General features: G+C 48.5%; 1 protein-coding gene, 2 non-coding genes and 3 pseudogenes across 3 annotated transcripts; 2 read left to right on the forward strand and 4 right to left on the reverse strand.

The window, feature by feature from the left end:
• Positions 1-19,698: 19,698 nt before the first annotated feature.
• On the reverse strand, positions 19,699-24,845 carry LOC115643587 (annotated as a pseudogene).
• Positions 24,846-29,759: 4,914 nt separating this feature from the next.
• Positions 29,760-34,371, reverse strand: LOC115643588 (annotated as a pseudogene).
• A 2,916-nt stretch (positions 34,372-37,287) lies between these two features.
• On the reverse strand, positions 37,288-37,475 carry LOC115643601. Its single transcript, XR_003998354.1, has one exon. It is a non-coding gene; the product is annotated as a U2 spliceosomal RNA (small nuclear RNA).
• A 20,548-nt stretch (positions 37,476-58,023) lies between these two features.
• Positions 58,024-94,091, reverse strand: LOC115643598 (bone morphogenetic protein receptor type-1B-like). Its single transcript, XM_030547610.1, has 13 exons — positions 94,019-94,091; positions 92,077-92,080; positions 89,815-89,873; positions 82,186-82,282; positions 74,654-74,756; positions 72,987-73,095; positions 67,722-67,818; positions 66,788-66,923; positions 66,004-66,196; positions 64,127-64,424; positions 62,952-63,127; positions 61,150-61,280; positions 58,024-58,149 (listed from the first exon to the last, which is right to left on the reverse strand). Exons 1-13 carry the CDS (start codon positions 94,089-94,091, stop codon positions 58,024-58,026), a joined length of 1,602 nt encoding a protein of 533 aa, XP_030403470.1.
• Positions 94,092-107,976: 13,885 nt separating this feature from the next.
• LOC115643600 lies at positions 107,977-108,156 on the forward strand (annotated as a pseudogene).
• Positions 108,157-112,368: 4,212 nt separating this feature from the next.
• Positions 112,369-112,562, forward strand: LOC115643599. Its single transcript, XR_003998353.1, has one exon. It is a non-coding gene; the product is annotated as a U2 spliceosomal RNA (small nuclear RNA).
• Positions 112,563-117,807: the final 5,245 nt, after the last annotated feature.

Consider the following 117,807-nt stretch of genomic DNA (forward strand, 5'->3'; position numbering starts at 1 on the left):
TGATGAGTCAGGCTGCTCAGGACCTAGCCCTGCTGAAAGACCTGGTGAACCAGATGAAGGCCCTTATGGAGCAGAATCGCAACTGTGAAGGGACCCGGACCGTACGGGCTAGCTATTGCCTACAGAAAATGACACAGGAGGATGATGTGGAGGCATACCTCCTGGCTTTTGAAAGAGCAGCCCTGCAGGAGGCCTGGCCCCGAATCAGTGGTCTAGTATCCTTGCCCCATTCTGTGTGGGGAAGCCCAGAAGGTCTACTACGATATGGCTGCAGAGGCTGCAGCAGATTATTCCCAGCTAAAGGCAGAGATCCTGGCCAGGTTCGGAGTAACGACAGCATTGCGAGCCCAGAGGTTTCATGAGTGGCGGTATATGGAGGACAAGACACCCCGATCACAATTGTTTGACCTGATCCACCTGACCCAGAAATGGCTGCGCCCTGAGGCCCTTAGCTCTGAGAAGATGATGGAGGTACTGGTATTGGACCGATATATGAGGGGGCTACCACCAGGTCTCAGGTCTTGTGTTGGCCAGAATGATCCCTCTACCTACGATGAGTTGGTCTCCCTCATGGAAAGACAGCTGGCAGCCCACGAACTGTTCCATACCCCAGGCAAGGAGACATGGTAATCCAGGAAGCCAACCCCAAACCCAATGCTCCGGGCTGTCGAGAACTACAGGAGAGCTGTAACTGGGAGGAAAGACACCGAGGAATGGCTCGAGGCCAGGAAGGGACCTGGGGGTTTGGGGAGAGAGGTGGGGGGGCTGGCCAAATAGCCCCAGGCAGAGCGTGACAATCGGAATAAGGGGGCGGTGTTATGAGTGTGGGGAACTGGGGCACATGGCAGCCCAATGCCCCAACAAGGAAGAACCTATGCAGTGTAATCTGGGGGATTACAGGGAGCAATGTGGCCTAATCGGCCTGGTAGGGGTCATAACAACCTCACATGGATATACCAGACCAATAAAAATGAATGGTATAAAGGCCATAGCATTAATAGATTCCGGGAGTGCTGTCACACTGGTCTTGGGGAAGTTGGTGGGAACTGACCAACTAACTTGGGCCAAAAACACAGGGGTAACGTGTGTACATGGCACCATGAATTTTTACCCTACAATTCCGGTATGGATTGAGATCCAGGGGAATACTACCAGGGTTTCTGCAGGGGTGATCCCTAAGATCCCCTACCCTGTTTTAATTGGTAGAGACTTCCCCGGGTTTGAGAGCTTACTTACTCCAATAGAGCCAGGGGAGGGTAGCAACCCCCAGGCTGAGATGGAGGCAACTACAGATAGCCTCACCCCAGTGTTTGCCAAATTTGCTCCAGAGTTATTCTCATCCCATGGAAAACCCCGAAAGTGTAGGTGAGAACGAAGGGCAGATAAAATATTAGGGACAAGGATTCTAGCAGAAAATCAAAAAACTTCCCCTGTGGGTAGGCGAACCCACTCAGGAGGCCAGGAGATAATTCAGGCCAAAGACGACTCGGAGGCGGTTCCTAGCCCAAGTGGGAGCACCCCAGGGGGAAGAGCAGAAATAGGCCCCCTAGAATTAGGTCAGTTCGGTACTGCACGTGAGACTTTTGGGCAGGACCAGGCTCAAGATCCATTATATGCGAATGTGAGGGAGGAGTCAGTGGAAGTAAATGGTGTGCCTGTGGAAGGAAAGATCAAAGGCCCAAGGCCATATTATGTGCTCAAACGCGATCTTTTGTACAGGATAGAGCAAATACGAGGGGAAGAAGTAGAGCAACTCTTAGTCCCATGGAAACACATAAGGGCAGTACTAGAGTTAGCTCACAGTCATCTATTTGGGGGACATCTAGGGGTAGACAAGACACTGGATAGAATCCTAAGAAGGTTTTATTGGCCAGGGATACGTGCAGAAGTCCAGCGTTATTGTGCCTCCTGTCCTAAATGCCAGTTGCATAGCCCCCGACCTCACTCGCGGGCTCCATCATTACCTTTGCCTATTATTGATGCCCTTTTCAAGAGGATAGCCATGGACATAGCGGGCCCATTAGAAAAATCAGCACGGGGCCACCGAAAAGTACTAGTCATCCTTGACTATGCCACGCAGTATCCAGAGGCCATTCCTTTAAGAAACCCCACATCCAAGGCACTATCAAAAGAACTACTACAGGTTTTCGCCAGAGTGGGCATCCCTAAGGAGATCCTGACAGACCAAGGAACTCCGTTCATGTCAAAACTAATGAAAGACTTATGTGCCCTGCTCCGCATCCAGGCCATACGGACCTCAGTCTACCACCCACAAACAGATGGACTGGTCGAGTGATTTAGTTCTACCCTTAAAAGTATGATCCGGAAGGTGGTGGCACAGGATGGAAAAGACTGGGATACCCTTCTACCGTATCTATTGTTCGCTATACGGAAAGTCCCCCAGGCGTCCACGGGTTTTTCTCCCTTTGAAATATTATATGGACGCCCCCACGCGGGATACTAGATATCGCCAAGGAAGATTGGGAGGAACAACCCAACCCAGGAAAGAATGTCATTGAGCACGTGACACAGATGAGAGAGCGAATAACTCGAGTAACCCCGATAATACGGGAACATTTGGAAAAAGCACAAGAGGCCCAGCAGACATATTACAACCATCGGGCGAAAGTACGGAGATTTCAGCGGGGGGAACAGGTGATGGTGTTAGTACCAACAGCAGAAAGTAAACGTCTAGCCAGCTGGCATGGACCATATGAGATAGTGGAAGCCATTGGGGAAGTGAACTATAAGGTTAGACAACCAGACCATCGAAAGCCAGAGCAAATCAACCACATCAACTTACTGAAGTCCTGGCATGACAGAGAGACGTGTCTGGTCATTCGAAGAGCTCTACCTCAGACAGACAACCCACAGGGACAGGTAAAGATATCTCCTGAATTAACCCCAGAACAATGAACAGAGGTCATTGAAATGATCCACCAGAACCAGGACGTATTCTGTACACAATCGGGCTGAATGACACTAATCCAACATGATATTGTCACCAGCCCCGGAGTAAGGGTGACGATAAGACCATACTGAATACCGGAAGCTAAAAGGGAAGAAATTAGGAGGGAAGTGAAGAAGATGCTGGAACTCGGGGTCACTGAAGAATCCCACAACCAGTGGTCCAGTCTGATCATCCTAGTCCCCAAGCCTGATGGCACCCTGGGGTTTTGTAACGACTTCCGGAAATTGAATGAAGTATCCCACTTCGATGCCTACCCGATACCACGATTGACAAGTCAGTTGATCAGTTAGGCAAGGTCCGATACCTAAGCACTCTGGATCTGACCAAAGGATATTGGCAAATTCCCCTGGCCAAGGATGCGAAGGAAAATACTGCCTTCTCTACACCCGATGGCCTGTTTCAATACACTGTCCCCCCTTTTGGACTCCATGGGGCCCCTGCAACATTCCAAAGACTTATGGATAAGTTACTACGACCCCATGCCAAGTATGCCACCGCCTATCTAGATGACATAGTCATACATAGCTCTGACTGGGAAATGCACCTAGAAAAAGTAGAAGCAGTGCTCGACGCCCTGCGAAAGGCCGGTCTCACTGCTAACCCTCTCAAGTGCGTGATAGGACTAGCTGAGGCCAGATACCTCGGGCATGTAGTAGGGAGAGGTTTGGTAAAACCCCAGTGGAACAAAGTGGAGGCAATACAAGGTTGGCCTCGACCAATCCACAAAAAACAGGTCAAAGCATTTTTAGGGATAGTAGGATACTATCGGAGATTCATTCCTCATTTTGCCACAAGAGCAGGGCCATTGACGGATCTGATAAAAGCTCGGGGCCCCGAGATAGTAAAGTGCACTTATGTGACAGAAGAAGCATTTGCAGACTTATGGACAGCCCTATGCTTCCATCCAGTACTCATAGTCCCAGACTTTGAAAAGGAATTCATCCTACAAACGGATGCCTTGGAGGTGGGGCTCAGTGCCATCCTTTCCCAAATTGTAGGGGAGGAGGAGCACCCATCTTGTACCTCAGCCAGAAGCTCCTCCTCAGGGAACAAAAGTACGCTGTTGTCGAAAGGGAATGTCTGGTGATAAAATGGGCTATGGAGACTCTCCGCTACTATCTCCTGGGGCGGTGGTTTATCCTTGTGACAGACCACACCCCGCTCCAGTGGATGCACAGGAACAAGGAGAGGAAAGCCAGAGTGACAAGATGGTTCCTCTCTCTGCAGCCTTTCCATTTTCGGGTCCAGCATGGAGCTGGAAGCCAACATGGCAGTGCTGATGGCCTATCGTGACGGCACTGCCTCTCGTCCCAAGTAGCCCAACCCCTTGGTGTTGAGCAGGGTGGGGCGATATGTGATACAGCATGGCCAGAGAGCAGCAGGAGAGTGTTAGCAGGAAGCCTTATTCCCTGAAAGGGGAGGAAGGTTTGCTATAGATTAACTAGAGCACCTGAAGCCAATTAGAGCACCTGAAGCCAATCAGAGCATCAGCAGTCAGTCATGTGATAAAACCCCCTGCTTCAGTCAGACAGTGTGGGAGTTGGAGCAGGAAGGTTTGGTTGGAGCAGAGAGTAGTTTGAAGGAGTTGGAGCAGAGAACAGTTTTGAAGAGAGACCAAAAGGAAAGTTTGGAGGAGTGCTGCGCTTGGCTGAGAAATCCAAAAAAAACCCTAGGTAAGGGGTACCTGGCTTGTGTAGAAGGAGGGCAAGAAGCCCCTTCACAAGCTGAAGGGCAGGAGAGGGAAGTAGCCCAGGGGAAGGAACCGCTAGTTCAGGTGGTTCACCACAAACCTCAGGGCCCCTGGGTTGGGACCTGGAGAAGAGGGCGGGCCCAGGTCCCTCCCTCTCCACTCCCCTCCTCAAGGACGCTAGTGGGGTAATTAAAATATCGATTCAGAGGCAAGCAATGACGCCCTGAACCTTCCCCAAAGAAGAGAAAGCGCAAGACCCAGCATAACAGTACCGGCAATTTGCCACAGTAGCTATCTAGCTAGTAAGGGCTTCAAACTAGGTATAGAGAGTCTTGTGGTAACGGTCATCGTATGGGCTGGTAGGAAAGATGTTTATAGAATCTTAGGACATCTGGATCAAATCTGACTTGGGTTACAAACTTTTAAGAACATCATTTTCAGTAAAAGAATGTCATGCTAGAATCTATAATCTGCTTGTAAGTATGGGTAACGTCTAAATTTAAGACAAGGGGAGCAATATTCCTGACTGGTAGAAGATCTCCTTGATAAGAGAAGAGAGGAAGTTACATTAAAAAGGAAACAGAAAACAAAAACAAAACAAAACGGGGGGGGGGTATTAAAGTTCCAGGCACCTAAATTTGGTCTCTCAAAGCCTGGATAACTTGGAACAAATTAACAAATATTCTGTGTTGTAGGAACAGTGGAGATTCTGTGGCTCAGTAGATTAGGTCAGAGAACTGCAGCCTCAGAGAGAATGGAGTGATGAGGAGGATTCTGAGAAAGATGCATGGAGATGGGAGCAGCCCATTTTTATTCCTGTAATCACAGTGTGCTAGTCTGTGAGCTCTCCCACAGAAGCAAGACAGAGGTCCCCTTCAATGAAAGAGTGGGAATATGTGGGTTAGATGAGAAGAAAGTTTTACTTCCTTTTAGGAGTCTGCTTTAGACAGCCTTCCAAATGGCCTCTGAGAACTAAGAACCAGCGCACTTGTAAGCTGTGTTGGCCAAATGAATACAGTTCAGAAGAAGATGATTCCAGTTTTACATTTAAACAAACAATAAAACTAAAGAGGATCTGAAAGTAGGTGCTTAGCAGAAGGCATCCGTAACTCTCCCGTGAAGCTATGGAGGTAGACCCAGATTAATTCAGTCCTAATCTGAGGTGTGCAAAATGAATTGCTCATCTTCTACCTCACCCACCATTGGCCAAGTAATCTAAATACTTATCAGCTTCCTTTGCTGCAGTGAAAAGGTGACTGTTTCTGAAACTGAACTCGAGTTCTCCAGCCACAGCAAGAAGAAATCTCATTTTTAAAACTGTCACTTTAATACTGCTAGGAGCCTTGTGGGTTTTGTTGCTGTTGTTGTTGCTGCTGCTTAAACACAGTGTATAATTTAGATAAATGTGGATCTTTGTATTTTCCTCCAATAGGTTACCTTTCCTCAAGACAGTCAAGGAACAAATCCAAGACAAAATGAATCCTCCACACAATCAAGGCTGATTTCGTAATCTAATTATCCAGTTCAAGAAGAAATCATTTTAACTCTATCTGAAGCGAACTCTCCTAGCTCTCCATAGACTTCCAAATTCTGCTATCCACTGTTTTGACACTTCCATCTTCTCTAGAAATCACAGTTCAGTCCATTTTTAAATCTGTCTTTGGTTCAGGCATCCGTTTTATCAGCTTGGTTTTCAGTAATTACCTCAGGAATACTCTACTGTCAAGGACACAAAAGAATAGGCTCCATTTGTGGTTGGATATTGATCCATAGAACACATATGCTCCTATAGAGAGTCCCAAAATGATGTTTACCGAGTCATATTATTTATTGATTGTTTCTAGTTCTTTTGGAGTGACCTACCTAGAAGATGAAAATGTAGTGCTCAAAGACTGGTCTTTCAGGATTTGACCTGCCTCAGCTTCTGTTGTCTTTTTATTCCCGTTTTCATCGCCTGAACCTTAAAATATATCACATACAAATAAATTGTGTGCATGTGTCAAAAGTAGTCACTCCAAAACCCAAGCTGTCTGTGGAAGTGAGAATAGTCTCAATCAGGGGTTGGCAACCTTTCAGAAGTGGTGTGCTGGCTCTTCATTTAGTCACTTAATTTAAGGTTTTGTGTGCCAGTCATACATTTTAACGTTTTTAGAAGATCTCTTTCTATAAGTCTATAATATATAACTAAACTATTGTTGTATGTAAAGTAAATAAGGTTTTTCTTTAAATGTTTAAGAAGCTTCATTTAAAATTAAATTAAAACGCAGAGCCCCCCAGACCGGTGGCCAGGATCCAGGCAGTGTGAGTGCACTGAAAATCAGCTCAAGTACCGTCTTCAGCACACATGCCATAAGTTGCCTACCCCTGGTTTCAATGAAGGATGGCTGTAGCGCTGAAACACTGCCAATCACTGGGCTATTGCTGCCCTGCCAGCTCTCTGATTGGACACAAACTCACTTGCATAGTAGCAACTGTGCAAAGTGTACAGAAATCTAGTAGCAGAGGAAAAGTTGGGCATACTGTACTGTTCATAATTTCAGATTTCAAAGCACATATTATATATACTGCAATTGCTTCTATTGGGACAGTCTTTATTCTCCAAGTACCTGGGAGCTTTTAAGAGGATATACAATATTTCACTTTATTATTAATTGGCATAATTACTTAGTACAGTACTTACACAGACAACATTTGACATTTTCAGAGCACTTGTGCTACACAAACACCCCGGCATATACTAACATAGTGAGAGGCAGGATCTGGGCTCAGGAGACCAATGTGTAATACTTGAATCAAACATTCCATTTCAAGGTGAGACAACAGATCCAGACCTGCTCATCCAGTTCCTATACTCCACAGCCAGAGTGGAGCTGCCACAAAAAGGGGGAACAGTAAACGGGGATTAGAGGCTGTCAAGGTTCCTTCCCCACTCTGAACTTTAGGGTACAGATGTGGGGACCTGCATGAACACCTCTAAGCTTAACTACCAGTCTAGATCAGGTCTCGCTGCCACCATCCAGATTTCTGAGTTAGCTGGAAAACTCTCAAACACTAGCTCCCTTTTCTGGATAGTCTTGAGAGACTTCTTCACCAAGTTCCTGGTGAACGCTGATCCAACCCCTTGGATCTTAACACAAGGAGAATTTAACCATCCCCCCTCCTTTCCCCCACCAATTCCTGGTGAGCCCAGATCCAAACAGTAAAAATCATCTCTGTAAAATCAGGATGGAAAATAACTTTACAGGGTAATCAGATTCAAAGAGCCCAGAGGAACCCCCTCTAGCCTTAGGTTCAAAGTTACAGCAAACAGAGGTAAACTCCTCTCAGCAAAAAGGAACATTTACAAGTTGAGAAAACAAAAATAAAACTAACCCGCCTTCCCTGGCTGTTACTTACAAGTTTGAAATATGAGAGACTGGTTCAGAAAGATTTAGAGAGCATGGATTGATGTCTGGTCCCTCTTAGTCCCAAGAGCGAACAACTCTCAAAACAAAGAGCACAAACAAAAACCTTCCCAGCACCAAGATTTGAAAGTATCTTCTACCCTTATTGCTCCTTTGGGTCAGGTGTCAGCCAGGTCTCCTGAGCTTCTTAACCCTTTACAGGTAAAAGGATTTTGGTGTCTCTGGCCATGAGGGATTTTACAGTATTGTACACAGGAGAGCCGTTCCCTTCCCTTTATAGTTACGACAGAGGGATTCAAGGACACTCTAGGCTCTAGCCGAGAAGTTCATCTTCTGATTGGATTGCATACACTGAGGAAGTGCATTCTGCAATGTAATAGGAGACAGGCTACTACTGTGACATTCCAGAGACCATGGGACTAGGCCTTCAGAGATGTCTTGATATTAAAGGGGTGTTATCAGTTACATTCACCGTGCTATAAAGGCAAGGGTGCCACAGCTGGATGGCGGAAGAAACTGGAAACTGATTGACACTCAAAGTAAAAGAAGTGCGTTTCTTTAAAGACAAAAGGAACATTAGAGAGCTGCTTATGAACTGTGTGTTGTGTACAGTTAGGATTATTCAAACATGCAGCTCAGAGCACATCTGTTTTCCACTCTTTAGGAGGCAAGATGAATGTATGAAGAAAACAGTATCCAATCACTATAAAATGCCATAACAAATTATAGACTCATAGACTCATAGATTCCAGGATCAGAAGGGACAATTATGATCATCTAGTCTGACCCCTTGCACAAAGCAGGCCACAGAACCCTATCCATCCACTTCTATAACAAACCCCTAACCTATGCCTGAATTATTGAAGTCTTCAAATTGTGGTTTGAAGACCTCAAGCTGCAGAGAATCCACCAGCAAGTGACTTGTGCCTCACGCTGCAGAGGAAGGCAAAAAACCTCCAGGGCCTCTGCCAATCTGCCCTGGAGGAAAATTCCTTCCCGACCCCAAATATGGCGATTATGCTGCACCAAGTTGTTACTTCTCTCCGATCAATATACCAGAAGCTAGAAACTGGGCCAAATGCTGGCATACATTTCCAAAAAACAGTTCCATCTTGATTTATTTTCTTAAATCAGCTGCATAAAAATGACTGACTTTTTAGAACCGGTCTTTCTCTATTGTTCCAAGATTTGACAGGGATATGCCATTTAAAATCTACATAAAAGGATTACCTGATAATCCCACTGACAAACTACATGAAAACAATTTGCATCTTTCAAAGACAGGGACTTGCTCCAGTCCCTTTTGAATCATATGTGACACTCAAGAGCCAGATATTCTGCTGTTGTAAATCTGCACAGCTCCACTGAAATTAATGTAGCTATACCAGTTTACATAAGTCAAGGATCTGGCTAATATAGATGTTATCTATGAATATTAAAAATACATTAAATAGAGTTAAGGTTGAAAGTACGGATCAGTAATTCAAGAGTAAAATCCTTACAGGGATGTCACAATTATCACCACAAAAAGCATTGCAAGACCAGGAAACTTGGAAGGAATCCAAACATGTTAAGGTATAGGTGTCTTAACTGTGCATTTGCAAGTAACTTCAATTCTAGCCTATGACGACACGATGCAAAACAAATCTACAATTATCATTAGTATAATTATGGTATTCGCTGGTTTGGATTAAATTCAACTGGTTTCTAAAAAACATTTTTCATTTTTGACTCATGGTCACAACATTTTCTAAGTGCCTTTACTACAGCATTTCCAAATTTTAATATGTCTGCATTTCTTTTAAATTTACACCTTAACTGTAACTTTGAATTTCCTGAATTAGTAATGCTTGTTTTAGGGAGGATTACAACAACAGCCCCTGTAATGTGTTTATTCTGTGAACTACAGATATGTACCCTCCACCTTACCTGCAAAGGGTTAAGAAGTTCACACAGCCTAGCTGACACCTGACCAGAGGAACCAATGGGGGAACAAGATGTTTCAAAAGGAAGGAGGAAAGTTTCCTTTGTTTTGGTCAGTTTCAGTTTCAGCCAGAGTGAAAAAAAGATCAAGGAACCTGCCTCTTATCAGAGTAGTAAATTTATTATCTTTTGTAACTTGTCTTTGTGCAATTAGAGGAATAATCAAACTTGGGTATTCTTGTGTGTACTAAGGTTTTTTGCCCAGGGGAACATCCTGGGTTTTAAATCTGTTGTCTGTGAGATCGACTTGTGTGCTCGTCTTCCAGAGATTTTTCTTCCTTTTCCTTTTCCTTTTCTTTTCTTTAATTAAAAGCCTTATTTTCAAGAACCTGATTGATTTTTTTCCCGTTTTTTAGATCCAAGGGAATTTGATCTAGACTCACCAGGGACTGGTGGGGGGAAAAAGGGAGGGGGAAGGAGTAATTCTTCCTTGTTTTTCAGATCCAAGGGAATTGGATCTGGACTCACCAGGGACTGGGGGGGGGGAGTCTCTCAAGGCTACCAGGGAGGGGAAGGTTTTTTGAGGGGAAGACAGCTTTCCAGATGACTCAGACATCTGGATGGTAGCAGCGAGTCCAGACCTAAGCTGGTAGTTAAGCTTACATGTGTTCATGCAGGTCCCCACATCTGTACCCTAAAGTTCAGAGTGGGGGTGAGACTTACGACAGTGCCAGTGTAGACAAGCCCTTAGTGAGTGAACTTTGGCACCATCACTATTGGGAACAATGGGAGACAGTGTGAAAGAAGGCACCTTTTTGAGTTTAAATCTAATTTGCAAGCGGTAAGGCCTGAGGCTAAAAGAGATGGGTTAAAATAGCAAAGATGCTTTATATAGCAACTAGTGACAAATTGTGTTTCTGGGTTTGTTTTGGCTTTGAATACTTTGTCAAATTAAGGTAAAACTGAAAGCTCCAATGCTTTGCTGGCATTTGGGATGTTCGCACTGCTTCCACAGTGTGTTCCTACTCCAACTCCTATCCAGTGATATTCCCCAGAGTAAAAACTGACCACCCAGATGTGTATCAGTTTGTCTCTGCTCAACATTTACGGGGTTTAAACTAAAAACTATTCCTAAAAATCGACCTAGTTCAGCAGTTTCAAGTTTTCAACATAGACTAGGCCAGAGACCAGCCAGATAGGGGAAAAAATGGTGGAGGGGAATTGTTCTGAGTTGGGAGGGGAGCTGAAGGAAAGGGGACTAAAACAAAAACAAGGAGTTTTGATGGAAATAAGGCTAAAAGGCAAGAAAATTGGCAGACTAGAAATAGCAACAAACCTCCATTTTTAGAGCAGAAAGCAGACAACTTTGGTTTGCATTTTTTATATATAAGCTTTTCCCAAAAATGTTTCGCCATGAGCAATTTGCAGAAATGCCAGCATAAGCAACATTCATTTTTCCTGACACTCCTCCCACCCCAAAATTTTAATTCAAGGAATTCAATCAACTGAAAATCATGTGTGGTAAACAAACATTTCTACCACTTTTATAAATAAAATCTTAACTCTAAAAGTGATTTGAGTAAACCTGTTTGACGTGACACTATTTATGGTGTTTACAGTTTTACATTTCTTTCAGCTTGGGCAATGAAAAAACCAAGCCAGTTTCACTGCCGAAATCAGTGTCAGTTTCAGGTTCTCAGTACATGGAGATGATAGTTAAAAAACAAATGGTTAAGTGGATTTATTTGTAAATTGTTGACATGTTTCTATTTGTCCTAGACTTTATAAGGCACTCTGGTTTGCCAAAAAAGTTGTATTTGGGACCAAATACAGGCTGGCCGACAATAAAGTTTAGTGCTATTGTTTTCAGGCCTCTTTTACAGTGCACATACAAGCCCGTGGCATCTGAAAACTTAAAACTAAAGGCCCGTTTCTTACATAGTCACTAGCTTAATACTAGATGTGACAAGGCACCAACATTTTCACCCCTTTGTCATTTGATGCAGCTCAGAGTAGGTCTAGGCAGCAAGGCTGGTGAACAAATGCTGTCTGCCTACATTAGCACTCAAATTGGTTCAGCAGCAGCAGCGGTGGTGCAGACAATTCTTTAGCAAATTATAATTACTGGTGTGTTATATCAAACTGAAAAACAGTTAGCAACTGTACTGGACAATACTGTCCTGAAAAATCAGTCTCATTTTATTCCATCAGGGCATTGGCAGCAGCATTTTAGAGTTTTCAGATTTAAAATTTATGTCCGCAGACCTAAGACATCAATGCCAGCTAATAAATAAATCCCTTTCTCCCCCCGAACCCCACCAACTAGTGTACTGTTCCACGCCTCTCAACCATTACACTCCTACTAATGCAAGATAAGCACGTAAAGATTTAGGGTGGCCTTCCAGACTCACTGGTGAGTTGGAGAAAGAGGGATGGGGAGACTGATCTGTTTTGCTTTTGGTATTTCTAGATTCCTTTCAAGTTCTTAAGTGTTAGGTGGTCAGGTTCCATCCCATCTGGGTGCTACTTATTACTTTGCCAACAGGCAATCCCCTCAATTTATTTCAGTAAGACAAAAAGGCATTGCCCTAATGGCCCTGCCTACCACCTCTGCGTTCTGCTAATGACCCAGGCCTGTTACTGTCAAACACCACAGTAAAGGCAACTGAGGGCACGTCTACACTACAGGATAATTTCGAATTAACTTAAACCGGTTTTATTAAACAGATATTATAAAGTCGATTGCACGTGTCCACACTAGGCACATTAATTCGGCGGTGTGCGTCCATGGTCCGAGGCTAGCATCGATTTCCGGAGCGTTGCACTGTGGGTAGCTATCACTATAACTATCCGGCCAATAACTTCGATTTGTGGCCACACTAACCCTAAATCAATATGTTAATACCGATTTTAGTGTTACTCCTCTCGTTGGGGAGGAGTACAGAAATCGATTTTAAGAGCCCTTTAAATCGATTTAAAGTGCATTGTACTGTGGACGGGTACAGCGTTAAATTGATTATGCTGTTAAACTGATTTTAACAGCGTTAAGTGTGGACCAGGCCTCAGGGACTGCCTAGGCCAGGGGTAGGCAACCTATGGCACGTGTGCTGAAGGCAGCACGTGAGCTGATTTTTAGTGGCACTCACACTGCCCAGGTCCTGGCCACCTTTTGTATTTTTTGGGGAAACTATTAAGCTTTTCTCCCCCGATGTCTTAGGCAAGAGAAGTGATCTCCAGAAGGAAATACAGCAGGTTTACTGCAAAGGCCCGAGACTTGGAAGTAGAATATAAAATGATAATCCAAGCTCTGCTACTAATTCATGGCATTCATAAAAGTTAGTGCTTTGAGGATTTCAGATGCTCAATGGCAAAAATCCAGGGACTGATTTTCAGAGGGTCCTGAGCATCAACAGTTCTAACTGAAGTCTCACTTACACACTGTAAGTTTTCAGCACCTCTGATAATGATGTTCTAGATGTCTAAAGTTAAGCATTTAAATGGAGACCATCTTTGAAAAATTCAACTTATCTTCAAAGCCTCGGTACCACCATCTGTAAGATGGGGCAAATAAAAAATATCTACCAAGAATTGTTGAATCTCTTGATTGTATTGAGAGTCTGGTTTATTAAGATCTGGTTTAAGGCCTGATTTAGGACTTTTAAATGTTTGAGTTTGGCTAAACTGCCTACAAGTGTGTTATGAGATTAATATTTGAAGAGCTTTAGAAGTGGGCAGTGCTGTATAAGTGATGTGTTACTTATTACAGCTCAGGAGAAGATAGTAGTTTAGGGCCTGATTCTGTCATGTGTCTCACGCTGACTAGTCCTTTACTTGGCAAGAAGTTCTACTGACATCAGCAGGATTATCTGCAGAGTCAGGTACTACGCAGAGAGAGTAAGGATAGCTGAACTGGGTCCTTACCTGTGTATCTGGTCAAATTCCTTTCTGCCTACCAAAACGCTTCCTGCAGTTTGAAGGGGCATGGTAATTTTCTTCCATCCTTCTCTTGTATTTAGATTTGTTGTGCGCTGCTGCATTCCACCTTTCTTACAAAATGCTTTATGATCCTTGAATGCAGAAATGCCTTCACGCACACTCTGCTTAAATTCATCCGCGTTCCTACTCTGATCATTCTAATCCAAGTAGCTGACGCTTACTACTTGTCATGTGGCACTGCCCAAAACTCCCAACCATGCTTGGGGACCCATTGTGCTGGCACTGGTCAGAGCCATACTAAGAGACAGTCTCTGTTCTGAAAAGCTGCAGATAGTTGTTGGCAGCTATACAGCAGCAATGAGGCATGTGCCACCTCCAAAACAAGATAGCTCTACAAGAGCAGAACTTTGAGCCTGTCATAAACAGATAGCTAAGGGTTAATGTTCTTTTACCTGGAAAGAAGTAACCTGAAACACCTGACCAGAAGACCAATCAGGAAACAAGACTTTTTCAAATCTGGGTGGAGGGAAGTTTGTGTGTGAGTTCTTTGTCTTTTGTCTTCTGCCTGTACTCTCTCGGCTATGAGAGGATTTTTCAGCCTCCTGCTTTTCTAATCTTCTGTTTCCAAGTTGTAAGTACAAAGATAGGAAGACCATAGGTTTGTTTTTTTGTATTTACATGTGTGTAGTTGCTGGAATGTGTTAAATTGTATTCTTTGTGGATAAGGCTGTTTATTCATATTTCTTTTAAGCAATTGACCCTGTATTTGTCACCTTAATACAGAGAGACCATTTTTATGTAATTTTCTTTCTTTTTACATAAAGCTTTCTTTTTAAGACCTGTTGGAGTTTTTCTTTAGTGGGGAACTCCAGGGAATTGAGTCTGTAGCTCACCACGGAATTGGTGGGAGGAAGAAGTCAGGGGGATATCTGTGTATGTTAGATTTACTAGCCTGACTTTGCATTCCCTCTGGGTGAGGGGGGAAGAGAGATTAGCTCTCGGTACTTCTGTTTTCCATGACTGGAAATAGAGAGGGTGGAATCCCTCTGTTTAGAGTCACGGAGCTTGCTTCTGTGTATCTCTACAGGAACCCAGGGAGGGAACACTTGGAAGGGAGAAAGGGGGGGAAATGGTTTATTCCCCTTTGTTATAAGACTCAAGGAATTTGGGTCTTGGGGTCCCCAGGGAAGGTTGTTGGGGGGACCAGAGTGCCCCAAAACACTCTAATTTTTTGGGTGGTGGCAGCTTTACCAGGTCCAAGCTGGTAACTAAGCTTGGAGGTTTTCATGCTAACACCCATATTTTGGACGCTAAGGTCCAAATCTGGGAATATGTTATGACATGGTGGCAGCGTTTGTGGGAAAGATAGAATCCAGAAGCCAGTAGGAATATTATATTTTTCTTTTCTCTGCTAGGGGCTTTTAAGCAGAAAGAAACAGTTTGGTTTTAATAGGAGCCAGAGAGAATTTTTTTTCTCTGCTCTCTCTTGCAGTTTCTGGCTTGCATATTAAGCAGGGAACCATTAAGGAACTATGACGGGTCTTTTGTCACACAATAGCACTCCCATTGTGAGACAAGTATCCAGCAATACACATGCAAATACAGTGGTTTTTCTGGTTTACTTTACATTGAAAAGATTAGCTAGAGGAAGAAAGGGAAAAAGGCACTGTTGCTAGGCAGACCCCAGGAGGCAACAGAGAAGCTGCAGTTCAGACAATAAACACCAGAGGGTACCTCAGCACAAGAAAGCAGAAAACATGAGTTCCAAGGAGAGCCGAAGGCAGGAGCGAGCAAGGCAACAAGCCATAGACAAAGAAAATGAACATAAGAAACGGATAGAACTAATTAATGTAGAACTAGCCAAGGAAGAGGCAGCCCACAAAAGAAAACAAGAAGAAGAAGAAGAGGTGGCTCACAGAAGGAAACAAGAAGAAGAAGAGGCAGCCCACAGAAGACAGATAGAACTCCAGAGGGAGGCCCACAGCCAGACCCTGGAATTGGAAAAGGCTAAGCAACAGGCTCCAGCCAATCCTAACAACCCTTCACCAATTATGGATCCACATCCCAAGAAATTTCCCACCTAGAAGGCAGGTGATGACACTGAGGCCTTCTTGGAAAATTTTGAAAGAACCTGTCTTGGGTACAGCATCTCTGAAGACCAGTACATGGTAGAATTGAGAGCACAGTTTAGTGGACCTTTAGCAGAGGTGGCGGCTGAAATGCCTAAGGAGCAAATGAACGACTAAAAACTTTTTCAAACCAAGACCAGATACAGAATGGGGATAACCCCGGATCATGCCCGTCGGCGTTTCAGAACCCAAAAGTGGACACCAGATGTGTCATTTCCCAAACACGCCTACTACGTTGGGAAAAATTATGAGGCCTGGATATCAGGACACAATGTTAAATTCTTGGAAGAACTGCACCTCCTCATACAAATGGAGCAGTTCTTGGATGGTGTTCCTGAGGACATAACACGGTACATACAAGATGGAAAACCCAAAAATCTCACCGAGGCGAGGGAGATTGGAGACAGATGGATGGAAGTGGCAGAAAGCAAGAAAGCTACTGTCAAGGGGAACGAATACCCCAGAGGGCACACCGACCATAAACCCTACAACCGAGGACAGCCAAAAAACCCACCTACAAGCCAAGTAAAGCCACAGACACACTATTCTTCCACCTCACCAGACTCCACTAACTCACCTCGACCCAGTGACCAGTCAGATGGAAGATACTTCAAGTGTAATGAACTGGGACATATCAAGGCCAACTGCCCAAAGACCGCCAACCGAGTGCAGTTCATTACACCACCATCACCCAAAAGATCCCCAGGCCCAGATGCCTCTCAAATACCCTTGGAGCGAAGGGAAAATTTGAGAGTGGGCGGAAAGAAGTTTACTGCGTGGAGAGACACGGGGGCACAAGTGTCAGCTATCCACCAATGCTTCATAGACCCCAAATTCATCAACCCAAAGGCCCAAGTGACAATTTACCCCTTCATGTCACAAGCTTTCCCCAGTCCTGCTCCACTCAGGTACCCTGTCTCAAGCTCCCCACAGCCAAGCCCTTCTCCCTCTACAAACAGACAGACTGCTGAGCTCCTGGCTCATTGCCTCTTATATAGGTCCAGCTGAGGCCTGATTGGCACATGGCCCAGCTGCAGCTGCTTCCAGCCTAGTAGCCACTTTCCCTGCCACAGCCCCCTCCCAGGGCTGTTTGAAGCCCTTCAGAGCACGAGCAGGGTGACCACTCTACTACACACAGGAACAGGAAAAAGAAGATCATTTATCTGAAATACTACCTCCTCTTCGCATGAAATGGTACAGTCCAACCGTTCGTCAATGGCTACAGTGAATAGTTTTCAAAGAAAGTTAATACTGACATGACGCATAATAAAACTATTTTCTCATCTCTTTTAAAGCAGAGGCTAAATTTGTTAGTCTCCCTCTCATCCCTACGTACATCAGGATCCTGTGAACAGCAGCAAAGTAGGTAGTTAAAAATCAAAGCCACTGACATTATGTACTTCCCTCCTCCCCCTTTTCACCCCCCCCATGATGTTCGAAATTCTTTGTATCAACTCAATCTAAAATCAGCTAATTTTGCTTTCTAGGTTACCAGGGTGGGAGATTTAGAGCAGAGGCCTCCCAGTAACAGACTGCTAGTCAAACTCAGTTGCAAAAAAGGCAGATAAGGCTGCTATTTGGAATCAGAAATGATCAGGATGGTCTGTGAGGCAGTTAAAATCAGCTAAGTTCCTCTTCGGATGTTTTTAAAAAGCGATGAATAAATGGAGTGCAGTATATTTTTTGCACAGTTTGGACCAGAGGCACATGTTCATGTCAGCTACCAGGCAGAAGGGGCTGCCATTACCTATCCTCTGAGAAGCATCTGCCAGGTTGCAGCAAGTTAGCCCAAAAGGCTGGAGACCAGTAGGAAGACTCCCACATTCATATACTTTAACCCTGCAGGCTGGCAAAGCAGATGGAGCTACTAACATGGCAAGATGCACCAGGATAGTCAGTGAAATTTACCATCGTTTCTAACACAGGGATAGACCTTACGTTGCCAAGTTGGGTGCGTAGGCACCACTAGTTTGTGGAGGCCCATGTTCGTCTTTCTGAATTAGATTATACGGAAGTTATTGGGTAGATGTTGGATGCATCCAGCGTCAAGGTCCGAGCACCAAATGCAGTAGTACTCACCAGCAGATACGTTTTGTTGCATCACAGTGACAGCCTGCGGTACAGCCTCACTTCTGCTTCCTGTAGCCACACTGCCTGTTTCCACATCGGCCATGGCAGGAACGCTTTTAAGAGAAGAGAGTTCAAGGTAATAACAGTCCCGCTGCTGCTGGGCTGTACCCAGAGAGCCACAGCAGTCAGAGGCTCCTTAGCAGTGCTAGGACTGGACACCAAATTGCATACATTGCCATGCCCCTCACCCCCCTGCCACTCTAGCCCCAAAAAGAGATGCAAGTGATCATGTGACCCACTGAGCCATCTCCTGGGGTAGATGTTCATTCCCAATATTACTGTTTCAGCACCGTCACAATAACTTTCATCACTTCGCCATGTCAAATTCAAGCTTGAGACCTCTCCATGTCCCCATTACACATGCCAGCAACAGCCAGTCTCACTCACAGATCTCCGTGCATGAAACTAGAGTTTCTCCCAGATAAAGCTAATGCACAGCCCAGCTCAGTGGTAGAAGGGCTTTGTGGCACAGTCTGAAATTCTAAGTGTGAAGCACAATCAGCCATTCTCACCCCTGCAATGGAGGTTCTGAAACGGCTCAGTTTTTAAATGAGATTCGAGCCCAGCAGTTCAGAATTACAAACTCCCTTTGATGCCAAGCAGCGGATGCCCCCACCCTTCAGATCAGCTGAGGAGCCTGCATGGAGCTTGCATATATCTCAGAATATAGATTTTACACGAGTGTACCTGTAAAATAGATTTGAGGGAGAAGGCAGTCAGCCCTCATAGGGCTTTGGGGAAATGCAAGCTTAGAATGGCTCATTGGTTCTTACTGACTTAAGTCTTCGGCACATGCAAGCCTCGCCCACACTGACTCTCCCTCAAAAATCTTAGTGGAGAGCAGGAGCCTGAACAAGGTGTCACTACAGGAACCAGCAAGGAAGGGGAAGTTCCCACAAAGTTTAATGCATCTCTCCACCTCCCAAACGCCATTCCTTAGCTGTGTGCATGTCTTTCATTGGTTACCCATCACTGTTCATGGAGAAAGCTGCATGGTACCAGTGTCATCAATATTTTTGCCCCTTTATCATCTCCCACTCATCTTCCATTCTGTCCCCCTTTCCCATTCTCTGGGGAATGGGTTTGGAACACTAAGCATCTTCTCCCCACGGAGTCAGCAGCCCTGTGCACACAGAAGCCGATCACTCAGCTTCTTTTGCATCACACCACAGCTGGGATCATCTGCAGGGGGACTTTGCGATCCTAGCCAGTTTCTCTCTGGAACAGCCACATGCACGAGCAGAACGGTTCAGAGAGTTACAAGCGTGTTTGATGCGCAGGAAGTACAGCTGCCCTGGAGCACTTGCTACTTCTGCCGCTATCTAAAGCGTTCAGGTGGGTGGCAGACAAACCATCCATCCAAAGTACGACTGGCCACAGCTAAATGCCCTCTGGTGCTGCTAGGCTAAGTGGCTTTTGCTTCAGAAAGCCACTGCAAACCCCCCAGTTCAGCTGTGTTTCATTCTGCATGTGCCAGGCATCATCATGCCACATGGAAGTGGTCCCCAGTCAGAGCTAGTAACCCAAGTTGGAGGCAGAGAAAGGCACCTGGATCATACCCAACAGGCTTTTCTTGAATCCTTCGGCTGCTTTTATCGGCACCCACTCTGCATCTTCCATCTCCCCTCCAGTCTACCCAGATTCAGACATTTCTGGGGTCTGTGCACGGGGTTTTGCAGTTGTCTGATGGCGAATCTTTGGCTACAGATGGAGATGAGATGATTTGAGACCACCTAAGGAATGAGTCAGACTTGGAACTCCTCCCGAGTCCTAGCAGCATATCACACCCAACTTACCTGAACAGCCAGAGAACTGCAGGACCAGGGAGGTGCCAAGTCATCAGGTTGGCAGGAATTTTTAACCATTCAAAGCAGCAGCTGGTTTAGCTTGTTATCTTTAAACAGTTTGCAAAACTTTGCACTACCCCATGCTACAAAACTACGGCAAGTGATCCTAAATCACCACATTATTCCTTCCAATAGCTAGTGGTTAGCATACTGGCAGGCCATAGGTTAGACTTCAGTTCTGGTTTCTTGTTCCCTGGCTCAGCAAATGCTGGCAGAGCTGCCGAGGAAGCAGCCTGCTTGAGTGGGTGGGGATAAGGCAAACTGTACCAACATACAAGGTGTGACAGCTTCTTTTAGACAGAAGAGGAGCAACACTGCCAACGGTTCCCAAAGGATTTTAGTTCTTTGCTAAAGAGGAGGATGGGGGGAATCCTTAGCGCCTGCCTAGGGCAGATGATGCATCTACCCCAGTCTTCAGAACAAAGCAGATCAATAAAGCAACTCAGGTGTAAGAGGGAAGTTTGAAAAATTTGTTAGCCAGTACCTTTATCCACACAGAGCCCTATCAGCCAGAGAAAAGTGTGGCAATGAGCGCATGCAGTTGTTTACCTTGGGTGGAGTATAATCAAAGGGAGAATCTAGGGACTAAGTGGGCATTTGCTGAATGTGTTGGAGCTTCTATCTGCTGGCAATTTGGTGGAGTATTAATTTCTGTTAGAAAAGAAGATGAATTTCATTGCATCATAAGTAGCCAAACCTAACAAACCCTATGACCAATAAGCCGCCAGATGGCTGTGCGCACACCCTTCCCTACCTGTTTGAGGGACTCATTCTCCTGGAGAAGCTTGTGGTTCTTCTCACAAAGTTCCCTCATTTTCTCAAGCTCTTCATCCTGTTCACAAGAAAGAATGAAATCTGTAGGATATTTAGGGTCTGATAGGTAGAAACTGTTCCAAAGTGCTGCCAACAGATTGTTCAAGTCAGGAGGAGATCTTGTGCAATGCCTAGGAGTGCTCTGCACCTCCACATCCACAGAGGTAGCCTCTCCACCATTCTCCAACAGGAGACTAGACCTTCAGTTTTGAGGTCAGGAGGAATACAAGCCACATTGTTAATTAAGTTCCTCTGTCCCGCCAAACAGGCCAACAGTTTCCTATTCTCATGTTACAATCTCCCAACTTTTAACACCTTCCTTGCCCTTTAGGGACAATCTCGGAGCTAGGCTAGGCTAGGAAAGCTCTGCTTCAGTAGCTTGGCCAACTCTCTCTTTCCCTAGCAATTTGCAATACTAATCTACCTGGAACTCAAGCCACTCAAGTAGCAGTTGCTTGTTCTCGATGAGAGAATCCTCCAGCTTCTCCGCTGCTGCTTCTTTCTGCTGCAGTTGGCTAAGCAGGTACCGAACCTACAGGCAAATTAACAGAGCATAGGTGAAAAGGCTGCAGACAGTGACAAAACATGCTTTTAAGGGATAAACCCCTACGGCATGCCTGGCAGTCTTGACATTCTCATTAGGCCTGGAGGTTTGGGGGCAGGTGAAGAGATGGGGTGGTGAGCAATCTCTAGTAGGCAGACACGTTGTAGAGACAAATAAGCTAGTTCTTTGCCATCCACAGCATGAGAGTAGTCTGGGCCCACTTGAGAACACCACCTTGTGTTCAGCTGCAGCAAGTTTGTGCCTTTGAATGGAGCTGAATAAAATGGGTCTGTTTTTACTTCAGCAAGACCATTTAGCACCACTAAAACGTTAGCAATGGAGGTCAGAAGACAGATGGGGGAGACGTCCTAGGGGGTAATTACATCAGGTCTCCTGCCAGGGAACAATGAAGCCTCATGAAAATAGGTTGGGTTTGTTTTTGTTTAAGACACATTGCAAATTGATTTTCATGTAACCCTTTTTCTCTTGGCTCTAGGATCATGCCCTTAAGTCTTCTTCATGGGCAGACCTCTAGGGACCTTTCTGCAGAGCAGCTCCAATGCATTTGTTTAACCCCAGGGAAGCCATGCAGTGGTAATCCTGGTGCTCCTCCCCCCCTGGCTTTTACCTTTTCCTGAGCTTGTTGATCCTGCATCACCAACTGACTTTGGAGCTCAGCCTCTCTCTCTGCCACCTGGTTTCGCTCTTCAAGCAACAGTTTCTGCACATCTGCACAGTTAGCTTTGCTCTGTGCCTGGCTGCTGTGAAGTTTGCTTTCCTCCACTTTGGAGGAAACCAGCTGGAAGACATCAGTGAGGCAACTACTGGGGAGAATGGGTGCCAGTCTCCTCAGCCTAGGAGTGGGGCTGGACATCAGCAACAAGGGTGCTGGAGTCAAATTTAAAGCTAGACACCCTTGAAAGCCATTATCAGGTACAGTCCCCCACACTTTACTGTGGAAGCAGACAGAACAGGCAGCACTGATAACAGTTACTAGAATGACTTCAACATTGGCTATTGCCTTTGTTTTTGCATTTTGGCATGTCACTGTCTCCCCCAGTCTTCAGATCTCTCCTGACCCCACCTACCTCATTTGTCTCCAGTCTTCTTGGACTTGACATCTACTTCTAACCTGCCTGCAGTTTGTAACTCTCTCCTTGATCCTCTACAAGTCTGGTTTCCTCCTCCTCCTCCTCCACTCCATTTATGCTTTCTTCATGAGTGACCTTTTCTTGGCTGGAGGGATATTTGGGGGAGGGGGTTGGAAGTATTGGGGGGAAAGGGGGGTATCTGGGGGCAGCGTAGAAGGGGGTGGGAGGCAGTAGGGGCCAGGGGGGGTATTTGGGGGCAGAGGTAGAAGGGGTTAGGAGGCAATGGGGGCCTGGGGGGTATTTGGGGGCAGGGGTAGAAGGGGTTGGGAGGCAATGGGGGCCCGGGGGTATTTGAGGGCAGGGGTAGAAGGGGTTGGGAGGCAATGGGGGCCCAGGGGTATTTGGGGAGGTAAAAGGGCAGTGGGAGGCATTGGGGGCTGGAGGGATATTTGGGGGCAGGGGTTGGAGGCATTGGGGGGGTGGGGGTAAATGGCAGGTGGGGGCACTTGGGGGTCGGGGGTATTTGGGGAGGTAAAAGGGGGGTGGGAGGCATTGGGGGCCAGAGGGATGTTTGGGGGCGGGGGTTGGAGGCGTGGGGGCGAACTTGGGGGTCGGGGGTATTTGGGGAGGTAAAAGGGGGGTGGGAGGCATTGGGGGCTAGAGGGATATTTGGGGGCAGGGGTTGGAGGCAATGGGGGGAAGGGGTAAAAGGCAGGTAGGGGCAATTGGGGGTCAGGGGTATTTGGGGAGGTAAAAAAGGGTGGGAGGCATTAGGGGCTGGAGGGATATTTGGGGGCAGGGGTTGGAGGCATTGGGGGGCAGGGGTAAAAGGCAGGTAGGGGGCAATTGGGGGTCAGGGGTATTTGGGGAGGTAAAAGGGGGTGGGAGGCATTGGGGGCTGGAGGGATATTTGGGGGCGGGGGTTGGAGGCAATGGGCGGGTGGTGGCACTTGGGGGGCAGTGGTATTTGGGGAGGTAAAAGGGGGGTGGGAGGCATTGGGGGCCGGAGGGATGGTTGGAGGCAGGTGGGGGCAGCTCAGGGTCCCCCCCTAGTTTACCTGCTCGCGCTCCAGGCCGCACCACGAGCTGCTCAGCACCCACCTCCCGAGCGCCTCGCGGCCACGTGACGCCCCTGGAACACCAGCCGCTCCCGACACAGCCAATGGGCAACGGAGACAGAGCCCTGACCAATCGGAGCGCGAGCGGAAAGCTCCGGCCCCTCCCCCACTGCAAACCCCGAGCCGCCGCGCCCGCTCTCACCCGCCTCCTCCCGCCCGTTACTCCGCCCCCAGCCTCGCGCCCTCCTCGTGGGGCGTTGACAGGGGACCAGGGGGCGGAGCCCCAGCAGCCAGGGGCGGGTGTCAGGCTGGCCTGGTCTCGCTGCTCTCCGGGCCCCTCCCACGGGGGGATCCCGCCTCCCCTCCCCCAGCCCGTCAGGAGCCGGCCTTGGTGGCTGCACATTGCACTGACGCTGCCCCGGTGCCCCCCCTCGCTGCCCCAAGAGGGCCCGGTAGCACCGGGAGAGCCCTGGGACCGGCGAGGGCTGAGCCTGCCCCTTCCCAGCCGTGGGAGATGGGCTGGGTTCCCACCCCGCCCCCAGCTGGCTTCACCATCCAGCTCCGGGCTGCCATGGTAGAGGTGGGGAAACTGAGGCAGGGAGGCGCACCTTGCCCAAGTGCACCCAGCAGGCCAGACACAGAGCTGAGCCCAGGGCTCCCGAGTCCTACGAGGACGCGGCTTTGGAATCAACGTGGACACCTGGCCCATCCATCACCGGCCCAAAGCGCGTGTGCTCGGCCCTGGGTGAATCCCTTGGGGTTTGATGGGGGCCAAGGTCCATTGCAAAGCTTGGCCTGAGCATGCGCAGTTCTGACAGCACAGCCTGCTGCGTGCTGTCACGCAGGGTGGGGGAGTCTGGCCCTGCACCCCTCTTCCTGGGACTCACAGTGACTCAGCCAGCTGGTAGAACAGAAGGTTTATTGGACAACAGGAATGCAGGTTACAGCAGCGCTTGGAGGCACAACCAGGACCCCCCAATCAAGTCCTTCTGGGGGTTCAGGGTGTTCGGATCCCAGCTTAGGATTCCCTGAATTCCAACCACCCAGCCCAAAAATGAAACTAAAACTAACTCCTCTTCAGCCGGTCCCTTCCTTTGTCCCTCCTTTGTCCAGCTTCCCAGGCAAAAGGCGCTGACACCCCTCCCTCCCTTCCTGGCTCAGGTTATAGGCCTAGGTCCTGTCTCTCACCTAAAGTCCACCCCGGCTCTCCCATCCCCCACACAGACAGTCCCTACTCCATCACACCTGCCCCAGCCGGGCTCACCTGCGTGAGCAGCTTCCTCCTGCCCTCTGGGGACCCAGCAGCCATGGGGCTGACCCGGAAGAGGTTTTTGCAGTCCCTGTTCTGTACCCCAAGGAGCTCAACCCCTCTGCCACATTGCTAGGAACTCTAGAGCCGGGCTCTAGCATTGGGGGGGGTGACAACAGCCCTCCATTATTCTCCACCCACAAGGAATTGAAGCCCAGGTGCTATTTCTATAGCCTAGTGCCCGTGTGGGACGGAGCTGCGGCTTCTCTAAAGAAGTCAAGTCAGAGCCATTTAATAGTTGTGCTGGGATTCCTGTGAGGCCTGGAGCTCTCCCTGCTTCCCCGTTTCCATTGGCCCGCTGGCTCCTCTATGGGTTGCTTCATTTTTTTCCAGACCTCTCTGCTGTTCCTTTAATCACTGGAGCAGGTACATACAAATCTGCCTAAGTACTCAGGGGCTAGTACGCTGGAAAATGCCACCATTCAAAAGGGGTTATGCTTTTCCAAGGGGGTTTTACTGCTCCCACAGGGCCGGCTTTAGGCCAATTCGGCTGATTCCGGGGAATTGGGCCCCACGCCTAAGAGGGCCCCGTGCCTTAGGCACCTTTAAAAATGTTTTTTCACTTACCCCGGTCCCTGGCTGCGGTCTGCTCCGGGGCCTTCCATGGTTCCGCTCCTTTGAGCGAAGTGCCGGTGGGAGCACGGCACGGCCCCGCTCTCCCAGCTAGAGCTCCAGCCGAGGCGGTGGGGCTTGCCGCACTCTGGCTAGGGCTCCAGCCGGGAGAGCAGGGCAGTGGGGCTTTGCCGCTCTCCGGCCGGGAGACCGAGGCCGTGGGGCTTGCCGCGCTCCGGCCGGAGTGTGGCAAGCCCCGCTCTCCCGACTGGAGCCCCAGCCAGAGCGCGGCAAGCCCCACGACCCCGGCTGGAGCTCTGGGCCCTTTAAATAGCCCCCAGAGCCCTGGGGCAATGAGGGGCTCCAGGGGCTATTTAAAGGGCCCGGGGCTCCAGCTGCCTCTGCCACCCCGGTCCTTTAAATAGCCGCCAGAGCCCCGCCTCCCCCATGCATTCCCCAGCGCTCCCGCCGCTATTTAAAAGGTCCGCGGCAGGGTAGAAGGGGGTTTGGGGGCTATTTAAAGGGCTGGGGTTCCAGCTGCCTCTGCTGCACCCCCTGACCTGCCCACACCAGTCCAGCCCCCCCACCTGCAGCCAGCTCTGCACCCCTTGCCCACAGCCAACCCCTGCCAAACCCCCTGTCCTGTCTCCTGCCACACACCCTGAAGCCCTGTCCAAAGCCAGCCAGCCCCACACACACTGCTGCCCGCACCAGCCCTGCACACCCTGCCCAGCCTGCACCCCCTGCCCTGTCTCCAGTCAGCCCCTGCTGCACCCCACTGCCTGAAGCCAGCCAGTCCCGCACTCCTCTCTCTTCAGCCCTGCAAACCCCTGCTGCACACCCCTGCAGCCCTGCCTGAAGCTAGCCCGCCCCACACCCCCTGTCTCCAACCAGCTCCACACCCCTTGCCCTGCCTGCAGTCAGACCCTACCTCCAGTCAGCCCCTGCCCTGCCTCCAGCCAGCCCCATGTCCACTGCTGCCATGCAGTTTCCAGGGCAGTAACCCTGCACACCTGCTTCAATGAGGGGGGCAGGGAGCAGCTGGGACCAACACATGTGCATAGTTATGGAAAGTAAATAATACATGACAGAAATGAAAGGCTTTTTTTTCAAATCATCCCTGCCAGGGCCCCACCGAAAATGTTCAAATTGGGCCCCGCAGTTCCTAAAGCCGGCCCTGTGCTCCCAAGCTCTCTGCTGCTACTTCCCTTCTGCTGGGGCCTCTCCCCACTATTCTTTTAAACTCCTTTAAACTAGGCTTTAAACTAGGTTCGACGAGGACAGGTGAGCAAAGCCCACAGGTAAGTGGGGAACAAGACCTGGGAGATGGGTTGGAAACAGGAGGGAGCACGGGCTATAATGGCAGAGAGGAAGGAGGGTCAGGGCAAAGCTGGGAGGCAAGATCAAACCAGTATCTTAGATGCCTTTATACAAATGCAAGAAGTATGGGTAATAAGCAGGAAGAACTGGAAGTGCTAATAAATAAATACAACTATGACATTATTGGCATTACTGAAACTTGGTGGGATAATACACACGACTGGAATGTTGGTGTGGATGGGTATAGTTTGCTCAGGAAGGATAGACAGGGGAAAAAGGGGAGGAGGTGTTGCCTTATATATTAAAAATGTACACACTTGGACTGAGGTGGAGATGGACATAGGAGACGGAAGGGTGGAGAGTCTCTGGGTTAGTCTAAAAGGGGTAAAAAACACAGGTGATGTCGTGCTGGGAGTCTACTACAGGCCACCTAATCAGGCGGAAGAGGTGGATGAGGCTTTTTTCAAACAACTAACAAAATCATCCAAAGCCCAAGATTTGGTGGTGATGGGGGACTTCAACTATCCAGATATATGTTGGGAAAATAACACCGCGGGGCACAGACTATCCAATAAGTTCCTGGACTGCATTGCAGACAACTTTTTATTTCAGAAAGTTGTAAAAGCTACTAGGGGGGAAGCTGTTCTAGACTTGATTTTAACCAATAGGGAGGAACTTGTTGAGAATTTGAAAGTAGAAGGAAGCTTGGGTGAAAGTGATCATGAAATCATAGAATTTGCAATTCTAAGGAAAGGTAGAAGGGAGTACAGCAAAATAGAGACAATGGATTTCAGGAAGGCGGATTTTGGTAAGCTCAGAGAGCTGATAGGCAAGGTCCCATGGGAATTAAGACTGAGGGGAAAAACAACTGAGGAAAGTTGGCAGTTTTTCAAAGGGACGCTATTAAGGGCCCAAAAGCAAGTTATTCCGATGGTTAGGAAAGATAGAAAATGTGGCAAAAGACCACCTTGGCTTACCCTTGAGATCTTGCGTGACCTACAAAATAAAAAGGCGTCATATAAAAAATGGAAACTAGGTCAGATCACGAAGGATGAATATAGGCAAATAACACAGGAATGCAGAGGCAAGATTAGAAAAGCAAAGGCACAAAATGAGCTCAAACTAGCTATGGGAATAAAGGGAAACAAGAAGACTTTTTATCAATACATTAGAAGCAAGAGGAAGACTAAGGACAGGGTAGGCCCACTGCTCAGTGAGGAGGGGGTAACAGTAACGGGAGACTTGGAAATGGCAGAGATGCTTAATGACTTCTTTGTTTCGGTCTTCACTGAGAAGTCTGAAGGAATGTCTAGTATAGTGAATGCTTACGGGAAGAGGGTAGGTTTAGAAGAGAAAATAAGGAAAGAGCAAGTAAAACATCACTTAGAAAAGTTAGATGCCTGCAAGTCACCAGGGCCTGATGAAATGCATCCTAGAATACTCAAGGAGTTAATGGAAGAGGTATCTGAGCCTTTAGCTATTATCTTTGGGAAATCATGGGAGACGGGGGAGATTCCAGAAGACTGGAAGGGGGCAAATATAGTGCCCATCTATCAAAAGGGAAATAAAAACAGCCCAGGAAACTACAGACCAGTTAGTTTAACTTCTGTGCCAGGGAAGATAATGGAGCAGGTAATCAAAGAAATCATCTGCAAACACTTGGAAGGTGGTAAGGTGATAGGGAATAGCCAGCATGGATTTGTAAAGAACAAATCGTGTCAAACTAATCTGATAGCGTTCTTTGATAGGATAACGAGCCTTGTGGATAAGGGAGAAGCGGTGGATGTGATATACCTAGACTTTAGTAAGGCATTTGATACAGTCTCGCATGATATTCTTACAGATAAGCTAGGAAAGTACAATTTAGATGAGGCTACTATAAGGTGGGTGCATAACTGGCTGGATAACCGTACTCAGAGAGTAGTTGTTAATGGCTCCCAATCCTGCTAGAAAGGTATAACAAGTGGGGTTCCGCAGGGGTCTGTTTTGGGACCGGTTCTGTTCAATATCTTCATCAACGATTTAGATGTTGGCATAGAAAGTACGCTTATTAAGTTTGCGGACGATACCAAACTGGGAGGGATTGCAACTGCTTTGGAGGACAGGGTCAAAATTCAAAATGATCTGGACAAGTTGGAGAAATGGTCTGAGGTAAACAGGATGAAGTTCAATAAAGATAAATGCAAAGTGCTCCACTTAGGAAGGAACAATCAGCTTCACACATACAGAATGGGAAGAGACTGTCTAGGAAGGAGTATGGCAGAAAGAGATCTAGGGGTCATAGTGGACCACAAGCTTAATATGAGTCAACAGTGTGATACTGTTGCAAAAAAAGCAAACATGATTCTGGGATGCATTAACAGGTGTGTTGTAAACAAGACACGAGAAGTCATTCTTCCGCTTTACTCTGCGCTGGTTAGGCCTCAACTGGAGTATTGTGTCCAGTTCTGGGCAGCGCATTTCAAGAAAGATGTGGAGAAATTGGAGAGGGTCCAGAGAAGAGCAACAAGAATGATTAAAGGTCTTGAGAACATGACCTATGGAGGAAGGCTGAAGGAATTGGGTTTGTTTAGTTTGGAAAAGAGAAGACTGAGAGGGGACATGATAGCAGTTTTCAGGTATCTAAAAGGGTGTCATCAGGAGGAGGGAGAAAACTTGTTCACCTTAGCCTCCAATGATAGAACAAGAAGCAATGGGCTTAAACTGCAGCAAGGGAGATTTAGGTTGGACATTAGGAAAAAGTTCCTAACTGTCAGGGTAGTTAAACACTGGAATACATTGCCTAGGGAAGTTGTGGAATCTCCATCGCTGGAGATATTTATGAGTAGGTTAGATAAATGTCTATTAGGGATGGTCTAGACAGTATTTGGTCCTGCCATGAGGGCAGGGGACTGGACTCGATGACCTCTCGAGGTCCCTTCCAGTCCTAGAGTCTATGAGTCTACGAGCCTAGAGTGGGGACACTCCAGCCCCTGTTCTAAGTGACCATGATAAGGTTGGGGGTCGAGCCTCTCAGGAAGCCTGGGCTCAGCCTTGTCAGGGTTATGAGGACTCTGCCACACACGAGAGTAGAAAGAGAGGCCTCACTGTCAGGCAGGCCTCTGGGTAACGGGGTGGGGACTCAGATCCTTTTGCTGGCCAATTCCACCGGGGTCCTGTATAAGCCTGGGTCAGACTGGTTAGCATCCAGATGGTGGCATCCACCCCGACATTGTATAGTGAATTGGAAAGGTTGAAGGGACAGGAACCATCTGGTAGATCTTTACTTTCAGATACACGGCCAAAGAGGTGAATCATACACTCATGCAGCCAAGGATGACTGGAGTCAAAGAAAATGCTCTCTTCACAGACTGCAGCATCAGAAGAAATTTCTCTTTCCTGAAGTAAATCTCAAAAGCAAAAAGATAGGTCTCTATTTTGTTCTTCACCAAATTCTTCAATGGTGTTACAAATTCAGTGGCTTCTTTCAAAGGTGCTTCAACCTTTGCTAGTTTCTCAGGGATAAGTTCTTTTTCGGACGGCCAATTTCCTCCTCCTCATCCTTTTTCGTCTTCTGATTTCTCTGCTGCTTTTCTTTTTCTGCATTTGTCTTCTCTTCCTCCAGTTGTGCTTTTTCTGTGCTCTTCTCTGCTTATTGTGAAGCTTCTTTAGCTCCTTGTCAGACATATTTGCTGTATCAGCCTTGTGTTCTTTATTCTCATCTGTTAGAGGATTATCATCAGGGCCGGCTCCAGGCACCAGCTCAGCAAGCAGGTGCTTGGGGCGGCCAAGGGGAAGGGGTGGCATGTCAGGCTCTTCGGCGGCCATTCAGCTGCGGGTCCTTCACTCGCTCTCAGAGAGAAGGACCCGCTGCTGAAGAAGAAAGTGGCGTGGTGGACCTGCAGCCGAAGTACCACTGTTCGCAACTTTTTTTTTTCTCCTCTGCCGCTTGGGGTGGCAAAAAGCCTGGAGCTGGCCCTGATTATCATGAAGCTTCAAATCTATCTCTATGGTAATTTGTGGTGCTTTGAAGTAAAATGGATGCTGTCAAAGTATGTCTTCTAGTTTTAACAAGGTCCACATAAGACCTAAGTGTAATCTTCCTCATACAGTAAGGGTGGAAGTCAAACTGGTCATCTGTCATTTCTACAAAATGTCTCTCGATTTCATGGCATTTCTTAAGTGCTTCTCGAAATTTTTTCACTGCCTGGTAAGCTTGGGCACATTCTGTCTGGAACCACACGTGCTGCAGTCCATTCAAGTCCTCTACTGCTGAGGTTCCTTGCCTTGTAAACTTAGAACACATTTCCAGGGCCGCCCAGAGGATTCAGGGGGTCTGGGGTCTTCGACGGTGTGGGGGGGCCCGCTTCAGCTGTAATTTGGCGGCAGGGGGTCCTTCCGCTCTGGGATGCGCCGCCGAAGTGCCCTGAAGACCCGTGGCGGGGACCCCTCGCCGCCGAATTACCACCGAAGCGGGACCCATCATCTAAGTGCTGGGTCTTCAGCAGTAATTCAGTGGTGGGGGGTCCTTCCGCCCCGGAGCGGAAGGACCCTCCACCGCTGAATTGCCGACAATGACCCAGAGCAGAAGCAGCTCTCGGGGCCCAGGACCCGCGAGAGTTTTCCGGGGTCCCCAGAGCAAGTGAAGGACCCGGCTCCAGGGGCCCCGAAAAACTCTCGTGGGGGCCCCTGCGGGGCCCAGGGCCTGGGACAAGTTGTCTCACTTGCCCCCAACCTCTGGGAGGCCCTGTATAATTCTTCTGCTTCCTTAATCAAGTTGGCTTTCAACATCTATTTTGAACATTTAGAGTTGATATATCTATCTGCTGTGTCCAAGGCATGGGCTTCATCCATCCACCTTGTAGCTTCTTTCATGTTTCCAGCATGCTTATAGATTTTAGCCTTCACAAGGCAGAGTGCTAGCAAGGTGGGAGTACTTTCTGTTGCTGCATTTTTGTATTGCAGAGCCACGAATGGCTGCCCAGTTTTGTCACAATGTGTCGTGCCTTGGGTCTTCTGTCTGGTTCCACCATAATCCACTGGAAAACCGTGTCTCGCTAAAGGCTTTCACTGTGTGGCTCTTTGTTCTGCCTCTGTTGCCTAGAGCCTGAGCAGAGCTTTCTGAGACAGCTGCTGCTCTTGCCAGCCATTGAAGCGCATTTCCCATCGTCGCTCTTCTGGCTGCGGATGTTTGACTGCAGCAGCTCTGCAGAGGTCCCAGCCTCGCTCTTTAATGTCCATTCTCCCCGTGCTTGCATTGCACTTCATGGACCATTGAGTAGCCTCAGGAAAACATCCCAGCTGGGGACACAGGCACCAGCAACCAATTCCCCAAGTGAAAGTCCCCTTCGCAATCCAGGGAGCCTTAGCCTGGGTTGTCTGGAGCACAGAGTTTGGCACATGGTGACTCCAGACACTGCCCCTGCTGCACAGCCGCAGGGTGACACCTGGGACCCCTCTAGCCCGTCAGCACTCGGCTCTCCCGCATTCTGCTGAGTGGCTGAGATCTGTGGGAACAGAAAACCTTTGTTAGAGATGGAAAATCTCCTCACAGGAACACTCTGTCAGTGGCTGCCAGATGCCTTCCCTGGGAAACCCAAATGCGCAGCCCTTCGGGTTCCCACAGCGGAGATCTCTGCTCATTCACTGGTCACCCGTGGCTGAAGTCTCTGACGAGTGAAAGTTGAGGGGACTCTGCAGACAGTCCCTTCTCCAGCACCCATAATAGGAGGATGTTTGGCCTTGTGATGTGAGGCCCGGGTCCGAGAATCAGGGCTCCTGGGTTCTGTGACTCTGGAAGGGGGGCGTGCTCTAGTGGGTGGAGCTGGATTGGATGACACTGAGGGAGCGGAGCTGGTGCTGAAGGACCCTGGTTCAATCTCGCCCAATTCCTGTGGGGTCTACACGTGGCCATGACTTTACTTACCTATCAGTGAAGGTTGTTCAGACTATTCCTGGACACATCTGACATCTGCTGCTGGCCATCCCTGAGATGTAGGTCCTTCATCCACACAAGGACATGGCACATCAAGGTCAATCCAGCAGCTCCCATCTGGTCTTCACCTCCTAATGGACGGCGAGCCTGAGCCTGACCAGAGAAAGCCAGGGTGGTGTTCTTCAGGGGCATCTGCTGGAGCTCCCAGATCTCCTCACTCCCCCGCACACTAAGGGTTTTCCAAAGATACCACTAATCTCGGATAAACAAAGCAGCCAAGAGGAGGTCAGGGTGGGTGGATTTACTGAGCAGACTAATTTGAAGGGAAGAACAGATTTCTTCCCTGCTCTAGGGAGATTCCCATAGGAAAAGTATCTGATGGCAGGGGGTGGGGGCAATGGAAGCCCCCAGCCCCATGAATGGCAGGAAATCAGGACTCGAGGAGTTAAGGGGTGTCTCTGTCCTGCTGGAGGGAGCAGGCCTGGAGAGCAGAAAGGGCACTAGTGGCACTTTTTATAAGAAAGTGGCTTCTATCTGAGAAGCTGGCTGAAGCTTCTTGCAGGCACTAGAGTCCTGGATCCTTACACCTCCTGGAAGGATGGCTCTTCGGGACCTCACATCCAGGAGCAACAACATCTCACCAGCTCTTCAGGAGGACAACCCCCGGAGAACCTCTCCCACTGCCCAGGACCAGGATGCTGAGTGCTGCCCTGCTGGGAAGGCTGCTACCAGAGGAGTCCTCCCGATGACCCAGGATGAGGATGCTGAGTGCTGCCTTGCTGCTCCAGAAAGGGATGCTCCTGAAGAAACCACCTCCTCAACCCCAGACCCTGAAACTACTTACCACCCTGCCCGGAGGAAGGCCGCTCCAAGAGGAATGCACTCCACAGCCCAGGATCTCGATTCTGCATGCTGTCCTTCCAGGCAAAAAAATATCGTGGTCAACGAGTCCTGCGCCCCCACCCCGGAGTGACTTCACCTCCTCAAGCTTCTCTGCTAGACTGAGAGGAACCACCTGGCAAGTCTGCCGGCACAACAGAGGTCCACCCCACGGAGGATGAGGCAGGGGAAGATGACTGCATCTACCTCCAGTACCCGATCCCTACAGACCTCCTCCTCTTCCCCTTCTGCCTCCCCTTCTGTGCAGACCAGACCCTCAGGACCCTCAGCAAACACGTTCGTAAGACCTACAACAAACAGATTGCTTTTCAGTGTAGCAGCTGCAATCTACCCTTCAAGACTCAAAAGAAATCTTAGTATCATCAGACCACACGCAAGGGACTCCTCATGTCACCCTGCCGATTCCAACCCTGACCCACACTGACGCTCCGGCTTCAGCACCCCAGCCAGCATCCCCAGAGCCACATCACGTAAGATGGGGCAGCGCTCTCTTACAGCAGCACATAACACCACATGGGGTCAGGCTGAGTTGTTGGTGAAACGTTTCTGCAAGAGGAGCTGGGGATTACCTGATGCCTTGAGAAACAGGGCTCGAGGGCTTCTCCAGTTTTGACTCTGGGTCTGGAACTCGAAAAAGTTCGGTTTCCCGTCTCTGAGGGCCAGCGGGTTGAGCTGCAGGGTGCAGCTGTGCTGTAGGTTGCCCAGGAAATTGGCATGCTCAGCCTTGTCATAGCCCTGCCCCAATGCTACAGTGAGCAGCACAATTCTCTCCTGGTCCTGCCTCCAGGGCATGGCTCTGATGAGCTGCCCCTCAGGGTAGGTGTAGGAGCAAAGGATCATCATGCATGAGCCGCTCCATCCAGCCAGGGGGCCCACAAGCAGGGTCAGCCCCCAGCCCTGACAGCCAGCACACTGCTATCTGCAGCATAGAGCCCCCTTGTGCTACCCTAGGGCACTGGGGCCGGCACTGACCGCCAGGGGAGAGTCTCCACCCCACTCTCTGCAGCAGAGCACCCCCTAGTCCTGCCCTGGGGCATCGGAGCCAGCCCTGACTGCAGGGGAGAGTCCCCACCCCACTCTCTGCAGCAGAGCACCCCCTAGTCCTACCCTGGGGCATCGGGGCCAGCCTGCCAGGGGAGAGTCCCCACCCCACTCCCTGCAGCAGAGTACCCCCTAGTCCTACCCTGGGGGATCAGGGCCAGCCCTCACTGCCAGGGGAGCTTCCCCACCCCACTCTCTGCAGCAGAGCACCCCCTAGTCCTGCCCTGGGGCACCGGGGCCAGCCTGATTGCTAGGGAAGAGCCCTCTCCCTGCCTCCTGCACCGCAGCACCCCCTGGTGCTGTCCTATGGCATTGTGGCAAGCCCTGACTGCCAGGGGAGAGACCCCACCCTGTCCCCTGCAGTAGAACACCTCTTGGTGCTGCCATGGGGCATTTGGGTGAGCCCTGACTGCCAGGGGACCACCCCGCTCACTGAGCAGAGCGCCCCCTCATACTGCCCTGGCACATCGAGGCCAGCCTGACTGCCAGGGGAGAGCCCTCACCCTGCCCCCTGCAGCACAGCATCCCTTAGAGGTTGCAACTGAACCCCAGATTTTCCATATGCCCCCTGCTGGATTCCAAGCATTGGCAGGTGGAGCTGGTGGCATGGCAGAGTCTCCAACATTCCTGGCTCCCTGTTCATCCCTGTTAGTGTATCCCAGCCCCAGGCCCAGTGCAACCAGCACCACTCACCAGGCAGGATGGAGAGGGCTAGCAGCAGCAGGGGCGGGGGTGGGGCCTCAGGGGAAGGGGTGATGAGGGGATGGGACTGGAAGAAGGGTCGGTGCAAGGATGTGGTCTCGGGGGGAAGGGTCAGGGTGGGGGTTAGGTTGAAGGGGCGGGGTCTCAGGGAAAGTCACAGTGTAGGGGTGGGGCCTTGGAGGAAGAGGCAGTATGGAGCGGGGCCTAGGGGGGAAGGGCAATGCAGGGTAGGAATTTGGGGGAAGGGGTGGCGTGAGGGCAGGGCAGGGATGGAGCCTTGTGGGGAGAGGATGGTGCAGGGCCAGTGTCTTGAGGAGAAGAGGACGCACAACCCCAGGAATTCAGGGGAAGGGGCACTGTGGAAGACTAAGAAAGAAGACCACTATGCTCCAGGACAGACCAAGACGAGGATCACACTCTTGCCAGCTCTGCAGAAATTTTCAGCTGCAGCTGCTCCTGCATCTACTGCCTCATGGAAAACTCAGCAGTAACTGACCTCAAAGACCACCCTCTGCTCTTCTAGGGAGACACGGACAACCAGCAAGGATGAAAAAAATCAGTGCCTGGCTGAAGAAACCCCCCCGGGGTTCCTCTACAGGGAGATCTTGCACCACGAGGACGGCTCTTTGGGACCTCAAAGCCAGGAGCAACATCTCACCAGCTCTTCAGGAGGAGGCCCCCCGGAGAACCTCACCCACTGCCCAGGACCCAGAAGCTACTCATCACCCTGCTACTCCTGAGACAACGGCTATCAGAGCCACTCTGCTTCCCTTAGCAGCTACCACTCCCCATCTCCCCCTCCCCACTCTGCCTCCCACCCCCAGCCCCTTCTCCACCCAGCTTCCCTCCTTCCCAGGCTTCTTTTCTGCAGGTGAGGCCATCCAGGGCGCCCTCCTCTTCCTCGCCGGCGGACACAGAGGCTTTGGTGCATCCACAGCCATGGCTCAGGAACACCCCTCTGGCCCCGTGCACTTGACAAGCCAGGAGGGTGTTTGACGTCTTGTCCTAATTCCTGGCACTGAGAGCGTGGGGCTGGGACATGCCTGCCCTCGGGCAGCTCTGGGAGGCGGCGGCACAAGGGGGCACCCCTCTGTGGAAGTGGGGCAGTGGCCAGGGCGCTGGGACGTGTACAGTGGGGGGGGTCTGAGAGTCACTGAACGAACCTGCAAACCCTGGATAGGATGGAAACTGCTTCCCGCCAGGGACTGTGGCAGCCCCTCTGAGCTCCCCTAGTCCCAGGCTCCAGCACCCCTAGGCAGCAGTCCCAGAACTGCCCCTGTCACTTGATCCTTCCTCCCGTGTGAGCGGCTCCGAGGCTGGTGCTCTCAAGGGGAGCAGCCCCTGCAGAGGGTAGATTTTGGGGAAGCCCAGCACTGACTGGCACCCGCCCCCACTCTGTCAGCTCTCCGGCTCCTCTGCCTTTGCCCAGAGGCTTTCTGGGCTACAACAACGCCACCTTGTGGCAGTTCCGGGGCCAGCATTAGGGCAGGACAGAGCTGGAAGGCCTGGCTGAGGGGATGGCTACCCCTGAACCGCTATGGCTGTGCCGCCGGGGCGCTCCAGTCTAGAGGAGAGTGGAGCAGCCGAGAGAGAGGGAAGGAGCCTGGGAGTGACCCTGGAGGGTTGTTGGGTGTGGATGGGACAGCAGGGAACAGTTTCTTTGGGGGGATTGTTAGGGAGTTGGGGCCTCTCTCCCCGTTCAGCCTCTGGGTGTATGAATATGATTCAAACCTTCCTTTTCTGATCCTATAAACTATCCCCAGTCCCTGGGGAAACCAGTCATAGAGACTATTCCTGGAATAACTCTGTCCTGGGGGACACTGTTGAGAGATGCTCATCCAAAATCTCCTAAGTGCTTTACGATACAACACTAGAGCAGGAATAAGCAGGGCAGCTGCAAAGCTTGATAAACCTACATCACAAAAAGAAAAGAGAGAAACTAACAAAAAACACAAAAGAAAAGCACAACCCAGCACCTGCTTTTTCTGTTTTTGAACCAGTCTGCTTTCCCCAGGAAGATTCACCACACCCAAAGATACTGCAATACCAGGATGATGCACGGAGTGGATAGAGAAAGCCCCTAATCCATCTCCCCACTCCACAGATCTATTTGATATAAGGCTTTCAATGGGAACATACCAGATATTAAATTGATACAAAAAGATTTAAAAGTTTATTAGAGAATATTTAAATAAAGATGATACAGAGAGTTTGAAGTTTCAGTTATTGGTCCTAGGGGGTAACATACGGAGTATAGGGGGACGCTGGTATTTGGATATTGGTTAGCACGTAATATATACAGTCTGCAATGTCCCCAGTGCGGGGTGTACGGTGGGTGGGATCAAGGTACAGTAAGGAAGCAGTGAGGATACATCGCTCATACAGTGGGTTACGTTCAGTCATGGGTATAAGTAAGCGGGTTGGGTAATGGGGACAGGATGACCCTCACAGGGTGGAATCCAGTACGGTGGGTTCAGGGCTCAGGGGATATAGTTCAGTAGGAGGGGTTTATAGGTCTCCCCCCCCCCCGTGGATGCATGAAGCCACACCAGCTCACTCCTGGTAATGGTGGTGGCCGGTGATGTGCTCCTTGTAAATGTCCCTAGACCATCGAATAGTGTGCGAGACCATCAAACATCTCATGAGCCGCGCATAGTGACAGCCCACCCCACAGGCCCTAAGTACACGTTCATTACAGGGGTCCCAGGAACCCAGCGCCCCAACGATCAAGGTGTTGGTGTAAACCTTGTAGCCATTTGTCCAGAGAGTATCAGCCAAGGGGGCGTATTTTTTGAGTTTATGGGCTCGGGCTTCCCTGAAGGCCGGGGTCCTGTTCTTGAACGGGATCGTCACGTCGACGAGGATGATCTTTTTCCGCTCCTCGTCCATGACGACGATGTCCGGGCGCAGCCGGCTGTTGGTGTCGGGGATGGTGCGGTTGACTGCGATCTCACCCAGGTGTAGGGTGATGGCCTTCACCAGTCGGTCTTGGAGGGCGTTGTGGCACAGCTGCCAGGTTCTGGCGTGGGGCTTGCAGCTGCACAGGACGTGGGGCAAGGTCTTCATGGCGTACCTGCACTTCCTGCAGCGCTTGTCACGGTTCCCGTGGTGGACGGTTCCATTGAGCAGGACGCAGGTCAGTCGGGCGCGGTGTATGAACCGCCAGTCTGCGAAACGGGTGAAGCTGCCCGCGGGGAGAAAGTAGTTGCTGGAGTCCCACTTGCTGGTCACCTCAAAGGCCTTGCCCTGGTCGGGTTTTTTCATCAGAGTGTCCATGTAGAGCGCACGGACGGCGGCCTTCAGTGACCTCTCCAGGACGCCTCTGGCTCCAGGGCTGACGATGGTGTTGCCCTCCATCTCGATCCGCGGCACCAGGACTCCCAGCTCCTGTCGCTCCTCGCTCCATACCCAGAGGCAGCCCAGTCGCTTTCCCAGCCGCCGCACGGCATTGCAGGCCCATGACCACAGCAAGGCAATGTTGCCCCTGTCCCAGGCAAATTCGCCATCCAGGGAGCCGCTCAGGAAAGTGGCTACATCTGGGCTGGAGGGAGGCCTGCCAATTCGCTTCTCGATGACAGTGCGTAGGGCGGCTGCTGCGACGTTCTTCACCATGGCATCCGGGCACGTCAGGAGGCAGAAGGCATGCGTGATGACCGTGATGTTGCAGAGGTCACCCATGCGGGGGACGTTGGCACCACTGTGCTTGTGGGCAATGTATATGAGCTTGTTGCTGGCTCTCTGGGGCAGGGACAGCCACTTTTTGACCTGCTGCTGGATGGTGTTGTCTGCCTTGTTGAGGGGCACCTTTGCCACGGCGGAAACTCTCAAGATGAAGGCTATGCAGGGGATCAAGAAAGTGTTGAGGGCGTTAATCTTCTGCCAATGTGCTGAAGATGTGGTGGTGGGGGATGGACCTGAAAGCGTTGGACAGGTCAAGCCATGATATCGCGCACTGCTTCCGTGCCCTCTTGGTCATCTGGAGGATGGTCTGGAGCAGGAAGTTGTGCTCGTAGCACCCCTCCGATAGCATGAAGCCCTTCTGGGCCGGGCTGATGGCTCCCCCAGCCTTTGCCCACTCCATGATCCTGGCTGCCAGGCAGCTGGCGTACAGTTTGTACATCTTGGAACAGAGGGAGATGGGTCTCCAGTTGCTGGGGTCGTCTCACTAGCTCTTTTTGTGGATCAGGACAGTCATGGCCTTCTTCCAGGAGGTGGGAGACCTGCCAAAGTGCCGGCATAAGTTACAGATGCCAGAGAGCACAAGGCAGCCAGGGTCTCGCTTTCTGAGCAGGCTGTAGGGGATGCCGTCCTTTTCGGGCATGGTGTTCTTTGTTCTGGAAAGCCTGGCTGTCACCTCTTTGGGTGTGAAGTCAGCCTCTAGGTCACCTGTATTGGTGACATGAGGCAGGGGGCGGAGGCAGTCCGGGCGCTGCGCATCGTTCCTGGGCATGCTGCCAAACACTCGAAGGAAGTAGCTGTAGAGGCGCTCGGGTGGGATCGTGCAGTAAGATGGGGGGCCATCGAGGACCTCTCTTACAGCCTTGAGGCGGTTCGTTCTGTACAGCTTCTGGATTTTGGAGGCTGCTGCCGGGTCGTAGTGACGGTTGGTGTTCCTTCCTCCAGTTCCTCTGGAGGTGGTGGCATGATTCGGGACGGGCCGTCTGATGGCAGGCCGGGTAGTCACTTGGTTTGGTGCCCTCTTTGAAGCAGCCTCTGTAGATAGCTCGCGGTGAGCCTGTCAATGAGCGAGTCAAAGTCCTCGAAGGAAGCTGCCGCTTGGAGCTCCTCGATCCAGGTGGCCTGCCAAAGTGTGGCTGGCCTATCCAGCTGCTGTTCCTCGGGTTCTTCGACCGGTGTGGGCAGTGGGTTTGCTGCGTGATCAACAGGTTGTCTCACTTGCGGCTCAGGGGGCCTTTCGGCTGGTTCCTGAGGCAGAGTCACCGGTAGGGTAGCACCGTTGTTGGTTGTTGGTGGGACTTGGTTTGGGTTGGTGGGTGTGGAGGTGACGCCTGGTCTTTTGTGCGTGGTTGTCATCTGGTGGGTACCTGTAGGAGCACGTGACCTTCTGGTTGCGGGGATCGGCCTGGCGTCTTTTGGGGCCGTGTGGGTCCGTCCAATGATGGGGGACTGGTGGTGCGGTCTGGTCGTGGCGGTGGATCCTGTGACAGTAGCAGTGTGTGGAGTGGTCTAGGGGGTGGTTCCTGCTCCCCCAGAGGGTGTGGTTCGTAGTGCGGGTGGGGGAGTTGCGTTGGCTCCCCTTGTGGTTGGTGTTCGTGGGGTGGTCCGAGGGCCAGCGGTGGTGCCTCCAGGGGCAGCTTTTCGGGCGTCCATGTGTGGTGGAGCACTGACCCTTCTTGAGGTGGGCTCATGCTGGTTGGGCCTTGAGGAAGAACTGAGATGCCTCAGCTCGGAAAGCTTCCGAGCGACCTGCGAGGTTGTGACAGGACCCCTGCTGGAAGGGGCTTGGCTGGCGTCTCCTTCTGCAGCAGGCTTCATCCTGGCAGCGGGGCCCTGGTCCACTAGCTCAGGGACTGGGGTAGGTTTCTGGGCAGCGGCTGGTGGGGTCGTACTGTTCCCTTGCAGGGTAGGAGCAGCAGGCCAGGGCATAGGATGGTGGGGGGTCAGAGCCGGAGCTATTGTTGTGTGGACTTTCTTGCAGCTGGCCTGGTGCTCCTTGCAACTCTTCTGGGACTCGAAGGGCAGGCTGCAGAGGGCACAACTGAAAGCGGTGGACTTGTTGTGGCACCTTCTCAGATGCGTGGTGACCCCTCCGAGGAGAGGGAAGTGTCGGGGCTGCCAACAGATGGGACAGATGAGTGCATCCGTAGCAAGGGGGTACTTAAAGTAGACGGTGTCTGAGGCTGAGTAGTCATCAAGTGGGGTGTCTGCTGGAGGTCAGGGGGGTTGCCCCTCGGTGGCGGGGGCTGTTGGAGCGCAGAAGGTGTGTCCGATGACTGCAGGAGAATGGCAGAGCCATCTCGAATCAGCTGGAGCTGCTGGAGCGCAGCGGGCACGTCCGGTGGCTGCGGAAGAACGGGAGAGCCATCTAATAGCGGCTGGAGCTGTGGGAGCACAGGGGGTGTGTCCGGTGACCGCATGAGGACAGGAGAGCCATCTTATAGTGGCTGGAGCTGTTGGAGCACAGGGGGTGTGTCCGGTGACTACATGAGGACAGGAGAGCCATCTTGTAGTGGCTGGAGCTGTTGGAGCACAGGGGGTGTGTCCAGCGACCACAGGAGGACAAGAGAGACATCTCTTGGCAGCTGGAGTGTCTGGTGATCGGCGGGCAGGTCTCTCGTGAACTGAAGCGGCTTGTCGTCAGGGGGGCAGTCTCTCAGTGGCTGCAGTTGCTGGTGGGTGGTGGGGGACCCCCCTGTGGCTGAAGTGTAGGGGAGCTCGGTGCCTGAGGCAGCTCCTGTCTGGTGAGGCTGACTCTTGGCGGCTGCAGCCACTGGGGGGTGGCGGGGGAGTCCCTCTGCAGCCGAGGTGTAGCAGGGGCATTTCTCTGCCTCTGGGATGGCTGGCACGTGGCGGGGCAGTCCCCCGGTGCCGGGTCTTGCCTCCTGAAGTGCATTAAGAAGCTCCCCAGGCGCCGTGAGCCGCAGGGGCTGGGGCATGGGGTCCGCGTCCCCCGGTGGCCCGAGCAGCCGGGGCGCCCCTCGGAGCTCCCCCAGATGCTCCAACAGCGGCAGTGGAGGAGTGCCCCGGCAGCCCGAGCAGCGGCGGTGGAGACATGCTGCGGGGCCTCCCGGGCTGCTCGGGCAGTGGCAGCCAGGGTGCGGGGTAAGGATCCCCTGGCAGCCCGAGCAGCGGCGGCGGAGACATGCTTCGGGGCCTCCCAGGCCCCCCGGGCAGCAGCAGCCAGGGTGCGGGGTAAGGATCCCGCGGCGGCCTGAGCAGCGGCAGCTGGAGCACGCCACGGGGCTCGCCGGGCTGCCTGGGCAGCGTCAACCGGGGCGCAGGGCAGGGGTCTCCCAGCGACGCCGGCAGCAACTGCCAGAGCACATGGCGGGGCCCCCCAGGCCATGCGAACAGCTAGGTCGCTGGGTAGGGATCACCCAGCGGCTCAGACCACACCGGCCCGAGCGGGTGGTGAGGCTCCCCAGGCCGGACAACATGACAGGGTGTGGAGCAGGGATCCCCGGGCGACTAGGGCAGCAGCGGCCGGAGCATGCGGCAGGGCTCTCCAGGGAGCACGTGGCAGCGGCATGGGACAGGGATCCCCCGCAGGTATGGATGATAGTAGCAGGGCCGCGGGGGGGGGTCCCCTGTGGGAGTAGGTGTTGGGGCTCAGTGGGGCACTCATCCATCGCTGAGAGCAGTAGCTGGGCAACGGGGCTTCTTTCAGGTAGCTGGGATGCTGAGGGACAAGTTTCAGGCTGCATCAGCGGCTGGGCGGCTGTAGGTCTCTCTGGCGGTAGGGCCGTGGGGGCGTCGTCATTCTGTGGCTGCTGGTGGTCAGGAGGCGATTCCTCCCACGGGAGGAGCGTGGTGGTGCAGGCTCCTTGTAACTGCTGGCCATCGGGGAGGTTCCTTCGGTGCTGGGAGCCCAGTGGGGCAGACTCCCGGTGGCTGTAGCTGCGGGCGAGCAGCTGGGGGTTCCTCAGGGCTGGAGCACTGCAGGGCGGTCTTCCGTTGTCTGGAGAGCGAGGCGCAAGCCCTTCTCCATGGTAATGTTCTGGCAGGCTGGTCTCGTGGTGTGGGAGCCACGTGTAGCGGCATCTCAGGGGAGATCCTTCTTGGTCTGCCCCCTGGATTTACCAACCTGCCGTGTCCGTGGGACCACAAGGGCAGCACTCGGGAGCCTCTGGCGAGTAACCACTGGGATCCTGTGTCGGGCAGTACGGCGTACCGGGGAAGAGATCGGTGCCTTGGCCTGCGTTTTAGGAGCAACAGGGTGCATCCCTGGCCACCATTACACTTTCCTAAGAGTAGTAAGTACAGTGTATATAAGGCCTTGTCTACACCACAAAGTTGCAGCGCTGGTGAGGGAGTTATAGTGCTGCAACTTAGGAGGTGTACACATCTGCAGGGCATCACCAGCGCTGCAACTCCCTGTTTGCAACGCTGGCCGTACCTCCGTTGAAACTCGGGTGTAGAGGATCCAGTGCTGGTGATCCAGCGCTGGTCATCAGGTGTAAACACTCACCAGCGTTTTTCTTGACCACCGTGAAATAAACAGGTATCCCAGCATACCAGAGGAAGTCTCTCTGGTAATCAAGCAGGTCTCCTTCCCCGCGGTTTGCTCTCGCGTTCCCCTAACCCCAGTGCAAGCAGACCTCCTTCCCTGCGGTTTGCAGGGGGGTTCGGGGAATGCAACAGCACACCGCGGGGAAGGAGATCTGCTTGCACGGGGGTTTGGGGAACGTGAGAACAAACCGCGGGGAAGGAGACCTGCTTGGGGGGGGAGTGTTCGGGGTACACTGGAGCAAACCGCGGGGAAGGAGACCTGCTTCCCCGCGGTTTGCTCTCGCGTTCCCCTAACCCCCCTTGAAGCCGCCCAACAGCGCTGCAGTGTGGCCACATCTAACACCACTTGCAGCGCTGGTTGCTGTAAGTGTGACCACTCTGCAGCGCTGGCCCTATACAGCTGTACTAATACAGCTATAACAACCAGCGCTGCAAAATTGTAGATGTAGACATACCCTAAGTGTAGCAAATAAGGTTAAATCGAGATTTAAAAGTTTATTAGAGAATATTTAAATAAAGATGATACAGAGAGTTTGAAGCGTCCGTTATTAGTCATCGGGGGTAACATACAGAGTATAGGAAGATGCTGGTATTTGAATATTGGTTAGCACATAATATATACAGTCTGTAATGTCCTCAATGCGGGGTGTACGGTGGGTGGGATCAAGGTAAAGTAAGGTAAGGGGCCGGGTAATGGGGACAGAATGACCCTCACATGGTGGAATCCAGTTCAGTGGGTTCAGGGCTCAGGGGTTATAGTTCGGTGGGGGGGGTTATAGGTCTTCCCCCCCATGGGTGTACGAAGCCACACCGGCTCACTTCTGGGATTGGCGATGGCTTCGTGGTACTCGTCCCTTTACAGAATGAGGGAGGCTGTCATACTGTAAAGGGAAGAGTAACACCCTCCTGTGTACAATACTATAAAATCCCTCCTGGCCAGAGACATCAAAAACCTTTTACCTGTAAAGGGTTAAGGAGCTCAGGTAAACTGGCTGACACCTGACCCAAAGGACCAATAAGGGGACAAGATACTTTCAAATCTTATCGGGAGGGAGGCTTTTGTGTGTGTGTGTGTGGGGGGGTGTTCGCTCTTGGGACTAAAAGGGACCGGAGATCAATGCATGCTCTCCAAATCTTTCTGAACCAGTCTCTCATATTTCATAGTATAATTCCCAAATCTGGACTTTAACGTCCAAAGTATGGGTACTAGCATGAATTCTCCTAAGCTTAATTACCATCTTAGATCTGATAGGCTGCCACCAATCAGGATTCTGAGTACCTGATAAACTCTGATCTCCCCAAACCTTCCCTGGGGACCCCAAGACCCAAATTCCTTGAGTCTCACAACAAAGGGAAATAAACCATTCCCTCCCCCCTCTTTACCTCCTCCCAGATCTTTCCCGTCCTGGGTATACTAGGAGATCACCGTGATTCAATTCCTTGAATCACCACACAGAGAGGAATGATACCTTACCCCAGAGGCAATCCAGATTCAAGCTCCGTGAATCTAAAACAAAGGGATTCCACCCTTCCCCCCCTTCTCTTTCCCGGTTAACTACAAACTCAATTCCCTAGAGCCTCAACAAGGGGGGAAAAATCAGGCACGTCTTAAAAGCAAAACTTTTAATAAAAAGAAAGGAAAAATAAATGGTCTATCTCTGCTATTTAGATCGTAAAAAGTACAGGGTTTTTCAGCTTATAGACAATAGAAAGAAAGCTTTCTCCAGCAGAAATACAATTTAAAATACTTTCACCCAAATACACATTAAAACTCTACCGGCCAGATACACAGTTGCAAATACAGAAAAACAATAAAAAAGACTAAACTGTTTTTCTACTTTTGTACTTACAAAATTGGAACAGAAGATTAGAGAGCCTGTAGGTACGTGTGGTCACTCTCAGAGCCTAGAGAGAACAAAGCAAAACCCAAAAACTACAAACAAAGGCTTCTCTCCACCTAGATTTGAAAGTATCTTGTTTCCTGATTGGTCCTCTGGTCAGGTGTTTGGGTCCCTGTTTGTTAACCCTTTACAGGTAAAAGAGACATTAACCTTAACTATCTGTTTATGACAGGGGGAGGCTTTTGTGTGTGGGGGGGGGTGTTGGTGGTGTTCGCTCTTGGGACTAAAAGGGACAGGACATCAATCCATGCTCTCCAAATCTTTCTGAACCAGTCTCGCACATTTCAAACTTGTAAGTAACAGCCAGGCAAGGCATATTAGTTTATCTTTGTTTTCTCAACTTGTGAACATTCCTTTGCTAGAGGGAAGTTTATCTCTGTTTTGTTGTAACTTTGAACCTAAGGCTAGAGGGGGTTCCTCTGGACTCTTTGAATCTGATTACCCTGTAAAGTTATTTTCCATCCTGATTTCACAGAGATGATTTTTACATTTTCTTTCTAATAAAGTCTTTCTTTTAAGAACCTGACTGATTTTCCACTGTCCAAAGACTCAGAGGTTTGGGTCTTTGTTCATTTTTGTAATCAATTGGTGAGAATATTATTATCTAGCCTCCCCAGGAAAGGGGATGTAAGGGTTTGGGGGGATATTTTGGGGGAAGAGGCACTCCAAGTGGTCCTTTCCATGTTTCTTGTTAAATCACTTGGTGGTTTTAGCATACCAGGTTTTAACCTAAGTTGGTAGAAATAGGCTTGGGGGCTTTCATGTGGGTCCCCACATCAGTACCCTCGAGTTCAGAGTGGGGAAGGAACCCTGACAGGGGATGAGACTCTCTGGGTGCAAGAAGTAGAGTTCCCAGCAAGATGTGAGACTTAATTCTATGGAGCCAGGTGCAGGACTTTGACAGAGAGGCTCAGGCATGGGGAAATGGGGGGCAGCGGATGGAGTGGCTGTCTAGGTGCAGAGATTTAGTGACCCTGAGGTGCAGGAGGGAGGAAGAGGACAAGGAATTGGCAGTGGCCGTGGAGAAGAAGAGGAGGGGTGGAGCCTCTCAGCAAGCCTGGCTAGCTCAGTCAGGAGAGCATCAGGCTCTTAATGGGAGGGGCCAGGGTTTGAGCTGCTGTCCAGGGACTCAGCTTTTCAGTTGCCTTGTGTGCCAGGAGCCAAATGACTCCTGGTGGTGCCTAGAGCCACTTGTGGGCCAGGGAGGCTGAGCCCTGTGGCACCTGCTTTGTGCAGGGCTTCTGGTTGCTCAGACACAGGGAAGGCTTCTGCACTGTGGCGCTGACTTTCCGAGATCCCGGGGGTTGCTTGGCCCCTGCTCCACCTCAGGCCCTGACCCCAAACCTTCACCCTGTCCAGTCTCTTCCCCACACCCTATTTCTTCATCTCCCCATGCCTCTCACACACCCGATCACTGGCAGGCAGGAGGCGCTGCAGGGGAAGAGGAGGAGCTTGTCAGCCAGGCCTGCTAGCAGGTGGCAGGTGCAGGGGCAGAGCTGGCTGCCAGTGGGTGCTGAGCACCTGTTTTTTTTCCTGTTGGTTCTGCAGCCCCATAGCACCCATGGAGTCGCTGAATTGGCTCCTTTAACACACTAGAGAGAGGAGCAGATCCAGGGCTATGGCTAATCTGTGGGGCGATAGGTGAGCAGCAGAGGCTTCAGGGACTGACAGTTTCCCTGACACCTCAGGGACACAGTGTGAGGTGGTGTCCCAGGCATCTCTAGGAAAGGAGCAGAGCAGGATTTGCTTGGGATGGGGAGAGATTTGAGTGTCTCAGGGGGCTGTACAGAGGTATTGCCTGGGTGAGGGACTGGCTAAAACACAGACCTTGTTGTTAGCAGGATTTGAACCTGAGGAAAGGAACCTTATTGGATTTCAAGTCCAACACCTTAACCGCTTGGTCATCACAGCTGTAAGCACAGTAATGCTTCAGTACCACAGAAACTGATAAAGAATCCTAATGTCCAGGCGTGACGTCATCTGAAATCCAGATTTCCCACAGCAAACCTGGCTCCCAAAGCACCTGGGAGATTTGGGGTTTGTTCTCTTTGCCTAGCCATGTGCCATCACACAGACGGCGCTTTGAAAAGTCTCCCCTCCCACAGAGCGGGAATGGGAAATGATTCTGAACTGAAAGCTTGATGTGAATGAGGATGTCAGGACCACCAGGCCAGGGACTGGCCTTTGCTAGAGAAACCAGTGACACACAGAGCCAGGGTAAGGAAAACGTTTCCTGGAGTCAATAGGTGGAATAGCAGCAGTATTGTGCAGAGAAATGTCTCACGAGAGGAGTCAGTGCATTGGTGGTTTGGTAGCAGAATTCACAGATACAATGTGGAAAGTCTGTGGGTCGTGAATGAAGGGCACTGGCAGAAGGGCGACGGGGAGCTCAGGGCTGGGATTTCAGGTGCTTCAGGTCAGGAATGAGGGGCCCTAGCAGAGCAGTGATGGGGGAGCTCAGGACTGGTTTAATAGAGGCTTCAGGTTGGGAGTGAGGGGAACCAGCAGAGCGGTGAGTGAGGACCCTCTGGCTGGGATAACAGGGGCTGCGGGTCAGGAGTGAGGGGCACCAGCAGAGCGGTGAAGGGGGAACCCAGGGCTGGGATAACAGGACATGCAGGTTGGGAGTGAGAGGCACCGGCAGAGCAGTGACTGTGGAGCTCAGGTCAAGAGCTAGGGCTAGGCATAGCTCAGTGGTTTGAGCAGTAGTCTATTAAGTTCAGTGTTGTGAGTTCAGCCCTTCAGGGAGCTATTTGGGATCTGGGGCCAAAAAAAAATAGTTGGGGATTGTTCCTGCTTTGAGCAGGGGGTTGGACTAGATGACCTCCTAAGGTTCCTTCCAACTCTGATATTCTATGAAATCCTGCATAGCAGGGGCTGTGGGTCTGGAGAGAGGGACACTGGCAGAGCAGTGAGTTGAGAGCCCAGGGCTGAGATACAAGGGGTTGCGGGTTGGGAGTGAAAGACACTGGCAGGGCAGTGACTCGGAAGCTTAGGGCTGGGACAGCAGGGGCTGTGGGGTGGGAGTAAGGAGCAGTGAGTGAAGAGGTCAGTGGGGATCCCAGGGGGCTGCAGGTCAGGAGTGAGGGGCACCAGCAGAGCTGTGAGTCTGGAGATCAGGACTGGGATAGCAAGGGCTGTGGGTTGGGAGTGAGGGTCACCAGCAGAGCATTGACTGGGAAGCCCAGGAGTGGGATAGCAGGGGCTGTGGGTCATTAGGGGCACTGGCAGTGCTGTGACTGGGGAGCCCAGTGGGTTGGGAGTGAGGGGCACCACTAGAGCTTGGGGAGGGACCCAAGGGGCTGCAGTTGGGGAGTGTGGGGCACCAGCACAGGTGTGAGTCTGGATAGCAGGGGCTGTGGGTCAGGAGTGAGGGGCAGTGGCAGAGCAGTGAGTGGGGAGCCCAGGACTGGGGGTCAGGAGTGAGAGGCAGCAGCAGAGTGGTGACTGGGGACCCCAAGGATGGGATAGAAAGGGCTGTAGGTCAGAAGTGAGGGGCACTGGCAGAGCTGCAACTAGGTACCTCAGGGCAGGGGCTGCAGGTGGGGAGTGAGGGGCAGTGATGGGGGAGCTGTGAGGAAGTGGGAATGTTGCTGTATTATGGTAATGCTGAGTGAGGAATACTGACCTGGGAAGGTGGCAGGGGAGTTTTGCTGGGACTGGCTGCACTGGGGAAGGGAGGACACCTGAGCATGTAACCTGAGACCCCAGGCAGAGTATTGGAGGGGTGTTTGGGGGGGCCTGTCCTGGGGAAGGGAGGACACCTGAGCATGTAACCTGAGACCCCAGGCGAGCGGTTGGAGGGGAATTTAGGGTGTGTGTGATAAACAGATAGTTAAGGGTTAATAGAACAGGAGTACTTCATGTCTCTTTTGCCTGTAAAGGGTTAACAAGTTCAGTAAGCCTGGCTGTCACCTGACCGGAGGACCAATCAGGGGACAGGATACTTTCATATCTTGATGGAGGGAAGTTTTTGTGTGTGCTGTTAGTGTCTGATGGTTGTTCACTCTGGGGGCTCAGAGGGACCAGACGTGCACCCAGATTTCTCTCCAATCTCTCCAATACAGGCTCTTATATGTTCAGAATAGTGAGTACTAGGTAGATAAGGTGGATTAGGCCTATGTTTGTTTTCTTTATTGCAACTGTGTATTTTGCTGGAAGGATTGTATCTCTGTTTGCAGCAACTTGTATTTGTGCTGAGGGGAGGATTCTCTCTGGTGTCTATAAGCTGAAAGACCCTGTAACATTTTCCATCTTGATTTTACAGAGATAATTTTTACTTTTTTTTCTTTCTTTAATTAAAAGCTTTTCCTTTTTAAGAACCTGAATTTTTTTTTTATTCTTGTGTGAGACCCATGGGACAGGGTCTGGACTCACCAGGGAATTGGTGGGAGGAAAGAGAGAAGGGAGGAGGAAAAGCCCAATTTCTCTCTGTGTTAGGATCACTGTCTCTCTCTCAGGGAGAGTCTGGGAGAGGGAGAGAAGACAGGGGAAGGTGAATTTCCTCTCTGCTTTAAGATTCAAGGAGTTTGAATCACAGTGATCTCCCAGTGTAACCCAGGGAGGGGAAAATCTGGGAGGAAGAAAGGGGGGAGAATGGTTTATTTCCCTTTGTTGTGAGACCCAAGGGGTTTTGGGTCTTGGGGTCCCCAGGGACGGGCTTCGGGGTCAGAAAGTGTCCCAAAACACTATATTTTTGGGTGATGGCAGCTCTACCATTTCTAAGCTAGTAATTAAGCTTAGAGGGGTTCATGCAGGAACCCCATCTTTTGGACGCTAAGGTTCAGAGTGGGGAATCATACCTTGACAGGCATGCATTGGGGAAGGGAGGACACCAGGAGGGGGGTTGGAGGCCAAGTAACACCTCTGCCTGGGACACTTGACAAAGGACACAAAGGCTGGGGGAGGAGCCAGGGGGAGGCTGGAGGAGAAGCTGGAGGGAGTTTCTGTTTGGAGCTGACTGGGAAATGGAGAGTGGCCCCGACGGGGCCTGGGTTCCCCAATGGGGCTGTGACCTCCCTGCGTCCCCAGATGGACTGAACTAAAGGGGGTCCTGTTGTCTGTACCGGCAAGACCTGTTTTGGACTGTGTTCCTGTCATCTAAATAAACCTTCTGTGTCACTGGCTGGCTGAGAGTCCCGATGAATCGCAGGGAGCCGGGGGTGCTGGACCCTGACTCCCCCACACTCCGTGACAAGCCGTGTCCTTACAAACCCGCATGTGCTGTTCCTTTGGGACAGTGCTGAGCGGCACAGGCTGGGCAGTGCACTGGGCGTGGGGACCTCGCGCTTGTAACTAGAGGCTGGAGGCATCAGAGAGCGGCTCCATAGCCAGGCTAAGAGCAGTGAGGTGCCCCTGGGGCCCCACAGAGAGGGGGAGGGAGGGAAAGAGAGAGAGATGGGCTTGCAGAGTGTGTGTGTGTGCGAGAGAGAGAGAGCGAGAGAAAGAGATGGGCTTACAGAGTGTGTGTGTGTGTGAGAGAGAGAGAGGGAGATGGGGTTACAGTTTGTGTGTGTGTGAGAGAGAGAGAGATGGGGTTATAGTGTGTTTGTGTGTGTGTGTGTGTGTGTGTGAGAGAGAGAGAGGGAGGGAGATGGGGTTACAGTGTATGTGTGTGTGTGTGTGAGGGAGAGAGAGAGATGGAGTTATAGTGTGTTTGTGTGTGCATGAGAGAGGGAGGGAGATGGGGTTACAGTGTGTGTGTGTGTGTGTGTGACAGAGAGAGAGAGATGGGGTTATAGTGTGTTTGTGTGTGTGTGAGAGAGAGAGAGGGAGGGAGATGGGGTTACAGTGTATGTGTGTGTGTGTGTGAGAGAAAGAGAGAGATGGGGTTATAGTGTGTTTGTGTGTGTGTGTGTGCATGAGAGAGGGAGGGAGATGGGGTTACAGTGTGTGTGTGTGTGTGAGAGAGAGAGAGAGATGGGGTTATAGTGTGTTTGTGTGTGTGTGTGTGTGTGTTTGTGAGAGAGGGAGGGAGATGGGGTTACAGTGTGTGTGTGTGTGTGTGAGAGAGAGAGAGAGAGATGGGGCTATAGTGTGTTTGTGTGTGTGTGTGCATGAGAGAGGGAGGGAGATGGGGTTACTGTGTGTGTGTGTGAGAGAGAGGGGATGGGGTTACAGTGTGTGTGTGTGTGAGAGAGAGAGAGATGGGGTTATAGTGTGTTTGTGTGTGTGTGTGTGAGAGAGAGAGAGGGAGGGAGATGGGGTTACAGTGTATGTGTGTGTGTGTGTGTGAGAGAGAGAGATGGGGTTATAGTGTGTTTGTGTGTGTGTGTGTGAGAGAGAGGGAGGGAGATGGGGTTACAGTGTGTGTGTGAGAGAGAGAGAGAGATGGGGTTATAGTGTGTTTGTGTGTGTGTGTGTGAGAGAGAGGGAGGGAGATGGGGTTACAGTGTGTGTGTGAGAGAGAGAGAGAGATGGGGTTATAGTGTGTTTGTGTGTGTGTGTGTGAGAGAGAGGGAGGGAGATGGGGTTACAGTGTGTGTGTGTGTGTGTGTGAGAGAGAGAGAGAGAGATGGGGCTATAGTGTGTTTGTGTGTGTGTGTGCATGAGAGAGGGAGGGAGATGGGGTTACAGTGTATGTGTGTGTGTGCATGAGAGAGAGAGAGATATGGGGTTATAGTGTGTTTGTGTGTGTGTGTGTGTGTAGGTACTAGTCCCTGGTGGAACTCAATGACCCTGCTCTCGGTGGGTAGCACAACACTCTCCCATTTGTCTCCAGTGAGTGTGGGCTGTGTACACGTGCAGCGGCGGGGGTGGGGTGTGGTAATCAGTGTGAGCGGCTCAGTTATTGCTGTGCCCCAGCCGCTGGCATGTGCTTATTTCTCAGCTTTTTGGTGGGTTTTGGTTTTGGCTCTGGGTCTGTGCAGGGCTTGGCCTGGCTCGGTGAGCAGGTTCCTCAAGCGATAACACCCATTATGGGAGCCTGGCCTGTGCGGTCTCAGGGGTGGGGGAAAGCAGCAGCCTCACCGGGAACCGAGGCGCTGGCACAGGGAAGCAGCGAGCAGGGACGAGGAACAAGCCGGCTGCTCCCGGTCGTGCAGGGAGCACGTGGGGAAAGTGAGTTGTGCAGACAGGCCCCCCAGCAAGGGTAGACCGGCTAAACAGGGCCCACGAAGCCGGGCCCCGGGTCCCCTTCCGGACTGCCAGGCCCTGGTAATTTGTACGTGATCCCGCCTCCCTCATCGGCCCCGGGTGCAGACACACTGTGCACGGGAATAAAGCAGCGTCTCTGTCGGGAAGCCAGGCCCCGCCCCTGCCTCCTGGACCAGTCCATGTCCCGCGCTATCCGGCAGTCTGCGCAGCGCGGCATTTGGGACCAGCGTTCCCATTGGCTGAGGCCACGACGGCGGGAGGATACAGCAGGAAGCGGCTCACGTGCAGCGGCTGCTCCAGCATCCAGAGTACAGAAGAGGCCAGAGAGACGAATGGCTGCGGGCCCCCAGGAGCACCTGGCCCGCTCCCTACTCAGGCTCGGTGCTACAGGCCCCCCGGCATTCGGCAAAGTCAACGGGCAGGACGAGGGAGGGCCTACAACTTCCCTGCTTTGGGGGGGGTGCATCTCTGGCCTAGGTTAGGCCGAGCAGGAACGCTGTGGCCTGGGCTGACTTTCTGCCGGCCGCACACGGGGGGGGGGGGGGCAAGGATTGAAAAAGCTGGAGACTGGCGGGGCTGGAGTGCAGCCGCGTCACCCTTGGATTAGTTACAGTCGCACAGAACCAGACCCAGACGGAGGTATCTAACTCAGGGGTCTCAGACTGGGGGTTGGGACCTCCCCCCCGGTTATTACATGGGGATGGGGGGATGTACTGTTAATTTAGAAGGGGCGATGGGTGGGATGGGCTCATAGTCAGAGGCTTGCTAAGTGACAGGGCTCACCTGTACGAAAGGGCCTCCCACAGTGCTGTCTGGCATGTCCCTTGATCTCGTGCCATGCACCTGCCTCATCACGGAGACCTGACTGGGCTAGAACACTGGCCTGTTACCACTAACTAGACAGTAGTTGTTTAATGTTGGGCTTTTCCTTCCCCACTAATTAACACTTCTGCCTGCTCTGAATTATTAGTGATAATTCTCCCACTACCCTTTTCAAAAACTCCTTCTCCATGTTGACCTTTACTCTGCTGGCAGATTTCTCCTTGTCTCTCTTTACTTCCCTTATCAACTTTCTTCCATTTTTTTCATAGCTGCTTACACCAATCCACCCTTCTTCCTCGATTGTGGTTTGTTTGCATTTTTTATAGCAACATGTATCTATCTCACGGGTCTGGATGTTAGTCTATAGTCTATCTCCACATTACAGTTCATCTTTAAAATGTATTTTAGTACTGGCCTTCCTGAATAGCTTTTAACCATTGATTTCTCCTTGGTTAATTTTCCTGACCCATTGAAATTATGCCAGAGCTTTTCATTTCCTCCTTGGTGAGAGCTATAGTTGTGGGGGAAGGGATAGCTCAGTGGTTTGAGCACTGGCCTGCTAAACCCAGGGTTGTGAGCTCAATTCTTGAGGGGGCCATTCAGGTAAAAATCTGTCTGGGGATTGGCCCTTCTTTGAGCAGGGGGTTGGACTGGATGATCTCCTGCAGTCCCTTCCAACCAAGATATTCTATGATTAATAGCAAGTCTACCAGATCCCAAACCCATGGTTTTTGGGGCTCCGTACTGGGAGAAGGGGAGCAGAGAGCCTCGTCCTTACAGTTTCTTCCTAAGAGTCTCAGAAGCTTCCAATAGGGTTTATCTGCACTGGAGAGGGGATGGCCCAAGATGCCCGTCTCATTCTGAGCCTCATGTCTTGGTAGTGTCAGGGTCAGCTGGCTGTGAACAATGAACTGCGGCTTATCTTGTGCTATGGAGCCAGCAGTTCTGACAGTCAGAAGACGGGGGGGGTGCAGTGGACAGGCTGCCTGCCAATGCTGAGGTCCGGTCTAGCCCGTTAACACTTCTGCCAGCTTATTGTGTATATGGCACAAATTATGATGCATGGGACTGTGAGGTCAATTACTGATATCCTGAACTTACAATACAATCCATGCAGTCCAAGTGATTTTCCCACAACCCCGATAAAGTTTTTTAATTTGACAGGTTCCATAAGGCACATTAGTCTCTGAAAAGTCTTTACATTGGCAACCTTCCTTCAGAAGAAACTGTTTTGTTTATGCTAGAGAAGGGACAACGCTTGAGCTTCTCCATGAAGTCTTTTCGTTCGTAAGCCCCTGACCTCCACTGGCGCAGGATGAAGCCCTCTGCTAAAACTGAAGGTGACATTGCAGTAGTTTGAAGAAGGCCCTGGACCATTTTGCGTGTGGTTTGAGGGCAAAATTTGGCCCAGCATCTCCTCGTATTCTTCTTTCCCCTCCCCCCACATAGCACTGTCACTGTTACTTGTCAATCTGTGCATTTTCATAAATATTGTATTTCATTTAGTGCTTTATCATCCACAATATTTTCCTCTTAATCCACATATGAGAGTTATTCTAACTCCCAACTGAATATATCTATATCTATAACATATAAACCTGAACATCTTAACATAACAAATATTATGACCTGCCAACCGGCATCTTAGAATCCCTTCCTTTCATGAACAAAAAAATTAAAATCCTTGGGAACTCATTGGGACAATCAGCGAGTGGCTGGCGCGAGGCCTCTCTCCCTTGCTACATACTGAGAGCATCTGGTTCAGGGCGCTTGGAGGAGTCTATCTGAAAGCTGCTGAACAGCGAGGTTGCACTGTGCCTGCCAATCACCAGAACAATGGCAGTTGAGCCGCTCTAAGATAAGTCTGGGAAAAATAAACTAAAAAAACATGGAATATTTTAACATAAATGAGATGCACATTTCCTTCTATTGGGGAAAAATGGACAAGGAAAAACCACCTGGGATACCATCTGCAGGAGAACTAGCAAGGTCTGGGCCTCACAGCTTTGGGGTGGGTCATTGCAGGGTCGTTGTTAGGGAGAACCCTCCCTGCAGCATGTTCATCTCTATACTGCTGGGGATTACTGCTGGAAACTCACACAGCTATGACTGGTGGAACTTGTGAAGATTACCTCTAGCACCTTCGCTGTCCTCAAAATGGAGATTAACGTATTTCCCCTCTTTGGGCATTTCTTATTCATGACCTAATTCTGCTGTCTGTTACTGCAGCAAAAGCTGATTTAACTCCACTGCATTCATCAGAGTTACTGAGGAATTAGAGCGGTGGCAGAGACCAGGATCTGTCCCTCGGTTATTATTCAACCTGACAAATTTCTCTCTATTCATCTGAGCGAGGACCTCAGGATTAAAATAATTTGCAGAGGCACAGTATATGAGGAATTGTTCAATCGCTGATTCATTTCCTTTCCCATTTCCGTCTACTGTCGTTAATTACTTTGGGGCTTTGCATTTTTAACCACTATTATCTAATCACCAATGGTGACACCACAAAAGGGGTAATTTATAGTACAGTTGTCTAGACTCAGTGCACACAGGAGAAGAAAGAGAAAGGGTTTGTGCTATTCTTTCCACTTTGGAAAACAAACATTTCAGTAAAGAAAAGCACAGAACCCCACTGCTTTAGAAGGCCAGATCCTGCTCTCAGATAACCATATGCATCATCCACTGAAGCCCATGGAAATTGACCTTAGAAAATGCTTAACCAATACTGAAACTCTTCTGTTCAAACGTCTTGAACTTTGCACATTTTTATCAGCTTTAAAATATGAAGTCATAATTTTTCAACCTATAAATAACTGAGGCAAGCCATGAAGCGGAACTCAAATGACGTTTACCTGGGTGATACAAATAAATCAGTTTTGTCCAAAAAGGGAAACACAATTCCTTTCCTTATGAAAGCACTATGACTTACAAGTCCTCAGGTGGAAGACTCCATGACTGAGCAATGCCACCCAGAGATCCAGAGGTTAGTGCAAAGGCTGTTTAAAGTAACAAGAACGCTAAAGTTTCACACCAAGATTTAAAAAAAACCATGAGCCTAACATTAGGCTCTAAATCCATAGTTAGGTGTTCAAAATCAGTGGCCTGTTCCAAAAGGGCTGAGTGCTCTTGGAAATCGGGCCTCTTGTTCCTGCATCTAAACGCAGATTTAGGGAATGAACTTTGGTCTCAGATTTTTGAAAGCGTTCAGCTCAAATTTTTGTTAATTTTCTCCCAAATACCTTCTATTAAACATAACTGGAGAAGAAAAACATATTGTGGGAAATGTTTTCCTAAAGTTAGAAATGTCACACCTTGTATGCATTTTAGAAAAAGAATTCTCTATGCATATCTAGGTTTTAAAAAAAAGTGATAGGACCTGATAATGGTCAGAATTAAGAAATAATTCAAACAGTGTTTCAAAAGGGACTCTGAGAACTAATGTTTCTTTGTGCAGTAACCATGGAATTTTTCTTCATAAACAGTAACACTTCATAATGGGCGAAAGCTTGGACCAGATTGCCCACCCCTCACCTCTTCCACTGACTGCAGCGGGAGGTTTTGGTTGAAAGAGAAACGCAGCACTGGGTCCAATTCTGCCTAAACAAATCCAAACCGCACGATCAACTAACTTTCAGCAGTTCCCTCCTTTCAGTCCTTATCAACAGGAAGTTAAGAAGTCTCACTACATTTAAAAAAGTAACAACAAATAGTCCCCCAGAATAAACGGGATTTTTTTTCCTAAAAGCGTTAATGCTTCTTTTACATGCTGAAGGGGAACTCTCACTCGTGTTGTGTATAAGTGTCTCCTATGCAACATTTTCATATGCGGTTCACAGCAGCTTCACTCACCAGTGGTTTCTCTGGTAAATGAAAGGCCGTTAAGATGAACTAAACTCGTTCTTGAGTGAACCTGTTCCTTTCACATCAAAATTCTTTACTTTTCAGTAAAAAAGGCTAGAAAAAGTGTGCTTTGGCTTATCCTAGAAACCAGAAATCCAAAGGGTGTATGAAAAACCACAAGGCCCACAGAACTGCCATTGCTACATGGCTTCTGTTTTTCTCCAATTTAGTAAGTTCTGCCTGTGACAGGCCACCGGCAGAAAGTCAAGAAAGTAGTACCTTTACATAGGGAAGCTTTCTAATCAGGGTACATCTACACCGAGAGAACAGAACACATGAGACTGTGAAAAGTAGTCTCTATACGAAGGTAGCTTTTAAGACAGTTTCTTTTAACTTCAGAGCCGCTCCTCAATATTTTTGTTTTCTGGTGGCATACAAATCTTTTTATAAATAAAAAAAAAGTCACTTTACTTTCATCTTCAGGCACAGTTTCTTCTGATTTTTTAATGTAACAATATAGGTCTTTACTTCTCACGATAAGTTTCATTTTCATAAAAATTTAAAACAGTGTCTTCTTTTAAACAATCAAAAATAAAATAAAATAAAAATAATGGGCTTTCACAGAAAACAACATGCATAATCTCCAACCAGTTACTGAAATGGTAGTTCCCCATGCAAACAAGGAGCAGTCGAGCCTTTTCTGGTCTTGTGTGTCAAAGGCCGCTGATTTTGCAAAGGCTCCTCTCCTCAAAAGATGTTAGTTAAATCCACAGTTGCTCTGAAGCATGACTGTGTTCAGGATCCATATTAGTGAATGCTTCTGATTCCTCTTCATGTCCTCTGACCACAAGGGAAAGTCGTTTTGGATGGGCTTTCACCAGAGATGTCTTTTGTTGAATCAGATTGTAATGTCCTGTGACTCCATCATTTTGGCAAGTGTTTTCTTTACTTGCAGGGCTGTGAGCCGAGAAGCAGGGTCGTGAGCCCAACACTCTGTCATGAGTTTTTCCATTTGTCTCAGGCACTGTGGAAAGAAAAGATTAAAAAGGCTCATACTTGGGTCAGCTGGAATGCAAGACTGCTGTCCCGAAAAACTGCAGTGTATTCTAAAGGCGATGCCAGCTGCTATGCCACAAAGAAAGGTACACGCTGGATGGGATGACATTTTCTGTATATTGACTGCAGTTCTCAGCAGGTCACTCAATTTGAACATTTATAACAAACTGGGCTCCACATTTGGTTCAAAAATCCAACATTAGAAAAGCACTTTTCCCATCTCCCTTCCCTGAATGCTAAGGAAAACCTCTCTGATAACTTCCCCTTAATGTGGGCTGCATGACCCTTGTGCAGCAGGGCTTTGGATCTGGAATGCAACACGGACGATAGGGTAGAATTCACTCTTTCAGCCTGCAAAGTGACCCCAGGCTTCAGCACAGCCTGAGCGTGGCAGCTTTTCCAGCTGCTGTCCCACTGAGTCGTCTTGCAGGACTTCTCACTCACCCGACTCTATTCTATGTTACTCTTATCCCCATAGTATGAGACGATCTGGTCGATGTCTGCTGTCTGCCACAACGATTCCTTCTTTTGTGCCGGCCCACTGGGGGACAATCACTGCTCCTGACATGGGAAAGGAGGTACAGAGGACGTGATGCACAGCTCTTCTGCCTATTCTTTGCTCCGTCACAGAGGGCCCTCGCAGGCCATCGGCACTGGGGTGAATTCTAGGATTTAAATCACTGCAAGTCCCTGTTGCTATATTTGAAAAAAAATGGTTTTGGAAAAAACCCTTCCTGATGTTTGCATAAGGCCAGGAAGGCTTTAGCGGCCTGAGAGGGGCCCTAGATAGGAGTGTCCTGTAACCAGAGCCATCCCCTGGATAGGGTGAATCGGGGTGATGTCTGGGCTCTGCACACCCCTAGGGATGGCCCTGTTCATCACCACTCCTTGATACCACCTCCATGAACCCTCCTTCATTAATGGCAAGAACAGTGAAACAGCACAGGTCGGAAAGGTGGGTGCAGAGCATAAAAGCGCAGCAGCATTTACTAAATAACCAACGAAGCCAGAATCTTTTCTGAAAGTGTCTTAGATAAAAATGGGTTGGGATCCCATGCGGTCGCATGCACTAATTTACTAGGTTTGATACCTGGCAATGTGGTCCCCATCCTGGAGCTGGTGATGCCAACTGCTCGGAGAAGAGTAGCTAACTCAGCAAGCCTGCCCAGCACCTGATGGGTGGTAGCAGCCAGACTAGATTCTTTAGTTCTCTGCGCTAAAGCCTTTCTAACCAGCCCCACTACAACACAACTTCCCATTTGCCTGACTCCCAAGATGAAGTCCCCGTTAGGCTTTGGTCAGCAGCAGTGCGAGACAGGTGGTTCCTTCACTGTTAAACAAGTACTCAAATTTCCAGGGATGGGAGTGGAGGGGGGGTTAACCCACGCCCCACTTCTCTGACCGCTTACAACTCTTGCAGTTGAGATCTTTGATCCAACTGCCAAACGCTCAACCGAAAGCTGCTATTCCCAAACCACACCTGTCTGCTACAATAACAGCACTACACTATCCCCTTCCACAAGATGAGTGACCTCCGCAGAGCATCATCGTCAGTCGGCAAGTTTGTCTGAGGTACATCCATTATTGCTCTACTGAGCAGAAACGCCATTTTGATTCATTAGAAATTCTCAGAGGACTGAGTTCAGATCCTCCCCTCCCCTCAAACCCAGCATCCCTAAAGGAAAAACACCAGTATGCTTGGGAATGCCGTTTCCTAGAGCCCATTCTTAGGGGAAACATACACATGTGCAGGCAAAGAGATGCATCGATACCTAGAGACCTGCAAATCCATCAGTAGCCGCTTTCGATCCGCGGACCATTTCTGCAGATAGCAGCGCAGCTGTGGCTACAAATCTGCATAGGGCTCAGACAGTCAGAGCTGGCAGGCAGCTGTGAGGAACAGTGGCAGGGACAACAGGGCTGCTTGGGCCTCAGGCCCAGGGTAAGTGGAGGCTCCTCCCAGCTGCCAGCTCAGAGCTGCTGCCTGGCCATGGTAAGAGCTGGGCAGGCGGCAGTGAGGAGCAGCAGCGGATCCTCCACCTGCCCTGGCCGGGGGCCCCCAAGCAGCCCCAGTGCAGCTCCACAGGCCTCCTCCCTCCCCTCGGCCACGCTTGCGTGGAACCCAGGCAGGGAGCTGCAGCGGACTCTCCTCCTGCCCATGGTGCGGGGGGGGGCACCAAGAGCAGCGCCCAGCTGTGTCTCCGCCTGCTGACTCCACGCAGACACCTCACAGCTGCCAGCGCACCCCCCCTGAATTTTTGCGGATGGCGGATCGGATGCGGATACAATACAATCTCCTTTTTAAAAGGTACAGTGTAAAGGCAAGTGGACCGCAACGTAGCCCGTTAGCTGTATTTCTAAACAAGTGTACTAGGTGAGGGTTTTGGCTGCGATTCCTGGACGCTGTGGTATTGTGTACAGATGGTAAAATGAAACTTACTGGAATCATGCCCTCAGGACTGCAAACCTGGGATTGCCCCCATCGCAACAGAACCAGGGCTCTCAGAAAAAGGGCCACTGACAATCGTTGCCCTGATTTAAAACAAACAGTCGTCCCCAGTACACTACGCAGCGGGTAATTTTGCAAGTAGGTTGAGCTTCCGGCCAGCCACTCTTTAACAGTAATTCTGACAAGGGAAAGGGAAAACATGCATAAGAGCAGAGCTGAATCATACAGTCTGCGTGCTTTCACGATGTGATTCCGGTCGGTAGGAAAAACATAACACGTCTTTCTGAAAAGACTTCAGCCCAGCTCCTCAGGGAATCAGAGCATCTACCTCAGTGGCCCTTCCGTTCTGGGGCAACATGGCAGGTGCTAAAATCAAATATAACCATCTCACTGATCCTAACAGGCACAGTGCTATGTTTGAAAATCCCACGTGTCTATTCTGGGTGAAATCACAACAGTTTTGAGGACAGATAAATGGCAACGTAATAAAACTTGCTTTATTTTAAAAGGATTTCTTACCTCGTCACTTCTCCATCTACTGGGTAATGCGGGACGGAGCTTCTTTCTACACACGATCTCCCACATGTCCTTGCAGGAGGGGTTGGTGGGCAGAAGATCATGGTATGGAAGCTGGTATTTGTCAACTATTCCTGAAAGAAACATTTTCCAGATGCATCATAACTGCAGGATAAAAATCCCAGGGGACTAAGGATGTCTGGACTATATCAACTACACCCTTTTGGACTCTACCAGTCACACTTACCTCTGTGTTGCTCAGCATAGACACTAAGGATACGTCCACACTACCCACCAGATCTAAGGGTAGCAATCGATCTATCGGGGATCGATTTATCGAATCTCATCCAGACGCGATAAATTGATCCCCGAACGTGCTCCCGTCGACTCCGGAACTCCGCCAGAGCGAGCCGCAGAAGCGGAGTCAACAGGGGAGCCATGGCCATTGATTCTTACGGGAGGTAAGTCAATCTAAGATACATCAACTTCAGCTACGCTTTTCTCGTAGCTAAAGTTGCATATCTTAGATCAATCCCCTCCCTCCCCCAGTGTAGACCAGGCTTAAAGAGTATTAGCCATGTGAGCTATTCTATTTTGCTTTGGAGAGGGGGTCATCTTTTTGAAGAAAATGAAGTATGCATCTGACAAAGTGGGTATTCAACCATGAAAGCATATGCGCCAATACATGTGTTAGTCTATAAGGTGCCGCAGAACTCTTTGTTGCTCTTCTGGGTTTGCAGCCTGTAATAATACCATTTGGGATCCAGATCTCACAATCTGAGCATGAGCGGATTTTGGACCTGATCCTGCAATGTGATACACATGGGTGGATTCATGGGCCTACAGAGAGCCTCAATGACTTCATATGGCATCCAACTGTAATATCGGGGCCTCATTCTGTACTTGGATAGCAGATGTCCAAGGAAAATTCAGGATGATGTTGGAATGGTGATGACTGAATAGGTGCCTCTCTTCCCTCTTACTAATTCCTGCATCCTGGCTGCATTTCTGCCTGCCACGGAAGCAACTTGTGTTTTTTTAAAGATAACAGAGACAGAACAACAGTCAACTGCCTAATAGTTGTCTGTTTAAATCATTTGTCAACTGTAACACCTAAGCAAAATCACCTCATTTTCTTTCTGCTCAAACAGCAGAGTGTTCCTACTCCAGCAGAAATGTTTACCACTCTGAGGCTATGTCTACACTATCACGGTAAGTTGACCTACACTACACAACTCCAGCTACGTGACTAATGTAGCTGGAGTCGACGTACGTTAGGTGGAGTTACCGTGGGGTCTACACCATGGGGTGGGGGTGGGGGGCGACAGGAGAAAATCTCCTATCGACTTACTTTACTTTTCTCATCAGGGTTACGATATAGGGGTTGCCTAGAGAGCGATCTGCAGTCGATCTGGTCGGTCTTTACTAGACCAACTAAATTGACCACTGGTGGATTGATCTCAGAGAGTCAATCCTGGCTGCAGTGTAGACCTTCCCTGAAAAAACCCACAAATTAGCTCCATGTTCCCACCACAGGAATGAATCATTGCATCTTTAAATAGGCTACTAAAACATAGTGTAAATCTTTGTTGTTAAACTAAGACTGAAGCTGACAAGCCCTCAGTGCAAGGAAGCAGAAATGAATAGGCTCAGGACTGCCAAAGTGTCTACCCAGCTTAGTTTATTGCAACAAAATCTACTACCCAGAAAGAAAGGACGGAACTTGAAGCTTCAGGTTATAAATGGAGTTTGCTGCTACAAGGAAAAGTCACGTCCCACTTACCAACAATATGTTTGCCATTTACCTTCTGACACACATCTCCTTGCTACCTCCCAAAGGATGAGTCCAAAACTGTACATATCGGCCATGAGATATGACTGGAAGTGATTCCTATTCAACCTTTTATCCAGCACCTCAGGAGCCATATAGCGCTTTGTTCCTACCAGTTTTTTAGGTGCTGCGTCCACCCCATTTTTATCACTAAAAGGAAAAGAAAAAGAAGAATCAAACATACAAAAAGTAATCTGAAAAAAAATCACCTCAGAAAACCCAACTGGATATGGAGAAAAAACAAATTCAAACAAAAATCATTCTTGAACAAGGTCAAAAATAATGCATAATCTTAATGGAACAGTTCTTCTAGAGAAAGGTACAGACTGTGACCAGCCCCCAACTTCTTAAAAGGCTTACTTGCCTCAGGTGGTATTAAGCATTCAAATGCAGAACCATAACAGAGAGAAGACTCAATAGGGACCCTGGCAACATTTGGGAGATTTTGTTTAGCATTAGACTTAACGCTAATGCAGGCGATACCAATCAAATCTTCATTAAATGTTGTTTTCTTAACATGTTGTTTTCAGCATACAGTAATATTAATTGGTTGTCTGTTAAGGTCAACTTACTGAAAATGGAATTTGTGTGCAAATACTATTAGAACTACCATTTAAATACAAAACCGCTGTTTATAAACATGCAATATATAATATACAGGTCTGTTGCATCTTACACTGAAGTTACGTTCCGCAGTCAGAGCGTAAAGCGAAAATCGTGTCTAGTCAAAATTACATTGAATGTAATGGCGGGCGGAATTGCCCGCACTACAAGTACGATATTAAAATTGTTATTTTTCTCTTTTTTTTGTTTTTGCTAACCGCATAAAACTGAAACTGTGCAAGTTAAATGGGCGTAAGATGTCACAGACTTGTACCTGCCCCTAGTATAGTATAAGGGTGTATCATACATATTACACCCCACAAACAATAAAGAGTCCTGTGGCACCTTATACACTAACAAATGTATTGGAGCATGAGCTTTCGTGGTGAATACGCACTTCGTCGGATGCATGTCAATGATACAAAAAGATACCGTGGTATCTCTCCGATCCCTTTCAATTAAAAAACACCCATTTTATTGCTGACATTAACAAGCCTGGGGGCAGGAAAAATTCACCCACAAAGAAATGCACCTCATTTTACTCACCTAAACCATTTAACTGCCAAGCCTAGGTCTGCTATACAGCAGGTTCCATCCTTTTTCACTAGGATGTTCTTACTTTTCAGATCCCGGTGGGCAATAGCTGGCTTGACTTGAGTCCCGAAGATCTCCATGTGCAAGTGGCACAAGCCGCTAGCAGAAGAATAGGCCAGGTTTAGCATGGCTTTTGGATCCAAGGGAGTGGATGTCAGATAATCATACAGGGAGCCATGCTCATGGTAGTCTGTGATAAGATACAGTTCGGTCAAAGTCCCCGTACATTTAATGTCCGCAGCAATGAACCCTATGGGGAGGGAGGAAATGTTTTCAGATTAATATTTTTGGGGGCTTTTGAACACCACACACGACTCTACATTCTCTCTCATCCACTTGTGAGTTTCAGCTACAAAGTTCAACTTCTTTATTCTATCTATATTGTATTCAGTTAGTAAGGATATGAACCATGCCTGCATCAGCACGTATTAAAAATGTGGATTATACTGCATGAAAAAAGTGTGCAACAATTACTCTGAGTGATTCCAAAGCTATATTAAGATCAGCTCAAGCTAAAAGTTATTGCTGGTTTCTGTCTAATCCCCAGGTTAAAGGTTAAATTGTGATCGAGGGGGACAGGGACTTCACCAAAAAAACAAAACAAAACATCCTCTCTGTCCTTTGCTTGTTCAAGGGAAGAGTCGAAGAAACCACTCGGTTAAGCAAGGTTGTCTCATCTCAGAAAAGATATACTGGCATTAGAAAAAGTTCAGAGAAGGGCAATTAAAATTATTAGGAGGTTGGAACGGGTCCCACATGAGGAGAAATTAAAGAGGCTAGGATTTTTCAGCATGGAAAAGAGGAGACTAAGGGGGATGTAACAGAGGTATATAAAATCATGAGTGATGTGGAGGAAGTAGATAAGGAAAAGTTATTTACTTATTCCCATAATACAAGAACTAGGGATCACCAAAATGAAATTAATGGGTGGCAGGTTTAAAACAAATAAAAGGAAGATGATCTTCATGCAGCACACAGTCCACCTGTGGAACTCCTTGCCTAAGGAGGTTGTGAAGGCTAGGACTATAACAGAGTTTAAAAGAGAAATGGATAAATTCATGGAGGTTAAGTCCATTAATGGCTGTTAGCCAGGATGGGTAAGGAATGGGGTCCTTAGCCTCTGTTTGTCAGAGGGTGGAGATGGATGGCAGGAGAGAGATCATCTGATCATTACCTGTTAGGTTCACTCCCTCTGGGCCACCTGGCATTGGCCACTGTCAGCAGACAGGATACTGGGATGGATGGACCTTTGGTCTGACCCAGTACGGCCGTTCTTATGTTCCTATGTCTGCTCAGTTCTTGGTCACTCTAGGGACATAATTGTGTGGGGAAATATCACACAAACATCCAGCAGCCACAAGGGAGACATACCTCCTGACGGCTCTCCCTAGCACAGCGTGGCTCCACATCGCCCCTTACAGAGAGCTCTGTACAATGTGCATAACTGAGTTTTAAACAAATACCCTGAGAATGCCTTCAGTGTCTCTTCTTTTTCAGTTCCACATGGTGTCATTTTTAAATGTCAGTTCAGTGGCCTGGAGTTTGCTTTCTAAAAAAAGAACCCCAGACACCGGTGGGAAAAACAGGTGTATGGTTGTTGGGGATTACAAGCTCCCAAAGCCAGTTACTCCCTATCTGCATGGAGAGCCTTAAAACGATTTGCTTTTTGATATCTGCCCCATGGAGAGAAGCATATTGTGGTTAATGGCAAAGCATGGCAGGTGACAAAATGCATGAAGAAAAGGACATCAGCAAGTACAAAGTTATTAGCAAGAATAACTAAGAAACTTAAAATGGCATCATTTCTATCTTTTATTTCACTCACTCACCCAAAATGTTTTCATGTCTCAACAGGACAGTCTCGTAGATTTCAGTCTCTTTCAACCAGCTGGCCTCCTCAGTGGCGAAGAACACTTTTACAGCTACCTTTTCTTCACGCCACTTTCCCATCCAAACTTCTCCATAGCGACCTTTATCGGTCTGTTTCACCATCTCAATCTGCCTTGCTATAGTAATTTCAACCTGTTAAATCCCAAGAAATGTCGTTTAAATATACTCCACAACATGGGTTTCATCTCTCTTTGTCCATCTCCTTCTCTCATGCTAAAACATAGGAACCCTTGCACAAAGCTGGAATGCACAGGCCACAAGTCAGATATTAGGAATGGCAATATACAGAAACCTGTAGGAGAACACTTCAACCCCCCTGGACACACAATAGCAGATTTAAAGGTAGCCATCCTGCAGCAAAAAAAACTTCAGGACAAGACTTTAAAGAGAAACCGCTGAGCTTCAGTTCAGTTGCAAATCTGACTCCATCAGCTCAGGATTAAACAAAGACTGTGAATGGCTAGCCAACTACAAAAGCAGTTTCTCCTCCCTTGGTATTCACACCTCAACTGCTAGAAGAGGGCCTCATCCTCCCTGATTGAAATAACCTCATTATCTCTAGATGGATTCTTGCCTACATATTTATACCTGCCTCTGGAAATTTCCATTACATGCATCTGACAAAGTGAGTATCCACACACGAAAGCTTATGCTCCAATACTTTTTAGTCTATAAGGTGCCACAGGACTCTGTGTGTGTATCTAAATTACATTCCTTTCTTACCATAGGGAAACTAGACCCACTTCCTGTGCTCTGAGACCATTGAGTCGAGTCTTTCAGGGTTTCCCCTGGAGTAAAGTAAGTCTCATCCTGTTCAACTCCAATGCAGTAATGAGGTCTGGTTGCTTGCCTTTTGTGCCTATGATTTTAGTGAAAATTAAATTAGTTGACAGTGCAATGAGGAACAGATGCTACACAGAAAACGCTACTCACATTTAATTTTTAGTCATTCAGAAGTCCCCAGCAATTACCCAAAGTACGAGCTAGTCTCATCACCGACTATTTTCTGATCTATTTGCAACATTAGAACGCTTTCGGTCTATGAAAGGGGATGACTATCATCTACTGGGGAATCCAGCATAATTTTGCATAGCCAAGTACCAACTTTAAACCCCTAATTCAGAGAATAGTCCTAAAAACAGAGATGTAGTAAATCCCTCGCCTTTTAGTTATGAATGTTGTGGGTTTTTTATGACCAAAAAAAGGTATTGTTATGAATTTATCTGCGCTTTCTGAATCTCCCTGCCTCTTTGGGTAGAGTTTGTGAATTTGTGTCAACCTTGTGTACACTGGGTTTAAAGGGTTGTGAGCTTTATTTATTATAGCGTGTCTTTGCACTATTGTTTTCTTTAATTTTCAGTGTATACTACTCTGTGTTGTTTCCCACTGGAAAGCTTTTTAGGACATACTTTCTATGAAGGATGCTATACAAAAGACCAACTATTTTATGGGACATTATATTGATGACTTTGTGATTTTAACATTAACAAAATATACAATTTTTCCCTATAATAAAAACAATGTGTTTTTAATTGTTCCCTAATTCCCTCCTGTTAATTTTTTTTTAATTTTACAGTTCATAAGCCGGGGTGGGGGAGGGAAAAGTGATGTTAGGAAGAAATCTGAAGCAGATAAAGTTGAAATACTTCCCACTTACCTGAAGTACCAGAATATGATGAGAAGTACCAGGAGTATATTGCAAACGATCACTGAGATCAGCAAGGCCCTATGACCAATGTTTCCTTCAACACAATCTGATTTAAAAAAATCAAAAAAAGCTTTGTACAATGGCTGTGTTTTTGTCTTAGAAGCCAACGCTGCTCTCTCACATCTGAGATGTCTTTCCCATTAGGTTGGGTGTAACATGCATTCTGCCTTCCTGGGGTTAGTTTCCCATGTAAAAAGACACACAAGAATTTATAACTATATTAAGCAAGAGAATTGTTCCCTTTCTTTTCTACTGCAGCATTGCGTAATGCAGCACTTGATTTCAGACCCATTTGAGGTGTTCCTTCTTTAGCTCTCATTGAACAGGGCAAACACAGCACATGGAACAGCAACCGAGGGCCTGACTGACCCTGCAGTCTTTACTCAGTCAAAGCTCTCACTGGTAACTCTAGTGCTTGTGACTGAGTTTGTAAGGGAGTATTTAGCCCTTCATGACCAATCCACTAACCCCCACCGCCTCAAACCTGGGATTTACACTCCTGTATCTTACGTATCTTGTCAGCTGGGACACAGACTTTGTCCTGTTTGATGCCTCTTTATCTTAACTAACTTTTATTAATTTCAGAAAACTGAGAGTCTTAACAAAAGCAATTCCTATACCCAACTGTATCTACCCCAGCACAGAAGACATATAAGGGATGTCTAATCCCTGCTAGGGCATAGAGCTAAAGTCCCTAACATTATATTTACATCAATGTAAGGATCTCTCTCTCTCATAGCACTTTAGCAGGAAAAATTATTAGTTTTTTATTCTTGCAATTGTTGGAAAATGTATCATTGCAGATGAGCCATTCTTTAAAACCGCTTCAAAATGCAATATTACCAAGCAACACGTAAGATTTGTGATTATATAAAAATAACTGAAAAGTTTGAATTAATCCGTGCACACTATACCCATTTTCTGCTCTAAAATTTAGCTGTCATCTCCAAATTTGTAGAGGCATTTCAAACACACGTGTTGGACCGTCGTGCATATTCTCATGCTGAAAACTGAAGAAATCCTGCACCATCTTCTTTTAAAACTGCAGAGTCTCAAAACTGTGATACTTTAGCACACTCCCCACCTCCAGCCTGGTGTTCACTCTTAGGCAGATAAAGATGAGATTTTCTCAAGTGCTCACCATCTGATTGTCTTGCATCTTCCACACAAATGGTGAACACACGGTAAACTGTGACAATTCTAGCCTTATTGACTCACCCTGGAATAACACTATTATGTTTCAGATTTACGAGGGCAGGAGTCAGCAACCTTTCAGAAGTGGTGTGCCGAGTCTTCATTTATTCACTCTAATTTAGGGTTTGTGTGCCAGTAATACATTTGAACGTTTTTAGAAGACCTTTCTATAAGTCTATAATATATAACTAAACTATTGTTGTATGTAAAGTAAATAAGGTGTTTATAATGTTTAAGAAGCTTCATTTAAAATTAAATTAAAATGCAGAGCCCCCTGGACCAGTGGCCAGGACCCGGGCAGTGTGAAAATCAGCTTGTGTTTCGCCTTCGGCACACGTGCCATAGGTTGCCTACCCTTGTACTAGGGTAATGAGACAAAGAGGATCCTAGGGGAATCTTGGCTTACTGTCATGCACTTTTCTTTTAAAGATCCACTTCCCTCTCCCACCTTTGCTTCCAACTTTTTCCTTCCCTCTCCTTCCCATCATGAGCAGAGATGACCTACCATTATCTGCCTTGTGAGCACATTGGTCATGTTTTAACCTGACATTACCTGGTCCTGGAGCATTAACAATGTAAACATTCAAGCCATGGCCATCGCCTTTGAAAGGAGACACCAACACAGGGCCTATCAGGAAAAAAACCTAGAGCATATCATTCTCATTGGAGCAGCAGATTTCTACCTGAACTGTCACTCTGTGTGTGCCAGGAGCTGAAACTGAGAGCCCGCTGGGGAGTCCAGTTCTCTCTGTGAAAGAGGTGACAGCTCAGGGGGCCAAGCTTCTATTTCATGGTTTGTTAGCAGTCTGGGTCTGTCAGTCATTTCCCTCTAAAGGTGTGGCTTGGAACAGTTGAAGCTGTCACTGTCTATTGGCTCAGGAGAGACTAAACAGAGTCTGCAGACTATAGGGGGAGAATTCTTCATACTCTGGAGACTAGGGAAATACATTTGCAGCATGGCCCTTGTAGGGTACAAGTACAAAGTAGCCTCTCTCTGTCTTTTTGGCCATAGGGGCCAACGAAGCTGGCATCTGCCACAAGGTGCGGGATGTATCAGCTAGCATTCTGATCAATGGTAGGGCAAGCCTAGATGGGTCCGAGGGGGCCAGTATATCCACTACCGGATCTACATCCACCTTGATCTCCTCCACTTGGCTCGCCAGGCTCTGAGCGTCATGCTTAAGTAGCTGCTGAAGCACCTGGTTGTCCTCTAGGGCTGGTGCCACTGACATTGCCACAAGTGCCTCATCTGGCGAGGAAGAGGAGATGACCACCTGCAAAGGACCTTCCTCTGTACCCTCAGCCTCTGCTGGGCTCTGCAGCACATGGTACTCTGGTTGCGTGGCTGGTGCAGATGTAGGATGCGGCACCGTGGCCGGTACCAGGGTCAATGCCAAATGACAAGGCGTGCTGGGCGGTGCCTGCAGCATCGGAAACATGGTCCCTGTCGGTACTACTGTCTGATTAGGTGATGCCGGGTGCTGTTGTGGCACACTCCTGTCAGACAGTGGTGCCGGTGGTAGAGGCATTTGCACCAGAGCCACCAACGTCGAGGAGACTGACACAGACCTGGAGCACAGACCATGCACATGTCCCAGGGACTGACGGTAGGCCCAGGGAGTCCAGAACGGCCACTGGGACGGCAGTTGCCACTACTGCTGCCACTACGCTGGGTAAGGTCATTAGCTTGCCTGAGAAGCCGAACTCCTGTTCCTCCATCTACTGGAGCGGTAGGATTCCGCCTTTGAGTCCGAGGTCTCCAAATAGGAGGACTGAGGGGGAGCAGTAACCACTGTCACCGGGGAGCGGTGCCATGAGGCCAGGGAGTGCTCTCTCTGTGCCGGTGCTGCCGGAGCGGCACAAGGTGGGAACTGGGGCAACATCCTGGCCTGCCTGCCCCTTGATTGAATCGGGGGTAGGGCTGTGTCTAGCGGCTCTTTCCACAGGCGTGGGGAGGCCGGCACCGAGAGGCTTAATAAGTCAGAGGCCACCTCAAACGCCTCCGGCGTCAATGGGGGATGCACATTCTCACTGAGGTACGGGGATCTAGACCGGTCCTGACTCGACAGCACCCCCACCGGGGCAGCAGTCAACGGGACCTTGGGAGGGTCCAGTTGTGGCTTGGCTTGTCCCACCGCAGTCGTGGATGCCGCTGGCCTTTTAAGGTCCTGGTGGGGTGATCGGTCCCTCACCGGCCTCTTCTTTTTTGCAGGCACTGGAGATGGTGATCGGTGCCATACGGAGGCCGATTTTCTATGTCCCGATTCTCTCCGGTGCTGGGACTTAGAGATCTTAGACTGGGCCTCCTGTCTCGTTAGCGGTGCCGGAGCACTGTGCACCAAGGATGAGGTGCTGGGCGCTGGATTGGCAGGCTTAGGATCCGAGTGTGGCTGTAAAGCCGCCTCCATCAGGAGCACTCTGAGTCTCTGCTCTCTATCCTTAAGAGTGCTGGGACGGAATCCCCTGCAGATACCGCACCAGTCTCTTTGGTGGCTCTCCCCGAGGCACCTCAAGCAGGATGAGTGCAGGTCACTCTTCGGCATAAACTTCACGCAGTCCATGCAGAGTTTAAACCCTGGGGACCCGGGCATGCCCCAGTGGGGCGACGAATATGTTGGGGGGGAAGCCCCCAACAACTATTTAAACTATGAGAGAGGAAACAACTATATACACTTAAATGAGACACTGCTAGGCTTGCTGCAAGAGCAAGCGAAGTTCCAGCTAGCTGTCACCGGCGGTATGAAGGTGGAGGGTCGGCGGGCCCCTATATAGGGCACCATGGAGGCTATGCCAATGTCTATAAATCTCGTGCTTACCCAGGAACTGCTGTATTTAAAAAAAACAAATATTGTACAACTTCTAACCCAAACTGGACATGCTTTTGTGCAGAGTGTTACTGTATTGTTTGTTCTATAGCTCTGAAACACAGAGGTCATGGCGACGCCTAGACCTTATTCTCAGAGGGCCAGTTATCAGCGGCTATAAATCGTCATTAGTTCCATTGGCTTCAGTGGCACTACCCTGATTTATAGCAGCTGAGGATCTGGTCCCAAGCGTCATTCAGAAACTGTTGTGTAGCTACAAACTACAATCTTTTGAGATGACAGAGGGCATTTGTGACGAAGTGGGAATGTTCTTGCTGTATTATGGGAATGCTGAGTGAGGAGTATTGACCTGGGAATGTTGCAAGGGAGTTTTGCTGGGACTGGCTGCATTGGGGAAGGGAGGACACCTGAACATGTAACATGAGAACCCAGGAGGGGAGTTGGAGGCCAGGTGACACCTCTTCACAGGAACCTGGACAAAGGATACAAAGGCTGGGGGAGGAGCTGGGGAGAGGCTGAGTGAGAGGCTGGAGGGAGTTTCATTTTGGAGCTGGCTGGGAAATGGAGAGGGGCGCCTGACGGGGCTTGGGCTTCCCACCGGGGAAGGGATCTCCCTGGAGCCCCAGATGGACCTAACTAAAGGGAGTCCTATTGTCTGTACCAGCAAGACCTGTTTTGGACTGCGTTCCTGTTGTCTAAATAAACCTTCTGTGTTACTGGCTGGCTGAGAGTCCCGGTGAATCGCAGGAAGTGGGGGGTGCAGGGCCTGGTCTCCCCACATACTCCGTGACACCATTCATGATTGTTATTCTATATTTGTATGGCAGGAGCACCCAGAGGCCTCGGTAAGTCACCTCCGCTGCCCCGCTCAGCACTGTACAAAGTAAGAGATAGTCCCTGCCCCAGCCCAAGCTAGACTGTGAGCTCTTTGGAGCAGGAACCATTCTTTTACTATGCCCAGTGCCTAGGGCAATGGGTCTCTGATCCTTGACTGATGCCTGTAGGCATGATGGGAATACAAACAGAGGTAAACACCAGCAACAACCAAGACGATACTGTTTCTGAATATTACCAGAACAGCTACACGATACAAAAAAAAGTTGTTTTTCCATGCAGGTCATCTAATTCTCTTTTCTTTTCTAGGAGAAGCACATGGACCTACTGATTTAAGGCTATATTTTCTTCTTCCTCTTACCGCTATTTCTCAGAGGTGGCAGCGCTGGGTGAAGGTTTTCATTGCAGAAATCTTTGTCTCTGCAGCACGCAATAGAAAGAGTTCTTCTCTCATGTATTATGAGCATATCCTGCAACAGAGAAAGTCACAGAGAACTGTGTAAGCAACTTGGTTCTTTTAAACAGACACTGTTGTTTGGGCGCTGGAGAAGGAGACAGACCTGACGTGGGAAACAGCATCACACCTCCCAGAGCAAAGCAGACAGAATTTTGCCCCAAGGCCAAGATTTCCAGAAACAGATGCCTAACGTCAGGTGTGAATTCAGAGACTTTAGGATGTTCAGCATTTTGGAAAATCTGGCTACTTATTTAGTAAGCAGTTAGAAGCCTCATTTTAGACTCCTATTTTTGAAAATCTTGGCTTTAGTGAATGATTCCCTTCATGTAGGGGCATCCTCAGACGGCTTAAAGCCAACATAGTCAACTCAGTCATCTATTCCCCCCAGCGAAATAGATTTGTGAAGGGCATGAAGAGGGAGCAGGAGGGACAGAACACAGTGCACTATACTTTGGAGATATTTACTGGAATAATGGCTCCTATGAGTTTATTACAAGCAGGTGCAAATAAGAGCAACCTTTAGCCTGCTCTAACTTGAACCAATAGCTGGTTGTCCCCCTGGACAGGCCCAGATATAGGTGTGGGAGCTGAAAGATTACTTAAGGATACATCTACACTGCAAACAAACAAACAAAGAAAATGCGGCAGCCCAGTCTCAGAGCCCAGGTCGACTGACTTGGGCTCACACTAGAGCACTGCAGATGTTTCTGCTTGGGCTGAAGCCTATGCTCTGAAACCCAGCAAGGGGTAGAATGTCAAAGCCTGGACTCCAGCCTGAGCAGGACTGTCTACACTGCTATTCTTACCCTGTACCCTTATTCAACACCCGGTAGCAAGAGCCCAAGTCAGTTGACCCAGGCTCTGAGGATCGCTGCCATGGGCGTGGTCTTTTATTGTTTTATTTTGCAGTGTAGAGGTACTCAGAGTCATCTTCATTCCACCGGCTGTTCTGCCTCCACCGTCATGCTGAGGTCTGCACGGAACAGCTGGGGACTTAACCCCGAGTGATTTCTCTGTGTTAAACATGGAAGCCCAAAAGAGAATTGCTACATAGTGTGAGAAGCTGGTGGCAGTACCTGAAATGGACACACATTTCTCTCCCTGGAACAAGAAAACCTTCATAAAGGTGTATCCCCAAATGTACCAGCTGGACTGTCTACACCTACAGGACTTACGTTACACATCAGTGATACGCAACAACTCCGCATGTGAAAACAGCAACTTTTTTATGGCTACGCAGCACACAGCAGTTTGGGAAAGGAAGGGAAGAATGTCTTACCTAATTGAAGCTGCAGGGGGAATTTAGAGATTCAGAATGGAATTACCAGAGTGGTAGTTTCACCAGAAGAGCAGGGGCTAACATTAGTGAACTAGCAATACGGTGTGCCTGAAGAAGTAGCAAGAGTTTTGGGGAGCAGACTCCATTTCCTCAGCATTCCGTGCAGAGAGCACATTCCCCACATGACCAAAATTCAAAGCAGCAGATGTGTGCATTCATCCTGACCACACTGTTGCTGGATGAAAACTATCACAATAGCCAGACCAAACCTTGATCATAACTGTTTTCTTACCTGGCATTGGATGTCTAAGCCTTCGAAGCGTAGGCATCCTGAGGCAATTGTATGTCCTCCAGACTCTTCATCTTCTACTGTGGTGAAACAGTAGCCATCAGTCCTGAAGATTGGAAAGAGCAAAGCAGAGTTAGGTTTTTTTTAAAATGAGAGATTTGCTATTGGACATGCTGTGCCCCACAAACAAACCGTTGATAAATCAACACACTTTGAACAGCAATGTAACAAAATGCATATGACTAAACTATTATCACGTTTAAAATCTTATTTATTTACGCAGTGTTATTTCAACGTACAAAACAAACAAATGCTTATCCTAGGCTCCTGGCACGCATACACTGCTGGATTTAATTTTAACTAAGACAGACGGCAATCACAAACTGATCACTTTTCTTCATAAAGAAGCCAGGCCACAAAGCTGACATTGTCACACAAACCCCTAACCCCCATAATTAAAAATCTTCACCCAAGGCCTGTCCCCTCTGTACAAATGTCTATCCCAGTGGCTCTCAATCCATGGCCTGCAGGCCGCTTGCGCCCAATCAGCGCACAGCTGCGGCCCGTGTGATATCCTCAGGGCCATAGAGGTAGAGTTATATATTGTGTGGATATGGCCCACATAACGCATGGAGAGTTGCATATGCAGCCCACAGTGGTAAACAGGTTGGGAACCATTGGTCTCTCCTAATCGATGGGTCTCCAGTGATGCAAAGCCTATCTTAGGAAAAGCATCAATGCTAAAGCAGGCCCACTTGTGTGTGCACACACTGTACAGAAGCAGACCTGAAGAGGCCACCGTCACTGAGCTAATGACCATGAAACACTATTAAGAGTGATAGTGGTCCTCCTTACTTTAACCATATTGCAAACTGCAACACTGTTGCGTCCAAATTCTTGACGTATCAATATCCTTCATAACTGCTTACCTGGGTTATAAGCCTAAAGTGATCCATTTTACTTCCGTTTACAAGAACAAGTACAACAGAGGACAAGTATACTAACAGATGGCGAGATGGTGCTGGTGACAAATGTCCTTCCCTAATGAAGGTCAAATGCATGAATGTTATCAGGGAAACAAAAAGAGCGCCTGCATCCGAGTGAAAATCTTCTCTGCTCATTTCTCATCACTTTCTGGGGACTCAACACCCTATCAACACGAATGAAAATTGTCCTGATCATAAGAAATAAAACAAATAATAAAAAAGAAATAGCCCCTTATCCTCAAACAATCAAGTCCTAGAGCAATATAATGTTTTATTAACCTCTTATTTTCTTTCGAATATTTATGTTTATTAGATATTTTCATAACAAAAGAACAAATGAACAAGGACAAAAAAAGAGAAACAGACAGAAGAAGTAACTAAATGGTTTTACAAGACTTATATAAATTGGAATTTCAAATAATTATTTTTTTTACTTGAAAGAAAGGAAAACTCAACAAAACAAACAAACAAAACCACAAATGCCAATAAAGACGTTGTAGGGAAAGAGGAACATCCTGTTACACACTGAAGGCATAAACACAATTTGGAAATATTAGCTGTGGCACAGAAGGACGCCGGATAGGAAAACACCAAACATTTGCTGTGGCACATTTTTAAATTAACTGTGTGAAATCTAGTCAGAGTAAGCTTGTTTCACAGTTATTTTCAACAACAGGACAAGTTACTAACTTCTGGATCTGAATAGTAACCAGTTGCACACTACAGATCACTTTCTCACAAAAGCACACAATTTACTTTTATACTACTTAGATGTGGTGCATGAGTAAATTAAGGAAGACAACAACCCTTTTGGGTAACAACTCCCATGACTTCATTACTCAGTCTCAGGATAGGAATGACAGGATTGCCAAGAAAAGAGACTGAAAAGAATCCATTAGCATACAATATTATATTATACTACATTTTATTTGTTTACATGGTGCCTTAGATTCAAAGCAATGAGTAAATGTAACTCAGGGACACAGTAACGAAACAGTGAACTGCAATCAACTGAAAAAGAAAAGAAGTCAACAATTGATGTTCTCTAATAAAGTCAATATACACAAGGAGGAGAAAGAAAAGAATCATATCATTAGAAGAGGTGCTATTAAGGGAAAGATAAGACTCAGGAAGTTTTGGCGTTCCACTGACTTTCAACACGACATAGACTCATAAATCAGTTTTGAAAATGGGACATAGGCTCCTAAGTCACGTAAGTGCTTGTGAAAATTTTACTTCTGATGTAAAATGACAAAGCAAGTTAGATCATGGAAAGCAGAGGGGGAGAGAGATCAAAAACTTTGAGGGATAGAGGAAATGATTCTTTTCGGAGACAGCAATAGAAGAATGTCGCACAATCTTCAGCCCATGAGACAATGAATGAAGAATGTGGAACGAAATTAAAAGGGGAACGTTTTATATAGGAAAAATGAGATTTGAGAGGGAGAATTTTCAGTGTAAAAGTTACCTTCACCCCTTGGAAAGCCACCCAGAGATCTGGGCAAGAGAATAGAAGAGAGAGTGTCTCCTAGAACCCCTGGAAGAGCTCTGCTGTGCTGGTGGGGAACAGATCCTCAAAGGGTGACTATAACACACTCTATATACAGAGGAGTGCATAGCACACTCCAGCTGCACTGTTCAGCCGTGTCAGAAATTAAAATCTTTCCATCATTAAAAACAATCTGAACAAGCATGCAGCACATCTATTATGCTGTAGTTCACTGCATATTACATGTAAGTATGCGTGTATAAGACAGAATGATGAATACGGGGGTCCCCTATATACACTGGGGTTGTGTTCTTGAAAAGGACGGTGGACACCGAAATGACGTATACCGGTGAATTTTTCCCCATAAGAAATAATGGAATAAGAGCTGGATGTGTTCACAACTTCACCACACTCGCCTATGACAACGCTCTTTTCACCTGAACAGTGTTACCTTTTTACACTGATGGCTTATACAGCACACATTTTACACACAAAAACATTGAACAAAAGAATGTAGAATCCCACTAACACTGTTCAAACACACAGAACATTTTAACACAGTAAACACGGTACAGTGATACAGGATACAACAATGCCAATTTTGCTAAACTTAGCTAGGGGTGGCGGCTGGGTTTTCTTGGGTTGGCTTTTCGGTTGCAGAAGTCTTTAAAAAGGATTTTGTCGATGTCTGCTCTCCTTCATGACCCTTTGAATGATAGATCTCCCTGTAGCAGGCCACTGCATCACAGAGCCCTGGAGACTTTGGCAGACCATAAAATGAAAAGGATCACCCCTCTGTATGATTTCCGTCATCTCACCCAGCAATCTAAAGAAATGGGAGAGATACTTTGTCATTAGACTCCTGGCTTCCTGCCCTATGTCACCCTCATCATCGTCCTTGCTTTCTTCAGATATCCGTTGTTGGTCCAGCTCAATCAGTTCCTCATTTGTCAGTTGCTCAGCGTGAAACTCCAACAACTCCTGTACATCATCTTCCTCCACCTCCTCAAAGTCAATATCCTTCCCCAACTTGACAATTCCTTGCTCGAAAGCAGAAATGGCATCAAATTCTATGAAGCTGTGGACAGCATCTAGCACTGCATAGCGCAAAACACCATTCATACATTGCGAAGTGACTTCTTCCCATGACGGATCAATGTTTTCCATGCCGTTCATGAAGTTGTAGGACTTCCAGAGCTCCTCTACACTGGGCTTTCCTTCACCTGCCATCTCCTTAATCAGCATGGAGAATGTCCTCCGTAGGTAATAAGCCTTGAAAGTGGCCAGCACACCCTGGTCCATAGGCTGCAGCAACAATGAGGTGTTGTGCGGCAAAAATAGGACATTGACCTTTAGGCAGAAGGCTTCATAGTCCAGTTCATGGACGCTTGTGTTATCCAGCAGAAGGAGAATCTTTAAGGCCAAATTTTCCTTCTGACAATAAGCCTTAAATTCAGGGACGGCATGGTCTACAAACCACTCATGGAAAATACTGCATGTCATCCAGGCCTTTCTGTTCGACTTCCAAATTACAGGGAGATGAGACTTGACGTAGCCCCTCATTACTCTTGGGTTTTCATTGTGGTCGACAAGCAGTATCAGCCTGCTCATCACTGGCAATTAGGGTTTGGACTTTCTGCCTTTCCCCAGACCTGCCCCACTTAGGTATTTTTGTCTCTAGCTCCCTGCAACCAGGCCCTTCTCCCTCTACAAGCAGAGGAAGACTGTTTCTTCTGCCCCTGGCTTCTCCGCCTTTATATGGCCAGCTGAGTCTGTTTGGGGAATGGCTCCAGCTGCAGCCACTTCCCTCAATCAGCCCAGCCTAAAAACTGCTTTCTCCAGCCACAGCCCCCTCCCAGGGCTGTTTCTAACCCTTCAGGACAGGAACGGAAGTCCACCCCGCTACAAGGAGAAACATTGTTTATAGAGAAGCAGAATGAAAGTTCCTGCTTGTTTTAAGGCACTGCAATGTGCAAACAGGAATTCAGACTACAGTGAAGGGTGAAAATGGTTAAAGGTTCTATGGTGTGAGGATCCCAAAGTAAAAGGAGTTCCAGTTTAGCAGGGTAGGCTCGGCCAAGTCTCTTGAGAACTGACTACAATACAGTCAAGCTGACTGGTGACCTCACAATCTCTCTCAGTGCTATCCCCTTCATCTTAGTATCCTTCCATCCAGAGCTGAAGAAAAGCTCTGTGCAGCTTGAAAGCCTCTCTCTTTCACCAATGGCAGTTGGTCCAGTAGGAGATTTTACCTCATCCACCTCGTCTCTCTATCGCTCACTCACTCCTTCCCACCTTCAGCAGCTGGGCACCCTTCGCAATACAGAGGTCCCTTTGCATCTCTCTGCCTTAATTCTGAATTATGTTCGGAAAATTTTAGAAAGAAAAAAAATATTAAAAAGTAACTGGAATCTGCAAATATAAGGAAAATCGGGGTTACCTGGAGCTCAGACATAGGTTCTACAATGATGGGAGGTGTACAAATATTAAATCGTTATCCTTGAAAAGAGTCCTTATATATTACATTTGGTAAGAGGCCCCTTTGAATTATATCTTTACTTTATTGCTGATAAATCATAGGGTATCTTTACAAAGAAATATAGTATAGGAAGTATGGTACAAACTTCCATTTTCCAGCTACTGGCTTAGCAATTTCGTCTTTTATGCCGTTGCTCAGTGTGAAATGAACAAAGAGTACTGTGTTCAGATGACATAGGAAAGGGCAACTGGTGGGGGAAAATGAAAACGTTTCAGGGGTCAAAAGGTTGTGCTGGGCTGGAGGGAGAATAAGGTTTTGTGAGGTAAACTCCGGTTTAAACTAAACATCTGACACCTTAATTAAAACTGGAAATAAAGCTCCAGAGAGGTGTGACTCCAATAAGGATGATTTTGCGACAAATGTTTAACAACGGAAGACTCGGGTTAACAGAACATAAATTTAACATTAATTTCCCCTCTCGTTCGCGCTGACATGACATCGTATTCTGGTATTTCACTTTTTTTTTTAACTGTTTGTAAGTGGTTAGCTTTAAGTACACATAGCTGAAAACAGCTAGAGGTTATGATGTAAAACTAAAGGGATGTTTTAAAAGTATGACATCGAAGGACTCTGAATAAATTCTGATGTTTCTCTGTGGGACTTGTGCTCCTGGCTACACTGAAAACGTCCATCGGCACAGCTGTGTCTCTCCGAGGTGTGAAAATATCACATCCTGAGAGACGTAGTTCTGATGACCTAACCCCTGGTGGAGACAGTACTAGGTCAACAGAAGGAACGATTCGTCCATCGACTTAGCAATCACCTCTCGGAGATGAGGTAGATTAACTACAGGGCCAGGAGAACCTCACTTCCTATTGCTGTAGTGACAGTCTAGACTGCAGCACTGCAACTGCAGCACTTTAAATGTAGCTATCACCGTAGGCTGGTCTACACTAGAAAATTACGCCAGTTTAACTATGTTGCTCAGGAGTGTAATAAATTCACACCTCTGAGCTGTGTTGTTAAGCCGACCCAAGTCCCCGCATAGACAGCACTAGGTCGATGGAAGAAATCTCCTGTTGATCTAGCTGCTGCCTCTCAGGGAAGTTGGTTACCTATAGTGACAGGAGGACCTACGTAGTGCCTACTCTGAGATGCGACAGTGGCACATCTGCTGCCAGTGTAGTGCTTTAAGTATAGACAAACCCTCAGAAACTTCACATTACACTGCTAATGAGGTGTTAGCTTGGTGGCAGGTTCTGCTTCTAGCTCCTGGGGATGCTTCCACCAGCTAACTGAATGTTTCCGAAGCGGATACCTTTGTGTTTTCTTATTTTCTAATCAGCTGCAACTTTTTAGTTACTGCTTCACAAGTGCTCTGCTGTGAAAGCTGGTATGTGTAAAAACAGTGGCTCTCCTTAGACATGACCAGGAAATGACTGATTCCCACAGCAGAGAACCTGCAAACTCATAGTCATGTGTGGAGTTTTAAACCTTAAAAACAAAAGACCACGCAATAGCGGTTAACTGCTGCTCCTAGACAGAGCGCTAGGACTTGGAAGAGGAGTGGAAAGTGGGACAGAAAAATACTATCCAAGGCTTTTATCAAAGCTTTGGCACTTTTAAATCTGACAAGTCTTGAAATTGCAGGCTGTGCAGGATAGCGTTGAACTGAGAAGCAACTGGTTTGTTTTTTTTTTAAAACCCTCTAAATCTCTATCAATATCTTGAACAATCTTGGAGATTCCTTTCATCCTGTTCTTTTATAACACTTTGCCTTGAAAAGTAGTCCAGTATTAATAAAATATCAGACTCCCTGTAACCTCCACAGATTGAACTGCATACCCAGCTGGAATGTCCGGTCACAGTAATATATCTGTGTCCCAGTTCTAGAGTTCTTGCATACCCAATACTCCACTGGACTCTGATGAAAGCCTAAAAGCTGTAGGGACTTAACATTAAATAGCAAAATCTTCAGTATTCCACATTCCTTACAGAAGCAGAACTCAGAGTTCCTCACATACGGGGAAAAGAGAACAGAGTTGAGATTCACCACACCAATCTGACAGCAGCATTTTCCCCTCATGTTGCTACAAGAGAGGCTAACCACATATACATCCTGGGTTAGATTGTGCCATTATTTACCCGCTAACCACCACTAACCCTCCAAAGAGGCAAAGCATTACACTACTGCAGGAGAAGCACAATTTCTTTAATGCTGGTCCTTATGCACAGGGGAAGAGCAATTTGTGCCATCCATCCATAAGCTATGGCTTGTTCTTTTTGATAACCTATTTGTAGTTCAACTCTGTTTCATATGCAAATTATTAAGACAAGTATTGGCCTAAATGTTCAACCTTGAATGCATCAAGTTAAGCCCCTAAAAATCTGTATTTAGGCACCTAAATAAAAATGGTCTGATTTATAGAGCACCCACCACCCATTTCATTTGATACTGATTGTACTAAAGGTGCCTAAAGCGATTTAGATGCCGAACTTGAGGCACCCAAGTTTTAAAAGGTTGATTATTGTGCATAACCTTCCCCCACAGAATATCTGAAATACTAGTTGTCCCATCAACCTGCAGGTGCTGTTGACCGAGTCCGCTCTACAGTGGAGATTACAGCGACACCACATTGGCTTCTGGGTAGGAGCAGGTACCGTACTCTCACCGTTGGCTACAAAAGAAAGAAGAAATGTAAGTTTCCAGGTGGGAGGGGGACGTGCAAGACTCTGAACTAGTCTCATTTTTTTTCTTACTCTCAAAACTTTCAGACAGTTCTTTGTTTTGTGCTGGAGATTAAAGCGCAGTTTTAAGTTGAAAGGTGACTCTAAAAATGTAATTGTGGGGTTTTATGTTTATTGCGCCTCAATGTTTCCATATCAAATTTTCTAATTGTATAAATTTTCTAACAGCCATCCACACAACCTCAAGTGGGAGCTGAAAATAGGGTGACCAGACAACAAATGTGAAAAATTGGGACAGGGAGTGGGGGGTAATAGGAGCCTATATAAGAAAAAGACCCAAAAATCAGCACTGTCCCTATAAAACCAGAACATCTGGTCACCCTAGCTGAGAATCAAATGATCCCCCTCCCTCCGCTTTTGATGCATCATTACCAGTACCAGATTCTGTAAAACAAATTCTGTACTTGGTTACACCTTTGCAAACGTGGCTTCATACTTAACCCTCAGTTGTACCTGTGCAGCCCCACTACCTTCAATTTAAAAAAACAAACAAACTGTTAAAACCAACTTATTTTTGTCACCAAAAGCAAGGAACTATTACTTTAAATATACATAGTGTAGTCTATTAAGCAAAGAAGTGCCAGGTTTTATGTAGTAACTACAGAGTAGAAATGCACTTTAGGATGAACAATTGCAAGCCTTATGGAGGTTATTAATCCCTTCTCAAACCAGCAAGCATGAGGTGATTTAGGGCTCTGTCTTTTTTGGGGGAAGCAGGGGGTTCAAAGAATTCTCTGCCTCAGCATGTTAATGGCAAGAATGTGATCAGGATAGAATGGGATGGCAGAGGCTGAAGGGGTAAAAGGCTAGAGGGACAGGAACCATAGGGCTATCCCCCTCAACCGTTCCCCCCTATTAGGCCCAGTCTCCTCATGGGACTCACAGGGTGCTTTTGGGTTTCAGACTGGGATACTCTCTCTCACACAGCACTAAAAACTTACACAGAGTTAGCATTTCAGTCTCAAGGACAAAAAAAATTAGCTCAGCATTAAAACCATCATTCTTACTTTTAATTTTCTCCCTCCTCCCCTGCCTGTAATCTCTTTCAAGTGTCATCTAGATCCAACTCTTATAACAACATTATATAGGTGATCTCTCTCCTGCCGTCCATCCCCACCGTCTGACAAACAGAGGCTACGGACATCATTCCTTACCCATCCTGGCTAATAGCCATTAATGGACTTAACCTCCATGAATTTATCCAGTTCTCTTCTAAACGCTGTTATGGTCCTAGCCTTCACAACCTCCTCAGGTGAGGAGTTCCACAAATTGAGTGTGTGCTGCGTGAAGAACTTCCTTTTATTTGTTTTAAACCTGCTGCCTATTAATTTCATTTGGTGACCCCTAGTTCTTGTATTATGGGAACAAGTAAATAACTCTTCCTTATCCACTTTCTCCACATCACTCATGATTTTATAGACCTCTATCATATCCCCTCTTTAGTCTCCTCTTTTCCAAGCTGAAAACTCTGAGTCTCTTTAATCTCTTCTCATATGGGACCCGTGGAGCTTAGACATCACTGGATAACCCCCTCCACACACACACACCAAACACTCTCGTCTTACTTCTTTATTTACAATCTTCAGAAACCATTTGCATTTTCATATTTTTGATTCCTGGTCTGTTTCTCCAGATCCAACCAAACACTTTTTCTCATGCCTCCAGCAGGTCTGCAGGCAATGAGCATAGTTTCCTCTGCAGTGACTATTTCTTACCACTTGGGTAGCTGTGATGCAACTAAGGACAGGACAGGGAGACTAGCTTTCCTTCTCTGCTCTCTCCACCGGCGTGGAGTTGCTGGGCAGAAAAAAAGAGAGAAAGAAGCAGCAAAGGGGTGGCAGAAAGGGGTAGCTCAGTGGTTTGAGCATTGCCCTACTAAACCTAGGGTTGTGAGCTCAATCCTTGAGGGGGCCATTTGGGAATTTGTCCCCCTTTGAGTGAGGCATTAGACTAGATGTCCTCCTGAAGTCCTTTCCAACCCTGATATTCTATGAAAGCAGCTGCTTCAGCATGTTAATGGCAAGAAGGTGATCAGGATAGAATGGGATGGCAGAGGCTGAAGGGGTAAAAGGCTAGAGGGACAGGAACCATAGGGCTGTTTCCCCCTATTAGGCCCAGTCTCCTCATGGGACTCACAGGGTGCTTTTGGGTTTCAGACTGGGTCACTCTCTCTACACCTGGATAAACTCTGCACACAGAGCTTAGCTTTTCCATCTCAAGGAAACCTGTCCAGATAACAGCTAAAAAGGCTGTACAAGCTTTAGTGTTCTCCTCATTCATTGAGTGACACAAATGAACACAGTCTTCAGCAAACTATGAAAAAAGGTTCTGAGCTCATAAGCTTTGATAAAAGTGCAACCTGATGGTGAAATGCCTGAGAACCACTGATCTACAGAGAAAACTTGGATTTGCGGAGATTATAGCCCTCCCATTCCAATTTCACCTCCATGGACCATGGCAGAAAATATCAAACTATCCCTATCAGGAAAAACATCTGAATACAACCAGCAATGTAATGCATGTGAAAGAGAAAGAAAAGCCCACGGAATGTACAGTCAAAGACCCATGGAATATACATGAATGGCCTGGGCCCTCATCCCACTCAACCCCATGAGAGCTCTGAGTACTCAGAACTCCCGAAAGCCAAACCAAAAACTCATTGTGAAGTATTTGCATTTGGTGCACAATACACTTGGCTTCCCCAGAGTCACAGAGCTGCTGCTTCTTTTTTTTTTAATCTTAGCAAAATCAGAAATTAAAACCAATTTACACAAGAAATTCACTGCATCTGATGTATTCTCTACTTTCCCGTAGCGATGATTAATATTATTTTCTTTTTTAAATAAATTATATTTACATTATGATCTGCTTCTACATCTCTAAAAATGGTTACATATGTATTTATCAGATTTTTAAATCCAGCCTATATGCAACAAATTAACATTAATAGATGTTCTCTTTGTGGCTCACCGGAACACAGATTTTTAAACTAAATCCTCATTCAACAAGCCTTCACAAAGCATGTTTTCTGACTATATCACACTGTTCCTTGTGGATAAGGACTGAACTTTTAAAATGTTCCAGTCAAATATTTTCAGACGTCTGGCTCATGGGGCAGGAAATCTAAATAAAAATATTATTAGTATAGAATCATAGAAGATTAGGGTTGGAAGGGACCTCAGGAGGTCATCTAGTCCAACCCCCTGCTCAAAGCAGGACCCATCCCCAGACCCTAGTTCCCTAAATGGCCCCCCTGGGTTTAGCAGGCCAATGCTCAGACCACTGAGCTGTCCCTCCCATACAACTGATAAATCATCATAGCTCCTCTTCCCTATTCCAATTAAAAAGTGATCCAGGACCATCTCACTTGGATTCAGGAGAAAATACTAAGTACAAAAATCAAAATAGCAACTGGATTTTTTTGCCAAAAAGCAGAGTCTATATCTGCATATTAAAATATAATTACGGCACGGATGAGCCAAGCTTACAAAACACTGCGCTGACATAATACACAAGTGCCACTGCCCTTCCAACTAATTGTGTTTTAGTTGTTCATGGCTAGAAGTAAAATTCAGTATCAGTTCGGACTGTGCCGCAGAGTAACAAGGCCTTTTTGAAATAGATTTATATTTGAGACATTTCTTTTTCAGTTCCATGACATGAGTTGTGTCATCTCCCCTCTCTTAAGGACATATTTTCAAATGAATCCCAAGCCAGCTGCGAAATTCAGGCATGCAGAATTTAAATACACGCTACCGTAGTTGACACAGATTGTGTCCTCTGTGCAGGCAAGTGATTATACACATACACTTGACATTACAAATGTACGGTACTTTTATGATATTTGGCTCTCTGATTAATCCATCCTGAATCTCTCCACAAGCCCCAAGCCCCTGTTTGCCAGCACTCATTGCCTCTTCTCTTGGTGCCAGAGGCTACAGTTACACTACAGAGCTTATGGGGACGCAGCTGCACCAATGCAGCTGTGCCTCTGTAGCGTTGCTAGAGCAGACATTCTCAGCTGACAGGAGAGAGCTCTCCCGTCGACTTAATTACTCCAGGCCACGCACGCGGTAGTAGCTATGTTGGCAGGAGAAGCACTGTCCACACTGGCACTTAACTCGTTTAACTTATGTCACACTGGGGGTGGCTTTCTCACACCCCTAGCAACATAAAAGACGGTTACTCACCTTTGTAACTATTGTTCTTCGAGATGTGTTGCTCATATCCATTCCAGTTAGGTGTGTGTGCCGCGCGTGCACATTCGTCGGAAAACTTTTACCCTAGCAACTCAGTGGGCCGGCAGGTCACCCCCTAGAGTGGTGCCGTCATGGTGCTCGATATATACCCCTGCCGGCCCACCCGCTCCTCAGTTCCTTCTTGCCGGCTACTCCGACAGTGGGGAAGGAGGGCGGGTGTGGAATGGATATGAGCAACACATCTCGAAGAACAACAGTTACAAAGGTGAGTAACCGTCTTTTCTTTTTCGAGTGATTGCTCATATCCATTCCAGTTAGGTGAATCCCAAGCCTTACGTAGGCGATGGGGTCAGAGTGAAATGTGGCAGAATGAAAACTGCTGAGACAGAGGCTACAGCATCTCTTGACTGTTGAACCAGGGCATACTGCGAAGCAAAGGTATGGACCGAGGACCAATGGAGCTGCGCGACAGATCTCGAGGGTAGGAACACGAGCCAGCAAGGCGGCAGATGAAGCCTGAGCCCTGGTAGAATGCACGATGATGTGGCTTGGGGAAATATGAGCCAAATCATAACAAGTGCGGACGTACGCCATCACCCAAGATGAGATCCTCTGAGAGGAAAACAAGCAAGCCCTCCCTTTGGTCTGCTACCGTGACAGAGCTGGGGCACCTTACGAAATGGTTCTGTCAGCGCAATATAAATGCGAGCACTCCACAGATGTCCAGGGAGTGCAATGGTTGCGCCCATTGCATTGAGCTGTGGGTAACATGAAAGGCCGAAACCACCTTAGGGAGGAAAGCCGGGTGCGATCATAACTGCACCTTGTCTTTGTGAAACCTAGTGTACGGCGGAACCACCGTAAGAGCTCTGAGCTCGGAGACCCGTCTGGCCGATGTAACAGCTACGAGGAAAGTTGTCGTCCAAGACAGGTATAGCAGAAGGCCGGTCGCGAATGGCTCGAATGGGGAGACATAAGTCTGGTTAAAACTAGGTTGAGGTCCCAGGTTGGGGCTGGGCGGCGCACCCGAGGGTGCAAGTGCTCCAAGCCCTTGAGGGACCTCGAACCCATAGAGTGTGAGAACACGGAACGTCCACCTTAGCCTGGCTGGAAGGTAGAGATGGCTGCCGAGTGTACCCTCAGCGATGATACCGCCTGGTCCTGCCGCTGAAGGCCAGAGGCAGGCCAAATAGAGGGGATCGAGACCTCAGTAGGAGCAAGATAGAGCGTATTGCAGCTGTAGAAGAAACGCTTCCACTCGGCCCGGTACGTTGACCAGGTGGAAGGCTTCCTGTCACCCTGGCTCAGTTACGCAGCAGCCACACCATGAGGCGAAGAGGCTGCAGGTCCGGGTGACGAAGCCTGTCGTTGCCCTGAGTGATGAGGTCTGGGTGGGGTGGCAGGGTAATTGGGTCGGTTACTGACAGGCCGAGCAACGTGGTATATCAGTGCTGCCTGGACCACTCTGGAGTGATCATGATGATGCGCGCTCTGCCCCTGCGGAGTTTGAGCAGGACCTAATGAACCAGTGGGAACAGTGGGAAGGCATAAAGGAGTTGGCCTTTCCACGGCATCAGGAATGCGTCCAAGATCGATCCCAAGGAGAGACCTTGGAAGGAGCAGAACATCTGGCATTTTCTGCTCTCGCGGTGAGCGAACAGGTCTATGTGAGGAAACATCTCCACTTCTGGAAAGCAGAACGCCTCACATGGGGCAGAGTGATCACTCGTAAGACAGGAAAGACCTGCTGAGTCAAAGCGCCAAGACGTTCCGAACGCCTGGGACAAAGGACGTCACCAGCTCCATTGAGTGGGCCATGCAAAAGTCCCGGAAATGGATGGCCTCCTGACAAAAGGTGGGGAGGACCATGTCCCTCCCTGGTTATTTATGAAGCACATGGCCGTTGTGTTGGCTGTAAACACCGAGATACCACGGCCTCGCAGCTGCCACTGGAACCCCTAGCACACCAGGCGGACTACTCTCATTTTTGGGGCATTGATGTGGAATGCCAGCTCCCGAGAAGACCAAAGGCCTTAAGCTCGGAGGTGACCATGAGCACTCGAGCAGAGAGATAACACGTCCGTCGTCAGGGGCAGTGAGGGCTGGGGCGGATGGAACCGCATCCCTGCCCACACCAGGGAGGGAGTTAGCCACCACTCTAGGGAGCCTAAGGTGCTCGAGGGAACGGTGACTACCATAACCATTGGCTCCCTGTCCGGGTGGTACGCCGAGGTGAGCCGGACTTGGAGAGGACGGAGGCGGAGCTTGGCGTGTTTAGTTACAAACTTGCGGGCAGCCATGGACCCAGGAGACTGAGACAAGTACGAGCCGAGGTCGTTGGGAAAGCCTGCAGACCTCGGATGATTGTTGCCATCGCCTAAAACCGCAGTTGTGATAAGCAGGCTCCGGCTAGGTAGGAGACCAGGATAAGCCCTAGGAAGTCCAACCTCTGCGTGGGAACCAGAGTGGATTGCTCTATAGTAATCATCAGGCCTAGACCTGTGAATAAGACCGTGACGATGCCCACGTGCTGAGTGGTTTGTGTCTCGGAGTCTCCTCAGATAAGCAAATCGTCCAGATACGGAAAAACGCATATCCGACATCAGCGAAGGTAGGCGGCGACTATGGCCGTAAACCAGAAGTACTGACGGTTGGCTAGAAAGCGGAGGTATCTCCTGTGCGGAGGGAAGATGGCGTTGCGAAAGTATGCGTCCTTCATATCGAGGGTGGCATAGTAGCCCCCAGGAGGCAAGGATGGAATAATGGTTCCCAGGGATACCATGCGGAACTTCAACCTTATCCTAAACTGGTTGAGTCCGTGCAGGACTAGGAAGGTCTGAGACCTCCGTTCGAGTGGGGGAATAGGGCATAACGGGAGTAAACCCCCTTGCCCCTTTCATCAGTTGGCGTCTGCACCTCCTGTACGAGGAATTGCTCGTGAGAGGGGTCCCTGAAGGCGGACAGGGCTGGAACAAATTAGAGGTGGTACCTATGCTCCACCGTGCGCAGGACCCAGCGATCTGAAATTAACTGGGGCCACGCCAGGAGAAAGCGGAATTGGGATCCTGGCCTGTGACTGGTACATCGCCCTCAGGCGCATCTTGGAAGGTTCGTCTTTGGTCCCAGTGGTAATTGTGAGGGACCTTGACCTTGGCTCTTTAGGGGTCCTGACGTTCGTCTGCGACCACCTTGGCCTCGCCGTTTGCCAAAGTCCTGTCTCTGGCTAGGCACAGAGTATGGCGGCTGGGGACAGAAAGGCCTGCGTTTGGTCGCTGGCATATGCATGCTGAGAGAGCACATTAGGACCCTATTGTCCATCAGGCTTCGCAGCCTGGGGCTGTCTTTGCCGCGAAGAGGCCTTTACCAACAAAGGGTAAATCTGAATGGCATACTGCAGCTCCAGCCGGAGGTTTGAAACCCAAGCCATGAGATGCACCTCATGGCGACACCTAAGGCCATAGTCCTGGCTGCTAAGTCTGCTGCGTCCAACGAGGCCTGGAGGGACGCTCTGGGTACCTTTTTCCCCCATCCTCCAAGACGGCAGCGAACTCTTGGTGGGAGTTTTGAGGGAGAAACTCCATAAACTAAACTACCTTCACCCAGGTGCTATAATTATAGCAGCTAAGCAAGGCTTGTTGCTTTGCTCTGGCGCCCGCTGGCCATGCCAATACCTCTCCTTAACAGACTGAAAGACTAGTGAGCAGAGAGGAGAGCGGACAGACGAGTAGTCATACCCCTTAGAGGGCCCCATACCGGGTCCTCTACCTCTGGGACCTCCTCCACCTCAGGTTGTCGGGGGGCGTATCAGAATCGTGGTCCTGAGCATAAGATCTGCGCATGTGGGATGACACGGATGCGTGTCTGGATGGCCATGGAGGTACTAAAAGAAGGCACGGGCAGAGTCTCTGACTCTATCGGACCTTGCCCAACTAGGCACCGGGGACCGGCACCGGGAGGCGTACCGGTACCTGGAACGAGATCCAGACCTGCAACCAGAACGGTGCCGGGAGGTCGACCGAGATCTCGAGGCTCGGGGAGAGGATACAGGAGTCAAGGTACCTGTCGCGGTGCCGGGAGTCGGAACAGTGCCGATAGCGGGTCGGCGAACGGGATACTGACCAGTGCGGCGAGTGCGACCAGTACCGATGAGGAAAACAGCACCGGGATTGCAAGTGGTGTCGGGTGTGCCGACGGGACCTGGAGTGTCTGCGGGACCGTGATCATGAACGGTGCCGCTCTGCTGTGCTGAAAGAGGACGGTCATATGAAGAGACTGTATTACCCACACCGGCGGTGCCGGGGTCAGGCAGCATCGACTCTGTCATGGCAATGAGATCCCTCGCCGTTGGTAATGTCTCCGGCGTGGAGGGAACAGCAGGCTCAACCACAGTGCATACTGGGGAGCTGTCAGGCACCGGATTCGACGGCCCTCGTGGGACCAGGATCGACGGTACCGAGGTCGTCAGAGCTTCAGTAGGTGTTGGTGCCGGGCGATCCGACTTAGACGAGCTCTCTGGCTGCGGTGCCGTCGGCACGGAAGCAGCAGGAGCAATAAGCTCAACCACGGCGCGTGCCGGGGAACCGACAGGCACCGGATTCGACGGCCCTTGTGGGACTGGAATCGACGGTGCCGACGTTGTCGGTGCCTCAGAGGTGTCGGTGCCGGGCGATCCGACTTAGACGAGCTCTCTGGCTGCGGTGCAGTTGGCACGGAAGCAGCAGGAGCAGTAAGCTCAACCACAGCGTGTGCCGGGGAGCCGTCAGGCACCGGATTCAACGGCCCTTGTGGGGCCGGGATTGACGGTGCCGACGTTGTTGGTGCCTCAGCAGGTGTCGGTGCCGGGCGATCCGACTTAGACGAGCTCTCTGGCTGTGGTGCAGTTGGCATGGAAGCAGCAGGAGCAGTAAGCTCAACCACGGCGCGTGCCGGGGAGCCGTCAGGCACCGGATTCTATGGCCCTTGTAGGACCGGGATCGACGGTGCCGACGTCGTCGGTGCCTCAGCAGGTGTCTGTGCCAGGCGATCCGACTTAGACGAGCTCTCTGGCTGCGGTGCAGTTGGCACAGAAGCAGTGGGAGCAGTAAGCTCTACCACGGTGCGTGCCGGGGAGCTGTCAGGCACTGGATTCTATGGCCCTGGAGGACTGGAATCGACGGTGCCGATGTCATCGGTGCCTCTGCAGGTGTCGGTGCCGGGCAATCCGACTTAGACGAGCTCTCTGACTGCGATGCAGGTGGCACGGAAGCAGCAGGAGCAGGGGGCTTAACCACGGCACGTGCCGGGGAGCCGTCAGGCACCAGCAGGAATCATAGGCTTTCTCGACCTCGGAGGAAGGGAGCAGTGCCGAGTCGACTTCGGTGCCGGCGACGGCCGGTGCCGAAAGGCCTTGGCACTACCGGCGGGGTCCAGTGCCGAGGAGGCGCTTCTGCCAGCCGCTTGATCATCGCTCGGCGCCAAAGGTGGAGGGGTAAGTGAAAGTCCCGCTCCTTTTTGTTCTCGGCTTAAAAGCCTTGCAAATGGGGCACTTAGCTGTCAAGTGTGATTCCCTGAGGCACTTCAAACAGGAGTCGTGTGGATCTCCCTTCGGCATCGGCTTCTGGCAGGCCGAGCCCATTTTAAAACCCGGTGAGCCGTGCATTGGCTCCGGCACCGGGTTCATGGGAGGGGCTACTTCCTGAACCACGCTAACTATTACTAAACTAACTATGTTAGCAAAGAAAAAAAACGTATAACTATACAAATATATATATAAAAGGATTATAACTGCATAACTATATACGAGAACTACGAGTAGCTAGGGAAGTGGAGGTCAGCTATGCCGCGCTCCACTGTTCCAACGACCGACACTGGCGGTAAGAAGGAACTGAGGAGCGGGTGGGCCGGCAGGGGTATATATCGAGCACCATGACGGTGCCACTCTAGGGGGCGACCTGCCAGCCCACTGAGTTGCTAGGGTAAAAGTTTTCCGACGAATGTGCACGCGCGGCGCACACACCTAACTGGAATGGATATGAGCAATCACTCGAAGAAGAACTTATCCTGACCTAAGCTGTACCCAGCGAGGGTTGGGTGGGTGCATCAGTTCATCCCGCCAGAAAACACCAACACAGTGTGCTGAGTTATTTGATGGGAAAGTGAAACCCGATGCCCAAAAGTCTCATGGACTTCAGTGATGCGCTGAAATTTCCATATTTTGCCGAATGAGCTGCTCAACCATTTGCAAGAATTTTAACTCCTCTGAGGCAAATGCCACCCTGCCAAGTCACCAGGCCAACCAGCAAGTCAGTGTTTTATGTAACTGAATAACTAACAGTATAAATTAGTGTACTGGTTAGCTGCCAAATAGGGAGTGAATTGAACTGCCTGAAGCTCCTGTGGGGCTAACCACACACATGCTGAACAAGGATGCTGCTTTTGACATGCAATAAAAGTCTCATTCTTTTACCTCCTACTATAACCATCCTCTGAACTGACTGTGTGGAAACACCAAGCAAGGAAAAGAATCTGTAAGTAGTTAGTGAGTGCTGAGGTACAAAACAAATCTCTGGCTGAAAAAATGGGTAAATTCAAGAGCAAGTGGTACTGATTTACTCTGTTTGACAGGAAGCACAGTTTGCATTTGTATCCCCAACCTTTAAAAAGAATTGAGGAAAAATAAAATGTCAGACATAACCTCACTCAGGTTCCATATTGGGCAGTTTTAACGCGGTACTTTTAACCAAGATACAGAACTGAATTTTGAAGCTTCAGCTTAACTTAGCAAGATTTACTCAATTACTACACAGAGTTTTAAGAAGTAAGATGGCGTCTATGCTTCATAAACAGTTTCCCCAATATAAACTGGAGATTGGTCCAAATCACTCAGTTAAGAACCATATTCCAAGCTAGTTGTCATCAGGGAAGGTGGGACCTTGAGCTGAACTTCACCATAGTTCAGGGTGTTGGGATCCACAGTTTTATTTGGGCTCGGTGCACAGAGCAGACTCATTAAGTTAATTTTCTCCTACTGATTATTACCTTCCTACCACACATTCAATCTTTGAGAGCAAATTGACTCTACAAAGGTACTTCTACTGTTTCTTCTGGCCATTTGGTTTAACTGTATCATGTCCTATTAGGAAGCCAGAGTAAGATTTCCTAAAGCACCAAAAAAAAAAAATACTCTCAAACAAACCACATGTCCAGTACTGAAGGATTGTAGGTACATCACAGAACACTGAACTGTTTCATACAGTGGTCTCCAAAGTGGGGTGCGCAAGAAAATCCTTTGGGGTGTGTGGCAGGAGGAGTGCCATACTGACAGCTAAAATGCTGTACTTTTCCAGACTGCACTGTGGTTTGGAGAGTTGTAAGCTGTGATTCTCCATACTAAACGTTTCCTTTCATAATAAAATTGAACAGTTACCTTTTATCTTTCAGCTCACCACCCTGTTAGAATTACATTGCGGAACACTTTTTTCTCCTTACCCTTCATGTGCATGGAGAGTAGCACGATCAAGGAAACGTGAAGCTGCCAGTTTGATGCTTCCAGCCAACCCATTGCTGCAGGAGAGGAGTGATTCTGGTTTGCCTATGTTCTTCTGGGTAGTCCCTGTACTTTGCCTCTGTCAGATCCTCAGACAAGTCTGCCAGCAAGCCTGACAGAAGAATGTGAAAGACAAACCTGTTACAAACCAGTTCTGTTACCACGTATCAGAGGGGTAGCCATGTTAGTCTGGATCTGTAAAAGCAGCAAAGAATCCTGTGGCACCTTATAGACTAACAGACGTTTTGGAGCATGAGCTTTCGTGGGTGAATACCCACTTCCTCAGATGCATGTAGTGGAAATTTCCAGGGGCAGGTATACATATGCTAGCAAGCAAGCTAGAGATAACAAGGTCAGTTCAATCAGGGAGGATGAGGCCCTGTTCTAGCAGTTGAGGTGTGAAAACCAAGAGAGGAGAAACTGGTTCTGTGGTTGGCAAGCCATTCACAGTCTTTGTTCAATCCTGAGCTGATGGTGTCAAATTTGCAGATGAACTGAAGCTCAGCAGTTTCTCTTTGAAGTCTGGTCCTGAAGTTTTTTTGCTGCAGGATGGCCACCTTAAGGTCTGCTATAGTGTGGCCAGGGAGGTTGAAGTGCTCTCCTACAGGTTTTTGTATATTGCCATTCCTAATGTCTGATTTGTGTCCATTTATCCTTTTCCGTAGAGACTGTCCAGTTTGGCCGATGTACATAGCAGAGGGGCATTGCTGGCATATGATGGCGTATATTACATTGGTGGATGTGCAGGTGAATGAACCAGTGATGGCGTGACTGATCTGGTTAGGTCCTGTGATGGTGTTGCTGGTGTAGATATGTGGGCAGAGTTGGCATCGAGGTTTGTTGCATGGATTGGTTCCTGAGCTAGAGTTATTATGGTGCAGTGTGCAGTTACTGGTGAGAATATGTTTCAGGTTGGCAGGTTGTCTGTGGGCAAGGACTGGCCTGCCACCCAAGGCCTGTGAAAGTGTGGGATCATTGTCCAGGATGGGTTGTAGATCCTTGATGATGCGTTGGAGGGGTTTTAGCTGGGGGCTGTATGTGATGGCCAGTGGAGTCCTATTGGTTTCTTTCTTGGGTTTGTCTTGCAGTAGGAGGCTTCTGGGTACACGTCTGGCTCTGTTGATCTGTTTCCTTATTTCCTCGTGCGGGTATTGTAGTTTTGAGAATGCTTGGTGGAGATTTTGTAGATGTTGGTCTCTGTCTGAGGGGATAGCCACTATAGCAGACCTTAAGGTGGCCATCCTGCAGCAAAAAAACTTCAGGACCAGACTTCAAAGAGAAACTGCTGAGCTTCAGTTCATCTGCAAATTTGACACCATCAGCTCAGGATTGAACAAAGACTGTGAATGGCTTGCCAACTACAGAACCAGTTTCTCCTCTCTTGGTTTTCACACCTCAACTGCTAGAACAGGGCCTCATCCTCCCTGATTGAACTGACCTTGTTATCTCTAGCTTGCTTGCTAGCATATATATACCTGCCCCTGGAAATTTCCACTACATGCATCTGAGGAAGTGGGTATTCACCCATGAAAGCTCATGCTCCAAAACGTGTTAGTCTATAAGGTGCCACAGGGTTCTTTCCTGCTTTTTCTGTTACCACATAGACCTCAGTTGATCACCTCATGGGGAGGACAACAGCAGGGCAGCAAGGATCCCAAGCTAGACTAGATTGCTGAGACAGGAGTATGGCCTGACTGCCCACACAGGCATTTGTGTAAACTTTGAAGCTGCCCCCACCCTCAGTTCCTTCTTGCCAGAAACGCTGACAGGGGGGAAGGAAGGTGGGTCATGGAATGGATATGAGCAACACATCTCGAAGAACACCAATTACGGAACAGGTAACCGTCCTTTCTTCGTCCAGTGCTTGCTCATGTCCATTCCACATTAGGTGACCCAGCAGTTCCTGTGGAGGTGGGTGGGAGTGCACAGAAACACAGACTGTAATACAGCTCTGCCAAGCCAAGGCCCCCCGGACGTCCAGTCTTGTGTGGCCTGCGACACAGCACAGGCAGGAATACGTCCCGGCTCAAGTGGTAGGAAGATACCAGCTTTGGTAGGAAGGCTGGGTGGAGCTGCAGCTGGACCTTGTCCTTATAAAACACTCCCTTTACAAGAACTCTAGTTCATACGAACAAAGCCTAAGCAACGCTAGTAAGAGCGGCAAACATCCCATGCACCGCCACTGGCTGCAAGAAGGAATTGAGGGTGGGGAGAACCGGCAGCACCCCCTATACCATGCCATGCGGGCACCACTCCAGAGGGGGCCGGAGCAGGTCCCCTATGGATACTGCTGGTGGAAAAACATCCCACACCGGTGCATGTGGAGAGCACACACACAATGTGCAATGGACATGAGCAAGCACCCAAAGAACAGCTACCATTTACTAGTTCAAACCAGCAAGGGACCCATGCCCCATGCTGCACAGGAAGATGAAAAGCTCCAAGGGGGTCTGCCAAACTAACCAGGAGGGAAATTCCTTCACAACCCCACGGATGGGTCAACACCATTTACATAATCAGATGTTCACTACAAAGGTTAAAGGGAGACAGATGTACACTACAGAATAGCTCCCCAGGTGTACCTGTGTAACTCATCAGGGTTCTAGGAATACCAGTGACAGTCTCTCTGTTTTATGTTGCAAATGCTCAGCTGTGGACTGTGCACTTAAGCAACAGTGGTCTGTATGTGCGGATGGGAGGTGGGGGGAGAGAGGACCTTCTTTCCTACCCTCTATAATCAAAATGCATTCCAGGGATTTATATGTTTCCCAGTGGTTATCTTCATCTCTCAGTGACGCCATTTTTTTTACCATATCCTTAGAAATCCATAAATAACCCCCACTGACTTGAGAACTGATGTTTCTGAGGTAACAATTAGGCTTCATGGATTAATTTAATCTAGTGTAACTTCACTGACTGCAGTGGAATTACACCAGAGATGCATTTGGTCCCAGAGCCACTATCCACAAGTGTACAACTGAGGGCCAAATGCTGCAGTCCAGCTGAGGAATGGATCCTGGTAACACACAGGAAAAAAGGGTAGCCAGCTACATCCTGCTCACTTTTGTGAGATGAGAAGTCCCAGGATTTGGCCCCTCTCTCTAAAAAAAAATCTCCCCCTGAACTATCATTTTATTATTGATCGTTTGAGCTGCAAATTAGGAATTTTTGTCAGGATTCTTAAAAGAAAAAAAAAGATATTTTGTGATATTATTCTCTGTAATGACCCTACAACAATTATTCATCTTAAACTGAAAAGGGAAGTGCCCTGATAAAACTGGCATCTGAGACTGAGGCTGTCAGTTTTCTAATCAAAATCAGTTTCTCTCTGGGATTATTATTAAGGCTCTGATTTAGTCACAGGCATTTTTAGTAGACATCACAGACAGGTCAAAGGCAATAAACAAAAATTCACCCCCCACGACCGATCCATGATTTATACTAAAAATAGCTGTGATTAAATCTTGGGGGGATGATGTTGGGGGGCACAAGGGGGCCACTGTGGGGAGGGGCCGGGGGGAGGCGCCTGGGGCCAGCAGCACCAGCTGCCAGAAGCTGCGGCTGCTCTGGCTGGCTACCCAGGGACCGCTGCCTGGGTCAGTGGACCACGGCTGCTCCGGTCACCCCAGGATCACTACTGAGAGCTGCCAGAGGCAGCTGCTGTGGCTATCCCCAGGGCCACTCCAGCAGCAGCCTGTGTGGCTGTGTTGGGGGCCACCTGAGCGGCTGGCCAAGGACCCAGCTGCTTGGCGGCCCTGGGATCAGCCACACTGGCCCCTGCAAAGTCATGTAAACTCACGGAATCTGTGACTTCTGCAACCTACGTGACAGACACGGAGCCCTAATTATTATTCAGATAGCACCAACGGTTTACTTGGCACCTTACAACCAGTGTTTGGTCACATTTCTAATTTAATATCAAATCTCACTGTATTTTTAGCACAAGAAAACTTTTAGCAGCTTCAGTAGCATAGTCAATTGGATAATGTGCCTTTCTTATTCTCCAAACTATTTGAATTAATTTGATCATTAATTATAGTTCAAAGAATTATTTCCTTTGATTATCTTAGCTCCATTTTTATATAACCACAAACCCCTCATTAATGTACACACCCTGACATGTGAATGTCAGCCAAGAAGAGCATGATTTCTCTCATCATTTCTTGTAAAATCAATGAGAAACCTCCATGAAGGCCTTTGATTTATTTCAAAGCACAGACACTGTAATGAACATAACGACAGCTTTGCTTCTGAGACCGGATATCCGCTGACCATGTAGTGGAACTGAAACAGCAATCACAAGTTCAGAAAGGCCTCTAAGGTACTACTTTCCTCTGTGTGATGGATCAATTGCGATAGCTTGTTCATGAAGACTTGGCTTTGAAAGGCAACCAATCAAGCAATTTTACACTAAGATCTATCTGAAGGATGAAAACTCCCTTGGGAAAATTCCCATAGAATCTCTGCAGTGGACAGGATTTATGTCCGAGCTCCCTTCTCTAATGTTGTAGTCATCCAGACCAACATATTACATATCTGTATATTTTTAACCTATTTGCCTAAAAGTTTTATCCCTGGGTTTGGGACAATATTAGTTTATCATGCACTGGGAAGTAAAGGGGGCTGAAATGTTTTTATTAGATGCTTGGGCAGCCTTCAAATTCTGGCATTTGCTAACTTTTAAGTATTTGACTTCATAACATGAATGTTCTTTTAACAGAGAAGGGTTTTGTAATTTAATAGTATACAGCAAAAACAGTATAAAGAAAATGGAATTAAACACAGAAAATATTATAACCACATTTTTAAAACTGCACTTTATACAAACATTGCATAATTCTTTATCAGCCTAACCTTACACACTGATTTGTGGATTTCACTTTATCTGCTAACACAATTAAAAGCAAAACATGAATCTATTAAATAAAAAACAAAGCAAAAAACCAACACGAGACAAGAGGGTGGTTTAAATACGCAGCATGAAGAGGTATTCAAACACAATTCAGTCTGCAAGGCATCAATTCAATGAAATCATGTCCTGGCTACAGAGCCCATTTCAAAAATTAATTGGTGGTGATCTTCCTCGACTTTCTACTGTGAATGCTTGCTGGCCTTATGTTTAGGACAAAACCCTGCTTTTTTCCATATTATGTTCTGGTCTGGGAGGTATCTCGGGGGGGGGGGGAGATTGGAGAAGGGGAGGAGTTTGGGGGTGGGGGAGAAGAGGGGGGTGAGAGGTATTTGGGGGGACGGGGGTAGATGAGGGAGGAGGTATTTGGGGGTGGGGAGCTAGATGGGGGTGGAAGGCATTTGGGGAGGGGAGCGGGGGGTGGAAGACAGGGTGTGGGAGGTAGAAGGGGGGCTGGACACATTTGGGGAGGGGGTGGGGGACAGAAGAGGTGGCGTGGGAGGTAGAAGAGGGGGGGCTGGATGCATTTGGGGAGGGGGCAGGGGGTGGAGGAGGGGGTGTGGGAGGTAGAAGAGGAGGGGCTGGATGCATTTGGGGAGGGGGCAGGTGGCGGAAGAGGAGGTGTGGGAGGTAGAAGAGGGGGGGCTGGACGCATTTGGGGAAAGGGGGCGGGGGCGGAAGAGGGGGTGTGGGAGGTAGAAGAGGGGGGCTGGATGCATTTGGGGAGGGAGCGGGGGTGGAAGAGGGGGTGTGGGAGGTAAAATGGGGGGCTGGGCGCATTTGGGGAGGGGGCAGGGGGTATTAAACAGGGGGAGGTGTTTGGGGAGGGAGGTGGGAGGTGGAAGAGGGGATGTGGGAAGTAGAAGGGTGGCTGGACGCATTTGGGGAGGGGGCAGAGGGTATTTGGGGGTGGGGCGTATTAGACGGGGGAAGTGTTTGGGGAGGAGGCGGAGGAGGGGGTGTGGGAGGTAGAATGGGGGCTGGATGTATTTGGGGAAAGGGGCAGGGGTATTCGGGGTTGGGGGTATTAGAAGGGGTGGGAGTTGTTTGGGGAGGGGCGGGGGGTGAAGGAGGGGTTGTGGGAGGTAGAAAGGGGGGCTGGACGCTTTTGGGGAAAGGGGGCGGGAGTATTCGGGGGTGGGAGTATTAGACGGGGTGGGAGGTGTTTGGGGAGGGGGCGGGGGTGGAGGAGGGAGTGTGGGAGTTAGAATAGGGGGGAATGGACATATTTGGGGAAAGGGGGCGGGAGTATTCGGGGGTGGGGGTATTAGACGGGGTGGAAGGTGTTTGGGGAGGGGGCGGGGAGTGGAGGAGGGGTTGTGGGAGGTAGAAAGGGGGGCTGGATGCATTTGGGGAGGAGGCAGGGGGTGTTCGGGGGTGGGGGGTGTTAGACGGGGTGGGAGGTGTTTGGGGAGGGGCGGGGGGTGGAGGAGGGGTTGTGGGAGGTAGATGGGGGGCTGGATGCATTTGGGGAGGGGGCAGGGGTGTTCAAGGGTGGGGGGTATTAGACAGTGTGGGAGGTGTTTGGGGAGGGTGCGGGGAGTGGAGGAGGGGTTGTGGGAGGTAGATGGGGGGCTGGACGCATTTGGGGAGGGGGCAGGGGGTGTTCGGGGGTGGGGGGTATTAGATGGGGTGAAAGGTGTTTGGGGAGGGGGCGGGGAGTGGAGGAGGGGTTGTGGGAGGTAGAGGGGGGGCTGGACGCATTTGGGGAGGGGGTAGGGGGTGTTCGGGATCGGGGGTATTAGACGGGGTGGGAGGTGTTTGGGGAGGGGGCGGGGGGTGGAGGAGGGGTTGTGGGAGGTAGATGGGGGGGCTGGACGCATTTGGGGAGGGGGCAGGTGGTGTTTGGGGGTAGGGGGTATTAGACGGGGTGGGAGGTGTTTGGGGAGGGGGCGGGGGGTGGAGGAGGGGTTGTGGGAGGTAGATGGGGGGGCTGGACGCATTTGGGGAGGGAGTAGGGGGTGTTCGGGGGTGGGGGTATTAGACGGGGTGGGAGGTGTTTGGGGAGGGGGCGGGGGTGGAGGAGGGGTTGTGGGAGGTAGATGGGGGGCTGGACGCATTTGGGGAGGGGGCAGGGGGTGTTCGGGGGTGGGGGGTATTAGACGGGGTGAAAGGTGTTTGGGGAGGGGGCGGGGAGTGGAGGAGGGGTTGTGGGAGGTAGAGGGGGGGCTGGACGCATTTGGGGAGGGGGTAGGGGGTGTTCGGGGTCGGGGGTATTAGACGGGGTGGGAGGTGTTTGGGGAGGGGGCGGGGGGGGAGGAGGGGTTGTGGGAGGTAGATGGGGGGGCTGGACGCATTTGGGGAGGGGGCAGGGGGTGTTCGGAGGTGGAGGGTATTAGACGGGGTGGGAGGTGTTTGGGGAGGGGGCGGGGGGTGGAGGAGGGGTTGTGGGAGGTAGATGGGAGGGCTGGACGCACTTGGGGCGGGGGCAGGGGGTGTTCGGGGGTGGGGGGTATTAGACGGGGGCGGGAGGTGTTTGGGGGCCGGGGGAAGTTTGGGCAGCTCAGGCCCCCGCCCCCGCCCCCGCCTTTACCCGCTCGCGCTCTGGGCTGCGCCAGGTGCTGCTCAGGAGCCTCTTCGCGGCCACGGACTCCCCCCTCCCCCCGGAAGCTCCGTCCCCCCCAACACAGCCAATAGGAAGAGGAAACAGAGCCCTGACCAATCGGAGTGCAAGAAAAAAGCTCCGCCCCCCCATGTGTGAGTGCGAGGGTGGCGGCTGCCTGCAGTGACTAGATCCCCCCAACAGGGTGCAGTGAAGGGGGCTGCAGTCACCAGACCCCCCCCCCCGGGTGCAGCGGGGACCAGACCCCACCCCCGGGTGTAGCGGGGTGGGGGGCTGCAGTGACTAGAAGTCCCCGCCCCCGGGTGCAGCAGGGACCAGACCCTCCCAGGGTGCAGCGGGGAGGGGGCTGCAGTCACCAGACACCCCCCCCCCGGGTGCAGCGGGGACCAGACCCCACCCCCGGGTGTAGCGGGGTGGGGGGCTGCAGTGACTAGAAGTCCCCGCCCCCGGGTGCAGCAGGGACCAGACCCTCCCAGGGTGCAGCGGGGAGGGGGCTGCAGTCACCAGACACCCCCCCAGGGTGCAGCAGGGGTGGGGGCTGCAGTCACCAGACCCCCCTCAGGATGCAGCGGGGGGGTGCAGACACACAGGAGCTGGTGGCACTTTGCACAGTCACTGCTGTGATGAGTTGGCGAGTCTCAGCCTTGAGGGCCAGGTGCTCCTGCTGTCACCGACCTCCCAGCCCCCCAGCTTGTCTAGAGGGTGCCTCCCTTTACCCCTCCTGGGAGCCGCGGAGCCATGCTAACAAACTAACCCCTCCCACCAGTCTCAGTCAATCCTTCCTGGGGACTTTATTCTGGTGAGGGGGACCCTGACTTCCAGCCTTCCCTGGGGGATCATCCCCGAATGGGCTCTCTGCTGCGGAGCCCCAAGACCCTCCCACTCATCTCCTCTTCCCCCTATCCAGGGGTTCCAGCAATACAACCTTTATTAAAATAAAATAATAAACAGGGTTTACTCTAAATAATCTAAATCTATCCAAATTTTAGAATTAAATCCAAAATCCTCTTAAATATCCCATCAGAAACCAAAACCTAGACAAAAAAAAATTGAAACCAAAAACAATGCTTAATTTAAAACCCAAACATTAGGAAAACTTGGTTTTTAAAAATAAAAACATACAAATGTCACAAATTAATAATTTCAACATTTTATCAGAAAAGTGTGCAACAGCAGGATGATAAATGAATATACAATAAATACACCCTCCTAGAAAGGAATTGAATACTGGCCAAATCTGTATAAAGCATGCAGAACGGTGTCAAAACTGGTATTGCTCCATTCCAACTAAAAAGAACCAAAAAAACCCCCAATAAATCAAAACGGTCACAGCCTGAAACAAACCTAACACAGAAGCAATATTAAACCTGTGCCAACACTGGAACAAACGGTGTAAATTTCTAATTCTAACGTCTTGTTTCTCCCAGGAGGAAAGTGTTTTTCACCCCAGTAACCAGGCTGTCACTGTAGCTTTTCTTCCACTAAATAAGATTTTTACCAAATATAAATTGCCCTCAAATTTCTCTAAGAGAAATTGAAATTGTATCTTTGCACTAACATCCCAAGTGTGCAAGTCCGTTCTCTCAGAGCAGCCCCACACCCCGCGCTCCTTGAGCCCAGGGCAGAAGGGATGTTCTGTGGTTACAATCCCAACTGGTTTGTGCATTTGTAACCCTGGGGCGTGAAGCTGATGAGAGAAAGGGAAGTGAGCGATCCTGGAGCTTTCCAGTACCACCTGCTGGGAGCACAGGGAATTGACTGAGCGATGTCTTGGCTAATTTTCACCTTATTCTCTGCCAGCAGGCTCCACTGGAGAGCTCGGGGGTGACCTGACCATGGCAACATCCTATTTGCATATTAAAAGCCAGCATTTTGGGGCAATTGGGGTGAAATGTGAGTACATTTGGGGTTGGGACCCACATGAGAAGGGATGTGGACAAATTGGAGAGAGTCCAGTGTAGTTCTCCTGGTTATATGAATGAAGGACAGTAGAACAGTACTTGGCATGGCATGATTGATGCCCTCGCCCTAATCTATATGACACTCGCTAGGCAAGGGACATGGGTTTCCATAATGAGAATGAGGTTGAATATGGGTATTAGATAGATGGGGGCCTATGGCCCTAGATGTTGGTTTTATGTTTTTTCTGATTTAAAAACAGAGCTGATTTTCAGTCTGTTAGGAGTGGTGTTCTATGCTCCTGAACTCAAATCAGTGATGTTTGGTTCTAAGTGTCAGACACTGAGGGGTTAAAATCCATCTGCATTTTATATAATAACCTGGTATATGGATTGTGCCAGCTCTTTCCCAGACCCAGAGGCCTAGCAAATAGTGATTAGCTAAGAGAAAGCTGGGGTAAACATGTCAGCTTGTTTTGCTAAAATAAGCCTGGTCAGCAAATTGCCAGGTGTTGGAGCTAAGAACTAAATAATTGTGTCTTATTCAGAGTTGCAAATTGAACAAAGGATCCCTGTTCCTATTGCGTCAGTCTCTTCTGTAGGGAACAGATATGGCAGCCTCTCACCTCCCTTCCCAGGGACCAATGCCTGCCTTAAGACATAAACGGGTTAATCTATATTGCCATATACTTTCACTGTTTCTTTGCTTTAACCCCTAGGAATGTACCCACTGGACAATCAAAGGAGTTGCTCCATTCCTATGGACCCCAAATCAGAATTCAACATAGATTTTTATACTAATAACATTTCATCAAAGTATTAAATGTTAACTTGCTAACTTGAGACCATGGGTGGAAGCAGTATGTATCCTGTTAACCATTGGCTAATGTGCTATCTTGTCTTGCAGCAAAACCTATCCCGGGGTGTAGAACTGCCTACCCCATCACTTTCCCCCACCCATGGAAAATCTATATATTATATTGTAATCAATTGATTGACAGTGTCTCTGAGCCTAATAAACCAGGTGACACTCCGTCAGTGCTGTGTGTAATAAATTCCTATGCTTGACCTCTACACGGTGTGGATTTATGTCCTTCAGAAATATTTCGGGTGGCTGACTCTGCCCTCACTTATACATTGATAGATGTAAAGATGTAGTGCTGAGTGCCTGGCAGTGAAGTCAGCTGTGAAACATCATGGTGGGATGAGGCATTCAGCCACTTCTTTCCACTCAGGCTTCAAGATAATTTTGCAGATTAACTTCCGGACTCTGAGAGTAGAGCTGTGGGTGGCGTGGGGTGTTGGATGACTTTTGGGGTCCATGCACCACCTGTCCAACTAGCATTTTCTACCTCACTCCATAACACCACGCATGGAGCAGACTTTTATCTATCAGTACCAAAACATACTATGACAAGAGACCTAATGCTCAAATTTAGTGCCAGTAACTAATAACTCTAATAGATTCAAAAACAACTTCGTGGACAGCAGGAATGAAAGCAACATTTACACACTGGGAACAAGCATCCATTTCTCCTTCTCTGGGGCTTTGGGTTTTTGACACCATAACCTTAATGGTGAATACTTTTCAGGGAAGGGCAAAGCTCTCACCCCCTCTGTCATAAACAGATAGCTAAGGGTTAATGTCTCTTTCACTTGGAAAGAAGTATCTGAAACACCTGACCAGAGGACCAATCAGGAAACAGGATTTTTTCAACTCTGGGTGGAGGGAAGTTTGTGTGTGAGCCCTTTGTTCTTGGTCTTCTGTCTGACTCTCTCTCAGCTATGAGGGGATTTCTATTTCCTGCTTTCTAATCTTCTGTTTCCAAGTTGTGAGTACAGATATCATAAAAAAAATAGAGGTTATTGTTTTTTTCTTTTGTGTTTACATGTCTATAGTTGCTGGAGTGCGTTGAATTGTATTCTTTTTGAATAAGGCTGTTTATTCATATTTCTTTTAAGCAATTGACCCTGTATTTGTCACCTTAATACAGAGAGACCATTTTTATGTATTTTTTCTTTCTTTTTATATAAAGCTTTCTTTTAAGACCTGTTGGAGTTTTTCTTTAGTGGGGAACTCCAGGGAACTGAGTCTGCAGCTCACCAGGGAATTGGTGGGAGGAAGAAGTCAGGGGAAAATCTCTGTGTGTTAGATTTAATAGCCTGACTTTGCATTCCCTCTGGGTGAAGAGGGAAGTAATTCCGTTTTCCAGGACTGGGAACAGGGAGGGTGGACTCCCTCTGTTTAGATTCACGGAGCTTGCTTCTGTGTCTCTCTCCAGGAACACCTGGAGGCGGGAAGGGAAAAGGTTTATTTCCCTTTGTTGTGAGACTCAAGGGATTTGGGTCTTGGGGTCCCCAGGGAAGGTTTTGGGGGGACCAGAGTGCCCCAAAATACTCTAATTTTTTGCGTGGTGGTAGCTTTACCAGGTCCAAGCTGGTAACTAAGCTTGGAGGTTTTCATGCTAACCCCCATATTTTGGAAGCTAAGGTCCAAATCTGGGACTAGGTTTATGTCAGGTACAGTTATTCTGTCCTTGAGTCAAAATAAACTGGAAAATACACTTGATTACGCCTGTCCCAATAACAAAGAGCCTGGGGATCCCACAGCAGGTGAAATGTCTGTTTGGACAAGCACTCCCAGCATGCAATCTGGGGTGGGTGTAACCATGCAAATAACATCAGCCCCAAAAGGCCTTTACAACAGATGGCAGGGTAGAGTTCATTCTGACCCTGCTTACACTATATATTGTGGCAACGATTAAAAATCAGTGAATGTTAAATCTCACCAAATGGGGGTCAATACATCCTCATCACTGTATCCACTTGTGCTACTCCACACCTGAACTTAGCTATCATATGAACAACATACCCTCCTAGCTCAGTGGCTGTACATTGATCTGTTAAACTTTTACCCTCAATTGGGGTTATTGCAGATTATGTATTCCTTCTGCCACTTGATCTTAAACTGAATTTTGCACCCCCTTGATAATCTGTATGTTATTCCCTGATCACCAGAAAGTTTTATGCCTAAATTCTGTACCATACTTGTTTTTTTGATCATCTTGATAAAATGTTGATATTTGTTGGAGATCCCAGCTCTTGTTTCTTTGCAAGGTGTGTGCATTTGCTCTGGGTTTTAGCCTGCTAACACAGAAGGGAGCTGAGTGCCCTCTAGCTTCCTGGTCAAGCTCTGTCCTCCATGTGCCTGGGCGGCAGCTGGACTGTCTCAGGAGAGCAGCTTCCCGCCTCCATACCAATCTCTGTCCAGCTGGGGAACGAGCAGGGGCAGCCCTGAGAAAAGACTCCTTTGAGCAGCGGGGGCCACTGGGGACTCTTATTTCCATACCCACAGTGCATTGCATGCAGCAAAGTGAGTCGCTGGTCAAGGGGCTGGTTTTGCTCCCAATGTCCCTCGTTCTGATGATCAAACTCAGGATTTAAACCAGTTCAATTAAATTTCCTCTAAAAGCAAGAGGTTTAGTGGGCTGTCAGTGTAGTCACCCTGAATGAGCAGAAGGCGCGTGTGCCCTGGCAGTGCCTCTGCAGTTTGCTCTGGTTGCTCTTCAGATTGTATAATTTTTTTTACTCCTTTCTTCTTCCCTCCTTTTTTAAGCCAACAATTTCCTTGGAAAACATCATTTATGAGCTTCTACCGAATTTTGTGAGGCTGTTACCTCTTGTTGTGGAAAGAAAGAATGGTGGTTGGACTTTTCTTACTTGAACAGAGCAGTGGTGTGTCTTCTTGGCTAGCTGCTGCCTGTTTGGGGAGTCAGTGGCTGTGAGGCAACCCTTACAGATGATGGCAGGGGGAGAGCTCTCTTCTGTAGCGATGCTGCAATTTTTTGTTGTGCCTCTCCTTCATCCTCCCCCATCCTGCATATGAGGCATGCAGGCTTGGTGGCCTGCTGAGGTGGGTCAAGCCCAGGTTTCTTTTGGCAGATGCCTGGTTGAGAATCAGTGCTGTATCGTATCCTTCCTCAGTCATCTCTTGTCTAAACTGACCAATGTCTGTAGTCTCATCTCATACTTTAGAAGCCTGCTATTTCCCCCTTTCTGTTGTAAAAACTGACTATTTATTTCTACCCTTTGTTTCCTATTTGCTAACCAGTTCCTGATCCATGAGAGGGCTTGAGCTGTCTGGCTTAGCTCGTGACTGCGAGTGCTGACCTCAGGGCAGACAATTAAGAAGTAGGGCACAATCCCCAAATTGGTTGTGTGTTCTAGACTTAGATTTCACCAAGTATCAGACTACGTGCTTTTTATGTCTTTTTAAACCAAACTTGCTATTTTGGGGTAATTTATGCATTATGTAGAGGATGCATATTTCCACCTTTTCGTGTTCTCTGTACGTATAAATATCTCCTGTCTCTGAGTTCTATTCTGTGCATCCAGAGAAGTGAGCTGTAGCCCACGAAAGCTCATGCTGAAATAAATTTGTTAGTCTCTAAAGTGCCACAATACTCCTGTTCTTTTTGCGGATACAGACTAACACAGCTGCTGCTCTGAAACCTGACATTATGTAGAGGATTAGCTTGAATCAAAATGTTACATCTGTTCTTAGCACTTTAATAACTGATCCTTCCTCTAACTGAGGACTATTTATTGAACTGATTTTTGGACTAGGGAGATGGAATGGCAGCTTGCTCCATCCACTGCACGCATTGCCCTGTTATTGCAGTAATGACCTCCGGGAACGCTGGACCTCCGTATGGGGAGATATGATGGTTGAAGAGCAGCCAAGAAATGTGGTGGTGTCTGTGTTACCATTCGGTCTGTACTAAGAGTAGGGTTTTGAGTCATTTGTATCTCTTTGGTTAGTTATTAGTAACATCTTATTAGGTCTCTGAGTTGAAAGGCTGCTCTTGCAGATTTTACCGTCTCATTGTTTGTAGGTCAAACAGCTGCTTTCTTAGTCTATTCTGTGTAGGTTCTTAAACCGCTCTCCTTCGTATACCTTCCAGAATGGAGTGCACGGTTTGGATCATTTGTTCCCTCGTTTTCCTACAGAAGATAAATTTGCCATCCCTTTCCCCTTTGGAAAATGCCACTGTTTTAACTTAGGAAACAGTCTCTGTAAACTTTTTGTCCAGATGAGGGATAGTTCATAGGTGCAGAAGAGGAGGAAGGTCATGGCCCTTTGAGTCACATTCCTAGCATTTAAGGCCAGAAGGAATCAGCTGATCACCTCAGAGGGACTGAGGTGCACCAGTGCCTGAGGCCCTACCATGGCAAGGAATTGATTTGATGCCATTGACTGCATGTTTGAGGTAGTTTTGTGGGAAGGAGCAGACAAGAGCATTGGGGTTGCGGTATAGCACTTGCATAGGCTTGCTTTGCCCTGTTTTGCTGTATGAGTTTGTCATAAACAGATAGCTAAGGGTTAATGTTCTTTTACCTGTAAAGGGTTAACACAGGGAACCAAACACCTGACCAGAGGACCAATCAGGAAACAAGACTTTTTCAAATCTGGGTGGAGGGAAGTTTTGGGTGTGAGTCCTTTGTTCTTGGTCTGTTCCCTCTCTCGGCTCTGAGAGTGATTTTTCTATCTCCAGGCTTTCTAATCTTCTGTTTCCAAGTTGTAAGTACAAGGATAGTAAGACAATAGATGTATATTGTTTTTTTTTTTTTGTATTTACATGTGTGTAGTTGCTGGAATGTTTTAAATTGTATTCTTTTTGGATAAGGCTGTTTATTCATTTTTTTCCTTTAAGCAATTGACCCTGTATATTGTCATCCTGATACAGGGCCTATTTTTAATGTCCTTTTTCTTTCTTTTTAAGACCTGTTGGAGTTTTTCTTTAGTGGGGATTCCAGGGAATTGAGTCTGCAGCTCACCAGGGAATTGGTGGGAGGAAGAAGTCAGGGGGAAAAATCTCTTTGTGTTAGATTTACTAAGCCTGACTTTGCATACCCTCTGGGTGAGGGGGAGAGAGATTAGATCTCTTGGTACTTGTGTTTCCAGGACTGGAAGCAGGGAATCTCCTAGGGTCATCCAGGGAGGGGAGCCTGGGAGGAAGTAACAAGGGAACAAGGGGAGGGGGTTATTTCCCTTTGTTGTAAGACTCAAGGCATCTGAGTCTGGGGGTCCCCCAGGGAAGGTTTTGGGGAGACCACAGTGAGTTAGGCACTGTATAATTCCTAGCTGGTGGCAGCAATTACCAGGTCCAAGCTGGTAACTAAGCTTGGAGGTTTTTCATGCTAACACCCATATTTTGGACGCTAAGGTCCAGATCTGGGAAAAAATGTTATGACAGAGTTAACAGTGAGAGATTGCTAGTCACAGGTCAGTGGGTGGGTTTGTGCATATTAGGAGTGTAAAGAGAACCGTCTTTGAACAGAATTGTGTGTTAAGGGGTCTTGCTTTGAATTCTTCCACTGGAGTCATTTTGGGGAAGTGAGCCTCACTTAGAGTTACCTAGTTAGGGTGTCCGTTGGTTTGTCTGGGAGCTCATCATGGTGAGGTCGAAAGCGGTGAGGGCAGGGACCACAGTGGGGCAGGGGTGCATGTACATCATAGAGTCTTAGTAGAGTCTTAGCATTGCTTCTTGGCCTTCTGGTTAAGAGGAGTGAAAACATTGTGTAAGGAACTGTAACACTCCCCCCCACCCCCGCTGGACTATACCCTCTAAGCCCTGAACCAACAGAACCAAACTCCACCATGTGAGGGTCATTCTGTACCCAGCCTGCTTATTTATACTTACAATTAACTATAGCTCCTTGTATGTATGAGTGATGTACCCCTACTACTGCTTGACTGTATCCTGATCTCACCCACCGAACACCCCACATTGGGGACGTTGCAGTCCGTATATGTTATGTGCTGTACAGTACCAAAATACCAACATCCCCATATCCTCTGTATGTTCCCCCCTGTCATAAACAGATAGCTAAGGGTTAATGTCTCTTTCACCTGAAACACCTGACCAGAGAACCAATCAGGAAACCGGATTTTTTCAACTTTGGGTGGAGGGAAGTGGGTGTCTGAGTCTTTTGTCTGCCTGCCTGCTTCTCTGAGCTTTGGAGAAGTACCTTCTACTTTCTAGTCTTCTGTTTCTAAGTGTAAGGACAAAGAGATCAGATAGTAAGTTCTATGGTTTCTTTTCTTTGGTATTTGCATGAATATAAGTGCTGGAATGCTTTGATTTGTATTCTTTTTGAATAAGGCTGTTTATTCAATATTCTTTTAAGCAATTGACCCTGTGTTGTATCATCTTAATACAGAGAGAACATTTGTATTTTTTCTTTCTTTTTTATATAAAGTTTTTTTTTAAGACCTGTTGGAGTTTTTCTTTACTTCAGGGAAATTAAGTCTGTACTCACCAGGGAATTGGTGGGAGGAAGAAATCAAGGGGAGAGCTGTGTGTTGGATTGCTAGCCTGATTTGGCATTTCCTCTGGGTGAAGAGGAAAGTGCTTTTGTTCCAGGATTGGGAACGGAGAGGGGAAATCACTCTGCGTAGTTTCACAGAGCTTGTGTCTGGGTATCTCTCCCGGAGCATCTGGAGGGGGGAAGGGAAAAAGGATTATTTCCCTTTGTTGTGAGACTCAAGGGATTTGGGTCTTGGGTCCCCAGGGAAGGTTTTTCAGTGGGACCAGAGTGCCCCAAAACACTCTAATTTTTTGGGTGGTGGCAGCAGTACCAGGTCCAAGCTGGTAACTAAGCTTGGAGGTTTTCATGCTAACCCCCATATTTTGGACGCTAAGGTCCAGAATCTGGGAATAAGGTTATAACATGAGTGGCAGTGGCGGGATATAGACAGAATCCAGAAGCCAGTAGGAATATTATATTTTTCTTTTCTCTGCTAAGGGCTTTTTAGCAGAGAGAAACAGTTTGGTTTTAAAAGGGAACCAGAGAGAATTTTTTTTTCTGCTCTCTCTAGCAGTTTGTGGTTTGCATGTTATGCGAGAAGACTGTTAAGGGTCTTTTGTCATGCAATAGCCCTCCCATTAGGTGGCAAGTACCAGCACTTATATGCATGCAAATAAAGTGGTTTTTCTGGTTTCCCTTAATTGAACATTAGCTAGAGAGAGAAAAGGAAAAAAGCACTGTTGCTAGGCAGACTTCAGGAGGCAACAGAGAGCCTGCAGTTCAGAAAATAAACACCGGAGGGCACCCCAACACAAGAAAACAGGAACCATGACTTCTAAGGCAAAGATTGACGCCGAAGAACAAATCAAAGACGCTGAACACAGGCGACAGATGGAGATGAAAGAAAAGGAAAGAAAGCCTCAAACTGGCAGCCTTCCAAAGAGAACAGGCAGCCCAAGAGGCAGCACACAAAAGAAAACTAGAAGAAGAAGAGGTAGCCTACCGAAGGAAACAAGCAGAAGATGAGTTGGCCCACAGAAGAAAGCAAGAAGAAGAAGAGGCGGCCCACCGCCGAGACATGGAAAAACAACAAAAACAAATGGAAAAAGAAAATGAAGAGAAGGAAAAACAGAGAAAACATGAACTGGATTTGGCAAAAGCTGGGCTGCATGTGCCAGCCAACCCTAACAACCCGGCGCCAATTATTGCTCCACAGCACAGGAAATTTCCCACCTACAAGGCAGGTGATGACACCGAGGCCTTCCTGGAAAATTTTGAAAGAGCCTGTCTTGGGTACAGCATCCCCGAAGACCAGTACATGGTAGAATTAAGGCCACACCTCAGTGGACCTTTAGCAGAGGTGGCAGCTGAAATGCCCAAGCCGCAAATGAATGACTATAAACTTTTTCAAACCAAGGCCAGATACCGGATGGGGATAACCCCAGATCATGCCCGTCGGCGCTTCAGAACCCAAAAATGGAAACCAGAGGTGTCATTTCCCAAACACGCCTACTACATTGCAAAGAACTATGAGGCCTGGTTAACAGGAAACAACATTCAAACCTTAACACCCCCAATGACTGAGAACTGACACTTCAAACTCTTTGTATCATTTATTTTTAAACACTCTCTAATAAACTTTTAAATCTGTATTTGTTCTTATCAGTTGAATATCTGATATGTCCTTAATTTAAGGACTGTATATTCCATTGGTTTTCCAAACAGGGGGCTGGACTAGGAGCTTGCTCTGTCCACCCCATACATTGACCTCATATTGCAGTGTCTCCAAGATTGGTGCATCTCTTTTTGGGGAGACTGTTTTGGTTAGAAAAGCAGAAAGGCTTTTACTCTGGTGATATTTCTTGAAAGCAGTTTTTTTTCCAAGTCATTGAAATGTCCAGAGTTTTGGTTTCTTTATGAGAAAATATTGTTATATCTTGGGAGCTTTTTGTGAGTTGATAGAGTTGAGGTTCTTTGTTGCCCCATCTGAAAAAAAAAAGATATATTGGAAGTGGAAAGATTGAGAAAAAAGAGCAACAAGAATGCTGAGGGGCTATGGAACAGCTTCTGTAGAAGAAGAGATTAATGAGATTGGGACTTCTCAGCTGGGAAAAGAGACGACTAAAAGGGGATACAAAGGAGGTCTATAAAACCATGACTAGTGTGGAGAAAAGAAGAAGGAAGTGTTCATTCTTCCTTCTCATACCACAAGAACTAGGGGTCACCAAATGAAATTACTAGGCAGCAGGTTTAAAACAAAGAAAAGGAAGTATTTCTTCACACAACCCACCGTCAACCTGTGGAACTCTTTGCCAGAGAATGTTGTGAAAGCCAAGACTGTAACAAGGCTCAAGCAAAAAACGAAAATTCAATCAAAAGGGTAGCCGTGTGAGTCTGGATCTGTCAAAGCAGCAAAGAGTCCTGTGGCACCTTATAGACTAAGAGACGTATTGGAGCATGAGCTTTCATGGGTGAATACCCAAATGCATCTGATGATGTCTGTTATTCTATAAGGTGCCACAGGATTCTTTAAGGCTTTAAAAAAAAACTAATTGTGTTGAAGCAGCTGCCAATGGGTACAGCAAACGCAGCAAGGGCTACAAGCAGGGAAAAGGAGAACAAAGGAGTCAGGCAGCTCCTCTCAGACCAGACTAGCCTACAGGAGTGAAATGATGCTAGAATAACCTGAAGAAAAGAGCAGTCCTAAAAAGGGGGGGGGGCAAAGAAACACAGCCCCAGCAGAAAAACAGAACCTCAGCATGGAGCAAAGGAGAACTCTAGAGCACCCTAAAGACCAAATCTCCTGAGATCATCTCCAGAATCTACCTTGATGGTGCCATCAATCGCCGCTCCCACACAGAGCTCCGTGCCTAGACCTCCCTGGACGAGGTGAGGTGGTGCATTGGCAAAGGTGGCTCTGTGTGTGTGTGTGTGTTTATCTAATTTTGGGAAGTGAAGTCACAAATTGCTGGGTGTGGTTTCCTATTGGTGTGATCGATTTTTGCAAAGCCTCCCCCCACACAAACATCTTCTTCTTTTGGCACTAGGGCTGGGCAGCTTTCTGCGCTGCCGTTGACAAGGGCAGTAGCACAAGGGGCTCAGGGTGGAGAATCGGGGAGCTGGGGGGGAAGAAAGGGCGTACGGGTGGGGGTCACAGGGATAAGAATCACATTTAGCCCTTGCATGGCAATGGTGGTGCACTCACGCACTGCCACAGCTTCTCGTATTATGATTATTTATCTGTACAACAGCAGCACCTACAGAGACCGGGGCAGAATCAAGGCCCACATTTTGCTGTGAGCTGCACAGACACTGTCATAACTTTCCTACTCAGATCTGAACCTTAGAGTTCAGAACATGAGAAGCTAGCATGAAACCTCCAAACTTAATTATCAGCTTGGATCTGATATCGCTGCCACCAGCCAGAAAAATTCCAGTGTCTGACTCACTCTGGTCTCCCCAAATCCTTCCCTGGGGAACCCCCAAGACTCAGATGCCCTGAGTCTCACCACAAAGGGAAATAACCCACTTCCCTTCTCCCTCTTCCCCTCCAGGTGTTCCCTCCCTGGGTTCCTGGAGAGATATACAGATTCAAGCTCCGTGAATCTAAACAAAGGGATTCCACCCTCTTTACCTCCTCCCAGATTTCCCCACCCTGGGTACTCTGGGAGATTCCCTGCTTCAAGTCCTTGAAACACAAGTACCGAGAGATCTAATCTTTCTCCCCCCTCATCCAGAGGGTATGCAAAGTCAGGCTTAGTAAATCTAACACCAAGAGATTTTCCCCCTCCCTTCGTTTCTTAGCCTTAACCAGTGAAAAACACTCAAACAGGTCTTAAAAAGAAAGCTTTATATCAAAAGAAAGAAAAAGGACATAAAATGGTCTCTGTATCAAGGTGACAATAAACAGGGTCAATTGCTTAAAAGAAAAAATGAATAACAGCCTTATCCAAACAGAATACAATTTAACACATTCCAGCAACTACACACATGTAAATACAAAAAACAAAACAAAAAACCTATTGTCTTACTATCCTTGTACTTACAACTTGGAAACAGAAGATTAGAAAGCCTGGAGATAGAAAGATCACTCTCAGAGCCGAGAGGGTCACCGAACCAAGACAAAGAACAAAGAACTCACACCCAAAACTTCCCTCCACCCAGATTTGAAAAAGTCTTGTTTCCTGATTGGTCCTCTGGTCAGGTGTTTGGTTCCCCTTGTTAACCCTTTACAGGTAAAAGAACATTAACCCTTAGCTATCTGTTTATGACAGACCCAGAGACAGTCTCTGCCCCAGCTGAGATCAGGGCCCCGTTGGGCCAGGTGCTGTCCAGACACAGCGAGAGACAGGCCATGCCCCAGAGTTTACAGGCTACATACCCAAAAAGTAGGAGGAGAAACTGAGGCCCAGGGTCAAACAGCAGCACTGAGAATAAAACACAGAAGTCCTGGCTCCTCCTGCTCTAACCACTAGACCCCAGTCTACTCCCAGAGTTGAGGATAGAACCCAGGAGTCCTGGCTCCCGAGAAGGGAAGGAGTGCGGTCTAGTGGTTAGAGAAAGGGAGGCTGGGAGCCAAGACTCCTGGGTTTCATTCCCAGCGCTGGGGTTAGAGTGGGGTCTGGTACGTTAGCACAGGTGGGCCTGGGAGCCAGGAGTCCTGGGTTCTTCCCATCCCCCCCTTAACCATCTTGCAGAGCAGGAGGGGGTGAGCAGGAAGCGGTGAGCCAGGCCTGGCCCAGAGTTCCCATTTCTGGTGCGAGTCCAGAAACAGAAGTTGCCATGAGGCGGTGCCGGGAAGTGTAGGGCTGGTGTCAGGAGAAAGCAGGAGGAGTAGGTGGGTCTGTGCTACCGTGGGGAGGTGCTGCCCTTGCTGTGAAAGGGTCCTGCCATTAGGGGACATGTCATCTCCAGGTCCTGCCATGCTCTGCACCAGCCCCTGCCTGTCACAGGAGGAGCAGGCTCCAGCCTGCGCGGCTACAGCAGGGAACCCCACAGCCCAATGCCTGTCAGACAGAGTGTGTGTGTGTGTGTGTGTGTGTGTGTGAGAGAGAGAGAGAGAGAGAGAGAGAGAGAGAGAGAGAGATGGTCTTACAGAGTGTGTGTGTGTGTGTGTGTGTGTGTGAGAGAGAGCAAGAAAGAGAGATGGGCTTATAGAGTGTGTGTGTGTGTGAGAGAGCAAGAAAGAGAGATGGGCTTATAGAGTGTGTGTGTGTGTGAGAGAGAGAGAGAGAGGGATGGGCTTTCAGAGTGTGTGAGAGAGAGAGGTGAGGTTACAGTGTGTGTGTGTGTGTGTGTCTGTGTGTGTGAGAGAGAGAGAAAGAGAAAGAGAGATGGTGTTACAGAGTGTTTGTGTCTGTGTGTGAGAGAGAGAGAGAAAGAGATGGTGTTACAGAATTTGTGTGTGTGTGAGAGAGACAGAAAGATATGGGCTTACAGTGTGTGTGTGTGAGAGAGAGAGAGATGGGCTTACAGAGTGTGTGTGTGAGAGAGAGAGAGATCGGCTTCCAGTGTGTGTGTGTTTGTGTGTGTGTGTGTGTGAGAGAGAGAGAGATAGTGTTACAGAGTTTCTGTGTGAGGGACAGAATGATATGGGCTTTCAGAGTTTGTGTGTGTGTGTGAGAGAGAGAGAGATGGGCTAAAAGAGTGTGTGTGTGTTTGTGTGTGTGAGAGAGAGAGCGAGAGAGAGGTGGTCTTACAAAGTGTGTGTGTGAGTCAGCAAAAGAGAGAGATGGGCTTACAGTGTGTGTGTGTGTGTGTGTGTGTGAGAGAGAGAGAGAGAGAGAGAGAGAGAGAGAGAGAGAGAGAGATGGGCTTACAGTGTGTGTGTGTGCGTGTGAGAGGGAGATGGACTTACAGAGTGTGTGTGTGTGTGTTTGAGAGAGAGAGAGAGAGAGAGAGAGAGAGAGAGAGAGAGAGAGTCATAAACAGACAGTAGGAGTTAATAGAACAGAAGTACTTTATATCTCTTTTGCCTATAAAGGGTTAATAAAATCAGTGAGCCTGGCTGTCACCTGACCAGAGGACCACTCAGGGGACAGGATACTTTCAAATCTTGAGGGATGGATGTTTTTGTGTGTGCTGCTAGTTTTTGGTTGTTGTTCACTCTGGGGGCTCAGAGGGACCAGACGTGCAACCAGGTTTCTCTCCAATCTCTCCAATCCAGGCTCTTATAAGTTCAGAATAGTGAGTACTAGGTAGATAAGGCGAGATAGGCTTATGTTTGTTTTCTTTATTTGCAAATGTGTATTTGGCTGGGAGGAGTTCAAATTTGTATTTTGCTGAAAGGATTTTAATTTGTACTTGTATACTTAGGCTGGGAGGGTATTCCCAGTGTCTATAGCTGAAAGACCCTGTAACATATTCCATCTTAAATTTACAAAGATAATTTTTACTGTTTTTCTTTCTTTAATTCAAAGCTTTTCTTGTTTAAGAACATGATTGTTTTGTTTATTCTGGTGAGACCCCAGGGGACTGGGTCTGGATTCACCAGGGAATTGGTGGGGAGAAAGGAGGGAAGGGGGAGAGAAAGGTTAATTTCTCTCTGTGTTAGGATTACTTTCCCTCTCAGGGAGAGTCTGGGAGGGGGAGAGAGAAGGAGGGGGGAAGGTGGATTTTCCCCTCTGATTAGGATTCAAGGAGTTTGAATCACACAGTGATCTTCCAGGGTAACCCAGGGAGGGGAAGTCTGGGAGAGGCAACGGTGAGGGAAAGGGTTTACTTTCCTTGTGTTAAGATCCAAAGGGTCTGGGTCGTTGGGGTCCCTGGGCAAGGTTTGGGTGGGGACCGGAGTGTATCAGGCACTGGAATTCCTGGTTGGTGGCAGCGCTACAAGTACTAAGCTGGTAATTGAGCTTAGAGGAATTCATGCTGGTACCCCATCTTTTGGACGTTAAGGTTCAGAGTGGGGATTATACCATAACAGAGGCTGTCAGTTTTCTAATCAAAATCAGTTCCTCTCTGGGATTATTATTAAGGCTCTGATTTAGTCACAGGTATTTTTAGTAGAAGTCAGCGACCGGTCACAGGCAATAAACAAAAATTCACGGC

This window comes from Gopherus evgoodei, unplaced genomic scaffold (genome assembly GCF_007399415.2).
Source record: "Gopherus evgoodei ecotype Sinaloan lineage unplaced genomic scaffold, rGopEvg1_v1.p scaffold_63_arrow_ctg1, whole genome shotgun sequence".
NCBI lineage: Eukaryota > Metazoa > Chordata > Testudines > Testudinidae > Gopherus > Gopherus evgoodei.

Coding starts and splice junctions, on each gene's coding strand:
- LOC115643598 (XM_030547610.1), bottom strand. CDS start 94,091: ATGGGTTGGCTGGAAGCATCAAACTGGCAGCTTCACGTTTCCTTGATC. Junction 82,283..89,814: donor GCATATGCCAGCGACCAAAC/GCAGGCCTTTCT, acceptor TTTCTTTTGTAG/CCAACGGTGAGAGTACGGTA. Junction 63,128..64,126: donor TTGGCAGTTAAATGGTTTAG/GTGAGTAAAATG, acceptor TTTTCCTTTTAG/TGATAAAAATGGGGTGGACG.